This window comes from Pinus tabuliformis, chromosome 7 (assembly GCF_031772625.1).
Source record: "Pinus tabuliformis cultivar Carrire ecotype Pingquan chromosome 7, CPIR1, whole genome shotgun sequence".
NCBI classification, from domain to species: Eukaryota; Viridiplantae; Streptophyta; class Pinopsida; order Pinales; family Pinaceae; genus Pinus; species Pinus tabuliformis.
Genome location: NC_142293.1, coordinates 101,523,594 through 101,667,772, shown reverse-complemented (window position 1 = coordinate 101,667,772; position 144,179 = coordinate 101,523,594). Strand labels below are relative to the sequence as shown.

General features: G+C 39.1%; 2 protein-coding genes across 5 annotated transcripts; one reads left to right on the top strand and one right to left on the bottom strand.

Moving 5' to 3' along the window:
• Nucleotides 1-73,934: 73,934 nt before the first annotated feature.
• Nucleotides 73,935-114,906, bottom strand: LOC149245473 (putative disease resistance protein At4g33300). 4 transcript variants are annotated; one of them, XM_089457769.1, is made up of 7 exons: nt 114,025-114,163; nt 77,869-77,977; nt 77,302-77,711; nt 76,550-76,905; nt 76,248-76,456; nt 74,469-75,348; nt 73,935-74,250 (listed from the first exon to the last, which is right to left on the bottom strand). In XM_089457769.1, the coding sequence occupies exons 2-6, from the start codon at nt 77,882-77,884 to the stop codon at nt 74,507-74,509; spliced, it is 1,833 nt and encodes a 610-aa protein (XP_089313895.1). In that variant the 5' UTR covers nt 77,885-77,977; nt 114,025-114,163; the 3' UTR covers nt 73,935-74,250; nt 74,469-74,506. The 4 variants fall into 4 exon arrangements, with proteins under 4 accessions (XP_089313895.1, XP_089313896.1, XP_089313894.1 ...); XM_089457770.1 differs by lacking the exon at nt 114,025-114,163 and adding an exon at nt 113,802-113,945; XM_089457768.1 differs by lacking the exon at nt 114,025-114,163 and adding an exon at nt 110,637-111,439.
• Nucleotides 114,907-126,372: 11,466 nt separating this feature from the next.
• Nucleotides 126,373-127,710, top strand: LOC149245472 (replication protein A 70 kDa DNA-binding subunit E-like). Its single transcript, XM_089438698.1, has one exon. The coding sequence runs from the start codon at nt 126,373-126,375 to the stop codon at nt 127,708-127,710; it is 1,338 nt and encodes a 445-aa protein (XP_089294824.1).
• Nucleotides 127,711-144,179: the final 16,469 nt, after the last annotated feature.

Sequence of the window (144,179 nt, the reverse complement as noted above, 5' to 3'; positions counted from 1 at the left end):
CACCATAGTGCTAACAGAAGGGACACTAACAGCAGAGAATGAGGTCGACAGAGCCGCGGTTGGTAGGATCAAGGGACTTGGCCTTAATTTGGTTGCCCTTCCGCGAGACACATTGTACCAACTGCAGGATGGCATAACAGTAGAGCTCCGCACCAGGGAGGGTCGCACAGTTCACGTGATGCATGAGCAAAAGATCAACATCGAACAACTCAACCTGCAGCGTGATGAACTAGTGTCACAAAACCAGCAGATAGTGCAGACAGTTGATGAAGCGTGCCGGTGAGTCCCAGAGTTGTCCATCGCCGCAAACCTACCAACAAAAATGCGGATCCATTATCTAGCAAGTGGAGTCTGAAACGCGTGCGAGGAAACAACGCGTGTGCAACTTGGGCTGAATCTCCAGATTGTCAAGCTACGGCTGAAGGCGCACCCTTCCACTCCCCTGAAAGTTAAAGAGCAATGTGTTAGCGCTATCCAAACAGGGATGGAAGAAATTGGACAGGCAGTGCAGGACTGTTATCGGTATGTTAGACCAAGATTTTGGTGTCCTCGCATCCTTGCAGGAGGACCCCAACATATAGCGCCTGGAAACAGAGGTGCGTGAGCTTTAGGAGCAGTACGATAGTGTAAGGGGAACTACGCAGACAGTCATCCTCACTCAATAGCTGGAAAATATGCAGCAAGCAAGGGCACTGAAAGAGCAGGTGGATGCCGCAAGATAGAAAGAGGCACTTCTCAAAGCGCATGTCCAGCCATGGATTGATGAGGCCTTCACCATTACGGCAGATATCAAGGGCAAGCTCGCATAGATGCAGGGACTCTATGCGCTAAGGCAGGCAGTTGATCCTCACAAAGAAGCATCGGAAGAGTGCATGCAGTAGATCCACCAAACCACAAAACACTGCATCGCGGACCTCCGAACAGTACAGGACCAGTTGGAGGGGCTCCACACCAAGATCTCCACACCAACAGAGTGACTCAGGACAAGTCATGATGATTTTGTTGGGGGCCTATTGGGCATGGAATCCCCACATAGCATGTTTTGGGGCTCAAAGCCCAAGTTTTGGTCAAATGTATTTTAAGACTCTGCGAATTGCGAGCGCAGAGCGCGAAGTATAGGTTGAGTCATAGGGTTGTCTGTCCTAAGTATTGTAAAATAATGTAATATCATGTAGGCCTACCCATGGTCCACAGACCATGGGATTGTATAAATAGAGCGAGGCTCTAAGTTGTAAAGGCAGCGAAGGAGCGAATTAGAGAGATATATGAATACGAATGGTTCGAGCATAGAGTAAGAGTCTAAGTGTATTGGGTCATAGTAGTAGGAAGAGGCTCTGCAGTTGAGTGTGCAGAGGCCTAGTAGAGTCCAAAGCTGAGTGCACGGACCCCTACAGCTGAGTGCGCATGGCGGTGTCGAGTCTGTAATCTTGAACGAAGAATAATAAAGAGAATTTGATTCCAATTTTTGCGCATCTTCTTGTGTATTTCCTTCTTTACATTTATAATGTTTTGTTTTTCTTGTGCACTTATATGATTGCTGGATATACTGTTAATTATCACTAGTCTTACACAAATAAGTTGAGTAATCTGGTAATAACATATTAAATAGCAAGGAATTGGGTATAATACGAGTTGCGCCCCGAGTAGGTCTGCATGAAAGCAGCATCACAGGTTGCGAGGGACTAACAAGTGTGCCTAGCGACGTGCGCAATGTCAAACCGCGGACCACCAAAAGCTCATCAGACATCCCCAGGGTGCGGAAACCTGGTTCTAGCACCCTCACATACTACTTCAGGTGAGACCTCAGTCCGCACTTTGTGGATTGTTACCGAAAGGGCTAGTAGTACCGGGATTTTCTTGGCTAAATCACCTCTGAACCTGGGTCAGGCCCATACAAGCCAACAAGGATGACATTATCATCACTTTTATTAGCAACCCTCATGCTATTCCAAATCCAACTCGATAGTTTTTGGAATCTGTCATGAGCTATGAAACACAGGAAACTATCGGATCAGAAATCAGAAATGAAGATATTCCTGTAACAACATTCTCTGATAGCATACCGGTGGAGATTGAGCCAGGGAAGACACTGAATATCAACCTGAATCTTTCACCAGCCCAGACTGAACAGCTCCTGAAGATCCTTTGGGAACAGAAAGAAGCTTTTGCCTGGGATTATACTGATATGAAAGGTATCCCTACCAATTTGTGTACTCATCATATTTATATTAAAGAATATTGTCAACCCGTGAGACAACCTCAAAGAAGAATGAACCATGCCTTGAAAAACATTGTCAAAGATGAGCTTCAGAAGTTATTAGATGCGGGATTCATTTACCCAATCTTGGATAGTCAATGGGTATCCCCGTTAGTCATCGTTCCTAAAAAGAATGGTAAATGGCGGATTTGTGTAGACTATAGGGAGCTGAATAAAGAAACCTTGAAAGATCATTTCCCTCTACCATTTATTGACCAAGTCCTTGATACCTTGGCTGGGAAGAAGTTTTTCTCTTTCCTGGACGGGTTTAGTGGGTATAACCAAATCCAAATAGCTCCTGAGGATCAGGACAAAACCACCTTTACATGCCCTTGGGGAACATTCGCTTACCGAGTCCTTCCATTTGGTCTTTGTAATGCGCCTGCTACCTTTCAGAGGGAAATACTAGGGATTTTTTCTGATTTAGTCGATGATAGTGTTGAAATCTATATGGATGATTTCACACCATACGGAGGGTCATTTGAAGAAGGGTTGGAAAACTTGGAGAAAGTTCTTAAAAGGTGTAAACAAATGCATGTTTCTCTGAGTACAACAAAATGTCACATGATGAGAGAAGAGGGAGTAGTGCTGGGACATTTTCTTTCGGCTGCTGGAATACAAGTTGATCCTGCCAAGGTAAAGGTAATTCTGCATTTTCCTGTACCCAAGACACCGACTCAGGTACATAGTTTCATTGGTTGCACTGGTTACTATAGGCATTTTATAGAAAAAAATTCCAAGATAGCATTCCCACTTTTTCAGCTGTTAACTAAGGATGCAGAATTTTTATGGACAAATGATTATGGAGTATCTTTTGACAAAATCAAAGAATTGATCTGCCGAGCTCCGATCTTGCGTGGTCCTAACTGGGAGTTTCATATCCATACAGATGCCTCTCAAACAGCTATAGGGGCAGTGTTGGGACAACAAGAAGATAAGAAGTCGTACGCAGTCTATTATGTCAGCAAGAATTTAACATCTACTGAGCTAAACTATACGGTAACGGAGAAGGAGTTCTTGGTTGTTATTTATGTTGTTAATAAATTTCGGCATTACATTACTGGGTATCCTACTTTTGTACACATTGATCACGCAGCAATCAGGTATTTGATGAATAAACATGTAACTCTTGGGTGTATAACAAGGTGGTTGCTATTACTTCAAGAATTTGATATCACCATTATAGATAAACCAGGCAAAGATAATGTAGTTGTTGATTTTCTGTCTAGATTAAATGTTGATAATGAAGGAGAACCTATAGAAGATAGCTTTTCGGATGAACATTTGTTTGCAATTTCTACTAATACCCCTTGGTATGCAGACATTGCTAACTATTTGGCTACAGGAAAAGTACCACAGCATTTTTCATACAGGGAATAGCGGAGTATCATTCATCATAGTGCTTGTTACTCATGGATAGTGGGATACCTATTTTATACAGGGGGTGATTAGCAGATCTGTCGTTGTGTAGTAGAAAGTGACATCTATGAGATCCTGAGGGTTGCTCATGATGGCCCTTATGGGGGGGTTTTTTCGGACAAACGGACCAGCCACAAGGTGTTACAGATGGGGTATTATTGGCCCTCTATCTTCAAATATGCACGGAACTATGTTCGAAGATGTGCTAGCTTCCAATGGGTGGGTCAGTTTGGTCGCTCATATGAAATATTGTTACAGCCACAGGTAGTTCTTGAGCCTTCCAAGAGATGGGCTATTGATTTTGTAGGTCCATTTAACCCACCTTCACATCAAAAATTCCATATTTTAGTCTGCGTAGATTATGTAATGAAGTGGGTAGAAGCCAAGGTTGTAGCGAAAGAAACAGAGCAGGTTGTCTCAGACTGTTTGTTTGAAGAAATTTTTGCTTGATATGGTGCTCCTAGAGAGATAGTTTCAAATGGAGGAGTGCAATTCACATCACACATGATAGCAAAGCTTATGAAGAAACATGGGATCAAGCATAAGATAACATCCCAAAATCATCCTTAGGCGAACGGTCAAGTGGAAAGAACAAACAAGGTATTGGAAAACACTCTCACCAAGACCGTGGCAAATCATCGTCAGAATTGGGCTGAAAAACTTCTTGAAGCTCTTTGGGCATACAGAACAACATGGCGGAACACAATAGGATTTTTCGCCATTTGAACTTGTCTATGGAAAATCCCCATTGTTCCCAGTGGAATTTGAAATCAGTATGCTCATAACAGCTCTGGAAGTAGGATTGGACCTCTCAGAAGCCCAGAAACACCGGCTGGAACAGTTAAATGAGCTTGATGAAATTCTTTTAATGGTTGTCTATAGGACTACTGCCATACAATAGCAGAGAGAAAAATGGCATGATAAATTTATTAAAAATAAGGTGTTTCATAAAGGGGATTGGGCATTACTGTATGATTCCTGTTTTAAGGATTTTAAAGGGAAGCTTCACTCGCGATGGTTGGGACCATATGAGGTTGATGCGGTATTTGACAATGGGACTGTTAGATTGGTCACGATTGATGATTCACATGTTTCTTTTATTGTAAATGGACATTGACTTAGACTCTATCACCTCCTAGCCTCCAAAGAAGACTTCATCAAACATCTCTCTGAAAAATCTGGATTGAAGGTTGTTGGTGTAGAGAATACCTCCTCTGCATCCTCTATTTAAAAAAAAATGATAAATAAATAAATAATATATATATATGGTGTTACTAATCGTTGTTTTTTTGCAGGTAATTCCACAGGTGCACAAAGATTTTTCTAAGTTATGCTGCTGAGGAGAAAATTTTTCTAAGTGTTCAATGTTGTTACTCTGTCGATGTTGTTACTCCTCTGAAGCTAAAAAGTTTTCTAAGTGATCGGTGTTGTTACTCCTTCGTTGTTGTTTCACCCGATGTTGTTACTCCCCTGAAACTGAAAAAATTTCTAAGTGTTCAGTGTTGTTACTCCTTTGGTGTTGTTACTCCTGATGTTGTTACTCTTCCCGTGTTGTTACATTGGTAAGAAAAATCTTCTAAGTACCTGACATTGTGAATCCTCCAACGCCATTATACCATGCATGTTGCTACTCTGCCATGTAAGCACCAGGTATGATCCTAATTAGACTTAGCATAATGATTAATAATTTTGTGACATGACTTGGGAATGACCGCAGACGTCATTTCTTAATGAGGAGGTCTACAACCATGATGGCATACAGCGAATAATTAAATTTTCATAATAATCCATCACGTCACTTCTGAAAAACCACACTGGTACGTATAACCCATAATGACACCATTACATTTCGCATGATTAATCGATAACCATATGGATTTGAAACATCATGTGAATGGTTTTCCAATTAAATCGGATTGTCATGTAAAGTTTTTTTTTTCACAATATCGGTTGTTGTTTTGTATTCAAAAAAGGAAAAAAGGAGGGAGACGGATCTCCATTTTTACAGAGTGTGGTTGGAAGGTGATGATCCAACAGCAGATACAAATGTTTATTGAGTCAGCATTACATCTTGTTTCCGATGCTGTGTAGAATCGAAATGCTGTGTAGATTCGGACAAACTGGAGTAAAATGTAACAGGTTTTACACTTCATTTTTTAATTTTTGCAGTGGTGTTGAGTTTGCCGCCCACTGAAGTTGCTATCTGCTCATAGGCCACCATGTTCTGGATCGTCCATATCTGTAGCAGCAAAGCGGCAGCGCCTTGTGAATCGAACGCGGCCCTTGCTGAATCCGAAGCCTTGTGAAAGCGGCAGCGCCTTGTGAATCGAACGCGGCCCTTGTCGCACCAGCCTTCAACTGTTGAATCCGAAGCTCGCAAGCAAACATTGCAGATATCTTTGATTTCCCGAGGTTTGTGATGGTAATCGGTTGAAAAGGTTGTGCCAATTGTGCAGACAGATTGGAGTAGTCGGGGGCACATCTGAAATTTCTGTGGATCGGATTCGCAGAAATACAAGATTGCCTGAGGTAGCTGCAAAACTGTTTTCAAAAAGCCCTGCCCGTTCTGCGCCTAGGGCCGATAGACAGAGGAGAGGAAAATGTCGGCAGGAGAAGTTAAGTAGTTGGCTAATCGAGGGATGGTGGAGCCGCTGAGATCGCAGAGAATTGAGTAATTTGGAAGGGCAGAGCTGAGAAAGTTCAAGTTTGGATTTGAGAGGATCGCATCTGTAGAGGCCATTGCCATAGGGTAGAAGGCTGATTGATGGAAATTCACAGAGAGGCATGGCAGAGAGCTTAGTGATCTGCGAACAGAGACCTGATGAGGATTGAGTCTACTGAAGGGAAGGATCCTGATCATGGTATGAAAGTGTATTGATCAGTGCCATTGCACCGAAGGATGCCAAGAGGGTGTAAACATGCTTTGTTAGCCAATTTATCTGCTTTTTTATTAAGAGATCTAAGGACGTGATAGTAGAGATTGCCTTTCATTTGCTGGTCCAAAATGCGGCATCGCTCCATGATCTGATGCAGACTCAGGTTTTGAGCTTTCCTGTTGCTTATCATCAATCCAATGATGATGGCGGAGTCTCCGATAATAGTAGCCTTGGGTATACCAAGCTTCTGAAGCTGGAGCAGACCTTGGAGGAGGGCGAAGGCTTCAGCCCTGTTGTTTGAAGCATGGCCCAGTCCCCATTCAAATTCAGTTAAAACATCTCCATTACCATTGCATATAAGACCTCCAGCCCCAGCCATTCCTGGGTTGGATTTGGAGGCTCCATCGAAAAACAGATAATGAGTATTGTTGTTCTTGAGCCACCGGGCAAATTCTTCATCTTTCATCCTGATTTTCCAGTTGCTTATTGGCCTGTCTCTGCTATTGGGGTCATGTCTTTTTTGTTCTATGTTGCTTCTGTCCAGAATCTGCCCTATGTAATTCCTTTCTTCAACTGTCAGATCCATCACCTTCAGATTCCCATGACATTTTGTGGATAGTGTTTCCAGGTTGAGATTCCAAGCTTTTTTATAGGTTTTTCTGACATTGGTTGTTGTGCCTTTGAAGATCCTTCTGTTTCTTGCTAACCAGATGTTCCAGAGAAGAGTACAGGGCAAGGCGTTCCACACCCTGCGGGCTGCATTGTTTGCTTTTCTTCCCCACGGGTAGCTCTTTTTCCATGTATGCAGCACTTCATATATGCTTGTGCCAGGCACCCAGGGGGGATTGTGGCTTCGAAAGGCTTCTTTCCAGCAGGCTGAGGCAAAGGAGTAGTTTATAAACAGATGCTGGATTGTCTCTTCTTCGTTTTGGCAATTTGGACAGCGTGATGGCCCATGTATTCCTCGCTTTCTGAGGTTCTCAGCAGTGAGGACTTTCCCTCTTAAAAGGATTCATAAGAAGAATTTGATTTTTGGAACGGTTTCAGCCTTCCAAACAAGTCTCCAATGCGCCCAGATTGCCATGGGATTCTCGTTGGTGCAAATATGATGGTATGTTGCCTTAATAATGTAGACAGTGCCTGACGGGTCCCGTCGGAATTCATCAGCAAGGCAGCATTTGGTGGGTGCTATACCATGAAGATGAGTTTTCAGGTTGTTAAGGCTAATTTCTATATCTACTGATACCTGGGGGAAACTCCATCCTTTCCAGAATTGGGAGAGGGTTTCCCATTGAGAGATCTGAGCCAGAGTTTGAATACCTACGCTGCTAAAGTGAGCTAGAATTTGTTGTGTTCCAGGCCGTTGGCTTATGGGCTGATGCCCCATAATTTTGTCTTCCCCTATTCTTATGTGGCTTCCTCCTTTTGGCACTTTGGAAGTGTTTTGATCAAGAAAAGGGATATATTTTTTACACATCCTCCAAATTTTTGAACAAGCTCTGTTGGGAAGCTCATGATCCAAGAGCTGATACCTTGGGTGGCTGAGATACTGAACAGATTTCCACCAAGCATTCCTTCTAGTTATAAGTCTCCAAACCATCTTGCCAGCAAAGGCGAGGTTTAGAAATTTGGATGACCTGATTCCCAGCCCTCCATTCTCACAAGGCTGAGTGACCTGCTTCCAGCTAACCAAGTTATATTTTTTTTTTCATTTCTTCCTCCTTGCCAAAGAAAGTGACGAAGGAGAGCATCCATTTTAAGATGGAAGTTAGCAGGGGCTTGAATAAGAGTAAAGCAATATAAGGGCAGGGATGAGAGGCCTGCTTTCAAGAGAGTGATGCGCCCCGCAGGGTTAAGCCAAGAGGTGCCCCAATGCTGAATCTTCCGTTTCATTTTGTCAATAATAATTTCCCAGGTTGTAGCTTTCAAGTTGCCAGCACATACAGGCATGCCCAAATAGGTAAATTGCTCCCAGTTCAGCTTATAAGGAACCCCAAGAGTACGAGCAATCCTATGGAGGACATGTGCCGATGTGTTCCACCCATATATACAGCTCTTAAGATAATTTATCAGACCTCCAGAATAACTCATGTATTTGTCTAGAAGGGTTTTAAAGCGACGGGCTATAATGTTTGAAGCTCCCCCCATTAAAAGAGTATCATCGGCAAACTGAGAGTGATTAATGTTTTTGACACCATTGTCAAATTTGATTCCGGTGATGAGGCCCATGCGACGGTTGTAATCCAGAACTCTGCTAAAAGATTCAGCCATTAATATAAAGAGATAGGGTGAGAGAGGGCAGCCTTGTCTAAGGCCCCGAGAGGATTGGAAGGGAGGTCCAGGTCTGCCATTTAGAAGAGGAGATATCCAAGGTCCTGTAATGCATGCTTTGATAAGGCTAATAAAGGATGTGGCAAAACCCATTTTTTCGAGCACAGCAAACAGGAATGAGTGTCTGACACGGTCAAAGGCATTGGCTAAGTCTAACTTTAGTATGAAGCCTTTCTCATTTCGGATTTGACTGGAGTGTATGGCCTCTTGGACGAGAAGGATGGAGTCCGAAATTTGCCTATTAGCCAAAAAACCTCCTTGATTTTCAGATATTAGAGAGGGGAGGATTGGCTTTAGTCGGGTAGCCAAGATTTTTGTCAAAATTTTATATGATGAGTTGCACAAGGATATTGGGCGGAAGCGAGAGAAAGTCAGAGGTCGATTTTCTTTAGGGATAAGGGCCAGGTGGGTGGCATTAGTGAATCCTCCAACTTTGCATTTACGTTGGACCCATCTTAGCATTTTGACCAGGTCTTTTTTAATTACTCCCCAGTATGATCTATAGAAACAGATAGGAAAGCCATCTGGGCCTGGGGCTTTATCTGGCTGGAGAGCCCAGATGGCATCATGTATTTCTTCTTCATTGATCTCCTTAATCAGGTCTGCATTAACATCCTCACTGACTCCTTTGGGCGTATGCTGTAAGAAGTCTGAATAATCTTCTGTTTCCTTTATCTCAGTTAGAAGAGTGTTGTAATAGGCTGAGGCAGTTTGCTTGATGGCTTCTTGGGTTCTTTGAGGGCGGCCTTCCTCATCATTAATCATGGTGACATTATTTCTGACTTTCCGGACAGTTGCTTGTTTATGGAAGAAAGCTGTATTTTTGTCTCCTTCATGAAGCCAAAGCTGTCTTGATTTAATTCTCCACTTCTGCTCTTCGTCCCTATTAACCCGGTACAGCTGATAGTATATATCACTTTCTAAATCTTTATTCTCTTGGGTCAGCCCATTTTCCTCAATTTTTCTGTGGGTGTCTTTTAATTTATTTTTCAGCTCTTCTTTGACATTTTCTGGTTCTTTGTAGTGTTGTTTCACCCATTCCTTCAGGGCGCGCTTTGTATTCTTCAGCTTGCATTCCCAAATGAAAACCGGAGATCCTTCTATATGGTGGTGCCAGGCTATTTGGACAATCTGATCCACAATAGGATTGTTACGCCAAAGAGGATTATATTTGAAAGGCAACGGCCCCAATGGGCAGTGTGCTTCCAGGACAATGCTGATGGGATAGTGATCAGATGCTGAATAAGGCAGAATGTCAGCATGAGCAGTGGAAAAATCAGAGAGGAAAGAAGTATTTACCAAGATTCTGTCAAGGCGCTCCAGAATGTTATCTCTACCCAGCCTGCGGTTGTTCCAAGTGAACCTCCGATTTTTTGGGATGATGTCTACTAAATCGCACTCTTGCATGATGTTTTCTAGCTTTGCTCTGTAAGGATCATGAGTAAAAATGCCTCCTCTTTTTTCATTTGAATGTAATATAAGGTTTAGATCTCCCCCTAAGATGATATTCCTATTTTCTTCAGCTTGGATGTCTTCCTCAAGTGTGGCCCAGCACTGATCTTTATCTCTGAAATGGTTCGGAGCATAAATGTTGTAGAGGACTATTTGCTTATCCTCTGCTTGTTTTTCAAGTGTGACTTTGATCCAGTATGGAGTGATAGTTTTGGATGTGCATTTCCAAGTATTTTTATTCCACATTGTGGTGATGCCGCCTGAAGCTCCTCTTGCTTCACATATTTGTCCCTGATAATGCCTGAGTTGTTCTATAATTCTTGTCATCTCTTGCAGTCTTTGTTTTGTTTCCTGAATCATTACAATTCCTGGCTTCTCCTGAGCTGTGAGATCTTTCAGGGCAGCAATTTTTGAGGGGTGCCCTAGTCCCCTACAGTTCCATGATATGACTTTGATCATTGAGTATTTGGGTTTCGGAGGGATGCTCGTCCCCCTTGCTCCTTATGTGTTGCTTCATTGTTGTTTTGCCCCAATATGTAAGTTTCTATGGGGTTTTGAGTTCCCATAGCGATGTCTTTTTGAGCACTTTCATTCCTTTGTTGTTTACTTGATTTCCTACCAGGCCCTTTTTTTTGAGTTTCTAGATTGATTCCATGCTCTTTCGAGGAGCTTCTAGTAGATCGGGGTGGGGGTGGGGCGAGGGAGTGGGAGGGGGAGGATTGAGTAAGAGAAAGGAGGATTGGGGGGTCATTTTCGAGGGGGATCATGGGTTCATTATCAGGGAGAGAGAGGGCACCAAAGGGATTTGATGAGATCAGGGGGGAATCAGAGGATGGCCCCAAGGAGGGGAAAATGGGTGGACCAAGAGGAGAGGAGGGGGAAGGGACAGCTGAGGGGGAGGCTTTGGGCAGAGCTGAAGGGGGATTAGACTTGAGAGGGGCAGTTTTGGGAGGTGTTGAAGGGGGATTAGACTTGAGAGGGGCAGTTTTGGGAGGTTCTTCAGAGTTTGCTTTCATTCCAGAGGCAGTCTTCTTTTTCTTTACAGTTTCCCATTGTTCTTCTAATTGATCAGATTCAACATTAACAATTTTTGGACAGCGATTGGCGAAGTGGCCGTATTCGTGGCATACCTTGCATTTGAAGGGGATTTGCTCGTAGTCCAGCTGCTGGATATGTGTCCAGTCGTCCACTTTTAGTTTGATTGCTTCTGGAAGACCTTTGCCGAGATCGACTTCAACGCATATCCGCGCACATGCCTGCATATTGTCCTTGGGCTCACATCGATCTATGTATTTTCCAACAGCATTGCCGATGGCTCGGACCGAGTCATCTCCCCAACAGTGGAGCGGGAGGTGCGGAAGACGAACCCAGACCGGAACAGCGTTAGGGACATCCAGCTCAGGATCGAAGTCTGGAGTCCATTTGTTCAAGTACAGACCGCGGGAATCCATGAAATACGGCCCATTTCTGAAGATTAGGTCCTTATCAGCTCTAGATTCAAAGTGGAAAGTATAGTATCCTTTTCCACAGAAGCAGATAGCGATTTTGCCATTGACTTTGTCGGCCCAGTTTCTTTCGATCCATCGCTGAACAGTTTTCGGGGAGGGCCATAGGCCAGTGAACTGTCCGATGAGCCCCCGCTCTGCTAATGAGAGAGCAGCCATTCGTGGAATCGAAGGAGGAAGGACAACCTCTTGCAACCCATCCAGTTTCTTGACAAACTTGGACAGCGCAGGGCGAGTTCTCTGTGGCTGTAGAGATTTAACTAAGGCAGAGAACGCATCAGCATCTGAAGGGAGGTTCGCATCTGCCTCGGGTTGAATGGGGCCCTCCGTGACAGGGGTTGAGGAGGCCATGGAAGGCCAGAGGCCAGTGGCCTCGCGCTGCAGAAAGAGGACCAGCAGTCGGCTGCTAGGTCAGGGAACGCGCAGTGGGCGCGCGCAGTCCGCAGCAGGAAAAAGTTGGATTGTCATGTAAAGTTATTATCATAATATCCCATTATTATTATAACCCGGTCACGGTTTTTTCCCATTTTTCCAAAAAATCCACTTGCTCTCTATGTCTTTTCTATGATTGGTCGTGGATATTTCCCTTTATATACCTATGTATTACCATTTGCCACCACTTTGCATGATATTATTTCATGACCTTTCTGCAAGAAACTAGCCTGCCGACACTCCCTCTAACAGTTTCGCTACTAGTATGAACGTTGTTACAGGAGCTTGAGCAAGAATGGGGGGGTTTGCTATGTGAAATTAACCAGAGACGAGAATGTAGGTTCTCAGTAACCAGGATGTATGGCAAGTTTTCCTGGATGCAGGTTGGGACAGGTATTTTCAAAGACTACAGGGATTTGATGAAACAATCACAGTAGAATTCGCTTTAAATTTAGAAGGCAAATACTCCAAGGTACAGGGGCTGAGAGTTCCGGTTACAAAGGAGGCCATTGTAGCTGCCACCGGATTGCCACAGGGGGGCTAGAAATGGTTTTCTCAGAAGGCCCCATTGCCGGAATATCCAGAGGTATTTTTGCAAGCCGGCGAGACAGTAGCTCAAAGGGGCAAGGGATACGACTGAAAATCGCTACCCTATCCTTGGGGAGAAGTCACCTATTTCGTATCAAGGTACATTACTTGTGAAGGATGTTTCTCTATTCTGTTCAAACATCATTTTAAGATTCTGGCATCCCTGCGATATCGGCATGCCCTAGTTTACTCGATAGATATGCCATTTTTCTTAATGAAAAGCTTACAGTTGATGGCACATTCTACTCTTCATTCTCAGCAAGTGCTAGGAGTCCTTACCAACCATGGTTTAGTCCAACTGCTAGTTATCTAGGCACTAGCCCAAACTCCGATGTCATGGCCACAGTTTGTTGAATCAGCAGAGGAAGAACTGGCAGGATTATTACTAGTGGAGGGGGAAACCAACAAACAGGATGCAGAAGGGAGAAATGTCATAGTCGATGTTGTACCACAAGAACCAGCATTGAATGCAAAGGCCATGGAAATAGATAGAAGGAAAATAGATGATTTTGGTAATGCTACTAATGATGCACAAGAAACACCTGCCACGGAAATTCCAAGGGCTGAACAACGGGGTGCAGGTGGTGCTACCCCACAAGAACCAGCACCACCCACACAAATCATACCAGAACCAGTACAAGTGGCAGAAGCTGTGGTTAGTAGTGCTTCTCAAGAACCAGTAGAAAATTCAAAGAGAGTCACTCGGTTAGTGAAACGAAAAGGCAAACAGGTTGATTTTCCATGTATAGGTGAGGCTGAGGAAATTTTATTTCAGTCACCTTTCACCTCAAGCCTACCGAGGGGAGCTAGAAAATTTTGAACACCCCATCGTTCAAAGGTTGAGAAAGCAATGCTGCCTATTCTAAAGGTTAGTAAGAGGAAATTGTGTATTGTGGTGGAAGTTGTGACTCAAGTACAAACTCTTATCGAAGAACAGGAAAAGATGGTCGAAGGTGTGGAGGCCAACACTACTCCACAAGAACTAGTGCTAGCCAACACGTCAGTGGCAGAAGCCATGAATATGGGCAGTCCTGCAGAATTAGTGGCAGAAGAGACTTGTGCTAAGAATGAGTCACAAGAATATGAGGCAGCTCAAGGTCCAGCAATAAATCATCAAGTACAGGAACAGAGTATTGAGGGCGACATCCTGTCGGATGACACAGGAACTCAGAAAAAGGACCCACTGATTGAAGCTTAATTTCAAGAAGAAAAGATAGTTCCAGCACAAGACGATATACAGACGGTGGGGGAAGATGTTGTGAGTGTTGAAATTCCAGTTGTGACAGTCCCAGAACAATTTAGAGGGGTCAAGACGGATGTTGTTGTAATTGATAAGTAGATGATAGAAACAAAAGTTGTGAATATGGAGCCTCTGGATGTAATAATTTTGGAACCACAAGATGAAATTTGAGTTGATGGACAGGCTGAGGAAGTAAGAATTAAGGAAGAATAGGTTGACATAGATGTTGAGGATCCACCAGGCCCCACATCGGCCACAGAACTGGTGGGAGAAATCCCCATTAAACAAGAATTCATTGACTACAGCATGCAATGAAAGTCCTCCTTCAAGGAGAGATACCAGTCCCAATTCAATGAAAACATGCAGTTGAAGATTGACAATATTCGGCTGAGGAAGAGGATTTGTCGATTAAAGAGGAAAGCATGAAGATATAGGAGAAATATTGTAGTTCTCAAATATGGACTTGCAAATCAAGTGGAAGAACTTGTAGCAACCCACACTGAGGACCCTCCTACCACTTATGTTGCGATCTACACTGAGCCAATAGAATGTTTATTTGAAAGCAGGGAGTTCTTCTTAACTGCTGAAACTCAAAAATGGCAGGCAATTGCCACGCGCTTACAACAAGGATCTATTTCAGTAGAAGATCACCAGAAGGGAATCCAGACAGTTAGAGAACAAGCAGCAAGGGTAGTCACTGGTTATATTGACATGGAATATAGAGAGAGGAGGAAGCATGAGAAACAACAGAGAAGAATTGCGTAGTTGGAAGAAGTGTGCACCTTGAAGACAGATAAGGAAGAAATTTTTTATTTTGCACAGCAGGTACTTTCTTGCCGCCCTCCATCTCATAGCTAAACACTTTTATTGCATGAACAATAAATTTTATTTTGTCTGAAGAGTATATTCCATGAAATTAGTGATGGGCCTCTAAATTAGACATAAATTAAGGCACATGCCTCTAAATCAAACATAAATTAAGGCCTATGACCATCCTTCAGCACATTAAACCTCTCTTTCTGCATTAGATAATGTATTTCTAATTTTAATATATTCATTATAAGGTTTATGAATAATTGAATATTTGTGCCTAATAATATTTATTTTTGTGGAATATTATGAGAATATTGGGCAGATTATGAAGATTTGGAGGAGGAGATAATTTAGGTACTTGCTCCCTACTATAGGACGATCACTATTAAATAATAAATCAACAAGATATTACAGAATTATGACACATATTGTGGAACTCCAATGATTGAGAAAATCTAGGAATGTGTTCCCTGCCATTTAACGCAGATTCCTAGTATTGGGGACCAGATCCACTAATCAAGGGATTTTGGTGGGGAAAGCTTCCTCCTCTCATGGGGAATGATTCCTAATCATTTTGTATAAGTACTAAGTCGAATTTTCCTCTAGGGAGATTTTCATTAGTGTTATTGTGGAGAGAACTTGTATTTTTGCAGCTCCATTCTATTTTCTTGTAGGGATGTAATTGCATTAATGAAAATAATGAAGATTGGTGTCATGTTCAGCTTCTAAATATTGTTCTCCTCCATAGATCTCTGAGTTTCCTTGGGCTTGGCCATCCCAGGAGCCTCAGAGCCCTTTTGCATCATTTTCTTTCTGTCTTTTCACTTCCTATTCACATGCATCTCTTGTTTTTATTTCTTTCTACTTCTACATTTAGTATTAATGATTTATTGTTGTAGGATTGAGTTAAATTGTTAATGTAAGTTCTTTTGTAGGATCACAACAATTATTTCATCCTTGGAAAATCTTTTGAAATTCGTAGTAATCATTGAGCTGCGTGGATTAGTCTTCTTATTCCCAAATCTAGATTTATGGAACTCCTTTGTGGCAAAGAACAGTAAATTTCTGCTATTTTTTAGAGCATGCTAACGAGCTTCAATCGAATTGGTTCCACTTGCATTAGATCACAAAAAAATTCTTGTTCATCCAAAAATTACCCCATTGCATTTTCACTTGATTAGGTTAGGCATTTTTTAGATTTACTAGGTCACTAGTTCTCGAATTTCTAGATTTTCGACTAGTAATGTTTTTCTATTTTTTAGCATGGGTTAACAGAGGTCTTTTTGAGTGGTCCCACTTGGAATGGAGACCTAAGACATCCTATTTAATAACAAAATTTTTCCCATCCAATTTGGATTTGATTTGCTTAGTCATTCGATGAATTATAATAAATTTGTAACATCCTGTAGTAAATCAGTGGATCCTGTAGGAAATCACTATAGCATCCTGTAGGAAAGCTTGTTTTGATCCCGAATTGAGAAAAGTCGTCATTGAAGATGGGATTAGGCCTCTACTTGACCTCCATGCCATGAAGACCATTTTAACCCTCTTACTCCACACTTGTCTCCCCCGCCAAAAATCAAGGAAAGATTAGCATTTGCATTCATAAAACAAAAATATTTAAAGAAATGAGTTATTTTATATTTACATATGCACATAGAATTTAGTGATCTCTAGATCATATTTCATGCTCAGTTGGTTTAAATCATCACATGTGATATATAGGTTTAAGCTAGGTTTCTTTTACATTTAGTTCATGATCTCTATGCAATTAGAATAGGTTTCTTTCCTTGTACTTTCTTTCTTGCAATAGGTTAAGGTTCCATTTCGAACATTCCATTTTTTGCTATTAGTTTAGGATTTAGCTTCAATACGTGCACTCCATTACATCATGACAGCAAAGGAAGGACACATTGTATGCTGCACATATAGTGTTGATACCTCTTAAGTGTGTACGAACCTCGGGTTGATAATTAAAGTTGGTAGCCTTGGGAGTTGCAGCATTCTTGTTGCAATACCAAGGCTCATCACTTTTTGGCGCCGTTGTCATGGAGGTGTCAAAGTATGCACTATTTTCTTCCCTAGTTGATTCATTTCTTTTTACTTTTGCAAAAACAAAAAATATTTTCATTAGGCATATTTAATTTCAAAAGTAGAAAATTGCATTGCATTATAGTTTTCATTCGATCATAATCTCCAACACCAACCCACCCCCCCATTTGATCACGTGGTGCAGTAAGATCCACATCACCATCCACTTTTGCAGGTACAAGAAGAAGAGATGGCAAAGAATGTAGAAGAAATGGATGGAGATGATGACAATGAGGAAGATCCTCTCAGATTTCCCATTCAAGATACTGATGGTAGCGTGCACATGAAGAACATCCCTCCATATTTTCTTCCAAAATTTCATGGTCTAAGGTCAGAGGATCTGGAAACCTTTCTCTTTGAATTTGAAATTGTTTGTAGATTTTATGGTTACTTATTAAGAACTCAAAAATTGAGATTGTTTTTGACAACATTGAAGGATAGAGCTCTTAAATGGTTCATGAGTTTAGGGACTAATTCAATAAGTTTATGGAATGATATGCAGAAGATATTTCTAGAAAAATATAAAGATCGTGTACTTAAAGAAGAAATCTTTAGAATGAATCAAAAAGAAGTCTAGAGGATCTAATAGACAGGTTCTGTATAATGTTAAGAGGGAAAAACTACATCATTTAGGATCCAGCACACTAAAAACCCTCTTACTTAGAACAATTAGGGATGAATGGATTAATCTACTTGATCTCATGAGTTGATCCAAATTTAAACAAAAACACAACAAGTTACAGATATAACCATAAATACAGAGATGTAACAAAATCAATACTTCATTTCATTAATGTAAAATACTGAAATATGTCTAGTAACAGAAATGGAAATAAACTAGCTCGGGCGATGGTAGCTTATCCCTGAGGAGAGATGTGGCAGTTACATGCCTTTGAAATGCCTTAAAATGAGGCTCAAGGGCCTTTTTATTATTGAACAATAAGAACAAACCCTAAACAACCAAAACCCTCACCCAAGGAGATGTAACACCAAGAGTTTATGGGCCCCGTTGGGGTTAGTTGGACAGCCAACTTCCCGGGGTTGTGACTTGGTCATATTATCTTCATTTGATGTGCATGATACCCCGTTGGAAAGATCTCTCCGAGGAATACAACGGAAAAGATGATTTTATCCGAAAACCGCCAGCTGTAGATTGCCAAAAAAACATCTTTTAGGGCCTCAAAACGACTCTAGAAGTTTAGGACCCAAAAAACTGCTAAAAATAGTAAAGTGTGCTACAATTAAGGAAACTGAAACACTGAAAGAAACAACGGTGGGGGTCCATGTGGAATTGACGGGTGGCCACCAATATCCACCTGGATCATGAGTAGAGGTGATGTATATCAATTACCATTTGAAGAAATTTGTGAAACATGCAAACACATATCAAGAGGAAGGGAAAGAGTAGGTAAATCAGCGTCAAGATCGGCAATTCAAGCTAAACTTGGAAATTTGTTTGATGATTTTAAAACAAAAATTCTTAGCAATCTAACCAAACAAGTAGAAATGTTAAGAATGCAAGATGAAGAAAAAGAAGATGTTGATATTCGTGTTGTCCATGCAGAATCACATGATTTGAAATGTTGCTCCTCATTACCAAGGTTGAAGGAAGTTCATGAGGAGGACAATGGAGCAAGTCAATTACCAATGCATCTATGTTATGTATCTCAAAGAGGACCATGGAAGCCTAGTCAACCTACTAGTATGACGCAAGAGCCTATGCATATCCACCTCAAAGTAATTGGAACACACCCTTTCCTTGGCAACATTGGCCATCTCAACCCCAAAACCAATCTTGGCAACAAGGTTTGCAAGGAAATTATGGGAACCATCCACAATATCCTCAATATTTTCCTCAATATCCTCCATACCTAACTCCATGTTATCCCTACCATTCATCTCCACCACAACCACAATCGCAACCACATCCATCTCAAATATCCACTCCCACTCAACTACCTATACCACCATTTCCAAAACCACACATTGAAGTAGCTTAGCCCACTTACAATGCTGAGGTACAACACTTCCAAACATCTCCTCTTGAGATCAATGGTATTCACCATAGCTCAGGAAGAGTATTGCAAAAAAAATATTATCTTGATATCATTGAAGGACCACATCCAGAAGAAGAATATTCAAATGAGAAGACCACAGAACCATGGGCTATAATTGATGAAGAACACACATCAAAATCAGAGATTGAGAAATCTCCCTCATGGTTACCATAAAATCCTCCATGTATTCAAGAGAACAATCAGCAAAAATAGGAAGATTTGAAGGTCATGGTAGAAGAAGACATGAAGAATGATCCAGATAAGCAAGAAAACCAAGGACATCAAAGCTATATTGAGGTTTGGTTCCAGAAAATCAACAAGATGGAGCATCACTCTCTTCTTCAACTATGCTTGATCCTTTCAAGATCAAATCATTAGGTCTCTGAAATCTAGGTACATGTCAAAGCATACATTTGAATCCTACACATCATTTTTACTGTAATCTTGATGTGCACATGGATCCATTGGAAGTATTCTTATACTTGAAATTGATTTTGTTTTTCAAGTAGAGTAAGGTAAAAAAAAAATTGAAAAATAAGAGAAAAAATAAAAATCTCAGGTGAAAACCTCCTTTGAGGCACCTCAAATTGGCTCATTCATTAAAAACCTCCATGAGGCGGTCAATAGGTTGGGAAAAAAAAAGAGGAAAAAAGAAAAGATCCTAGGTGAAAACCTCCTTTGAGACGCCTAGGCAGACCTACTAATTGAAAACCTCCTTTGAGGCACCTAGGCAGACCTACTACTTGAAAACCTCCTTGAGGCAGCTAGTAGGCCTAAAAGAAAAAAGGAAAAAATAAAAAAAACTTTGCTTCATGTATCTCTCTGATGAATACATGTACTATTCGACATCTGCAAGCAACAAAAACAAGTTGGTACCAAAATAAAAATTGGTCAAGCCTAATCAAAAGAGGTCAAATTTTTACTTTCTCCTTGTAGGAATTTACAGGGTAAGTTCCTCAAACAGAACACCAAAGTACACCCCTCACAAAAAGATCACAGATCAATACACCAGTATTGTTGATGTGGTTAAAACCCTCAAAGAGGGAAACAGTCCACGGCCTGAGCCAACGCGGCCACTTCAGGAAATTTATTAATAAAAGAATGAAAATTTACATAAGCTTCTCTCATGAATGGTTACCCTACAAATGACCCTCCATGCTCATTAAATAAAGATCATGGACCAATCGGGTGTTAAGCCACGGATCAAGTGTCGGTAATACCGAGGAGAGAATGAACCATCGGATCACTACATACCGTGACCGTCAGATTGTAAGTTACAAAAGTACATAGTAAAGAAACACACTTTACCTAACTCTACACTAGACTAAGTTATACTTAACTATTTCCTATGTGTTGGAATATCCTAACATCTACCCTTAAGAACAACTTGGGATAGGACTGAAGGATGTAGAAATATGACACAATAGGAGAAGGAAGGAGGCACTAGAGCCTATCCCCCCTTAATGACAACTTCCTGAACTCCAACCATAAACCGAAGTTTAGTAAACTTCGCCTCTGTGAGAGCCCTTGTAAATATGTTTGCAACTTGATCATCTGTTGAACAATATTGCACTTCAAGAACATGGTCGTGAATGAGCTTTCTGATGAAGTGCATGTGCAGTTCAATGTGTTTGTTGCACTGATGTTGGATTGGATCTTTGCATAGTTGAATGGCACTTTGATTATCACACCAAAGTGTAGTCGGATGTTGTTGCTGAAAGCCAAACTCTTACAGGATTTGACGAAGCCACAGGGCTTCCTTACTAGCTTCTACGGCACCATGACACTTTGCTTCTGTTGAAGAAAGAGAAATGGCACTTTGTTTCTTGCAAGCTTATGTAATAGGTCCTGAACCAAGAGTGAACACATAACCTGTAGTAGACTTCCAATCATCAGGGTCACCAGCCCAATCAGAATTAGTGAAACCAACCAATAGAGGAGATGCTTCTGCACTGTAATGAATCCCAAACTGAACTGTACCTCGAACATAACAAAGTATTCTTTTAGCTGCTTTCCAATGACTTTGTGTGGGTTTTGCATAAACCGAGCAATAAGGCCAACAGCAAAGGAAAGGTCAAGACAAGTATGCGTCAGATACAAAAGTTTTCCGACAAGTTGACAGTATAAGGTAGCATCAACTTCAGGGGAAGTACAAGTGACTGAAAGTTTGGCTCCAGACTGAAAGGGAGAAGGGGCTGGCTTACAGTCTTCCATGTGAAAATGGTGTAGAAGATCACATGCATACTTGGACTGGGAAAGGGAAATACCTTCCTTGGATTGCAAGACTTGAAGACCAAGAAAATAATGCAAGTGTCCTAAGTCTGTCATTTCAAACTTCTTTTTAAGGTTGGAGTTCACATGGTTTATAAGGTTGGGATCACTACCAGTAAGGATAAGATCTATGTATTCAAGCTTATGTGATCCATAATGAATTAAACAAAGTCTTTCGGTAGAAATCACATGAGAGAATTTTTTGGCCGACCCGTTTCGAACCAACAAGTGTGTTTCATAATCAGGACCGGATGAAGAGGCAGACCATGGCAAAGGCTTAAATAGAGAGCAATGTAGAGACATAATTTCAAGTAACAGCTATATTTGAACAATTTTGTTTAAATTATATAATATTAATTTATTAGTATATTAAAAGCAAATATTATTAAGTAACGGCTATATTAAACGGCTAGTTTTTGAAAAAATAATTAAATAATGATATTATTTCATTAATTTATTAAAAATATTAATAGGTAATGGCTATATTAAATGGCTAGTTTTTGAAAAATAATATTTAAATTAATTTATTAAAACCAAATATTACTAGTTCTTGAAGAATAATATTTAAATAATGATAATAGTTTATTAATTTATTAAAATATTAATATGTAACGGCTATATTAAACAGCTAGTTTTTGAAAAATAATATTTAAATTAATTTATTAAAACCAAATGATATTAGTTTTTGAAAAATAATATTTAAACTGTGATATTAGTTTATTAATTTATTAAAAATATATTAATAAGTAACTGCTATATTAAACGGCTAGTTTTAAAAATAAATAAATAATCAAAGTCAAACTTTAAAGGAGGGGAGTCAAAAATTATAAAAAAGAGTAAATGCCCTAATTGAGACAAGATCATTTGATAAATAAAATAACTAATGGAAATAAAATAAAATAAATTAAAAATAATTAATGGAAAAACAAAAATATACACAAGTCAAAATATATATATATAAAAACAGAAACATATATATATATATATATATATAGATAACGGGATCAACAATAAAATATGGGGCTCGGGCCCATTAAACAAATAACAAAAATACTAAAAGGAGTTAAGAATGAATAGGGTGATAAAATACATAAAAACACGAAGGATCAAACTCTAATGAAGAATAAATCAACAACAAATACTATAAAAAAGATACCAATACCTACATAGATTAAAAAAAAAAAAAAAAAACTAGGAGGACAAGACAGGGACCCAACTTCCACTAATATTCCAACCATCATCTCTATTCAAATTATTGGGTTTTTTTTTCAATTTCTAGGGCCTCCCTCAATTTTCGATGATGAAAATGACTAACCTTAGCAACGACTTGGGCCTCTTCAATGCAAATGTGATGCTTATCTTTATCTGCACTCCGCCAAAGTAGAGGAGCAGGTCCTGCGATGCTTGATGTTAGAAACATGCTCACGAATCCTTTGATTAATCGAGCGACCAGTCTCACCAATGTAGGGAGTCCCACAAGAGAATGGGATAACGTAAACACCCTTCATATTCTTGGGGTCCACTGGGTCTTTTATAGATCTAAGGGAGCTCTGTATGGTATTTAAAGGCCGAAAGGTTGAAGCCACCTTATGCTTCCTTAGGATCCTTGCAATCTTGTCAGTGGTCCCTTTGATAAAAGGAAGATGAACACCAGAAAATCGATCCTTGGTATCTTTCTTAGTACTAGGACCTTTTTCAGCTCTGAGGAAAGCCTTAGTACATTGGTGTCTACTATACCCATTATTAAAGAAAACACTTAGGAGATGTTCTTTCTCTTCCTTGAGATGGTTCTCATCAGAAACTCTTAAAACTCTAGTTGCTAAGGTGTTGAGAACACCAAGCTTTTGAGCTGGGAAATGATGAGAATTAGCATGAAGATATTGTTTCGTATGAGTTTTCTTACGATATACCTAATGAGAGAAAGAGCCATTATCATTCCTTGAGAGGAGGACGTCAAGGAAGGGAAGACTACCATTACATTCAAATTCCATGGTGAACTTTATAGAACTAGATTGATTGTTAAGATGGAGGAAAAATAGTTCCAACTTTTCTTTACCATGGGACCAGATGACAAAAATGCCATCCATAAACCTCTTCCACAACTTAGGCAGAAGACGAGAAGAGGCTAAGGCCTTTGATTCAAAATCCTCCATGAATAGATTAGCTACCACAGAGGAGAGGGGGGAACCCATGGCGACACCGCAAGTTTGCTCATAGAATTCCCCATCGAATGAAAAGAAAGTAGAAGTAAGACAAATACCAGTTAAATAAGCCGTATCAGGATCTGTGATGTGCTTGATGACGTCAATGGCCTTGTTGATAGGGATATTAGTGTAGAGAGAGACCACATTGAAGCTCACAAGCTTGTCATCTGGATCAAGATTGAAACTCTTTAACTCATTAACAAACGATGCAGAGTCCTTGACGAAGGATTCTGTATGGCCAACAAGGGGCTTAAGCCTCTAGGCTAAATATTTAGCAAGAAGATAATTTGGCCCTCCTATCATGTTGACAATGGGTCTCAGAGGAGCTTCTTCCTTATGAATCTTTGGCAGACCATAGATTCTGGGGATAAGAGGGCAACTTTCAATAAGCTTATAATTGAACAAGCTGACCAAGCTACTAGCCCTTATAGCATGAGCCACACTTTTGGAAATATTCTTCAAAGGATCCTTGTTGAGTTTCTTGTAGGTCCTGCTATTATGGAGGTGGTCCAACATCTTACGAAGGTAATCATATTTATCAAGAATAACCACAGCACCACCTTTGTCGGCTTTGAGAACAACAATATTCTTATTATCGTTTAACGATTTGAGAGCATCAAACTCGGGTTTGCTTATGTTATTATTGGGGGGCTTTGCCTTTCTAAGGACAACCGCACAGTATTGACGAATGATATCTTTAGTGACGTCCGGTAAGTCTCTAATACCCTATTCATTGTCACAGATGATATCATTGACCAGCATCTTTCTAGGAGCAAGAGAAAAATTTAAACCTTTCTCAAAAGACTAAAGACAGGGGGATCAAAAGAAAAGCTAGAGAGATTGGCAACCCTACTACTAGAAGAGGAAAGAAAATTAGAACAACCAATATGATCCAAACTTAGAGTCTTATTACCAATCCTATTATTATTACAATTATCAGAATTGAAAACAGAGTCACAAACTTCATTAATATTATTATTATTATTACGTCTAGTGATATTATTATTATTATTATCCAAATATAAATTGTTATTGCTATTCTTAATATTATTATTCCTATGTGCCGTGAAAATATAATCACTATTATTAGTATTACTATTAAACCAGTTATTATTATTATTATTATTATTATTATTATCATTATTATTATTATTCAATTGAATATTATTATTAATAGAACCACATCCACTCTTATTGAAACCAACATAAACCAAAGAAGAATTAACGAACAACGAACATGAGCGAATCTGACTCGGTGAATATGAGATTGTTCCAGCTTCACCTTTGATGGCTGAAGGGTGAGAAACACCGTCAACCCAAGATTGGAGAGCAGATATTTGATTAGAATTAATTCTGCTTCTGGAAGGACCAAAAAAGAAACTAGACTCATTAGGCTGCGAGATGAATTTCTCTGAGAGCTTACTGAACTTCTTGGACTGCTTTACTTTCCATATTTCTTCCAGATGAGAAGATTTCAGAGTTGAGCATGCTTCGATCCTTGACCAAAGGGGAGCAAAGATCTGGTTTAAAAGTTCCAAATGGAGAGACAACAAATTACGAGAAATTAATGCCAAAACCTTTCTCACCCTTCCAATCTCCAAATGAACCAATGCCATGCTAGCATTAAGAAAAATACGACAACCATGAGAATTATTAAGTGGGTGCCTGATCTGAGCGAACGAAGGAACAAGGGAAGAGTCTCTACATCGTTTTATTTCCATTAGTTATTTTATTTATCAAATGATCTTCTCTCGATAAGGACCTTTACTCGTTTTTATAATTTTTGACTCCCCTCCTTTAAAGTTTGCCTTTGATTATTTATTTATTTATTTTTAAAACTAGTTGTTTAATATAGCAGTTACTTAATAATATATTTTTAATAAATTAATAGACTAATATCACAATTTAAATATTATTTTTCAAAAACTAATAATATTTGGTTTTAATAAATTAATTTAAATATTATTTTTCAAAAACTAGTTGCTTAATATAGTCGTTACATATTAATATTTTAATAAATTAATGAACTATTATCATTATTTAAATATTATTTTTCAAGAACTAGTAATATTTGGTTTTAATAAATTAATTTAAATATTATTTTTCAAAAACTAGTCATTTAATATAGCCGTTACCTATTAATATTTTTAATAAATTAATGAAATAATATCATTATTTAAATATTTTTTCAAAAACTAGCCGTTACATATTAATATTTTAATAAATTAATAAACTAATATCATTATTTAAATATTATTTTTCAAAAATTAGCCGTTACCTATTAATATAGCCATTACTTAATAGTATTTGTTTTTAATATATTAATAAATTAATATTATAATTTAAACAAAATTGTTCAAATATAGTCGTTACTTGAAATTATGTCTCTACATTGCTCTCTATTTAAGCCTTTGCCATGGTCTGCCTCTTCATCTGGTCCTGATGATGAAGCACACTTGTTGGTTCAAAACGCGTTGGCCAAAAAAACCTCTCATGTGATTTCTACCGAAAGACTTTGTTTAAAGGATAAGATCATCAACATAAAGAACAAGAATGATAAGACACTTGCCCACTTTCTTGGTGTAGACAGTATTGTCAGAATGACACCTAGAAAATCCACTTTCTAAAAGAAAGCTATCCATTTTGGCATACCAAGCCCGAGGGGCTTGCTTTTGACCATAAAGCGATTTCTTAAGCCGACATACAAGGCTGGAGTCTGTTTGTATAAAGCCAGTATGTTGTTCCATATAGATTTCTTCATGCAAGTCCCCATGCAAGAAGGCAAATTTAACATCCATCTGATGGACTTCTCATTTGAAAGAGGCAGCAAGGGAAAGAACAAGGCAGATAGAGTTCATTTTGGCAATAAGGGAGAAGGTTTCAGTATATTCAATGCCTTCAACTTGTGAAAAACCCTTAGCAACAAGACGAGCTTTATGTTTATCAACTTTTCCATCTGTTCCATACTTGGTTCTGTAAACCCATTTGCATCTAACAAGTTTTCATCCCTTTGGAAGGGTAAAAAGATCCCATGTATCATTTGCCAATAATGAACGATATTCTTCATTCATAATTGCGTCCCAATCTGGATGGCCTGAAGCTTCTGTAAAGGTGTCAGGATCATAATTAGCTAAAGCTTGAGCTAGTAAATAAGAGGCTCTATCGAACTCAGAACGTGTACGTCACTGATCTGTAGGATCACCGGCAAGATCACCTATTGCATCCCAAGTAACAAGGACCCATTTTGGAAGCTGAGGAGCTGAAGGAGGATCCTGAGAAGGTGGGGGAGGATTGTCATCCTCACTGTCACCATCTGAAGAAGAAATATTTTCAGAAGTAGAAGGGATAGAGAGAGGTGGCACATCTGCCAAATGAGGCTCGTAGGCCGATATATTTTCAGCAAACTTTATATCTCTTTTAATGATAACATTTTTGGACTTAAGTGGAATAAGTTTGTATCCTTTGACATCTTCAGAATATCCAACAAAAATACATTTTTCACTCTTATGTTCTAAAGATTTATGTTTCTCATCTGGAATATGGGCCCATGCTTCACTTCCAAAATCATGAAAGTGACTTACATCTGGTTTAATTGAGCTCCATGTTTCTTCTGGAGTGATATTCTTTAAAACCTTAGTAGGAGTGTGATTTATTATGTAATTTGCACAGTTAATTGCTTCTGCCCAAAAATTAAGACTAAGTCCTTTAGATTGAAGCATACAATTAGCCATTTCCTTTAAGGTGTGATTCTTCCTTTCAGCTACACCATTTTTTTGTGGAGTATATGGAATAGTATGTTGCATTTGAATTCCATTCTAAGTGCAAAAGTTTATGAATTTGTTGTTAACATATTGTCCGCCATTATCAGATCTTAGCTTAAGAATTTGATGTCCAGATTGTTTTTCAACAAAGGCCTTAAAGGCCAAGAACATGTTAAATACTTCACTCTTGAGTTTTAAGAAGTATACCCAAGTGCGTTTGGAGAAATCATCAATGAAAGTTAAGAAATACTTGTAGCCAGAGAATGAAACAACTGGAAGTGGACCACATAAATCACTATGCACAAGTTGTAAAGGGGCTAAGGCGTGCCAAGAGACACGTTTTTCAAAACTATCCTGATGATGTTTTTCGAGTACACATCTAGAACAAACACCATCTTTTCAAGATACCATTGGAAGACCTCTCACCATATTTTCTTTAGATAGATTCTGAAGGGAGCGATATTTTAAGTGACCAAATCGCTCATGCCAAAGTTTGCTCACTTCATCATTATGAGCAACAAATACCGAGGGAAGATTTGATGACCCAAAGTTGTTAAACTTATACAACCTTGTATAATCATCAACAATGCCAATAGCTAAAATCTGTCTAGGATCTCTTAGGTCCTTAATTACAACATCGTGAGGCGAAAATTCAACGATTTTACCTTCACCTGAATGAGTTATTTGATATACAGATAGAAGGTTGCAAGATAAGGTTGGAACACACAATACATCATTGAATTGACCATTTTCTATATGAATAGTTCCAGTCCCTACAGCACTAAGAGATCTGTCATCACCATCATATATTTTTTTGGTGTTACAATCATTTAAAGAAGAAAACATGGTTTTGTTTTTGGCCATGTGATAAGAAGCTCCAGAATCAATGAGCCAATCATGAGAATGAGAAGAAGAAGATACATTTAGTGCATATCCAGACTGACATGCTTGACAACCACATGCAGAAAGTGTTATTCCTGGAGATAAAGTTGAAGTTGTTGAGTGCTCCAAAAGGATGTTATTCTTCTTCATTGTTGCTTCCAAGGCTTCCATCTTCTTAAAGCATTTTGATTCTAAGTGGCCATCTCGATTACAAAAGTGGCAATGTCTATCATTATTCTTCCCTTTGTTTTTATTTTCCTTATCATTTTGTTGAAATGATTTTTCATTTTGAGACTGAAATGGCTTAGGACCCTTGTTTGGTTTAGAACCATTCTTTTTAGGATACGGCTTCTTAGGATTCTTTGAATTTGGTTGATGCTGGGCGGCTAAGGCTTTCTTAGAAGAGTTTCCAAGATTAAGAAGACCAAGATGTAAGAATTTTTCTTGTTCTCTTATTAAAGAATCACAAAAGGCATCAAAGGAATGGGACTTGTAGTCTTGTTTTTGAGAAATGAAGGCTTCTCTTGTAGAATGGAAGGTGGAAACAAACACAAAGTAGGTTGGTCCCAACTTAGTAAGAATGGAATAGATAAGGTTACAATCTTCTTTCTTAACCTTAACACCTTCCAAGAGAAGTCTAAGGGTCTTGAACTTAGACAAAAAATCTTCAATGGAAGAAAAATTATGGGGGTCCAATGTAAGCAACTCATTTTCGAGTTGATGGGCTCTAAGTTCATTTTTAATTCCAAAAACTTTAGTAATTTGTTTCATTGCTTCATTAGGAGCATCAAATTCTACAATATGGAATCTAAGGTCTGGAGAAATAGACATCCCTATCAACCCACGTCCTTGATCTTGCCTATTTTCCCATTTGGCTGCTTGATCTTCATCTTTCGGTTTGGTTTCTTGGCCTGAGGCTATTCTGTAAATACCTTTACTTCTAAGTAAATCCACAATGTAGGACCACCATTGGAAGTAGTTGGTGTTGTTAAGAATAAATTGGCACGGACTTTCCATTTTAACATAAACTGAAGCTATAGATGTTGAAAGTAAGTGTTCCAATGGAAACATCTCGAGAAATTAGGCTGATTCAAAAAAAACGGCTTTGAAAATGACTTTCGGATGAAGAAGTTATGGCTTTTTGAAGAAAAGTTGTTGAAGATGGTGACGAAGTGCAAGAATGTGCGGAAATGAATGATAATGTTATATTAAAAAAAAAAACTACCCCCTTTCCAAACTTAATTAAATTATCTCAACTAAAAGAAAGACTTGAACTCAAGACCTCTATTCTCATAAAGTAGCTTTGGACCAAGTGAGCTAGATTAAAAGCGTAGTAATTTTTGGAAAAGGGAAAGGGTTTTTTTTTTAGTCACTGAAGCTTTGGGGTGCGTGCTTACTTGAGAAAGCTCTTTTTTGCCTACAAAACAAAAAACACAAAACCCAACATGGACATACAAGAAAAAACAAGCCTTACGACTTGAAGTTAGCTTTAGCTGGAAACTAAAGATTTTCCTCAATGTTGTTGATTCCCCGAGATCACACTAAGGCGCAGCAGAAAAGAGCATACGCATGAAAAAAAATCCTTCCTTTCTATTTCTGATTTGCCCAGATTGCACGGAGTTGCGGGGAAAAGAGAATACACAGAAATTAAAGGTATAGATCCAGTAATAGAAAAACAAAGAGCTAAATAAACCGAAATAAATAGAGAGAAAATAACTAAAAACTGCAAATAAACATTGTATACCTCCAGATCTTAAAAATGACATAGCTAGGGCTACCAGAAACCTTTTCGCATCAAATGAAATGGGTTCCTCACTAGAACAGATGCTCCTAACACAATAGAGCAGTCCTCTCGGCTCGAAAGTAGTCAGTAATAGTAGATCTAAGAAACGATAGTCGGATGCAGTTCTACTGGCTTCAAATTTGGATCACCAACGAATACGGCCCTAAAATAGCTTTGATACCATGTAGAAATTTATAGGGTAAGTTCCTCAAACAGAACACCAAAGGACACCGCTCACAAATAGATCACAGATCAATACACCAGTATTGTTGATGTGGTTAAAACCCTCAAAGAGGGAAACAGTCCACGGCCTGAGCCAACGCGGCCACTTCAGGAAATTTATTAATAAAAGAATGAAAATTTACATAATCTTTTCTCATGAACGGTTACCCTACAAATGACCCTCCATGCTCTTTAAATAGAGATCATGGACCAATCGGGTGTTAAGCCACGGATCAAGTGTCAGTAATACAAAGGAGAGAATGAATCGTCAGATCACTACATATCGTGACCGTCAGATTGTATGTTACAAAAGTACATAGTAAAGAAACACACTTTACCTAACTCTACACTAGACCAAGTTATACTTAACTATTTCCTATGTGTCGGAATATCCTAACACTCCTCCTTTTCTCAAATGCTCCAACAAGAGCAAGGCCATGCTAATCCATCACCCTCATCTATTTTCACCATTCTCAAGTTTCTACCATTCAGTTTGCTTGTTGTCCTAAAAAACTATAGGATGTATGTTCTACTACAGGATACAAAAATACATAGAGCAGAAATTTGTTTTTGCCATAACTTGAAAAACATGCATCCATTTGTCAATCTGTTTCAGGGGTAGATGCATATGGATGATGGTAACATTCTCAAGAAATTTCAGCAAATTCTAGTGCACAGTTTTCGAGAAATCAACCTCCATCACCTACATCCATTTTTCATTTTCTTGATATTAGTGCATCCATTTAAAAAGTTTTTTCATGGGGAGATGCATATGGATGATGGTAACATTCCCAAGCAATTTCAGCAAATTCTAGTGTAGGGTTTCTAAGAAATCGACCTCCATCACCTTCAGCCATTTTTAGTTTTTCTTGAGATCCATGCATCCATTGACCAAAAACTTTTTATGCAAAGGTGTTTAATGATGATGGAAACATGCTCAAAAAGTTTTAGGTCAATCCATTCTACCACTTGGGAGATATGGACAAAATAAGTCAACTACAAAAGGTTGTCCTGTAAAACTACAGGATTCCCTGAAAACCTACAAGATACAGAACAACACCTACAGGATTGGCACTGAGTAGTTTTAAAGGGAAAAACTAGAGGTTGGCTTCATCAAACAGTGATAAGGAGACATATACAACCCTCCACATCCATCAGAGAAACATGACAGGGGGATTTAACAAGAGGGAACCCACCAGTGTAGTGAGGATTCATGAGCATCACCATCTAGTACCTGCACATCAAGGAACAACATCAGAGAAAAAAAGAGAAAAGCACATGCAGCAAATACAAGCAAGGATTTCACTCTCCAACAAACATCGTCTACAGAAAGGCCATCAGGTAGATACATGTATGCAATATTCTTAACCTCTTCTCTTGAGCATATTATAGTTTGAAATTTGTTGTCAATGCATGAGAGATGATGGTTTATAAGCTAAGTATGGGTCAGCAGTCTCAACCGCCTTCAACTAGTTAATTGCAGCTCACTCCTTCACTCATGCAATCTTGAAAAGTCAAATTATGAAGGGTAATGATTTCAAATAATGAGGACAACAGTTAAAAGAAGAAATTTTTGCAAAGGCCAAGTCACCATAGCAATCGAAGCCTTCCATCCACTTCATATTCACTATTTATTCATCATTCATCCGTCCCATTTCATTCTTGAAAGAAAACAACCAAAGTATCCTCTCCATTTTCACAAACCTACACTACTCCTTTTGAGCCCTAGCATCATCATCCAATCCCTCTTCATCATTTCTCATCACTCCCGTACATTTAGAAGACCCTGAAAGAGGAGGAATGACTACTACATGAAGGCAGGATGTTGTTGCAGGAAGCAAGAAATGAACAAATTATGCTAAACCCCAAGATGGCAGAGCTTAAGAGAGACCTAATCAAAATAGAGAACTCCAAGGCCATTAGGCAGTCATCTAGGCCACAAGAGAGAAGAAGAAGGCAACAGAAGGAAATGAGGCATTCACCATCAAAACAAAACTCAAACTGCAGTAATGAAAATATGTTTTCCAAGAGGTCTCTAATCTCTTTCTAGCTTTTGTCCAAGGCCTAAAAATGGGAAAAAGGCATGGGAGTCAAGTTGAGGGCATGTCCTAGGCTCGGGATATCATTTATGCTTAAAAAAGGTTTCCTATAGTTCTAACAGGGTTTCCTATAGGTTTCCTGTAGTTTTGACAAGAATTACTACAAGATGTCATAGTTCTCATCTAAAGGCAATTTTAAAGTTTTAGAGGTGTCCAAATGGTGGAACACGGTAGCAAAAAGTTGATCAGGATATGAAAGACCTTGCTAAACTAAAAAATATTCAAGAACTCATCTCGAACAAGGGAAAGAAAGCAAGCTAATGGTCTCAAGAAACAATGATTTTTCTTTGCACAAATATGTTTTTGGGCTTGTCCTTGCAGAACATATAGCCAAGATTCTTAATGCACAAGATAGAAGCCACCAAGGCCATGGATGAGGCACAATGAGGTCACTAAGTTGTTCAGAGGATGAGCAACACTTTCAGCAGGGGGGTATGATGGGCCTCTAAATTATGCATAAGTTAAGGCTCATGCCTCTAAACTAAACATACATAAGGCCTATGACCATCCTTCAGCACATTAAACCTCTCTTTCTGCATTAGATAATGTTTTTTTAACTTTAATATATTCATTAAGAAGGTTTAAGAATAATTGAATATTTGTGCCTAATATTATTTATTTTTGTAGAATATTATGAGAATATTGGGCAGATTATGAAGATTTGGAGGAGGAGATAATTTAGGACTTGCTCCCTACTACACGAGAGTCACTATTAAATAATAAATCAACAAGATATTATGGAATTATGGTAGAGATTGTGGAACTCCGGTGATTGAGAAAATCTAGGAATGTGTTCCCTACCTTTTAATGCAAATTCCTAGTATTGGGGACCAGATCCACTGATCAAGGGATTTTGGTGGGGAAAGTTACCTCCTTTCATGGGGAATGATTCTTAATCATTTTGTATAAGTAACAAGTCGAATTTGCCTCTAGGGTGATTTTCATTAGTGTTATTGTGGAGAGAACTTGTATTTTTGCAGTTCCATTGCATTTTCTTGCATGGATGTAATTGTATTGATGAAAATAATGAATATTGGTGTCATGTTCAGCTTCTAAATCTTTTTCTCCTCCATAGGTCTCTGACCTTCCTTGAGCTTGGCCATCCCAGGAACCTCATAGCCCTATTGTATCATTTTCTTTCCTTCTTTTCACTTCTTATTTACATGCATCTCTTATTTTTATTTCTTTCTACTTATGCATTTAGTATTAATGATTTCTTGTTGTAGGATTGAGTTAAATGGTTAATGTAAGTTATTTTGCAGGATCAAAAGCATTATTTCATCCTTGGAAAATCTTTGGAAGTTCATATTTATCATTGAGTTGCTTGGATTATTATTTTTATTCTCAAATCTAGATTTCTGGAACTCCTTTGTAGCAAAGAACAGTAAATTTCTGCTATTTTTTAGAGCATGCTAATGAGCTTCAATCGAGTTGGTTCGACTTGCGTTAGATCAAAAAAACATTCTAGTTCATTAAAAAAACTACCCCATTTCATTTTCACTTGATTAGGTTAGGCATTTTTCAGATTTATTAGCTCACTAGTTCTCGAATTTCTATATTTTTTACTAGTAATGTTTTTATATTTTTTTAGCATGGGTTAACAGAGGTATTTTTTAGTGATTCCACTTGGAATGGGGACCTAAGGCATCCTAGTTAATAACAAAATTTGTCCCATCCAATTTAGATTTTCTTTTCTTTGTCATTTGATGAATTATAATAAATTTGTAACATCATGTAGTAAATCAGAGGATCTTATAACAAATCATTGTAGCATCCTGTAGGAAATCACTGTAGCATCCTATAGGAAAGCCTATTTTGAGCCTGAATTGAGAAAAATCATCATTGAAGTTGGGATTAGGCCTCTACTTGACCTCCATGCCATGAAGACCATTTTAACTGATCAGGAGCTCAGGACCAAGTGTCGTAAAATGGTCAAAATGAAAGTGATCAAAATTGGTTTGAATCTGAACGATCGGATAGAGCTCGTCCTCCTGATTCTGGCACCACAAACGGTTCAAAAAACGGTCATCGTATGAGAAAGTTATGCCAAAAAGAAAAATTGCCCAATAACATTAAAATTTTGAATTTTTTCAAAAAAAATTAAAATAGAATATTCTCGGAATATTCTAGAGAATATTATTTTTGAGCAGCGAATGGTAGACTTCCACGTGGCAGGCACGGAGGCTGCCACGTGGCCTGGGTGAAGTCAACACAATTTTGGCATACGTTAAAATTTATGTCAACGGTGAGGTTCAATCCGGCAACCTCTGGGACAACACTTGAACGACTTAGCGTTAGCTCAAACCAGCGGATCTTGTTTGCATTGTGGATCAAAGGGTTAAAGAACTTTGTAATAAGGTTCGTAGGGTTCGAAGGGGGCCAACCCCTAAGGGCCAACCCCCATACCATGTGACCCCAGCCCCATAACCGCGAGCCTTCATCCTAACCACTGGCGCTATTTCCAAACGGTCAATGTTGATACATGGTCACATATCCCATAAATGCGGAGTTAACGCAGCGCCACCGCCCGTTTAACCAAACTGCCTTGCACGGAATCCAAGCATAACTGCCCGTTCCGAAATTCCGGTCACATGGAATTAAAGACCAACAGTTAACTGCGGGCAGTTAGACTGGCGGGAATATTGGCGGAGCGCCAAATTTGGGTGGTCCCGCCATAATTGGTGGACCTATCTAGACCTCCACTACAGTTAGCTGGAGTGATTTTAGGCCAAATTGGAAGAAATCTTCAATGAGCCATAACTTTGGCTAGGGGAGTCCTTTTTGGACGAATTTTTTTTTGAATTTGGGTCTCTTCGACCTTCGAAATCCATTGGCATAGGTTTCACAGCCATCTGAGATCATTTGCAGGTGATTTTTCTTCGTGGAAGTTCCAGAAGCCACCAAGGCCAAATCAGTTTGGGAGCTGCGTTGGGAATTGTGCAGCCATTGAATGTGGAACGAAGGTCATTCCTGAAGTTTTTCAGCATTTTGAATCCATTTCTACAACTCGTTTTTCCTATTGAGGCATTATTCTCACTGTTTAGCTTCAGGGAAGCTTTCAGGGCCTCTAGGGCCATTTCAGTGCTTGAGCTGTTTGGGGGCTATGTTCATCCATTTTTGGTGATTCAAAAGCCTATGTCTACTATTTTCGACCTTATGAGTCTAATGGCAGAGGTTTCAGAACTAATTGAGGTCATCTTCACCTCGAAATTCTCCATGCAAGTTTAAAGGGCCACGAGGGCCAGTTGGGGAAAGTACTGTAGAAGGTACAATTTCACTATTTAGTGTTTGGGAAAGAGCATGTTTAGCTAATTCCTATCTTATGATTTTGTATTTACAGTCAGATCTGTCTTTCAAAACACTCATATTCTTGTATTAGCCTTTGTAGCATTTTTAATACAAGAGGACAAGCCTAGTTTGAGAGGCTTGGTCCAGCAGATGTAGCCTAGAAGGGGTGAACTGCTTTATCATTTTGATGTCTTTATTTGTTGAAGATGATATGCTAAACAAAACTGATATAAAGTGTTAAACAGCAAATATACATAACTTGCATACACACATAATCACCTATTCAGCTGTAGAAAGTTATTTGTCTTATTCCGCAAGACATCAAACTTCAAGTATGTGTATGTCAAAGACTTCTAAGTGTTTACTTCATTATTTCTTTAGGCAGAGCCTGTAGAGGGCCAGGTAGCCTCTGGAACTCATCCTCTCTTTGGAGGTGACATGTCCGGTGAATGCCCCTATAGTCTATCTCTGTATAAGAAATAAGAAGTTTTCACATTTTCATAGGTCACTTGGAGTGTATAGCTCACATTTGAAAATATGGGAAATGGATACCTTGAACCCTTAAACAAGTAAAATCCATTTTTAGATCATTAACCCTCTTGCTCCACACTTGTCTCCCCTACCAAAAATCAAGGAAAGATTAGCATTTACATTCATAAAGCAAAAAGATTTAAAAAATGAGTTCTTTTATATTTACACATGCACACAGCAATTAGTACTCTCTAGATCAGACTTCATGCTCAGTTAGTTTAAATCATCACATGTGATAAATATGGTTAATCTAGGTTTCTTTTACATTTAGTTCATGATCTTTATGCAATTAGAATAGGTTTCTTTCCTTGTACTTTCTTTCTTGCAATAGGTTAAGGTTCCATTTCAAACATTTCATTTTCTGCAATTAGCTTAGAATTTAGCTTCAGTACATGCACTCCATTACATCATGACAGCAAAGGAAGGACACATTGTATGCCACACATATAGTGCCGATGCCTCTTAAGTTTATACGAACCCCGGGTTGATAATTAAAGTCGGTAGCCTTGGGAGTTGCAACATTCTTGTTGCAATACTGAGGCTCATCAATTAGTCATAAGATCAAAGACTCAATGCAGTTCCTCTGGATCATGAGAGTGCATGACATTCTAGACCAGCATCTTCTTTGTGAACTTTATATGCATGACTATTACTTGAAGGATGATCAAACTTTTAATCATATTCCTTATGTGGGAGACATCCAACTAAGAGCATTCACCTCTTATATTGTCAATCAAGTCAGGTGGAAAAAGGCTTTTGATACTTTTGAGGCCAACCAAGCCACTCGGTCATTATTTGTTCGGAGAGAACACTACCAGTCTGATAGTATCCTTAATAAGCATAAGACTTTTCTAAAACTCGAAGGGAAGAAGGAACAAATGCTTGCAACACAGAAATGGTGCATACAGCTATGCACTACTCAAATAGTTTCTTGTCAAGAAGAGGCTAAGGATGTCTATCAAAGGAGGTGGATGCTATCTTCCTCTGTGGTAAGACTCAGAGAGCCTTTCGGAACCCACAATTATGCCAGGGCATTAGAAAGGATGTCGCGCTATATGGCTTGTCTACAAACCTCTGGGGTTCACTGGATAGGTCTCAGGTTTCAATTTCCACTTCTTTGGCTGCCTGCTAACACATACACCCCAGCCTACAAGGTGAACAATGACTGGTGGAAGGATGTTTTAACAACCTAAGGATACAAACTAGCTGGTACTGAGATGGCCGAGAAGTATGACCTTGCCCAGTTGCATGCTGAACACAGTCAGGCGAACCCAGACTTGCGACGATGATGGACAGCATGAGGACATGCAGAAAATTCAGTTGGGGGGAGATGTTGGGGGCCAAAACTGCTTTGTTTTATTTATCTTTTTACCTTGTTTTCTTGCTAATTATACTTCCATACCAACTATTTTGTGCCTAAAATCCCTACAGGTATAACCCTTGTCATGTTTCACAAGTTATTTATTCATTTATGTTTAAGTCTGAGGAATCATCACCAAATGGATGCTAATCTCGTTAATTGTGCAGATTTGGAGCCACAAGGTCAAGATTCATTACCAAAGCTAGCGGCACTATTGTTAACCCGCAGTTGTTACAGTGCAACTGCCGCAGATCTCCTTTCGTCTATCTTTTGATTCAGTTTTGTTGTTACAGCCATCATGTAATTCTAGGCAAACAACCACCATGGTTTTAGGTCTTTCAATGATTTAATTGTATAAAAGGGGATTTGTAGCTGGGATTCGGGGTTAGCTAGAGATCTCTAAGTTCTGTAATAGTTAATTTTGATATTAATGCAAATTCCAACTTTCTGATCTCCTTCGCGAATCTGTGAGTTAAGCAAAGCCCTGACCAAGGAGCTGGGGCCGCTCTCCTGATCAGGTGTTGTGCCTGTGTGCTTATGTGTGTATTGTTTTTAGTTAGGCATTCTATTTTCTTTTTGCTATGAGAGTTAGTGTGTTGTTGTGAAACATATTGTTGTTACAGTTGATGTCGTGAATCGTCATGTTGCTACAATTTATTTGTTATTTCAGATTGCATGTTTAATTAATTAATTGAACTCTTGATCAATTGTTGGATTATGAATTTTCCCCTGCATATATAGTGCATGATACCCTTGCAATAATAAATGACCCCAGATTGACATATTAATGTGGTAAAGGGTTTAATCACAGCATTCATACTCGGACAACAACAGAAGGGAGTAGCAATGTTCTCAAATATTGACTTGAGATCCAGATATGATCAGATACACATTAAAGAAGAGGACATCTACAAGACTGATTTCCGGACCAGGTACAAGCATTACAGGTTTGTTATAGTTCCTTTTGTTTTGAATAATGCTCAAGCTATTTTTATTTGCTTGATGAATAGTGTATTGCATCCTTATCTGGACAAGTTTGTGATTGTTTTTATGGATGACATATTGATATATTTCAAGAATGAGGAAGAGCATGTAGAACATCTAGTAGTAGTGTTGAAATTTCTACGAAAACATCAGTTGTATGCCAAGGTTAGTAAGTGCAATTTCTTTTAGACGTAGGTACATTGCTTGGGGCATGTGGTTTCCAAGGAAGGCATAGTAGTGGACTCAAAAAATATAAGAGTTATCATGGAATGGGCAACTCCTATAAATGTGGATGACGTCAGATCATTCATGGGGTTAGCATGTTACTATAGGAGGTTCATCAGGAACTTCTTACTGATTGTCTATCCTATTACATCATTACATTGAAAAAATAAGAAATCTGAATAAATAGAGGAATGTGCAGCCAGTTTTGAGAAGCTAAAGCAGTTACTTACAAATGCTACAATTCTAAAGATTTCATATCTAGACAAAGAATTTGTGGTGCATAGATGCTTGCAAGAAAGGAGTTGGTGGGGTTATGATATAAGAAGGATAGGTTGTGTGCTATGAATCAAGGAAATTGAATTAGCACAACAAGAATTATGTGATGCATGATCTTGAGTTGGCAATGATCCTTCATGCATTGAATATGTGGAGACACTATCTTCTTGGCAAGAGTTCTGTATTGATGAGTGATCACAATGGGTTGAGGTACCAATTTGACCAACCCAATTTGAATTTCAGGCAAGCTAGATGGTTGGCCACGATCAATAATTTTGAATTCAAGATCAAGTACATTAAGGGAAAAGAGAACAGGGTTGCAGAAGCTCTTAGCATAAAAGTACATGTAAATCACATAGCAGCTATGAGCTCATATGGGACAGACTTACAGGATCAGATCTTACAGGCAAGACAACAAGATGATAGGTATAAGGAGCTAAGGCACGGGTTACAACAGGGTACAGGTGAACAAGATGTGGATTATCATCTCATAGCAGATGGTGTGGTCATCTTTAGGGACAGGATATATGTTTTGGACAACAGTGAGCTCAAGAAGCTTATCTTGAGGGAATTTCATGCTAAGTTGTATTCATGTCATCCAAGATATCATAAGACATTGACATCGATGAATAATTTCTGCTATTGGTTGAACCCGAAGAAGGAAGTGGAAGAGTTGGTTGCGAGATGCTTAGATTGTCAACATGAAATGAATAGTGTAAGCATCCAGGTGGTCTACTACAGCCGATTCTGATTCCAAAGTGAAAATGGGAGGTCATTTCCATGGATTTTATTACAATTTTGTTGAGGACCTATAGACAGCATGATTATATTATGGTTGTGGTTGATAGGTTGACTCAGGGAACTTACTTCATTCATGTGAAGTCGACGAATTCAGCTAGTGAGGTAGCACAGGCCTTCATCGAAGATATAATGAGGTTGCATGGTGTACCGAAAAAATTGTATCAAACAGGTATGCTAAGTTCACTTCTAGGTTCTGGAAAGAATAGTTTGCAGGTTTAGGGGCAGAGTTGGTCTTCATCATAACTTATCATCCACAGAAAGATGGGAAAACAGAGAGGGTTAACAGGATTTTGGAGGACATATTAAGAATGCATGTTATGCACCAGAAAAAAAAGTGGGAAGATTATTTTCTACTGGTGGAGTGTAGGTTTTAACCCCATACATAAATTACCTGCATACAAATTCTAAAACGCAGAAAATAAACAATGCAAGAGCATAACACATAAAACACATATACACAGAGATTTTCCCCTAGATCCCAAAACCGGGACTACCAGATTGATTTTTCATTATAGTCCTTCCAATGTTAAAATACATATTTGTACATGACGAAGCATATAATACCATGGACCGAAAACCATCGTGTCCAAAACCATGGACGAAAAACCATCGCGTCCAAAACCATGTGCAAAAAATCATGCACAAAACCATAGGTAGGTCCGCCCAACCTATTATAGGGTCCAAAAAAAAAATCCAGGGCGCTGTGCCGAACCCCATAAAGTGGGGTTACCTCAAACCCTCAAACCCCCTATGACCCCCCTGCTACCCAATCGGCGCAACAAAGGTGGGGTTCCACCCCCCTTCTAACCCCCCGGTTAACTACGTGGGTTAGTCGTGGAAAGAATATTACACAACCCAACATTCTCCCACTTGTTGTTTTCTTTCCACAGGGGGCCACAAGAGAGCTTAGTCATTTATCCAGCCCTGAAACGCCCATTGTTTCTCTACACCAAGATAACTTCTCAGAGCTCATATATTTTTTCAATGCATCTGCAGTATTCTTCAAAGTGTCCACCTTTACCAGCAACACCTTTTGTCTTCTATCATATCCCTCACAAAGTGATATTGAACATCAATGTGCTTTGTCTTTGAATGATATGCAGGGTTCTTTGCCAAGAAAATTGCACTTTGGCTATCACAGTCTATCCTTATAGCTCCCTATACTAACCCCATACTTGAACACAATCTCCGCAACCAAATTACTTCTTTGCTTGCATGAGTGGCTGCCATGTATTCTTCCTCTATAGTTGATAGTGCCACTACATATTGTTTCTTACTCATCCAACTGATTGCACCTCCAAATAGGTTAAACACATACCCACTTGTAGATCTTCTTTGATCCAGATCTCTAGCCCAGTCTGCATCAACAAAGCCACGAATATCCAACACTCTATCCAATCTTGGTCTTCCTTGGTAGCACAAACCATAATTACTAGTGCCGTTCAAATACCTGAAAACCCGCTTCACTATTGTCCAGTGCTCATTCCCTGGTTTTGACATAAACCTACTCAATAATCCCACTGCATGTGCGATGTCTAGTCTAGTACAGACCATCACATACATCAGGCTACCGACTGCACTTTCATATGGAACACGGGACATGTCCTCTTCCTCTTCTTGTGTCTTGGGACATTGTTCAGTAGATAAATTTACACCTACAAGAATAGGAACCTTCATCAGTTTACTATCCTGCATATTAAACCTCTGCAATATTGTCTCAGCATACTTCCTTTGGTTTAACTAGAGCTTCCTCTTTGTCCGATCTCTTTTAATTTCCATGCCCAAAATATAGTTTGCAGCACCAAGATCTTTCATGTCAAATTTGGAGGACAAATGGGTCTTCAAATCCTGGATAATTTCTTTGTCATTTCCAACCAGCAACATGTCATCCACATACAAGACCAGATAAATAACACGGTCACCAATTAATTTAAAATTCACATAGTGATCTGCTTTGCTTCTAGTGAAGCCAAGTCCCCATATAAATGTATCAAATTTCGGATACCACATCCTTGGTGACTTTTTTAACCCATATAGAGACTTCTTTAACTTGCATACCAGTTCTTTCTTACCCTTCACCACAAAACCTTCAGATTGCTTCATGTAGATCTCCTCTTCCAGATCCCCGTGAAGAAATGTTGTCTTCACATCCATCTATTCTACCTCAAAATCAAAAGAAGCAGCAACAGATAAAAGTAATCTAATAGAAGTTACCTTGGCAACAAGAGAAAAAATATCACCAAAATCAATTCCCGGCACTTGGGAATAACCTTTTACTACCAACCGATCTTTGTATGTCTCCACCTTTCCTTCTGCATTTGTCTTTTTCTTGAACAACCTTTTGCTGCCAATGGGTTTCCATCCAGCTGGCAACTCCACCAAATCCCAAGCCTCATTTTTGTGCAAAGATGCCATTTCATCAACCATGGCCTCTTTCCAGACTTTTCCATCCTCTGAATCTACTGCTTCCTTCATAGTTCTGGGATCATCATCAGTAATAGATAAAGTAAAATTTGAACATAAAATAGATGGACTATACCTTTCTGGTTGTCTTCTTTCTCGAATTGATCTTCTCACACCCCGATTTTGTGGCTCTTCATCTTCTAATTCCTCCTCTGTTGTAAAGTTTGATTCTTCCTCCTTTAGCTCAAACTCTATCTTCTCAAGTTCCTTTGGTTGGACTTCATGTTTAATAACATCTTTCACCTCTCTAAACACCACATCTCGATTGTAGATGACCTTCCTTGTTACTGGGTTCCAAAGTTTATAACCCTTTAAACCATCCTTATACTCAATAAAGATGCACTTTTCAGATTTACTATCCAACTTGGTTCTTTTCTCCTTTGGAACATGTACATATGCATCACATCCAAATACCCTCAGATGTGAAAGATAAGGTTTCTTACCATTCCATACCTCTTGTGGAGTCTTATCTTCCAATGCTGATGAAGGTGATCTGTTGACCAGGTAACATGCAGTCTCCACCACCTCTGCCCAGAATTCTTGTCCTAGCTCGGCACCACTGAGCATGCTTCTTGCCCTTTCCATCAACGTCTTGTTCATTCTTTCTGCAACTCCATTTTGCTGAGGTGTATATGGAGTAGTCTTCTGCAATGCTATACCACAATTCTTACAGAATTCTTCAAATTCCTTACTGCAAACTCTCCACCGTTATCTATCCTCAACACCTTTATCTTCTTCTCTGTCTGGTTTTCCACCAAAGCCTTAAATTCTTTAAACTTTTCAAAGACTTCAAATTTGTTCTTAAGGAAATATATCTATGTATTCTTTGAGAAGTCATCTATAAATGATACATAGTACACAGACTTACCCAGTGATGGAACTTTCACAGGTCCAAACACATCACTGTTCACAAGATCTAATATATGTTTCACTCTCTTACCACTAGAGCGGAAACTCACCTGATTCTATTTCCCATATACACAATTTTCACAAAAATCAAAATCCAAAGAGCTATTACTCATACCTTCTACCATACCTTTACCATGAAGTATTCGAAGGCCCTTCTCTCCAATATGTCCAAGCCTTTGATGCCAGAGCATGGTCTTCTCTCCAAAGACCACTAGATTTTCTGCTCCACTTTCAGGAACCACAAAACTGTTGCACCCATCAATAACAGTGCCACCTTGCAGCTTGTACAGAGTTCCAATACGAACTGCCCACATCAATACCAGTGCTCACTGAACCATTTTGTAGGTATCCTTCTCGAACACTATTTTCACACCTTCATCATCCAACTTGCTTACGGAAATCAGATTTTTGCCCAATGCAAGAATATGCATAACACCCGGAAGTGTTCTAACCTTTCCACCTTGCAACTTCAACTTTACTTTTCTGCAACCAATGATTCTAGCCTTCCTGTCATCCCCCAAGAAGACATCACCACCATCATATTTCTCATACTCACATAACCACTCTCTATGGGTAGTTAAGTGAAAGGATGCACCTGAGTCAATCAACCATGCCTCATGATCTACATGTGTACTTGAAGAAGCCAAGTACACATCCCCACCTTCATCTGAGGTGGTTTTCGCCTCTGCAGAAGGAGCATCATTAGATCCCTTTCCTTTGTCAGGAGCTTTAGATTTACAATCCCTTTTGTAGTGCCCTTCCTTTCAACATTTCCAGCACACCACCTTTATAGGTTTTCCTGGAGATTTAGATCTCCCTCTAGATTTAGATCTCCCACTCGATGACTTTTTTTTGTTTCTGTTCTGGGACCGTCCTCGTACAGACAAGGCATCACCATTCTGGCTCTCCATGTTTTTCTGTCTCATCTCCTCCGTCGGCAAGGATGAGACTATTTCATCAAACTGTAAGGCAGTTGCATTGCTACCTATTGCAATAACTAGACTATCCCACGAATCTGGTAGAGAACACAACAAACTGATGCACTTATCTTCATCTGAAATTTTAATGTCAACAGATAATAACTGACTTACCACAGTATTAAATGCATTCAGATGTTTTGTCACCGAGTCTCCATCTTTCATCCTTAGGTTATACAACTTTTTCCATAGGAATAGTTTATTCACCAGAGACTTAGATTGGTACAAAGTCCTCAACTTGTCCCACAAAGCCTTAGTCGTAGCTTCCCCTTATACATTCAACAATATTGAATCCAAGACACAAAATCGTATTGTGCTCTTTGCCTTCTGATCTAACTTCTTCCATTCTTCATCGGACACTCACGTTGGTTTAGTACCCGGATCTCGCGATACACTGATCTTTATTCACCAACAGATCCTCCATCTTGAGTTTCCACAACTCAAAACTCTGACCATTAAATTTCTCTATCTCTATCTTTCCACTGCTCGCCATCTTCTTTACCACTAGAATCGATCTCATAGATCTCCTACTGAACAGGGTCTACACGGGCCTAAGTGAAACCCCTCAACAACAAAGGCGTCCCCTTGAAGCCAAAATGGCTTTGATACTAAATGTAGGTTTTAACCCCATACAGAAATTACCTGCAGAAAATAAACAATGCGAGAGCATAACACATATACACAGATATTTTCCCCTGGATCCCAAAATCGGGACTACCAGGTTGATTTTTCATTATATTCCTTTCAATGTTACAATACATATTTATACATGTCGAAGCATCCAATACCATGGACAGAAAACCATCGCGTCCAAAACCGTGTGTGAATAATCATGCACAAAACCATAGGTAGGTCCGCCCAACCTAATATAGGGTCCAAAAACAAAATTTTCCGGGGCGCTACCCCAGACCCCATAGAGTGGGGTTACCTGCAACCCTTAAACCCCCTGTGACCCCCCCGGCTACGCAATCGGCGCAACGAAGGGGGGGCTTCGCCCCCCTTCTAACCCCCCGGTTAACTAGGTGGGCTAGTCATGGAAAGAATATTACACAACCCAACATGGAGTTTGCATATAACAATGGGTACTAAGAATATTTGAAGTCTGTTTGAGGCACTTTATGGGCGGAGCTATAATACTCCTATTAGTTGGAGCGATCTAGTGAATAGGGTTGATTGGACCAGACATGTTGGCAGAGATGGAGTATGAATGCAGGTAATCAAGAAAAATCTAAATGAAACAAATGATAGAGAGAAGATTCATGCAGATCAACATAGCGTGTTTAAGGAGTTTCAGGTTGGGGAATAGGTTGTTGAAAATGCAACAAGAAAATCCTAATTTAATTTTTTCCTTGAATTAAATTAGGAATTAAATTGTAATTCCACATCTCATGACAACATTTAATAGTTAACTAAGTTAATTTGACTTAGTTGGCTCAGTTAATTCGAGTTGGGAGTCGAACTAGAGTCATGTAGAGTGTCTCCTATTTTTTAAGAGCCCTGGTTGAGTTTATTTTGAATTGTAATTATTTAATTCAATTTAAGTGAGTTAAATTTATTTAAACTAGTTCCAACTTGTTAGTGTCAGTCTTTCCAGCCTTCCTCCAGTGATCAAACATGCTCTTACAAAGTGATTTTAAGGTGTCAAGGTCAAATTTTGTCATTTCAGTGAGTCTTCAAGCAAAATTTGGTCACTAGGCATTAGGTCTATGGTTTGCTTTCACTCCTTTCAAAGTTGTCTGAATGTCGGTCTATGTCACTATTCAGCTGAGTCTACCATCATTCAGAGGGTTGTCTTTATCATGTCAGGTACCATTGGGTCATTTTACACCTTGTTCATGCTTCAGTTGCGTCTAGGTAAGGTCATTTCCCTCTCCTAGGGTTTTGAAGGCAATTTCTCTTGGATGGTCAAATCATTAGCAAAATTTGTATCCAGATGTTCATACACCTTCCCCTATCCTTCATGTACCTTATTAAACACTTCCCATCACTGAGATCCCCCAAATTCCTCATTTTCGCACAAACCCTAGTTTCTTGCTACAACCTGGCAATTTTCTAGGTTGGGCCTGTGTTTTGCCCTTTTGGACCCCTTCCCCTCACTCAATCTCTGATATTCCACTTTCCCCTACTTCCTAACATCCCTCCCTACTTCCAAAAATTTTCTCAAGAATTTAGAAGCCCCTTATCCCCTTCATTTCGCTTCATTTCGACAATTCCCTTGTTCCACACATCAGGATAGGTTTCACTCAAATGATGTTTCTGAGCAATAAAAGATGAATTTGGGAAAACTGAGAGATTTTTTTGTCCAAAATAGGCCAAGAAAAAAAAACCTCCTTCACTTTTTACACAGGTGTCATGGTTTTAGAGAAATGTCAAAAATACAATCGCCTCGGGAGAATTGATGCACCTCTGAAGTGACCTTGGGAAAATCAAGTTTTCTCCTAGCTTGGTTCGCCAAATGACTTTCTTGATAAATCAAATGATAAATAGACACAAAGATATTTCCAATGAGCTATCATGAGCTCAATTTGGAGTTGAGGAAGGCATTCAAAATTTGATTGTCACAGCACTCTGCCTTTGGGCAGCCTCATTTGGCACATTTTGAACAATCTTGAGAGATTTGATTTTTGACAGGGAAAATGAACTCCAAATTGAAAAATTCTAGTTGGGTTAGAAAGTAGACTCAAATACCTTTCCAACGAGCTATCTTTCACCCAATTTTGACACAAGGAAGGCCTCCAAAAGTCTCCTAAAAAAATGTGCTACGCACAGGGCTATATGCGTCGTGCCTTCCATATGTGCCACGCCAGTGTATTTTTGCATTGAGAAATGAGGCTATATGCGCCGCGCCTTCCATGTGCGCCGTGCCAGTTTCCCAATGCACCGAGCCATCAAAAACTTCACAAATTTTCTCCAAATCGCCCGAAACCTGTGGATCATCACTTGTTCAAGTAGGTTAACCCTCTGATTATTGCTTTTCATCCAAGATTAGTGCTTGTTAGATGGTGGTTGTCTTATGGTGTTGGATAGAAAAATCAAACCCTACCAAGGAAAATGGTGTTAGGGTTTTGTATTAACTGTTTGGCTTCCAAGTTACTACTCCCACCTCACATTCCCTTGCTCCATTTTTTCCTTGATTTCCCTATTTCATAAAGTCACCCACTCTTATATTCATTAGTTTCATATCCCATACCCCCAATTCCTATTTTACAAAGTCCCAAACCCAAACCCTAGTCCATATACTATACCCTATCCCAAAATTCCCTCATATCCCAAGTTACTCATTCCTAAGTCCCACTATCCCTATCCCTGAAGTCATTGCATTCCCTATCATTCATGTCAGTTGTAAAATTCCCAAAACCTCAAATCTTCTAAACAGCCAAGTAATCGTCCATTCTTCCTACATTTGTCAAAATTCCAAAGGGAAAACATCACTTGACAATACCCCACTATCCACACTGCCCTATTTCCCACAGTCCCTCCCACATTTGGCAATTGCACCAAACTCTCATTCTTCATCTCATTGAAAGCCAAACAGACTTTGAAACACCATGAAGGCGGACAGACAATGACTCTACAACTGAAACTGCATACACCAGCAGGGTACTGAGTATGCACAAAACACATGATCAGCTCCAAGTCTTGACCGAAGCTTCTTTGGTTGAGCATGGCACTTGATGGGGGACCTACAGTCCAAATTTCAAGAAATTTGGAGAAATTTTTGACATTTTGGAATTTTTGCACTAAAAAACAGGCTTTTTCCCTATATGCGTCGTGCACCTTGCACGGCGCTTAGGATTTCAAATCACAAATGGCTTGCAGTTTTGGATTTTTCATGAAAAATCATGAATTTTGGTACTTGGACAAGAAATTTGGGCAAGTTATGGGTCCCCAAAAGGTCAAAAAACATGCAAAAAATGACCTCACTGCCCCTATTTTGACACACAGGAAGCAGTGTTGGGAGAATGCACTTTTGGAGGGGCAAATGGAAACCAAATTGGAAAATTACACTTGGGTTGGAAATTAGACAGGCAGGTATTTCCAACAAGCCAACCTGAGCTCAATTTGGACTTCAGCAAGTGCCTAAAAAGTAGCAGCAAAGTAGCGCGGCGCATATAGATTTTTTGCCCAATTTTTCATCTTTCAGCTCAGAAATTCGGCTAGTTTGACTAGTTTTGCTTTGTGATGTAATTTTTGACTTATCTTGATGTAATTGATTGAACATGATGTAATTTTGGCACTTAGTTACTTGTTCTAGAAGATTCATTCACCAAAGAGTGAAAATTTAATGAATGAATCAGTTTCCTACCTTATAGAGGCAAGTTGTTTTGACTGCCTAGATTGTAGTGCTTTGTTTAGAATTGGTTGAAACAGCTCTTAGAATGATGAGCTCGACCCCTAGAGGCAAGGGAATAGGTTGACTTGCCTATATTATGTAATTTCTAAGCCATTTTCAGGTTTGGACTCTTGGGAAAAGCTTGACACTCTATTGTACATTCTATCTCTGCATTTTTGGCTAAGGAAAGACCAGGGTTTTGCAGCACTGTTTAGGATCCATGTGGTTTTATGTGTTGATGGGGTGATTCTTTTAGTAATTGTAAGTTTTTTTGTGTATCATTTTCCTTCTCTCATCTTCTGCAATTGAAAAAATGAAGTGTTAAGGTAGAATCCATAGATTGTTATGCTCTGCCTTTGAATTTGTTTGATTTTCCATGTTTTCATCTGTTTAAGGAGAATCCTTGAAAGCTTCTTGCTCTCCTTAGCTTCTCACCAGTCAGATCTACCCATTCATTATCTTTGAAAGCATCAAGATGATCACCTACCTTGCCTCAAATAGACCTCTGGAAAAACTGTGTCTCATCCCCGCACCCAAAATTGCCTTTCCCTTTGATTCAACAAAAACCTCAAAAAATCAACCTCAAACTCCTTGTACTTCATACCTAGCCTAAGATCAATTGCAAATTTAGTCATCTAGAGCCTCATCGATTACCTTTTGCCGAGATTGACCTGGAGAGAGCCCTCTCCTGTCCTCGTAGGGCTAGCTACGAGGCTGAGCGCGGTTTGATGTGGACCTAGAACCTTGTCTTTTCAGCGTGAGACAAATCTAGGCTCTAACACAACTGATGGAGGAATTAGTGGGAGATCTAGTAGTGGGGTGTGACCTGCAGTAGTGGGGTGTAACCAACATTGATCAACCAGTAAACTGAAGATTCACTCGTAATTAACTCAAGCATTCCAGATCATAAAAAGACCCAGTTGAGATTGGAGTCCAGGGACAATGTACTATCAATTGTATAATCATCTCAATTGTACAGGAAACACATGCAATCAGAGGAAGGCCTATGATGATTGCACAATTCATATTTGTGGATTTCCCAATTAAATATGGGCTAATTCTCTAGGAAACTGCGCAAGGAAATAGGAGCTTGGAAGGAAGCAGAATTGGCTAAGTATTTGCTTGAGCTTATTGGGGAAGCAATAAGATAGATATAGATATTGCATAGGTTACTCAGGCTTGAGAAAAGCATTGTAATATTCTCATATTTTCTTATTAATGTAATATATAGATAGTAAGGGTTTTTAGCTGTGGCTTTCCCCAGAAAATCATTGTGTTATGTGTGATTGAATTCTTTCTCTTTTATGCTTTGTGATTTCGTTGATCGTTTATTGTTTCTGCTGATGAGTAGAGTAGACTCAAATCAATTGTTTTAACATATTACAATCTGCAATTTGAATCTACAAGGAATTTCTACATGGTATCAAAGTTGAAATCACTGTAAAAGAGGGAAATATGAGTTTATGTTTTGCGGGAAAAATTGAATTTGCAGTATCATACTTTAGAGTGAGTAGGACGTCTTTCTATAGATTGAAACTCGAATATGCCCTTGACAGTAGTTCGAAATATATTTCTTGGAAGGACAGGATGGAGGCAGTGTTGGAAGACAACGGGCTTAAGGAATTCATAGACAAAGATATTAATAAGCCAACTAATGCTCAGAATCTGGCAAAGTACAGAAAGTGTGTGGCAAAGGCGAAAAGGATTATTCTAGAAGGAGTTCAAGATCATATTGTCTCGAACCTCCATAGTAAGGAAACTCCATTTGCAATGTGGAAGTCCTTGACAGCCCATGTTTCAAAACAACAGTGACCACAGGAAGCTCGCACTAAAGGGAAATCTCAGGAAAATCAAGATGGAGAAGGGCGACACAATACAGAAGTAGTTGACCAAGTTCACCTAATGTCGAGATGAGCTTGGAAGTGTCAGTTTTATATTTTCTGAAGACGGTCTGGTGATCCTAGCACTTCTAGGCCTTCCCAAGAGCTGGAACAAGTACCAAGACTCAGTTAATGGGAGGGAGAAGCTACCAAAGTGGGAGCGATTGTGGTCCGAATTGGTACAAGAAGAGATTTGGTAGAACATCGAAGATGGATCCTCATCCAAGCATGATGATGAGGATAATTGTGCCTTAGCTGGAAAGGGAGGGGGAAGTCATCCCATTCCAAATCAAATTCCATTTAGGGTGGCAAGAAGAAGGACATGTCGAAGATTAAATGTTTTCATTGTCATGAGATGGGACACTATGCCACAAAGTGTCCGCACAAGAAAGTCGGTAAGAAGCTCTTGCTTCACAATTCGAACTACATTCCACCCTCATCACTTGCATGGTGACATTGGTGATGGGTAGTGGTGTGGTACCTAGATAGTGGAGTCTAATTCCATATGACCGACAACAAAGAGTTCTTCAGTGACTTGGAGGAGAAGTACCTCTAGATGCACATCGAGATGGGAGATGATGGGAGGTGCGCGACTGGCATCGGTACTATTACCTTTCAGAGGGAGTCTGGTTCTCCTCTCACATTAAAATATGTCACGTATGTTCCAAATTTGAAGAATAATTTGGTTCCCGTTGCCATTTTGGAGGATCATCACTATGATGTGATATTTACCAAGGGAAAGGCTTTCCTTTGTTATGTAGCCTTAGGACATGTGAAGCGGATCATGGTTCGGGTAAAGAACCTCTACAAATTAAATGTAGAAGATTGTGTTTCTTTGAGCACAAACGCAAAGAAAGCGCAGAGCCAAGACATCGGTAAGTTTTGGGCCTTGGCATAGAAAATTGGGTCACTTGCACCATGATGCTTTGAAGATCATGCAACAAATTTCTAGAAGACATCCGAAGGGTACACTAGAGCAGAGAGACACATGCAAAGGGTGTACATTGGGGAAGTACACCAAAGATTTACTTCATGATAAAGACAATCAAGCGCAAGCGATCCTTGATCGAGTTCATTGAGATGTGTGTGGATCGTTCTCGACAACGTCCATGACCAAGCACAAGTATTATGTAATATTTATTGATGTTTTTTATCATAAGTGCTATATTTTCTTCATGAAGAAGAAAGATTATATGTTCGCTAAATTTTGTGAATTTAAAGCACTTGTCGAAAAAATTGGCATGAAAGTTAAATCTCTCAGAAGCGATAACAGTGGAGAATATGTGTTAAATGAATTCAAGAAATTTTGTGCATCATACGGCATTCAACGAGAGTTAATAGCACCTCATGACCCACAACAGAATGGGGTGGCTAAAAGGAAGAACAAAATTATTGTGGGAGTGCACAGGAAATGTTACGTGATTGAGGCCTATTGTTAAATTTATGGGATGAAGCATGCAACGCATTTGTTTATTTGTATAACAGAAGCCCTCATCGAATTTTCGAGATGAGTACACCAAAAGAATTTTTTTAGGTAAGAAACCAGATGTGGCAGGTTCATCAATCTATTTTCATGTTACAAAGGATGCACGGAAAAATCTAGAGCCAAAGACTGAGTTGGGCATATTTGTGGGGTACATTGATACACCTCACAACTATCGGGTGTACTTGCCATCCAACAGGATGATAGTGGTTCATAGAGATGTGAAGTTCAATGAAGAGAATGCCATGAGATATTCCCTTGAGGGGGAGCTTCAGTTACATGCATAGGAGGAGATTTTAGATCCAAAAGAAGAACCTCAGGATAGTGTGGAGCAACCATTGCAGAGGAGCAGAGAGTGGAAGCACCCACTCATGCATAGACTTCAAAAGATGGAAGGAAGTGCACCAGAGAGGTTGAAATATTGATGCATGATGCTAGAAAGAATGTGGGAGAACCCACATCACAGCACAGGCAGAGGAGGTCACTAGATCGGTACGCTGACTACATGGCTTTGATGAGCGAGAGTGTAGAGGTTGAGCCATCCTCATTCAAGAAAGCAGTGCAACAACCAGTATGGGTTGATGACATGATTGAGGAGTATGACTCCATTATCATAAACATTGTTTTGGAGGTTGTCCCAAGACCAGCAGACAAGTCAGTGGTGAGTTTCAGATGCTTTTACAAGGTAAAGAAAACAACACATGGGAGTGTGGAGAAACACAAGGCCAGATTTGTGGCTAGAGGGTTCTATGGGGTGGACGGAATTGATTATGATAAGACCTTTTCTCCAGTAGAAAGGAACTCTTCAATCAGATCTATTCTAACACTGTCAGCACAAATGGGATGCAAGATACATCATATGGATGTGAAGACAACATTCCTTAATGACATTATTGAGGAAGAGTTGTATATTGAGTAGTCGGAAGGATTTGAGACATTCAATAGAGAGTTGCATGTGTTCAGACTCAAGTGAGCGTTGTATGGAATAAAACAAGCACCTCATGCTTGGTATATCAGGATTGACAACTATTTCACCGAGTTGGGCTTCACCAAAAGTGAAGCGGATTCGAACCTTTATCATATTGTGGTTGAAGGTAAATTGTTGATTATAATATTATATGTCAATGATTTGATTCTAACATGTGATGAGAAGCTAATAAAATCTTGCAAAAAGGATCTTATAAGAGAATTCAAGATGAAGGCCCTGGAGCTCATGCATTACTTTCTTGGTATGGAAGTATGGCAAGGCGATGGGGAACTGTTTGTTTCTTAGGGAAAGTATGCCAACAAGATACTGAAGAAGTTCCACATGGAGAGAAGCAAACACATGGAGACTCCTATAGAAGGTAACTAGAGGAAGGAGGATGCTACTTCAGGTGAAGTAGTGGAGGCTACTATTTATAGATAACTTGTGGGTTCACTTATGTATTTGGTGAACACATGACCGGACATGTGTTTTGTAGTTAACCAACTTAGTTAAGCCATGGTTAAGCAAAACAAAACTCTATTGGAAGACAACTAAACATGTGTTGAGATACCTTAGAGGCACCACTCAGTTTTGTCTTTGGTACAGATGGATAGAGGGAGTGAAGCTTCAAGGCTTCATATATGCAAATTGGGTAAGGAGTCCATCTGAAAGAAAGAGCACATCGGGGGGAATCTTCATGATTGGGTCAACAACAATTTCTTGGTACAGTTGGAGCAGAGATCAGTTGCACTTAGTTCAGCAGAAAAGTACATGGTTTCTAGTCAAGCAACTTGTGAGGCTACCTAGATGAGAAAGATCCTTGTTGGGTTGTTTGGTCAGCAGATGGATCCTATAGTGATTTACACTGACAACCAGAGTTGTATCAAACTCTCTAAGAATCTAGTTTTTCATGATCGGTCCAAGCATATCGACATTCGGTATCACCATCTACGACATTGTGTCTAGAGGAGAATCATGTTGTTGGAGTACATTGCTACAGAGGAACGGGATGCATATATTTTGACAAAGGAAAATTCAAGATGCAAATTCGAGTTTCATAGAGGGAAAATCTGGGTAGCAGATAATCCCTTTCTTGTTGAGAGGAAGTGTTGAAAATGAAACAAAAAAAACTATAATTTAATTTTGTCCTTGAATTAAATTGTAATTCCACATCTCATGACAACTTGTAATAGTTAACTAAGTTAATTTGACTTAGTTGGCTCAGTTAATTCAAGTTGGGAGTCTAACTAGAGTCATGTAGAGTGTCTCCTACTTTTTAGGAGCCCTGGTTGAGATTATTTTGAGTTGTAATTATTTAATTAAGTTTAACTTAGTTAAATTCAATTAAACTAGTTCCAACTGATAGAGTAATTAGTGGGAGATCTAGTGGTGGGGTGTGACCTACAATAGTGGAGTGTAACCAACACTGATCAACCAATAACTGAATATTCACTCATAATTAACTCATGCATGTCAGATCATAGAAAGACCTAGTTGAGATTGGAGTTTAGAGACAGTGTACTATCAGTTATATAATCATCTGAATTATACGGTGGTGCATGCAATCAGAGGAAGGCCTATGAAGATTGTGCAACTCATTTGTGTAATTTCCCAATTAAATATGGGTTAATTCCTTAGGAAACTACACAAAAAAATAAGAGCTTGGTAGGCAATAGAATTGGCTAAGTAATAGTTTAAGCTTGTACGGGAAGCAATGAGATAGATAGAGATAGTGCAGAGGTTGCTCGGGCTTGAGAATAGCATTGTTATCTTCTCATACTTTCTTATTAATACAATACACATATAGCAAGGGTTTTTAGCTGTGGATTTCCCAAGAAAATTATTGTGTAAGTGTGATTGAATTCTTTCTCTTTTATGCTTCGTGATTTCATCAATCGTTTATTATTTCCGTTGATGGGTAGAGTAGATTCAAGTCAATTGTTTTAGCATATTACAATCTATAATTTGAATCTATAAGGAATTTCTACACAGGTGTACTTGCACGTCAATCCCAAGAAGAGATCCTTGAGGATCGGTTCATGTCCCAAGTTGGCACCTTGGTATTGCGAGTCTTTCAAGATTCTTGAGAGGATTGGACCAGTGGCCTACTAACTTGCACTAGCTCCGAAAGTGAAAATCCATGATGTTTTCCATGTGGCATTGCTGAAAAAGTATGTCAAATATGATGATCGTATGATTGACTAGTTTGTATTGTAGGTGGAACCAAAAGGAGAATTATAGTTGGAACCTTAGTGTGTTTTGGAGTGAAAGACGTTCATGCTCCGGAATCGAGCAACTGAGCAATTTAAAGTGCATTGGAAGCACTTTGGGCCCAACGAAGCTACATGGGAGATGATCGATCATATGTGAGGTATGTATCATTTGCTATTCGTTGGTTGAGTGAATTTCTTTCGGTATATGTTTGATGTTGTGTATGGTTATGTCTATATATGCATATTTATTTAAATATTGCATCAATTTGTGTTATAATGCTTCAATAAGCGGTATGGTGTTCATGATATGTTGGTTATGTTTTCAGCAAATGGATATGATCTAAAGGTTGCATTGAGTTGTGTTATAAAGCTCCTTGGGCAGAATTTGTTTGATGGTTTATAAGTGTCATTGAAAATTGAGCACAGTGTTCCCCCAAGGGGGAGGGTTTTGTGATGACCCGGTTAAAAATCCATGTAATAAAGTTAATAAAGGAAAAATAAGACCAAGGTCATGGGACACGTATTCCAAGTTGAATGTTGGGCAAAACATAGTGATGGGGGATCACTTGTGATTAATTAATGGCTATGGAAATTGGCAAAGGCAATGGCAAAGGAAAAGTGTCATTAATTGGCTTTTTATTTATGGAAATAATGGAAAATAGGAGAAAATGAAGGTGAAGGGTCACAGGTTGCATGTGAGGAGGAAATTGAAGGAAAATACAGAAAATTGAAGAAAATTGAATTCTCAATGATAAAAAGGTTTATGAGGATCAATTCATAGTTTTTTGTCAGCATGTGAAACCTTTTTTTGGTTTTATCTGGAGCTCACTCTCTATTCTCTCTCTCATACTCTCCCACACTTAGAGTTTTCTTGGAGTACTCTTGGAGGACTTTGGGCACTCTTGGAAGATTTGGAGCAAGAAGGAAAAGGAAAAACATGAAAGCATAAGGGAACAATGGGATCAACAGTGACAATGGGTTTTCTTTGTAGGTATCGAGTTGCATGTATGGTTTCCTTGCTATTTTTTACATGAATGGCACATGTGGTTTTTTTAGTTGTGAGTTGTTATTGGCATGGATGATTACCTGGATTGACAATGGTTTTTCCTAGCCTTTCAATTCCTTGATAGTCATGGTATTGTTGATTTTCTATTATTATTTTTTTATTGGTGTTCATGTTCCTTATGGCTATGGGTTGAGTTATTAGTTCCTCAAACCTTGGTTGGACAAATGCTTTGGAAGCCCTAGAACAACTTGAATTGAGTTATTAGACCTAGAAGCCTTGGTTGGACAAACGCTCTGGAGCCCTTGGTGGGTTGAGTTACTAGTCCTAGAGCCTTGGTTGGACAAATGCTCTAGAGCCTTGGATAGCTTGGGTAGAGATCGATCTAGTCATGATTAGTGATGTCTGTCTATGAGGTGGAATCATTGGTTGAGGGTTGAGGTGGTTTGGCATCTGGAAGCCTTGGTTTGGTTTTGTTTGGTTTATTCCATGAAATCCCACATTCACGCTTGGAATATGGCGCAAGAGTGATTGGATGAAAGAGAAATTTGGTTCAGCCCAATCTATGGTCAGGTGGTACATGGAAGTCCCTGACTTGGTTGGATTTGCATATGTTAATAAGAGCTCTTTCTTCTTGTACTTTCATGAATATTGATATTTGTTATTATGTGGTTTAGATGATTGTTCTATCATTGATATTTATTTGGTTATACATTGGTTATAAGCATGATTTTATGACATACTTGAGTTATGACTCTCATCATGTTTTAGTCGGTAAATGAAATGTTAATGAATGTATGACCTAATAGATGATAATGCAACTATTATGAGAGGGCATCAGACCTTTTTGACGATTTTCATATAAGTATGAGACCCCTATGTTCATATGTGTATTTCTTACCTATACAATGCTTGTTCATGATGTGTTTGACGAAATTTATGCCATGGTTGAGAGGGATCAGGTTAAGTTCTTGTTCAAGTTTTGCACTAAAAGCTTTACCTCTGCATTATTTTTCATTTTTTAGAGTTTCATTACGTTCAGGATAGAGACCTAGATCCTAGCAATGAAAAATTGGCTCAGATATCGGGGTCGCGGGCACAAAACTTGTCAAGCTAGGAGGTAACTCCTAAAATGAATTGTGTTTTTTCATTAAGATTACTCATGGTTACATACATGAGGGAGTGACTCTTGGGCTTCACTTCACGTGGCTCTTTATTTTCCATTATTTATTATTTACATTATTTACAAGTCTTCACCCAATCCCAATGATTAGGTGTCAACATTCACCCCTTAATCTGAAGGGATGTTGGTGAATCCAAGCATCGTTTTGAATCTTTCAAGTTTTTCTCTTCCAAGCGCTTTGGTGAAGATGTCTAAAATCTGCTCATTAGTGGAATAATGGCGTAGATAGATTGTATTGGCCTCAACATGATGTCAAATCATATGGTATTTTGTATTGATGTGCTTTGTTCGATCATGGAACTTTGGGTTCTTGGACAACTTTATTGCAAAGGTGTTGTCAATCATAAATGGAGTTGAATTTACTTGTTTTACCTGCAAATCTTCCAGAATTTTCTTGAGCTACATAATTTATTTTGTTGCCTCAGCTGCTGCCACATATTTTGCCTCTGTTATGAAATCTGCTAGAACTGATTGTTTTTGTGATCTCCAGGAGACAACTCCTAATCCAAGACTCATAGCATAACCTCAAGTATATACCCAAGTTTCTTTGTCTCCATCAAAGTCTGAATCAGAGTATCCAATCAAGCTGAAGTCGCCCACTTGTGTATACTTGAGTCCAAATTCTTGGGTTCCCTTCAAGTACTTTAGAACTTTTTTTGCAGCAGACCAATGTCCCTCACAAGGCTTTTGAATAAACTTGGATAGGATTCCAACAACAAACGAAATGGTTGGTCTAGTAGTAGTCAGGTATTTGAGACTTCCTACAAGCTGTCTATATTTTGTTGCATCCTCAAATTATTTTCCTCCAATGGATGTGAGCTTTAAGTTTTGTTCCAATGGAGTAGTCATAGGATTGCACTCAGCCATGCCAAACATGTTCAACATATCTCCAATGTACTTCTTTTGAAAGAGGAATATAGACTTCAAATGTTGAGTTACTTCAATACCATGATAGTATGAACATAGTCCAAGTCAATCATTTCAAAACCTTTCCTCATTTCCTTCTTTATGGATGAAATGTAGCTCTCATTGTTCCCTGTCATCGAAAGATCATCTACATATACCACAAGATATACAACCAGTTTGCCAACTTTATTGAAAAACAAAATTGCATCATCAAGATCATAATGTTTGAAGTTGAGTTTCAGAAGATGCTCAGTTAACTTTTCATACCAGGGTTGTGGTGCTTGCTTGAGGCCACACAATGATTTCACAAGTTTTCATGCTTTATGTTCATGTCCCTTCACAAAAAATCCTTGAGGCTGGGACATAAAAACATTCTCTTTCAAATCTCCATTCAAGAAAGCAGTTTTTACATCCATTGGATGGACTTTCCAACCATTCTGAGCTGCTAGGGCAAAGAGTGTCTGGATGGTAGCCCATTTTGCTGTGGGGGAAAAAGTCTCTTCATAATCGACCCCTTCCTTCTGTGCAAAACATTTTGCCACAATCCTGGCTTTGTGCTTTTTAAGTGAGCCATCAGCGTTATACTTGTTCTTGTAAACCCACTTACAGTCAATTGGTTTGGTTCCCAATGGAGGATCAACCAGCTTCCAAGTGCCATTTTTATCAAAGCATCATACTCCTTTTGCATCGCTTCTTTCCATTTATCATGAGAAGAACACATATTCCATTAAAATTGGAGAACTTTTATTACAAGTACAACACTAGAATTGAGTTTTTTGGTTATTTTGAAATTCTAAATCCACTATTTAATTCCATATTTAATGAAATATATGTTGAAGGAAGTTGGTTCAAAATCTGTAGACAAATTCAGCGCACAATCATAAGAAACATCCATATCAACAGGTGAATCAGAATCATCTACATCACCTCCATTTTTCCTGGTTGAATTTCTTGTTCTTGTCTTTCCAACCTCATCAAGATGAACACTTTCAAGTGTCTTTGTCAGACACTTTGGGGGACCTTTCTGAGATGGTCCAGGCTACTCAGTTAATTGAGTTGGGACTGAATCAAGATTGAGTCTCCCAATTTCGTCAATCACATCACTCAAAGTATCATCAGTGGTTGGAATTTCATGTGGGGGAGAGAGTGCTTCAGAAGAAGATTCCACAGATTGATCCAGTATAGGAATCCCCTCTTCAAGATGTAGAATCTGATTATCACATTCTTGAAATGATTTTTCATTTCTGAATCTATCCAAGCAATCAAGTTGTCGCTCAACAACATTGTCAGCATTGGAAGATTCAAGAAAGATTACATCTCTAGATACAACAAACTTTTTATTAACTTCATCATAGAGATGTTATGAATTGGAGGTATTTGAATACCCCAAGAAGATACACTTACAACTCCTTACACCAAGTTTGTTTCCAGGTGCCTTTGGTATCAAGGCATAGCAGGTGGAACCAAAGACCCTAAGATGCTTTACTGAAGGAATGTGGCCATACCACATTTCATAAAGAGTCTTGTTTCTAATAGAACTAAATGGACATCTATTCTTTACATATACATCCCATAGAATTGCATCAGTGCAAAACATCAATTTTACATTCTAAAAAACATCATGGAATGTATCATACTTAAGATTGTCCTATTCATTATTTCAGCGAATCCATTCTGTTAGGGATTATAAGACACAATTGTTTGATGTTTGATGCCATGCTGGCGAAGTTAGTTTCCAAATTTATTTGAAGTGTATTATTTTCCATTAGCAGTGCGAATAGAGCCAATATGAGATTGTGCATCATTTTCAATCCATGTATGAAAGTTCTTGAATGTTTGAAAAACATCAAATTTGTCTTTCAATAAATAAACCCAACACATTCTGGTGTAGTCATCGATAAATGTCATCATATATTTATTTCCATTTGCAGAAGGAACAGACATTGGACCGCATAAATTTGAATGGATGAGTTCTAGTTTTCTATGTGCTCTGGAATGTGAATCATGAAAACGTTGTTTGTTATGCTTTCCTAGAATTCAAGCATCACATTGCTTAAGTTTCCAAGGAATTGTAGGCAAACTAGTAACACCATTTTTCTTCAACAAGCAAAGGTTGTCATAGTTCAAGTGTCCAAATCTAGCATGCCATAATGGACTTGATGTAAATGTACTTTCATCATAATGAGAATTGTATGAAAAAATTTGTGCACCAACAGAGGTACCTTGCAGCTTGAGAAGCCTTTCTTATTCTATCCCCATCATGACAAGTGAGTGATCTGATGTTTTTCTCACCTCAACCTTGCCATCAAACATTGAATGGAGTGTCCTTGCTAGTGGATGTGGACCAAGGACATCAATTTTCTCCTCATTTGTGGGAGATATAAAACATTATGCAACAGAAAGTCTGGAAGACAAAGCAATTTGAGCCTGATTGTGCCAAGTATATTACTCCATCAACATTGTCAATAAATTCTTCAAAAAAATATCTTCTAAAAGTCATGTGGCAAGTTTCTCATGAATCAAACAAGCAATCATTTTTCCAATAAGCAAGTGAAGCATTAAACAAGTCTTCATTTACTCCAATATTACAATGTGCCACAACATAGTGAGCGGATTCATGTGCTTTACCTTTCTCTGTCATTGATTTTACCTTTGGGTTGATTTTTTTCCTTCTCAATTATGTCCCAAGGCAACTTGCATGTGGATGCATCATGTGATCCATCTTTATCGCAACGTATACAATGAAGATCATACGTTTCTCCTTGAGAGTGTGTGCCCCCCCTACCTCTTAAATTTCTTCTTCCTCTTCCTCTTCGACCACCTCTTCCTTTGGAAGAATCTTGAGCACGTTCTTCTCTCTATGTGCAAGACACGCAGCCTCTTTAGAAGACTGGGGAGTTGTCTTCTTCCCAGAAGCTTTCTCTCTCTCAATAAATTTATTTACAAGGAAGTCAAAGGTAATTTCTTTGAGGTTTCCATTTGTTTGCAATGACTCAAGATAATCTGAATAATTGGGATAAAGTGCCTTGACAAAAGCTATCATAAGAATGTCTAGTTCGACATTAGTGTCTTTGATATCATGCATAATAGATTTTACCTCTGATGCAAGAGAAAGAAGATCATCATTTTGAAATTCAAGTCCGAACAATTTAATCATCAGGTGGACAACATCAAGCGCAAAGTGTGAGTCATGGAGTTCCTTCAATTTTTGTAAGGCTTTAAAAGCATTCGAAAATAGTGAAATATGGCGACTCACCTCTTCATTTACAGATGCTGCAATCAAGAAATAAGCCTTGTTGTTATGTTTTCCCAAAAGGTGAATTCCTTGTCTAAGGTAGGCTTTGTCGGTTCATTGTCTCCTTCTCCTACACAAACTCCTTTCCACAGCTCATTAAAAATGAGATTGTGTTTGATCTTCTGAGACCACTCAGGATAGTTCTCCTTCCCGTTGAGAACCACTCCCACAATAGATTTCAATGAGTGCATTTTAAAATCTGTGTACTTTAAAAACAAATGTACTTCTAGTGGCAAAAAAAATGTAGTTCTGGTGATTAAAAATGCACTTCTGATGTAAAAATTGCAATTTGATATCTGAGGACAGAGGTATTATATGGGGTAGTTGTTATATGGGAGAGGGATTCTTGTAGCTTTATTTGTGAATACGCCCGGAGCAGGTTGGTAATCTAGAGGAGAAATACACAGTGGTATACACAGGCCACCATGAGGACTAAGCCACGGACAATACACAGCGGTATACACAGGCCACCACGAGGACTGAGCCACGGACAATACACAACGGTATATTGTATATATATAGTTATGCTACCTACCATATAGTCACGAAACCTGCACCACAGTGCCTCTCCCCGCCTTAGTCACCATCGTGCCTCAATTCCATAATAAAACTAAAATACGAGTGAATTCAGTGATGAAAAAATGAATGCCGACAACCTTCATCACTACTGGGCAAAACAAGTTCGAGCTCGTAAAAAATCCAATAGAAAGATTCTAGAGAGGAGTGTTTGAAGACTTACGCTAAAAAAATAAAAAACACACCGCTCTGTCTTCAACGCTTTTTTTCACAAAAAAAAATGATACAACGCTCTAGCTGACATACTATTCAGAACATAGGAGAGGACTTGAGCTCACAGAACAAACAAACAAACAAACAAAATATACAACAGAAAAATGCATATGACAGTGTATGGAAGATGGGTTTGGGCCTCAGGAGCAATCGCAAAGGTGTTAGTTCTGCAAAATAGGCAGAACATAGGTAGGATGGAGTTACAAGGGCATACTGGAATGCCAAAAATGGAGTTGGCTCTGATACCATGTCAGGCCAGGGGGTAACTCCTCAAATGAATTGTGTTTATTCATTAAGATTACTCATGGTTATTTACATGAGGGAGTGACTCTTTGGCTTCACCTGTCGTGGCTCTTTATTTTCCATTATTTACTATTTAGATTATTTACAAGTCTTCACCCAATCCCAATGATTAGGTGTCAACAAAACTGAGTAAATTATTATATAGTCGTTGGAAGCAGGGTTATGGGAGCGACCAAAAGCTTACAATTGTTGGCTTGCCTTGTCATAGAAGCGACTAAAAGCCTAAGTCAATGAAAAAGCAAGTTTAACTCAGGGGTTAGGCACCTGAAGTGGATGGTTAACTCCTGCGAGTCTTGTAGCTCCTAAGGAAGGTCAGTTTGGTTTCAGTTCATCATTTCCACTTCCTTAACTGTACCTAAGAGGTTGAATCATATCATAGTAACTCTTCATCACATATTTACCCTAGTAGACTGGTAAGCTTGGGTAAATGTGGGAGGAGGGTGTTACATTTTTTTAGCTAAAGAATTAATTGGGTATCAGTCTAATAACCCATATGATGAAGTATGAAATGCTTTAGCATTGACTTTTATAAAAACATGCATTGAATGAAAAAAAATTGTGCAAGGTAGCAAAAGATACAACTTCCAAAGAAGCATGACAGATCCTAGAAAAAGAATTTGGTGCAAAGGGGGGTGACATGCAGCGCCAAGATTTGTCACAATTTGTTGAGTCAGCCGCAAATCTGAGAGTATATGACCAAAACTCTAACAAGACAATAGAGCTTGGAAAATCCCACTCAAAAGTGGATGATGGTCATCAAGGCCATAAAATTGAAACCTGATATGTAGACATGCATATGGATAAAAAATATGTAGCAAAGATTGCACAAAGAGAAGTGGAAGTCTTTGTGTGTGAAACAAAGAAAGAGTGTATTAATGCTCAAGGACTTCACTATAACATTATGGTGCAGATGATGGTGAATCCCATTGTTACGAAATACATGTGGATAATGACTGCAAAGTGAGATTGTGAATTGGTGAGTCCCACTACAACTGATGAATTTTTCGAAGTTGAATTCGTTAATGAACACATGCATGCTCGAATAACCCACCATAGAGGGGATAAACATTATGTTGATGATATGTGTGGATTCTTTTTTAAAACATAGATTGATTATGGCAATATGGTAAGTGCCATGTTTGATGAAGAATTGAAGGTTTAAGTTTTCACTGTAACAACAAGATATGAAGCAATTGGAACTGTTCATGAAACAATTTGTTATGAAGCAATTGTAACTATTCATGAAACAATTTGTGATCTAGCAGCAGTGGATGATCAAGAAGAATATAAAGTAAATGAAGAGTTTTTTATGAGAATATCCATTGGTCGTATAATAGTGAAAGATAATCTTAATGTAGTTGAATAGAAGGCAGAGAAGGGAGAGGAAAAAAAATCTCTCATTGTAGATCATAATGAAAATGTTTTTAATATTTATTTTGAATATGCAAGTGTTCAAAATAGCATGGGAGCAAAAGTTGAAAACAAAGTTATTAATAAGTTTGATGTGGATTTGAAGCTTATTGAAAAATGGATTCAGAAGCCAATTGAACAAATTGATGAGTCTTAAAGCAATAACAGCGTTCAAATAATTAAATGAAGTGGTGAACAAAAAAAATGAGCATGATTGTGATTTTACATGTAACCCTAATGATGATCGAGTGTGCAGAGTACAAACAAAAAGCAGCAGTACCTGATAATGGAAGTGAGGACATGGAAGTTTTTGAAAACAAAGAAGAATGCATTAAAACCATTTTTTGGCAACGGAGTCAAGAAGAGATAAGATTTTGCTATCAAGAAATATGGCAAAAAGAACGGCAGGAATATGAAGCAAAAAAAATAGAGCAAAAAAAGAAAACTTGAAGATGAAGAGTCCTAGCAACAGTGCATAGTTGAACAAATTGTTGAAGAGAAAGCTATAGAAGACAAGATCATATTGTTTTTCAGAACAAATTCAAAACAAGTCCAAAGAAAAATTGCAGCAAACAAGAAGTGGAGAAAACCTACAACAAGAGAGTGCAACAAAGAATGAAGCCATTTTGAAGATATAGAATTTGAAATAAACTAAAAAGAAAATTGTAAAAGTTTTGAGCCATTGTAAGCATAGCTGAGACTTAAGACCAGCGAACATGTTTGAGTGATGATTGACTCAATTTCTATTGTAAGTTTAGCAAACATAGTTGAATCATGTTTGAGTTATGTTGAGTCATACAGTCATAATTAAGGAAGAGCGTTGGAAATTGTAATTACTCCAGCATGAAAATCTAGCAAGATCCAATTCAAATGATACATGAAGAGTTAAGTGCGGTCTAGATTTAGAGTGCGAGTTAATTGAATTAGGTGTGAGTCAAATTGAGTTCAATCTAGATTTGGAGAAGTCCAAATTTAGTGAGTATTTGCATGTTGAAGTTATTTGTGAGAATCACTAGTTGAAAATCATAAATACACCATGATGGGTTCATAGTAATCATCAAGTTTTAAGTGATCAATAAAAGATTCGAGCTCATGATATTGTTTTGTGAGAAATTTGTGTCTTTTCCCCTCTCTTGCTTGTGATATTGCTTTGTGAGAAATTTGTGCCTTTTCTCCTGTCTTGCTCATGATATTGTTTTGTGAGAAATTTGTGACCTTTGTTTTGTGAAAAATTTGTGCATTTTCTCCTGTCTTTCCAACACCCCATAAATATTTAATGTTTTAATGATTAGAAAAATAAAACATTGAGAATATTTTATAGGATATGTTAATGATTTCAGTTTTAATTATAAGTCTTTAATTAAATGCAAAAGGAATTATTTCATTTTTCAAAAAAATCATTAATTTTAAATAATTAATTCTCAATCTAATGTCTAGAATCATAGATCAAAATTTTTTTGGGTGTTGAATCCATATATGCAGTGAATAAACCAGTTCATACAACATAAATGAATATTTGGCCACAAATTTTTTCACCAAATTTCACCCAAAAATCCATCGGAAACTCCCAAAAATTGCACTTAAAGGCTACACCATCTTTATAATAATTATTTTTTTCAACATAGTTTAAACAGGCTGTGAATTCCGGAAATTTCATGAAAAATTTTGAAAATCCAAATTGCAATTGTCAACCTTCAAGATTTTGGATATCCCAAGGAATCTGGATGGTGTTGAATCCATTTCAAAAATCCATTTAAACACTCCCAGAGCAAATAAATCCATTTCAAAAATCGATTTAAACACTCCCACAACAAATCCCCGGTCAAATTTCTCATCTCAAATATTATACCTCTGTAATGGTAAAATATCTATCCAAAACATAAAACAACCTAAATTTGCAAATATAATTCTTTTCTAAAAAATTATTTTGTAATAAGAAATTATTTACTAAATTACCTAATAATTCTTATTACTAAATTATTTTCAGTTATAAAATATTTTTATTACGATTACTCGATAAATTTTCGGTTAAATTTTATTTCAAAAATTTTATTAATTTTCTAAATTATGTTTAAATTAATTTTTTAATTATAAAATACTTTAATATGCACTATTACATAATTTTACTTTCAAAAAAATTTTAAAACATTTACAGCATTTAAAATATTGTTTCTGATGAGCAATCAACATAATTTAAAAAATATAGCAAATATTAAACAAGAGCATTAGAGATACAATTTTACTCTCCATCATCATTACCCAATCACAAAGGCCTCACCATATATGCCAGTACGGAGCCTCAGCAATACAAAGAGCAGTCTCTGGCCCTGCAACGTCTCCAAAGTCGCTGACTATGTTTCCAATAGTAATTTAATCTTCAACTCAGCAATCCATGGCAAGAGCAGTCTCTCCACTTTCAATGTATCCAGACCTTTGTAAATTCTGTCTGCTTCCCGAATAAACTCTTTCAATTTTGTTAGAGTCCTCTCCCCATTCAATGTCTCCAGGCCTTTCTAAATTCTTTGTCTGCTTCCCGAATACAGTCTCAAATTTGTTGCAGTCTCTTCCCCTTCAATGTCCCCGGCCCTCTCAAATTCTTTCTCTGAATTGTTCAGTGTGACCGCAACCTCACCCTCCAATGTCACAAGGACTTCGAAGAATTACAGTCATCATTAAATATTACAAAGAGCCAACTGTGGCAAATAAATCATCACTGCCGGTGTAAAATGAAATTTAACTGCACAGCGCTCCAGTTAAAGATAATGGAGAAATGGTTATATGGTTGTAACGCATCTCCTTAGTTTATGATTAGTTCCTAGAGTTTAGGAGGTTGTTCACAACTACCTAATTTTCAGTGATATATTTAATATTGTAATATTCATTTGATGTAACGTAGAGTGGACGAGAGAGAGAGAGTCTCCTCTTTGTTTGAGTGCAGTCTCCCAGGTGTTGTACACACCTGTGAGCTGCGACTCCCTCATTTAATTCAAAGTTTGATTTTTATCTTGGTATCGGAGCTTAGGGTAGAGATAGCCTCAATTTTTTTTTAAGGATGTATCATTAGTTACATATCTGTAATGGTAGGAGAGCATGTAAGTGTATCTGTATGATCAGGTGGAACTACAGTAACACCTGGAGCGAAGGGTCTCAGATGACTGATCATCTCTGAGCCGAAGAAGGGGTTGGAGCACAAATTTTTTCTCAGAAGAAGCAGCAGTTGGCGCGATTTTTTAGAGAACAGACGTGTCCATTGGCGCGGATTTGAGGCTGATAAGCGCGCCATCGAAATCGTGACTGAATTGGCGCGGATCCATGGCTGTTAATCGCGCCAATTTCGGTGCACTTCATAAATTTTTCTTTTCTGCAATTAGCGCAGATTCGTCGCTGTTCAGAGCGTCAAAGAGCCAACCTCTCTCTCTGGAAATCTGCAAGTTTTCGTTGCAGATCGGAATTGCCTGGTGGTGGCACGTGGAGATTTCTGCTCGGTGGCAGCAGATTTGATTTGCCCAGTGGTGGCGAATTGAGGTTCCTTGATCCGCTCGGAGGTAGCAGATCAGACCTGCCCGGTGGTGGCGAATCAGAGCTCTGTGGAAGCAGATCGGTTTTTTGCTCGGTGGTGGCGCAATGCAGCTCCTTGATCTGTTCGGTGGAAGCAGATCGCCTTTGCCTGGTGGTGGCGTGTTGAAACTTGTTTGATGATCTGTTCGGTGGTAGCGGATCGGTTTTGCCCGGTGGTGGCACAGTGAAGTCCCTGATCTGTTCGGTGGCAGCAGATCGGACTTGCCCGGTGGTGGCACAGTGAAGTTCCTGGTCTGTTCGGTTGTAGCAGATCGGACTTGCCCGGTGGTAGCCGATTGGAGTGTTCAGTGGGGCGAAAATGAACAACAGTATAGAATCATATCTCCACGAGTCTGACAAACTCGATGGATCGAACTTCTCCAACTGGAAATTCAAAATGCAAATTTTGTTGGAGAGCGTAAATGCATGGTCGATCGTTGAGGGAAATGAGCAGAGATCTGGAACAGCGACCCAAGAACAAGATTGGAATAAAAGAGAAACGAAAGAAAAAGTTATACTGAAGATGTCCGTTAAGGACAATATTATCCCACATATCAGAGATTCCAAGTCGGCCGCTGATACATGGACAACGATCAAGAACCTGTACGAGACTCAGAATACAAATCGTGTTCTGGCACTCAAGAGAAAGTTGTTTGCATTGAAGATGGACGAGAATGAGTCCGTTGTTGGATTCTTGGCCAAAGTCAAGGATCTGAGTGACACACTGGAAGCTATTGGAGAAAAGGTGTCCAACTCAGATCTAGTCACACTCACATTGAACAGAATGACTGATGAATATCAGACGTTTATCTCAGGGCTGTCAGCAAGGGAGAAAGCTCCTTCATTTGATGAGCTGACAGCGATTCTGCTCCAGGAGGAGGAGCGACGACAGAATCTGAAAATTCAGAGCGATGACCTAGCTCTGATGGCGAAGAGGCGACAGTACAGAGGAAACCAGCACCAGCACTAACATCAGCACCAGCAACCATAGCAGCAACAGCAGAAGGGAGCCAACTCTTTTCAAAAGAGATCATTCAGAGATATGACTCATAATTATGTTAATAGATGTTTTTATTGTGGGAAACCTGGTCATCAGATTAAAGAATGCTATAAGAGCCAGACGGATGAAAGAAGAGGCAAACAGAGGAAACACCAGGTCTATTTTGCTGGAGAAGAGGAGGACCACAGCCATGATCTTCGACTATTCACAGTCGATTGTGCTCTTTCAGCATCAAAGGGAGATGAGAACAACATATGGTATGTTGACTCTGGCGCATCCTCACATATGACCGGTAAGGAGAACTGTTTTGAATTTCTTGAAGAATCTGCATTTGGATCAAAAATTTATCTAGGAGATGACAGTGGGTATGACATCAAAGGATATGGAGATATTCCTGTGAAGCTACCTAGTGGCGACATTAAACATCTTAAAAATGTATTATATGTTCCAGGAATTAAGAAAAACTTGATCTCTGTCTCAATGATTACAAACCAGGGCATGCAGGTGCAATTCTTTAAGAATGGTTGTGTCATTAAGGATAGCCAGATGGAAACAGTTGCAACAGGAGTGCGCGTGGGGAATTTGTACAGATTGGATGCAAAGAGTATGCCACGACAAGCAATGGTTGCAGCTGGATCAACAGTCGAAAATCTCTGGCATCAGAGATTTGGACATCTCAATTTGCAAGACCTCATCTTACTTCAGAAGAAAGGTATGGTCGATGGACTCCCTGTTTTTCATAATGTCAAGTTGGAATGTGATGGATGTGCATTAGGGAAAATGCATAGAGAAGAGTTCCCTTTGCATGTCAACAGAAAAGAAAAAGACATCCTAGAACTAGTGCATACAGATATTTGTGGACCTATGCAAACTAGGTCCTCAAGAGGTGCATATTATTTTCTGTTGTTTACAGATGATTGCACTAGGTTTTCATGGGTGTATTTTTTGAGTAAAAAGAGTCAAGCCTTTCGGTACTTTAAAGAGTTTAAATCTATGATAGAGAACCAAACAGGAAAGAGGATAAAAATTCTCCGCTCGGACCAAGGGGGAGAGTACAGGTTAGGAGAGTTCATGTACTTCTGCAAGCAGCATGGGATTATGCAGCAATTCACAGTGCCACACACTCCACAGCAAAATGGAGTAGCAGAATGCAAGAACAGAACTCTTGTGGAGTGCGCCAAAATTATGCTTCAAGGTAAAGGTCTATCGAATGGTCTTTGGGCAGAAGCCATTAATACTGCTGTTTATTTAAAGAATAGGAGTCCTACTAAATGTCTAGGCTTCAAAACCCCCTTTGAAGCATTGTTTGGACTCAAACCAACAGTTAATCATCTAAGAATATTTGGATCTAAAGCTTATGCTCATATACCAAAAGCAGATAGAAAGAATTTAGACCCCAAAGCCTTGAAATGTATATTTGTAGGATATGGCACAGAGTATAAGGCATACAAGTTATATAATCTTGTGACTCAAAGTTTTTGCAAGCAGAGATGTTATTTTTCATGAACAGGGTGAAGATGGAAATGACGACTCTAACAGTTATAGCCACATTCCATTGCTAATAGAAATGAACAGTGACGAAAATGAAGAGCAGGAGCAGGAGCAGAAACAGGAAGAAGTAGCAGCAAATAGTGTAATAAGTGATGATGCAGGCCCGGAAAGTGTTGAAACAGATAGACTTGAGGTAAGTCCTCTACCTAGAAGATCAGGTAGGAAGACTAGACTACCTGAAAGATTGAAAGGCTATGCTTTAATGTCCAAAATTTTAAACATTGTAGAAACCTTCAAACTATGAAGAAGCAAGTAAATCAAATGCATGGAGGGCTGCAATGCATGAGGAAATTGAATCAATATATAGAAACCATACTTGGGATTTAGTTGAGTTGCCTGAAGGAAAAACCCCCATAGGATGTAAGTAGTTGTATAAACCTAAGATAAATGCAAATGGGAGTGTAGAAAAATTCAAAGCTAGACTGGTAGCAAACGGTTACTCACAGCAAGAAGGAATAGATTTCGATGACACCTTTTCCCCTGTAGCTCAACTAAATACAATTAGAATGCTAATTTCGTTAGCAACAAAACATAAATGGAAGCTACACCAGCTAGATGTTAAGTCTGCATTTCTGAATGGAGAATTAAATGAAGAAATTTATTTAGTACAGCCTCCTAGTTTTGTGAAAAAGGGATAGGAGCATTTAGTGTGTAAATTGCATAAGGCACTTTATGGTTTGAAACAAGCACCCAGGTCATGGTATGAGAAAATTGATTCATTTTTTATACAGCATGGTTTTCATAAGAGCCTCAACAGTCCAAACCTGTATACCAAAATAAATAAACATAGGCAAATCATTTTGATTTCTTTGTATGTGGATGACATGATCATAACAGGAAATGCAAATAATTTGATCAAAAAAATCAAGCAGCAAATGCCACAGGTATTTGAAATGAAATACCTTGGAGATCTTCATTATTGCCTAGGTTTGGAGGTGTGGAAAGATTATGGTCAAACTTTTCTAACTCAAGGAAAGTATGCCAAAACCCTGTTGGAAAGATTCAGAATGGAACAGTGCAAAACAGCAGCAACACCATTACAGCAGAATCTCAAGTTAAGCAGTGACGATGGCACAAAACAGGTGGATGCCATTTTGTATAGACAGCTAGTGGGAAGTTTGATATATCTCATGACAACTAGACCTAATCTCGCATATTCTGTTAGTGTGCTAAGCCAGTTTATGTCCAAACCACTTGAAAGTCACTGGATTGCAGCAAAATGTGTGTTGAGGTACCTTAGTGGTACTTGTAATTATGGTATTTTATACACTGACATTTCTGATGTTACTTTAGCAGGTTATTCAAATTCTGATTGGGCAGGTGACCTGGATGATCGTAGATCCATCACAAGTTATGCATTTAGTATTGAATCCGGGGTTATTTCGTGGGGTAGCAAAAAGCAAAGTACTGTAGCATTATCATCATGTGAAGCTGAGTACCAGGCGTTGTGTGCAGCGACATGCGAAGCCCTCTGGTTGAGGAGATTGCTTAGCGATGCAGGTGAAGGACAGAAGAAGCAACCAGCATCAAAACTGACAACCAGAGCACAATAAAGCTTGCATACAATCCAGTTTTCCATAAAAATACTAAACATATTGACACTCAGTTTCACTTTGTTCGAGAAAAGATACAGTGAAAAGAAATGTGTGGAGTATTGTAACACTTGTGATAATTTAGCTGATATTTTTACTAAGCCTCTAAGGCGAGTAAAGTTTGAGTTATTTAGAGGGATGTTAGGAGTGCAGAATAACCCTTTCTCCATTAAGGGGGGGAGTTAAAAATAATGGAGAAATGGTTATATGGTTGTAATGCATCTCCTTAGTTTAGGATTAGTTCCTAGAGTTTAGGAGGTTGTTCACAGCTACCTAATTTTCAGTGATGTATTTAATATTGTAATATTCATTTGATGTAACGTAAAGTGAACGAGAGAGAGAGAGTCTCCTCTTTGTTTGAGTGCAGTCTCCCAAGTGCTGTACACACCTGTGAGCTGCAACTCCCTCATTTAATTCAAAGTTTGATTTTTATCTGCTCCCTCGATGTATCTGGGCCTTCCAAATTCTTTCCCCATCTGCTTAAAGCCTTCTAAACTTTTTTTGCATCTTTGTATCTTGGACACTATGGCTTGGACTCTTTCAAATCCATTTGTAGACACAATTTCAAGAACTAATTTCTCTGTCTTTACAAATTCTCTCTGTCTCTTTATGGCTTTCTAAATTCTTTCTCAGTCTTTATACCTCAGACCCTGTGACTCTGATGGGTTATAATTACTTCTTTCAAATCCATTTGTAGAAGCAATTTCAAAACTCTAATTCTTTCTCCATCTCCATGGCTCGGACACCGCACCTCCGACTGATCATAAGTTACTGTCTCAAATTTACTTCTCCATTTGCAGAAACAAAACATCAACACTTGCATCTCTGACTTTTGTTATACACACAAATTTGTGCCACTCAAAGGAGGAAGGAAACCAAATCCCCTTGAAGGCCGACCTCTTCCATCTCTCACTGAACTCTTCCAAGCTATTTATGTTTTTCCCGTGCCTCCAGGGAACGCATTGGTGTCAATCTTGTTTGACCATTACCATGAAATGGAGATATGCAGCACGTCTTGAAAATGATTGCAGCCAGGATCCACAACCCGTGAGCCAATCTCTCTCAATTGCGTAACAAGGGCCAATCTCGTTACCTTTACCATAAGATGGAATTATTTGTCAGCTAGGCTTGAAAAGTTATTGCAGCTGAATGTTGAGTTTGATTGCTTTCAATAGGCTTGTTATGTAGCAGTCTTACTGTTACTCGTCCTCCCATACTGCTGCATCAGATGTCTTGAATTTTTAAGGAATTGCCAGATGCACTGCTCACAACCCACATGGAAAGGGAATAGGTATTCATCGCATTTTGATTCTATACAGATATCAGAAAATGGATTCCATGTGGCAGTCAGAAACAAAGAATCTGAGCCAAGCAGGCCCAGATCTACTTCCATTTCTCCACTGATTCAAAGAGAGCCTTTCAATAAGTTTTATGCAATCAAGTTCCAAAACAGCTGTGCAATCAAAAACCTCCATCATGCAGGAATCGATCAAGCATTTAGAACAAATCTCGAACAGCAGAGCTTGCATAGAGTGAAAATATGTTCTGATCCATATACATATAAAAAATAATAATTGAATAGGTCAAAACAAATTTCGAACAGCAGAGCCTGCATAGAGCAAAAATATGTTCTGATCCATATATATGAAAAAATATATTTGAATAGGTCAGAAAGTTGGATATGAAAAATAAAAACGCATCTACACCAGGTTACACAAAAACCAGAAACTCACTGCATTCAAACTATTAAGATAGCATACTTTCGTCTCAGGCATCAAGGACCTTACAATTCTACAGCATGTGGGGATCTACAAAGCAACACACAGCATGATAAAAGAGCGTGTATTTGCAAAGAGATCATGAGTTATTGTATCCAATTCATTCATAGCCTAGCAGCGTAGCAGTATTTAGCTAATGCACAGAAGGCGAATAGCCCACTTACGCAACCTTCACATTAACATTGGTGACTTGGCTTTATCAGTTTCTGCATAACTGCACCATCTCCAAATAACTTCAAACACAGTCCAGTAAAACCTCTAACCTTCAGCAAACTTGGCAGTAAAGGCTTTTTCAAATCACAATCATCAAAATCATAATGTTCACGAATCTCAAAATGCTTTTCTATTCACAAAAACAGGCATAAAAAGGAATACATAGCGTTGGTGGTGGTCTAGTGGCAATTTGAAGCTGTCATTGTGACGATAACAAGAGTCCCATTTACAAAGAAAAAAAAAAAACTTCTAATCTTAATAGAAATAGAACGTTATCATAACACATCAAAACTACAAACCAAATTTTGAAATTTTTACACACATCACCATTCCATTAAAAATTTGTCCTTATTCACTTCTGTCCAACTTCTGTCCACAAGTTGAAGTGAACTTTTAATCTTAAGCAAACTTTTAATCTTAAAACACAATATTTAAAGTTTTAAAACACAATATTTAAAGTCATTTACTCTTAATACAATATTTAAAAGGTCCTTAATGTTACGATCACAACTAGACACCCTACTTTTACCACGATGAGGACTCTAGATACACACTTATATTCTTTATGACTATTTATTTAGCTATACCAGCAGGACTAGACACACTACACAGAAACTTTGGATAACTAATTTCTGAAGGGCCAATAATGCCAGTGGAACATGGATAACATGTTTGCAGTGTGCACTCGTCCTGATCCTGCACAACAGAAACCTTGCCATGATGAGCGCAAGTCATAAACTGAAAATTTGTCCAAAAAAGATACACTTCGATGTAAAAAATATGCACTGCTAACATTGAAGAGTCACCCATATGAGGATCTGCTAACATTGAACAGACACCCATATGAGAATCAAATGTTATTAAAAGGAAACTTTATTAATAGGAAACTTTAAGCTTATATCTTGATATCTTACCAGTCTACTTGCACTTGGCATCATGTTTAAGAGAGATCTTAACCATCCAACCAATCCAAGCTGAAGTGTGCTTCTACAATTTCAACTCTAAGATCCATGGTAGCAGAACAGCTCTTCAGACGATTCCATTGCTGCCCAATCTTCTCATCACATATAACATGCTTTAGAGATTTAAGCCCTCCAACTGATTTAGGCAGCTTCCTCAACCGAGAACACTCTCTCATGTCAAGCTCCTCGAGTTTCTTTAGCTGCCCTATTTCCTCGGGAAGTTCTTTCAAGCACTCACATAGAGAAATGTCTATATATTCCAGCTTCCCAAGTTTTCCAATAGATGCTGGAAGCTCTTTCAGACCTAGACATGCAGATATTCTTAACATTCTTAAAGAACTGAGCCTCCCCAAATCATCAGGTAACTTTCGAAGAAGGTGACAGTTAGTGATAGACCACTTTTGAACTGAAGACATGTCACAAATGCCAAGGGGCAACTCCTCCAAATCACAGCAATGATCCATGTTAAAATCTAGCATTATGGGAAGCTTTAGATTCGACTGGATGCCATTGAACCTGGACATATTTCCAAGCCCTTCACATAAGCTCAAAGATAGCTTCTCTAAGTTCTGTAAGACTTTACTGTGCTCTTGAAGTGGGGGCACAATCAACCTCTCCAAACGAATAGTCTTGAGCTGAGTGAGTGATGATAGCAATGGCAGACCCTTCACTGTGGCTCTCTTGGACCCGTAATTGAATACTATGAGGACTTTCAATTTTCTCATTTTATTCAAAAACGATGGAAGAAAGTAATTGCTTGCAGAAAAGAGTAAAACCAAAGCCTCCGCCTCATGAAAATTCATCTTACACCACTGATACTCTTCCATTGCTCCTGCACAGGTAAACTACAAATGCCAAGTCCAATTACAAAAATATACATTGTGAGACACTTCACATCTTTTCTAAGATGTTCGATATCAAGCACCTACACCTAGAAATTGGTCGCTAATTAGTTCATGCAGATCACGGAGTGATAATCCAATTTGTGAATATGGCAAAAAATTTAACAAAAACAAATAATTTTCTCTCAAGTTGATTGCTTAGCGCCCCTAAGCAGCAAAATTAGAGAGCATTTTGTCTATATAAGAAAAATAGAGAAAAAAAAAAAAAAGCATCCTAGACACATCATTAACTAGTTCATGAATCATATCTGGTTTTGGAAATAGCAAATTCTGATATTATAGGTAAAATAACTCTCAAAATAATTTCGTTATTGGATTAGTGCAGTTTCAGAGGAATTGCTTCCAAAATGACCATTTGATGATAAAGAGCCCCCGAAGATCTCTTTGGCAAGGCTCTCTGGTTTCTAGGCCTCGCCCATAACCTATACCCTGTTGCTTAATCTGGCAAGTCTCTCTGGTTTTTAGGCCTGATCCAGGACATGTACCCTTTTGATTAAACTGATTGTTTAGCATGAAATACCAATCACAAGAGAAAAGATATAGACATTCAAAATAACCATTCTGTGATAAAGAAGCCCATGATTTCCTTGACAAGGCTTTCTGGTTCTAAGTTGATCCATAACCTATATCTTGTTTTGATTAAATTTGTTGGTTTGCATGAAACACTAGGACTGAGGAAAAAGACAGCAACTCCCAATACAATATTTTTTAGTCCTGAATTTTGAAGCAAGAAAGAAAAAAACAGCATTTACGAATACAATACTTTTGATTTTGATATTTTGAATAAACTGAATTACCATTCTCCAAGCAAATTGCTAACATCACCCACCTGTGTGAATGGAAACTATTTGAGCATCAAACAATTGATCCTTGAACAGCTCCCATTTCCCTGGTAAACTCTCCTCCTTTCTAGGCATAAGCAACCTCTTCCTGCAAACTATCCTATCTCGAGATGCCATATCTAGGGCCAAGGCTCGCATGACATCGTGCTGGGAAAAGTACAGCTCAGAGGCACTTCCATAATTGATTGCTTGACTCCTACAGGCCCAATTATCAAAACAACAATGTATAAGATAGAGGAAGCAGAGGTCAAAGAGCTTGAACACAACAACCAGAAGAAAATAAACTTACCTGAGATTACTTGTTAAATTTAACAGATTTCTACTTGCAAGTTCTAGCAAGATGACAAAAGCATCATGCCACTCCATCTTTCGCACATAAACCCAAATATCCAATAATGCATCCACGAAGATTTTTCTATCCTCTGGAAATGACCCCAGGTCTAAGAAGCACTCTCGTGCTTCCTCGTCCAGGACATCAATACTGGCTTCTAGGCATTTGAAAAGCCCTTCTTTGTGATAATCTGATATTGATTCACCATTTAATAGTTTCTTCTTGGCACTCTCCCACACCGGACGAGGCTCACCATGCAAAGAGCTTCCTATCACCTTCAGAGCAAGTGGCAGACCTTTACATTGTGTTTGCACCTGTCATGTATACAACTATAACCATAAGTGCAACTTCTATGGGTAGAAAAACCAATCAAACACATATTTTGTTGTTGAAGCATGAACTAATATGCTTTAAAGTGCAATCACAGTGTTTGTTTTATGGCTTATGAAGATGAATGTAATGAATACTTTCTGTTGAAAAAATATTCTACTAAAGGAATATTGAGTACATGTGATTATGTAGTAAATCCAATCATAAGTATTAATGCAGAAAGGAATCTCATCATAAGTATTAATGTGCAAAGAAATCCCATCATAAGGATATAACACTATAATAATGGCCTATAGTTAGGGACATTTCGAGTGATGGTATATATTGTAATCACCACCAAACTCAACACAGTAATATAATGCACATTAATAGGATTATACCTGCTTGACTAGATGTTCATTAGCAGTGTTTGGGATTGATTTCTGTCCAAAAGCCCAAAAGCAAAAAAGGGACAGAGCATCATCATCATCCAGCAATGGCAATTCATAAAGCTGAGTGGAAGTTGTTTTGGGGATGATAGAACGATCTCGGGTTGTCACAAGGGTCTTATAGCCTATCCCTTCAAATAACAATTTTTCCAAATTTGCCCTAGACCAGACATCATCCAATACCACCAAAGTTGGCTTGGCTTGCCTCAGCACTTGCTGCTGCAGCTCTCTATGTGCTTCCTCCACATTCTGAAATTCTGGTCTCTTCCTCCGAACAATCTTCTCCCACATAGTCTCTAAAATTACCTTTAGGTTTGGGGACTCTGACACAGTGATGAAAATGATATTGTTTTGGAAAACATCTGCATACATAGAGAGAGACGTGTTAAAAGATAGAAATTCCATAATCTTCACAAGCACAAGATCTTCAGTGGTTTTACTCTCAGAAAACATAAAAATGTTAAAGGCAAACAAAAAAAAATAGAACTCGACATTGAAAAGCCACAACATAATTTCTACATGTCCCATGTTCCATGCTAGCCACGAGATATAGAGACAGCAACCAAAACCACGCTGGCTCCCATTATAATCCAGTTTTCTGAATCTTGAACTTCTTATCACACAAAGCCTGTGCTGCCAGGCACCATTTAAGAGAATTAAAAGGCGCCCAAACTACAACACAATGCGTAGCTTAAACAATATAAAATGGAGAGAACAGCAACAAAAGGTTATTTTGTGAAAAAAGAACATTTTGTAGCTTAAACAAATTTAAACGGAAGAAACATGGGCAACAGTTGTCATTTTTGCAAAAATAAAAAAATGCCCTTTCAGTTGTGTCATTTTTGTAAAAATAAAATATGCCCTTTAAGCTGTCATTTCTATAAAAATAAAAAATACCCTTTCTAAATCCAAAACTATGCTAGCTTTCATTGTCCTGAATTCTTCTCTTGGTACCATACAAAACTTACAAAATAACTGGTGGTCTGAGGATATTATGGAGAGGCACGCTGCTTAAAGAAAGAGACTTGCAGCTCAAGGAGATGGAGGTTGACCAAGCAAAATAATTAGTAGTTGGTGTCTAATCTATCAAATAAGGATCACATCCCTATTGACACATGATCAGAGATGATTAATCTCTAGCCTGTTTTTTCTGTTTTGTTCACTAACATGTCCATGACTTGCCAGACTAGCCTGTGGTCTAAGAAACCCATGACCTAGGGGCATCTAAGCCATCAAAATCACTCAATGATGGCACCTGGCCTAGGCCACACTAACCCTTAACATGGTTGGATTTTTTTTGGTGTCTCTTCCCTTGACTACTGTGAGTTTCTAACGGTAGCTACCTTACAAAATGAATCTAATTATCTATCGAAATCCAATTGTGCTAGTGGGATTTGACTAATCCCTTAACCCATTGACACAGTTACCATTGATCATTTTGGACTCTATTCAAGTTGTGTTTAAATGCATATCTTTTTAAACTACAAGAACCTCTTTCTTTGTTATCTTCTCTTAATTTTCTATTTATCTCTTTTATCTTGCAAGTCATTTCTAGTCTTTATTATTTGATGTCAAGCATGATCTTACCAAATGGTATCAAAGTTGTGTATCATAGCCTACGGAATGAAGAAATCAACTTACAAGCAAATATGCCAGGCACAGTTGTGGGATAGGGTCTCCAAACCCCCCCCCCCTCAGATCACAATCCCTTTTTTGAGAGGGTGCTAAGGTCTCCAAGTCTCCACAACACCATCACCCAATGCGCTAAAGACTCTAAACCTCCAGTAGTGCAAGACATTCAAGTCAATTAGGGCACTAGACCTAAAGTGTTCTCTCTCTCTCTCTCTCTCTCTCTCTCTCTCTCTATATATATTCACAAAGTTTAACGCACACTAGATGTTGATGTTTGTAGCTCGGGTAGGTACTTTTAAACAGGCCTAAGTGTCTAGGTGTTTCGAAGTCACCCAAAGTCTCCTTATGACATTTTCTCAAGTATGAGCAAGTGACTATCATAACTTAGGAAAAGCACATAATTAATTATGTTGCCTATTGAGCTAAAGAAACTTATGAAAAGTAAATAATTTACTTTAGTGATTATGTTTTAATCTCATCCTTTGATCTCATGTGATTAGGATTAAGGATTCATGTAAAGTTATAAAAGAAACACTAAGGAGAGAAGAAAGACACCATATAACAACACAACATTGAGAGAGGCATCTCGGTGGTGAGTGTTGAAAGACTTCCATTCTAGTGTGTCGGGTCCGAGGAAAGTGCAATAGTGTCGCATAGGAGATCTGGATCAACCACGGAGACCGAGGATAGAACTTGGGCCTGTTGTGTTAGATCAAATCTAAGGTATGTTGTAATTGTACTCTCTTCAGTTGGGCCATTATTGCAGGATGAGAGCCCAAGTAGCTTTTAAATGGGTGATAAATGAGAAACTGGTATATTGGAAAGAATTTGTATTTGTCACATGCGATTGAGATTGGTGTAATTTTGCTTCTGCTAATTATGTTAAAAACCTACTTGTGCATTTATTCAGTAGATTTGTAATCTGCAAGGTTAATAAAGTGTCGAGTATGTTGACTAAAAATCAAGCAAGTCTTGTGAGGGGAGCTAAAAACGCAAGAGCTATACCAAGTGACAACACTATGAAGTATGGCCCATTGTCACCACAACCACTACATCTTCTTTAGTGAACTTTCACCACAAGAGAACCTTCCTTATGTTAGGTCACCTAAAGGATATATCAAGTCCAAGGGTTAGAGGTGACAAGGATAAGCTTAGGAGAGATACTCTACCTAAGAAAAGGCTCAACTAGCTCAAACCAGGAATTGTGTATCCTCCAAGCCAATGTTGCACGAAGCGGGGACAAAGCGGGGACATTTTTTTGGAAGCGGGGATGCAGAAGCGTCATTTTCCAAAAATCTAGGAAGCGAAGCATCTGCTATATATATATATATATATACATATTAGATTTTTTTGCATTTATACTCAAAACAAACATCCCAAATACCAAATTAGTTGTAGAAGACATGAAAACATGCATATTTTTGCATAAATCAAGATAGCTATAGCATCCATTGTACATTAATGATTAATTATTCAAGCATCAACCATCTAGAATCTAGATTGTCTAGCCTTTGCCTCTACCTCGATTGTCTAGGGATATTAGTCAACATTGCCCAATTTTGATCAAACTACCTAATTCAAGACTTAAAATATGGTAGAAAAAGCTTAACATGCTTGATCGATGATTTTGACTTGATTGAAAGGTAATTTTTTGCTAAGGGCGTGACAAAGGAGTTCAAAAATTAACACCACCAACACTAGGGTACATATAGGCTTGGTGCTCTTGATTAAATGCTAATCGCATACCTTCATACTTGATATAATCTAATGAAATGCCACAATCCCATTGATCCTGAATTCCTGAAAACTGTTAAGTCTGCTGAATTTTGAAGAGGATATGAAATTCTATTTTCTCCATATGAAGTCCAATGAGGTTGGAACCACTCTCAAACATCCTGAGTCATTTCATGGTAATGTTAAAAATTTAAGTAAAAGGATGAAAAATGAAAAATAAAGTGACATTCTCCTTTATTTTTCATTTTTCATCCTTTTACTTTAAGAATTTAACATTAACATGAGGGAGCATCTGCTATATTTATATTTTTTTTATATTTTTTTTGCCTTCATTCCTCACCCTAACCCAAGGTGGACCCACGGGAATCGTACGGAAGCGTACGCTTTGCCCTGCGAAGCGCCACGCTTCGTACGCCCGAAGCGCCGTACGAAGTGCGCTTCGGAGGTTCAGAATCGCGCTTCGGAGCCACGCTTCGGAAAATTCCAAGAAGTGGCAAAATCAGGCAGAAGCGCGCTTCCGGGGAAGCTTCTTAGACGCATCCGCAGGGGACACGCTTCGGGGCTTGGAACCGTGGGGGGCCACTTCCTGCAACATTGCTCCAAGCAGCCTAATTAGGGCGCAAACTGACATAGGGTTTTTGGAATAGGCAAGGTCAATAGGTGTGTCTAGGATCACAAGGTCAAGAAAAGGCACGAATTTATAGATATGCTCACCTTGAGGAACCACAAGCCTTCAACAAGCCCCAAGTTGAAGCCTAGGGGAAAAACTAGGGCTTTCTAGGGCAGAAATTACCCAAGGCAAAGGACGTTAGCCCTAAAATGGAAGAATTAGCAATGGGAAAAGATTGACTTTGAAGCAATGACCTCACAACGATGTGTTGAATCCCTCCACAAGGCAATGCATTAACCTTAGTTGAATTCTAACCCTAACCCTAGTGTAGCAGTTTTCTTTAAGAGGTGGAAAATCAAACAATGGGGAGAAGAATGTGATTTGAAAGTGAGGGTGTGATAAACAATGTGAATAAGGTCAGTGCCTTGACCTTGGGTAATGGAATTTGAGGGAGATTCACTTAGGAGAAAGTGATTAAACCCTAGGATGGAGTAGGGGAATAAGAAACCCTAGTTGTCACTTTATGAGGGAGCAAAGTCAATGAGGAGATCTTAACATGAAGAATCACTCATGGAATTGTCACACAAATTCTACAAGTGTAATACATACAATACCATTGCCAAGATTTCATAGAAAATTTTTCAATAATTACTAGCACATAGAAACCCTAACAATATCCATTCCATGCAATCACCATAAAACATATTCAAATACAAAGAATATTTACAAAAAAAATGCATGAACCAATCTTTTACTGCTCCAAAATGACATCTCCAAAACAAGAGAACAGCTCCATAAGCAAAATCTCCACAATAGATTACACCTCCATCAGATACAAAACAACTTTCAGCTAGTATGAAATCTCCAAGAGGGTCGAATTGATCGACAAAGTGAAGATGAAATGAAGGTGACTTCTATTTATATGAGGTCTACCTCAAGTTATTTTAGCCTAATGAAGCCCCTAATAACAAGTTAGACATAAAATGAACTTGCACTACAAGCCAACCCACTAGCTAATGACAAGTTAGACCATAAATGACCACACGTGTGAGTCATAGCCTCTCTAGTTTCTTATGTCATGCCCTTTTAGGGCTCCAAATGCCATGTCAAGGTGTGTTGAAGCGTCTGAAAGTGTCAAAGTCCCTAGATCATCCACAATTTGATAAATGTCCTTGTATCCACCTCAAATATTCCTATGGGGTCCTGAGTGTACTTAGGGTGCCTTCGTGTGGTCTCCATGGGTCTCCAATAGTCAAATAAGGCCTCCTGCTTTCCAGCATTAGGGCTTCTTCAAGCGCAACAAGTTGTCCCTAGTCTCTCAATGGGATACCATCCTCATCAGGGCTCTGAATCAAGTCTTGTCCATCAAGTTGTGTCAAGGCTAACTTAGGGGCACATTAAGTTCAATGATGTCATCATGAAGAATCCTCAAGGCCAAGTCAAAGTTGACCAATGTCCTAGGTCTTGAGGGTACTCTGGGACATGTAACATTTGCTCATGCTATCAAGGGGCTCCAGTCTCTCAATGTTGCATCTGTTATGCCATATACTTCTCTGAGAGGCCTATGTTCCTATCGAGTGGGTGCGCTCAAGGTCTGAGTTGTTGTGGACCACCTTGACAAAAACATCATGAACTCAAGTGCAAGCAACCATCCATTAGAGACTAAGATCAATAATGCATCTAAGTGGACCACACTTGAATGTTAAGGGCATATTAATACTTCAAATAAGAATCAACTTCAATATCTAACTAGACAAAGTCCCATAAAAGTGTCCCCTACTTTGATAGAAATGGCTAATGGTCAAACCTATTAGGTGCTCCAACCCTCAAGAGGAAGTGACAATTCCAAGGTCAACCCCTCAATCAATAGGTGTTAGTATAAATAATGTAGTAATGAACAGGAAAGGCATCATGGCTAAGTGCCATGGTCAAAGGGACCAACTGATGGGGTGTCCACATCCTGAGTGTATGAATGTAAAGGAGGGAGCAATCGTGGAGGCATGAGTTACTTGCTCGCCCTGACTTTTCCATCCCACTTGTGCGCCTTTTACTTCTTCTTGATTATTCCTTGTATTACTGCATATATCTCAAGGGTTAGAGCTTGCTTTTTATGATGTAGCAATTTTATTACCTCTTAAGATGAGTCGGATTATTGTTCATAACGGTTGAGGCATGCAAGGGTTAATTTTTTATGTAATGCAGAATCATGTGCTCAGAAACTGAGTGAAGGCTATATGAGGAGGGTAGAGCTCGTGCTAGGCTTTTTCCCATGCGCTAACTTAAGTCCCTGCCAATGTTACCAGACTCGGAATCGACAATAAATCGGCGAGGCAAAAGAGCGAAGAGTTTTAATCGGATCGGGAAAAAATCGGGAAAAAATCGTTGAATTCATTAATTAAAAATATACACATATATTGAATTAAAAAAACCATTTTTCATTAATATTGGGTAAAGGTATGTCCAAACAATGCATAATATCAATAGATGTCCAAAATATCATGAATAAATAAGTATCTCATATATGTTATGAGTCCACACATGATCCAAAGCACTGAGTCTTGAGTAGGAGGCTTTCATGATTACGGTTCGACCCAACCCAAGTGCTAATGTGATGATAGTTGTGAATGATGCATCTTGTATTTAGTGTATTTGTTGAACCACCACTACTCATATTAGCCATACTCACTTTTTTGTGATATGAATAGGCATAAAACTAGGTATCATTCTGACAGTTACTTTGCCCATATTTTCTATGTTAGGTTCCCTTCTTGAATACATTATGGGTAGTCCAATAATATATTGGATTCTAGTTTTATAGCTTCGATTGTGGCATATAGACATCAACCCATGCTTGATGAGTTTTGGGATCTTTTCTTCTTCTTATATTTCTCAATTTAAATAATGACTCAAGAAACTGGCGGTGTTCGATAGAGAAGACATTAACATATATTTAATTGCCAATAATATGAAAAGTGATTGTATTTTTCATGAATTTGAAAAGTGATCATATCTTCCAAAAAATATTGAAAAAATAACTAGAGCATGTGGCAATCACAATATTTTCTGTATTCCCTAGCCCTATTGATCTATTCTAAATAGTACCTTGTCATGCCAAAGCTCTTTTCATTTTTACCATACGCGTTACGGTAATTCGGATGAGACGAACAGATTCACGGTTTCCCTTCTAATTTAAAGAATTGTCTCGAGAGTAGTCTTTAGCAACGGGCCCAAACGTGGCTGAGGCAAAACTGAGGACAGCATCATTGTCGCTTAACTCGTTTTTATTCTATACCCTGATTTTATTCCATTCATATGGGACAAAATATTGATCCAAATCCAAAGTTTAGAAATTAATCGATATTTAGACGAACTCATAAACCTAATTGATGGGCTTAGAAACATTAAAGAGACCTTTTATATTTTACTGGCTTCGAATGCTGCGGTGTCGAGTGTCGAGTCTGTCGACTGAAGACGGAGTCGGGACTGTGAATCACGGTATCACCAGAATATCCTTGCCGCAGATGCCAGAAACACCAGTTACGCCCGTTAAACCGTTCACGACGCACGTTATAAACGCGTCAGTCAGAAACCGGAGCCGAAAACCCTATGCAAAATTGGCGGGACTCGCCAAAAAAACGGCAGAGTCGCGTAAATCGCAAGAATCGCGAGTTGACCCGAAAAGTTTCGAACCGGATCTTTTTGCCAACGAGCCGATTCATACTCGCGATTAATCGCCAGAATCGGCGAGTCCTGTTTCACTGGTCCCTGCCATCTTTTGCATTTTGATTCTCTTTTACTTTTGTTGTGGCCATGATATGCTTTTTCATTCTTTTAGCTACAATAACCTTTAGGGAAAGGTTTTTTGGCCCTACTCAAGGAGTGAACGTATGGGTTCCAAATCCCAAGGAACCAATGACAAGTTAAACCCGAAGAATGGAGGTGATATATGGGGCTTGTAATGTGTGATGGAAAGTTTCAAGTATGGTACAAGGGTTAATTAACACGTTATCTCAATCATGACTTTCAAAGTAGTGTCCCTCCTAAAATCCTAAGGGGCCTCAAGGGACTTTCCATTGGACTAGGGTTTAAACCCCATGGTAATGTGAGAGAACAAAATTACAATCAAGATTGGTCAATCTTCCAGATCACCCCTTTATTCATACTAAATGACCAAAACAAACAAGTGTAAGCACCCGATTGCAATATGATCAAATTACCTTTTTAGTAGCAGTCCACCTTCATCCAAGTGTAAATGTCAAGCGCTGAGAGGCACGTGGTCTAACGCAAATGGCAGAGGCACATGGCATATCATCGTCAAATAGTCGTTGTTAGGGGTTGTTGGTTGGCTAGCTGTCAAATGAAGGAGACATTTTTTCTCCTATGGTGTCACCCATTTTGGTGGGTAGCAACGTGCTAGGTTCAAAGGAAAATTTAACATGGTATTGGAGCGAAAACTCTAAAGATCGATCTCAAGAGTATCAAGCTTGCATAGGGCGTTCCAAGGGCCAAATTTGGCCACAACTGTACAAGGCAGAAAACATTTTTTTACGGGATCATGAAGGTTGTATGTTGGTACGAAGTAGTTGTTGAGAAAGACAGCAAAAATAATTCCTTCGAGATCAAAATTGTGCAAAGGTTATAGAGACAAAAAATAAAAATAAAAAAAGTGAAGTTTGGCGACTAGTGGGCTACCAACTGAAGTGGCTAACAGAATTTTCATTAGGGCCGACAGGCTAACAGAAGCCATAGAACGAAGGCAAGGTTGAAGGTTTCATAGGGAAAATATGAGTTGTGGCAGAGCGTAGCAATGAGCCACCAACTCATGTGGAGACGTCATCATAGTAGCACAACAACGAGGATTGGTCCCAACAGCTGTCGAATCGTGCAGAGCAAGGTCAACCAACCACAATCGACAATTGATAGTCTGACACAAGCCAACAAGAAGAGTTGTCATATTGCGATGCAAGGAGTCAAAACCGTGCATAGGTTGAGTTGGGGACTAGACATGCCAAAGCTCAAGGCAAGATCCAAGGCCCAACAAGCCAGCCAACACAAGTGATGGGGCTTGCATATGAGGACTATTGGAGGAGTCAACCAACGACAGGGTGGTTGTGTGGGAAAACAGATGCAAGGGCACCAGGGAACAAAGTTGCAAGTTGCAACATGAAGTTTCAAGCAATTATTAACAATGGGCCAACAAGGCAAGGGGAGACCACAGAGCACTACAAATCGTTATGGGTCTTGCCAAGCATCTAGACATCCCATGCAACCAAAGGTGTAAACAACAAACTGGAGCAATGCCATCAAGCTAATCGATAGACTCTAGGTGACAAAGACAATATTACAAGTGAACAGTGTGTCAGGTTGCATAGGTAGGCATGCAACAACTGTGTCAAGCCTTGTCGACGTAGAGGCCACAATTGTGGCCATCAATTTGAAAAGGGGCGAGAGTTGTTCAAGGTATGGCCACGTAGTAGGGACCAACCACTACAAGGGAACCCGCTTTAGAGACAGGGCACAACAAGAGGCCAAGAGATAGGCAGTTGTGACAAGTCGTTATGGGGAAAGATGGTAGTCATTAATTAGGGAAGTCACTGTGCAGTAGTGTTGAAAGTCAATACAACAACACAACAATGTGATCACAGAGCTAGTACAGGATTGAATAGTGTGCCACTGTAGTTAGAAAGGGTCATGGCAGGGACACTATAAGGTGTCTAGGAGATTTGTCAAACAACAAGGCCACTGTGAGCAAACAACAATTGTAGAGTGGAAATAGATTAATTTCATATTTGGGTGCTTAAAGGACTAGGCAAAACCTCTTACTTACGTTTCAAATTTGGAAAGGTAATGAAAATCAATATGAGGTTTGAGGGTGAGTTGGAAGGCAAGGGTTTCACTAATTCTCATGGAGAATTGCACATGGGAGTGAGTTTGTTAGCACAAAAATCACCACACCTACAGATGTTATAGATCTAGCCATCCGCAATAAAAGGATGCGAAAGCCAGAAGAATTATCTTGGATGCAGGGAAGGACCATGTGATTTCTCCTATATCTAAGAAGAATATGGCAAGGGAGATGTGGAGGATCTGACAAAATTATACCAAGCAATAATGCCAATAAGAAGATGGTGTTGAGAAAAATGCTCAAGAACATCAAGATGACCAAATCAAATATAGTGACTACTTATTTCACCAAGATCACACAAGTTTGTGATGAGTTGGACACAATTTAGGAAGTCGTGTCAGACGAAGAGATGGTAAGGATGACCCTAAATGGCTTCACCAAACCATGGGCTCCTTTCATCAAGGACCTCGTAACACAAGAGAAACCTCTTGATTGGGATAGATTATGAGATGATTTCATCGTTGATCTAGAAATGGAGGGAACTTCCTCCTATCAAAAATTAACCGTCCTTTGACACTTTGCAAGTTAACAAAATGGGCCTTTAAAGGTAAACAAGTTTCACAACCTCTTCAAAACATGAGTTAAGTTTTCCACATGAACTTTAAAGAGAAACAAGTACACATGCATCTCAAAATGATAAACATGAAGGGAAGAAACCAGCATTTAATGATGGAGTTCACCCCTCCTGGGCTACATCTTCGGGCCTGCTCCAACAGCTAGACCGATATATTGATTTCAGCAGTAAATGAGTACATACAACTTGTTGACAGTAGAGTGGCTTGTTTCTCCTACCAAAAAACATTCTCCTACAAAAAATCTCACTCGGAAAAATGACTCGTTGCAGCAAGTCATGAAAATGTCAATATAAAAAGGACTCTCACACAATATGTCCTTATACTCCATCAGAAATGAAAAGCATAAACATGCAACTCCTCCACAATGAAGAGTTAAAAAGGGCTTCTCTCCTTAACACATTGAGAAATGACTTAAAGGAGCTGCTCTACAAAAGCACAGTTGTTGCAGATGAAATTAGAAGGCTGGAAAACCTCTAACTAGGCTCTCTCTATGCTCAAATATGCCTCCAAACTGCTTCAAAATTGACTCTGCCTCTAGCACTAAAAGACTTGATTCTGCAAAAAGTCCATCATAAATTGCTCAAATCAAAAAACTGAGGCTGCTATTGAGTCCAGGACACTCAAAAACATCCATCTAGGCTCTTCTTAAGCTCAAAAAGGTTAAAAATTGTGCAAGATATGCTTCTCCAAGCCAAGCACTGCTACATGTCCTACAAATTGGCAAAACCTGCTAACTGTGCGATAATTTCGCCCTTTCTCAGTCCGTCGAGCGACAATTTTGCCCAAGATCGACGAGATTCCCACCGCAGAAATTACCATTTATTTGCCTCTTTAATTTTGTCAATAACCCCTATGCACAAAAATTGGGTCACGTGGAGCGCATAAGGTTGAGAGTTGGGGCCAACTGTCCACCCCCGCCGCCATTGGCTCCTTTTTCGCCGAAATAAGGTCAAATGTTATCAATGTAGTTGAGGGTCAGGGTCAACTACCCGCCCCCACCTGCTCCTCCCTCCGTTTTGTCGTCGATGGTCATATAACAGTTACGGGAACCAGGGGCAAGGCTTATCCGCCCAGCCCCTTTGCTTAGCTTAGCTCTCCCGCCCATAGTTGTATGGGCTCCCATATTCCCAAGGTTGGAGCTCTGACTCCGCTCAACTCCCCTTTGTGGCGTTGATGGTCCTGTGGTCGGTCGTGACCATGGGCCAGGGCTTCTAGCCACGACCTCTCCGCTAGCTCCTTCCGTCGTGGGCATATGTCGGTAATGTAACCTGGGCTAGGGCCAAGTGCCCAACGCTCTCCCTTTCACCGTGCACTATGGACATAAGGGGATGGCATGACTAAGGGTCAGGGCCCACCGCCTAGCCTCTCCTCCCAACACACAAATTATAATGAATCGAAATATAACCCGGCGTCTATATATGTCAAGAAACACTGTGTGATCCAATAGTAAAGGACGGAGTTTGGATGTGGCAAGTCGAGGGGTCAAACCCCATCGAGGCCTTCAGGGCCATACAAAAAATTTTGACCAATCATAGAGGGCCATGTGGTACCCTTTGATTGGGCCACCTCACAACTGCACGAACCAATCAAAACATACCAAATGAACCTTGTACGACGATGCCACATGTCAGCACAAGATTGGCCCATCTGACACCGTACCCTGCACAGTCAACTGATGACGTCAGTTGTACGAACTGCGTAGTCAGCAGCCCCTTCAACCCCGCTATTGACTTTTTTGTTGTTGGTCAAAAACTTCAGAACATCATAACTTCTTCTTACGACATCTGATTAAGACGATTCAAGCGTCATTGGGGTCAGGACAACGAACACTACGACTTGACGCTGATTTCAAGAGATTACAAGCACTTTCATTTTTTAGCCTATTTTTGATCTTCGGATCAATAGTGGAGGAGATTCATAAAGAATCCTTGACGCTAATTTCAAGATATTACAAGCACTTTCATTTGTAGCCTATTTTTTATCTTCGGATCAATCGTGGAGGAGATTCATAAAGAATCCTTGTCAATAGGCCAACACAATAGTGATGATGAAAATCTTGCTCTTGCCAACCAATCATTGTAGAGTTAAGGAAAAGGTTTGAGCAACAAGAGTGAGGGATCAACCTCACAACTAAAGAAGAACTTGACTAAAGTCCATTGTTTTTCCTGTCATTAGATCAGACACTAAGCTTCACAGTTTCCATAGAGGAAGAAAGGCGAAAAGGGTATGCAGTCAATTATCACTGCATTAGCAAAACCTCTGGTAAAAGAGTTTGTCAAGTAGTTTGAAACTGCATTCGCACTTATTTCTTAACTTTCCTCGAGCACCTTACCAGTGGTGTGTGGCTACTAGATAGTAGAGCCACGAAATCTAAGTTGCACTAAGCGCTGAAACGTTTCCGAAATGGGTACATTTAGAAACATCACCTCCTAAAAATCGAAAGGTCACCCAAAAAGTCATATCTAGAAAAAACACATTATCTTGCAAGAAAAAAGGCAATAAGACCCATAGATGATAATTTAGAAGGAAAAACAAGTCTATATTAACTCTCATAGATGATTACATGATGGTCAAGTTTCAATTAAGTTTTGGTCAATTTCCGGCGAGTTTCGGGTACAAGTACAGCCTAAAACATCGGGTTCCTAGAAGTTTCGTGCAACATAGCACGAAATAAATAACAAGGGCATGAGAGTTGTCTGATAGTATGTCAGAGTAGTAACTCAAAATATACGTGTGGAGTTTGGTGTCAATACCAAACATGCGGTGAAGAGAGATGGGACAATGATTTTCCAGTTCATGTAAAGAGGCAAGTTGGAAATAAAGGACATGTTATGGGTGCTAAAACTCAGGTAGAATTTGCTCTCAATCTCTATAGTAGAGAAAGGGTTTTGTGTAGCATTCCAAGATGGACATGCACTGATTAGACCCATGTGACCTAGCTCAATGGCCACATCATTGGAATTAGAGAGCACAACCTATATAGGCTAAAAGGCCAACTTATTTGAGCAATGACAAGAAGCAAAATAGTGATAGAGAACAAAGAACAAGAAGCTTCGAAGCTTGATCAGTTCAAAGGGGTTTAACCATCAAGTTCGTGTGGGGAGGAGCAGTGAACAAATCCTTCCAAACCTGTCAAAAAGGTCTCTTGGTATGAGATGACCTTACAATATGTTCAAGAGCAAGAAGCTTCTAGGAACAAGTCCAAAGGGAGTAGGTCTTTGAGGATAATTCCAAACTAGGTAGCAAAGAAGGATTCTAGTTCAAACTCTAGAGGGAGCAGCCATATCAGCAAATGCAATTCCAAGATTGGTGCTAATTCTGGGGGGCAAAGGTACCTCCCAAAATAAGAGTGTTGATGTTTGTAGCTTAGGCAAGTACTTCTCCATAGGCCCAATGTTTAGGCATGCAAAAGTCGCCCAAAGTCTCCTTAGGACATTTTCTCAAGTATGACCAAGTTGTTATTGTAACTCTAGCCTAGGTCTAACTTGAGAAAATCACATAATTAATTATGGTGGCTATTAAGCTAAAGAAAATTACAAAACGTAAAGTATTTACTTTAGTGTTTATGTTTTAATCTCAACTGATGATGTCAAGTGAGGCGAGATCTAATCTCGACAGTCAATCACTTTGCAAATTAGTGTTAGGGATTTAGCACACTGTAAAGTTATAAAAGCAAGGCTAAGAAGGGGAGAAAGACACACCATACAGCGACTCAAAACATTGACAACAGAATCTCAATAGTGAGTTGATCCGGATTTAAACAAGAACGCAACAAATTACAGACATAACCATAAATACAAAGATGCAGTAGAAATAACACTTCATTTCATTAATATCAAATACTGAAATATGCTTACAAACAAAATGGAAATAAGACTAGCTCGGGCAATGGTAGCTTATCTCCGAGAAGAGATGTGGCAGTTACATGCCTCTGAACTACATTACAATGAGGCTCAAGGGCCTTTTTATTATTGAACAATAAGAGCAAACCCTAAACAACCAAAACCCTAACCCGATGAGATGTAACATCAAGAGTTTATGGGCCCCATTAGGGTTATTTGGACAGCCAACTTCCCGAGGTCGCAACTTGGTCATATTATGTTCGTTTAACGCGCATGATACCCCATTGGAAAGATAATTGGTACAAGATTGCCAAAAAAACGTCATTTAGGGCCTTAAATGGCAACCCAAAAAACTGCTAAAAATAGTAAATTGTGCTACAATTAAGGAAACTAAAAAACTAAAAAAAACAATGGTGGGGGTCCAAGTGGAATTCGCGGGTAGCCACCAATATCCACCTAAATCATTCCTTCCCCCTTAGGGAGCAATGATCCCCATTGCGTTGACTTCCTCCATGAGATGGGGAAGCTTCTGCTGAACTTGGTCCCTGGTGAGCCACTTGCCCTGGTGAAGGAGTTGGCATGCTTTGACAACTCGAAAAAGTTGGATCTTCTGTTGGCGAGTGTGCTTGATCTGCGCGTCCATGATCCGATCTATTGTGGCTTATTCCATGCGATCTAGATTTAACTCTCTCGGTGTGAGTTGTTCTACAATGTCTGATGTGTCTAGCAATGGTGGGAAGTATGGTCAAAGGCGGTCCACATTGAACATTGGGTGCAGGCCATGGAATGGGGGAATGTTGAGCTCAAATGCATGGTCTCCCACAGCCTTGGTAATGGTGTAAGGACCATATCGGAGTGGTATGAGTTTCCGATAGGCTCTGGTAAGGCGTTCCTTTTACAAATGCAACCACACTTTGTCGCCCACCTGAAACTTGTGTGGCACCTGATGTTGATCATGTCGCTACTTGTACTTGGCATTTGATTTCTCCAGAATGTCGTGGACATGCTGGCGGATATGTTGGATGGCTTAATGAAGTTGTTTGCCTTATCGGTTTTCGACTGGACATGAGTCAAATCTACCTAAGTAGTTGCAAATGGCATGGCCACATCAATGGGACATAGTGGTTGGAATCCCAAGCCCACCTGAAAAGGGTTGTGGCCAGTCGAGCTGTGGAGAGCCTGGTTATAGCTGTGTTGGACATAAGGAAGGCTCTCATCCCATGTGCGTGGTTGCTTTGAGGTGTACATGCGCAGAATGTGTACGATCATCTTGTTGACGACCTCTGCCTAGTCATCAGTTTAGGGATGGAAAGTTGTGGACTTAGTGAGCTTGGTGTCCAGCATCAACCAAAGACTAGACCAAAATGTATTGAGGAACCTGTTGTCCCAATCTGAGATGATAGACTATGGGATCCCAAAGTGTACCGACACTCGTTCAAAGAAGAGTTTAGCAATGGCTTCCGCTATGATATTCTTCTTGCAGGCAACCATAATGGCCATCTTTGAGAATCTGTCGACGACCACAAAAACCCAGTCGTTTCCATGCTTAGTAGAAAGAAGGCCCAACATGTAATCCATGGAGATGGATTCCCAAGGTCAACTAGGGGTAGGTAGCGGAGTATAGAGGCCTTGCTTCTTGATGGTCGGTTTGGAAATGGCGCAGGAAATTGCAAGATATGATGTACTTCCCGACATCCTGTCAAAGATTCGGCCAATATAAATACTTCTGCAGTACTACCACTATTTTCTCGACCCCGAAATGCCCAACGGCCTAACTGTAGTGTGCTTCCCAAATCATCTTGGCACGCTCACTTAAAGGAACACAAAGGTGTCCCAGGTGGCATAATAGGGCATCCTGGAGGTGAAAATCTGGAACTTACTGACCCTCCAAGCAATGTTTTAAGACTCCGACTCCGACTCCGACTCGGCCGAGGATCGACTCCGACTCCGACTCGGCCGAGAATCGACTCCGACTCCGACTCCGAAACAGTAATGACTCGGCCGGCTCGATTTCAATGACTCGGTCGTTGTAAAAAATACATTAAATATTTATTTTTTTGATAAAAAAACATAATTTTAAAGATTTTAAACATAATTTTAAAGATTTTCATTCATGTTTCCAAACACACAGCATTATAATATAGATGGAAGACAACATATGATCAAAGTAGGCTCATGAACCAATCCATTATATCAAAATGGTACCCAATGGCAATACATAGTCAACTGTCATACATGATCGAAGACTCAAAACAAAAAACACATAACCAAGGAGGCTAGAAATGGCCTCTACAACAAAAGTAAACTGTGACGGTGACCAGACTCCAATACTAGTACTACAGTACTACTGGCTAGTAGCTACTGTCAGAGGAGCCAAGATCATGTCAATCAATCTCTGGATCATCATCATCAGAGTCAGACAGGGGGCCCCATGGCTCCTCCTCATCATCATCATCCCCAACTGCAACTGTAGAAGTGGTACCACTAGCAGGCTGTGCAACTGCAGCAAATGCAAGCTGAGATAGAGTAGATATGCGGCTGCGCTTCTGTCGTGGCTAAGCAGAGGAAGCACCTACAACTGGAGTCCTTGCTGGCTGTGAGACTGAGGCTGGTGGATTGGGATCTGCATTCAACTGAACAGGCTGAAGTTGAACAACATGTTCAAGTTCAACTGATGTCTCCATATCTAAATCTATATCAAGATCCTCATCAGGATCAAACTCTGTTGGACAACTCTCCACTACCCAATCTGATGTTGGATCGATGTCTTCCAACACAATGGGATCTGAATCAGATCTTTTGTTCAGCAAATGGTTTCGTCTGAGCCGAAGGTTGTATTGGACATAAACTAGATCATTTAACCGTTTTTGATCCAAACAGTTTCTCTTCTTTGTGTGAATCCTCTCAAAGACAGCCCAATTGCACTCACACCCAGATGCACTGCAAGTTTGACTCAAAATACGAATTGCAAACCTTTGCAATTCAGGACAATGGCCACCAAAGGCCTCCCACCATTGTGCTGCAAAAAACATAGGAGTGTAATGAGTTAGCTCAACAAAATTACAAATTATATCTAACTTTCAAATTATAAACGATTTAACAAACTTTAAAAAAAAAAGTAAAACTATTAAGAATTTGAAAATTGAAATTTTTGTTTACCTGGCTCATCTGCTTCTCTTGCAATCTTTGTTAGGTTCTTCCCAAAGGTACCTGCTGCATTGCTGAAGATATTGGCATGTCGGTGTATCTCCAGCTGATCAGACTCCAATGGGATCATGCGTTCAATGCAATCAACCAGTCCATCTCTGATCTCCCCCCTCAAAGCTCCCGACTCCTTAGCTTTATAATGATACCATGGGTTCAAAAAATACCCAGCTGCATGTATAGGGCAATGGAGTTGATTGTTCCATCTTTCATCAATGATTGCCCAAATGGGCCCATACTTTGCCACTCTATCCTTGTATACCGTCTTTATTTGCTCCTTTGCTTGATCCATAGCCTCATAAATGAAGCCCATAGCCAACCTTTCCCCATCCACCAACCGCAACACCTTAACTAGTGGCTCAACAAGCTTCACAATCTCTGCTGCCTTTCTCCAAAAAGTTTCTTCATGGACTTTCCTTTTCAATTCTTTGCCTTTTGGTTTGTTAGACCAATTGCTTTGATTCCATTCATCACTGGAAAACATCTTTTGCAAGTTTCTATGTTGGGAAAGCATAGATTGCAATGTCAAAAAATGTGTAGCAAATCTAGTGATGGCAGACCTAATAATATCCTTGCCCCCAGTTTGTTTCCTCATAAGGCTCAAAACCAATGTATGATTGTAGATAAATTTTGTTATTCTTTTGGCATGATCTATAGTGTTTTTGAACCAATCTAATTTTCCAATATCCTCAAGCATGAGGTCTATGCAATGTGCAGCGCATGGGGTCCAAAAGATGGTCTTGTGTTTTTCCTCTAACAGTTTACCAGCAAGAACATAGTTAGAGGCATTACCTGTGATGATTTGAACAACATTAACCACCCCCACCTCCTCAACAACCTGATCCAATAGCTGAAACAACAAGTGGCCATCTTTTATCTTATTAGATGCATCAACTGATTTTAAAAACATGGTTCCCGGTGGGCAGAAGACAAGAAAGTTTATGATGGTACGGTTTCTTTGATCAGTCCATCCATCTGACATGATGGTACACCCTGTTCTTGCCCATGAGTCCTTGAACTCTTGCAAATACTCATTAATGGATTGAATTTCTTTCTGCAAACGAACCCCCCTTAGCTCATGCATAGTAGGGCCTTTGAAGCCTTTTCCAGCAGCATGTATGGCATCAAACATAGGCTCATAATATGGTGAACGAGCAGCATTAAAGGGGATATCAGCATCATACCACCATCTAGCTATGTAATCACAAGCAGTCTCCCTCAATTCTTTCTTCCAATGGTCATCTAAAGTGGGCTGCATTTGAGTTTTACTAACTTCAGGACCATGTGCATCTGATGGAGAGGAGGGAGTGAAATAACTTTTGATAGTCACATCACCCTTTTTCATTGACATTCTACCCTTTCCCTTATCTTGAACAGAACCAAAAGAGGGAGGAACATATCGGAAAGGGTTGGATGTATCAGTTTGAGGGATAGAGGAAGAACCCTCAAAATCATAATGGGGGTTGGCAGCCATCATTTTTTGTATCTCCCTCTTCCTCCCAATTTCAGCCTGTATGTCTCTTTGCCTAGCCTTATCTTCTTTAAATTTCTCAAAGCTGGCCAACAAATTCTTCCTAATCTCCCCAATTTCTGGTGAGGTACATGGGGTAATTTGGCCTCTAATCCCTGCCAAGTGTTGTTTCAGCCTATTAATGCCCCCAAAACCTTCCTTAATTTTCCTATGGCAAAATTTGCATTGCATTTGACTATCAACCATTTCAACATATACCCAAGCAGGATCTCTTGCTCTAGGTGCCATTTTTTGACTAGGAAATGAAAGCAAACAATCTGAAAATGAAAAAAAAAAAAACCTTGATTCAATGTTCATTTATTTGACAAAAAACACTCTCTAAGATTTCTAGATATGCACCTAGAATTTACTAAGCAAAAACAGATTTATAGAGGTGAAAAAAAATACCTCCATGCACAAACTGCCTCCTCAAGCTTGCTCCAAGAATCAGCTCCTCAATGCTGCTCCAAATGGCTGCCCAAGAAGCTCCTCACTCCAGGTACAATGCTCCTCCAAGACTCCTCACTGCTGCTCCAAAACAAGCTTAAGAACTGCTCACTAACTCTCAAAGAAGACTCTCACTCAAATGCATAAGATTGTTGTGAGTGAATGAGAGCACTTGGGTGTGTTAAATAGGGTTTGGGGGGGGAAATGGACCCCAAAAATCATTTAGCAAATTCATAGACCTATTTGGAGTCCAAACCAACCAAAAAACCATTTAAAAATCCATTAAAGTTTTATAAATCCGTTGTTTGACGTGTTGCTGGGCGGTTTCATGTGACTCGGCCGAGTCATATCGGAAACGGCCTAGTCGGCCGAGTCATGGGTGACTCGACCGACTGAACCGTTTCCATGGCCGGGTCATAACTTGGGCCATTAACTCGGATCAACCCGGCCGTTTCGGTTTCGAAACGGCCGTTTCTTAAAACACTGCCTCCAAGAGCGTCTAGTATGTGTGGCCAAATTCTAGGTCGCTTTTGTAGAGAAGTGGCAATTCAGAAGTCTCGTGCCCACAAGAGTTGAGCACAGTGGTTAACGCCATGATCGTTGGTCAGTTGAGGCAATCTGCAACATTATTAGTGTTGCCCTTCTTATACTTCATATTCAAATGGCACTATTGCAAGTATGTGGACCACTTCTGATGGCGATCATTCTACAACTTCCCTTGCGTCTGTATGAATTGCAGGGGCCGGTGGTATGTGTGGATGACCGTTTCCTTTGCCAAAATGTAATGCTTCCATTGTCGGCAGGCCTGCACAATGGAATATATCTCTTTTTCATAAGTGGGATACTTCCAGACTGTGTCTGAAAGTGTCTCACTGCGATATGCCACTGGAGCCCCTGTTGAGTAAGGACTGCCCCAATAACATAGTTAGAGGCACCTGTCTCGATCTCAAATGGTTGTTGCAAGTCTAGTAATGTGAGCATTGGTGTAGAGCAGAGGCGATGTTTCAACTCTGTGGATGCCTTCTGTTGAGATTCAGACCAAAAAAAATGTCTTTCGCTCCTCCCTTGGTGACTTGACTCAAGGGCCAAGTGATATGAGAGAATCCAACACGAACCTGCAGTAGAAATTGGCAAGACCCAGAAAGATGCGGAGCTCTGTCAGAGTGGTTGGAGCTGGCCAATCCCAAATGACTTGGATCTTTGTTGGATCCACATGCACCCCCAGTTCATCAATAATGTATCTTAGATACTGAACCTGGGTCATGCCAAAAGTGCATTTCTCCAAATTGGCACATAGCTTGTGTTGCCGCAGTGTTTGGAGAACCTGTCAGATGTGGTGGAGGTGCTCTTCCTAAATCTGGCTGAAGATCAGGATGTCATCCAAGTATACCACTACAAATGAGTTGGTGAATGGCCGCAAGATGTCATCCATCAGCCTCATGAAGGTTGCAGGAGGATTCGTCAACCCAAAAGGCATAACCAACCATTTGAAAATCCCTCCTTGGCTTTGAAGGCAATCTTCCACACATCAGAGGGTTCGATTGGTACCTGGTGATATCCTGATTTCAAGTCGATCTTGCTGAAATATTTTGCCCCCTTCAGTTGGTCCAGAAGATCATCAATCCGTGGGATCGGGTACCTATTCCGAACAGTGATCTTGTTCAGCACTCGATAGTCAATACAGAGTCTCCAAGTCCCATCCTTCTTCTGTACCAACACGATCAGACTCCCACACGGCAATGAACTCGGACAAATGTGACCTTTCTGCAACAGCTCTTGAATTTGCCTCTTGATTTCGTCGTTCTCCAGAACGGAGCGTCGATAGAGTGGTCCATTGGGCAGCGGCGCACATGGGGTCAGATCGATGGAGTGCTTGACCTGACAGTGCAAAGGCACCCCTGCGGAGGAGGTGAAGATGTCCTCGTACTCCTCCACGACCTTGTCCATCTGTTGTTGTCGTGCGAAGGGACCCTGTCTGGAGGTCGTGGCCATCATATTCTTCTTTCCCTGAGGGCATATCATCAAGAAAACAAATTTCTCGGTTTTGGAAATGATCTTACTACATTGTTTTGCAATAACCAAAGAGATGGCGGTAGGCAATGCTACCTCCGGTATCCTATACAACTTATTTCCCAAAGTAACAATAACAGCACAAGGCCTTGACTCATACACATCATGTCGCTTCCATAAGTATGGTTGGCCTAATAATACATCACAAACATCAAGGGGAGCAACGTCACATAATACCTCATCTGTGAAGGGCTTGATGTTATATGGAAGGCGGCACTGTTGGCTCACGCGAAGATCCCGTCCTTGGTGAAGCCACCCGATGGTGTACGGTTGTGGATGTGTTGTGGTCGGTAAGCCCAGCCGCTTCACGACCTCTACCGAAATGAGGTTCTTTTGGCTCCCGCTGTCGACAATGAACTATAGCGAGGAACCCTTTACCCACATCTGGGAGTCGAAGAGGCGCTCCTCCTCCTCTAGAGCTTTGGGTTCCTCCTTCTGGATCTTCGAGTTCCTCCTTCTGGATCTTCGTGGTGGCAACGGTGGCATTGGGCTCCACATCGATAATCTGCTTCCCTTTGTCATTCCCCTTGTCAAGTTCTGACTCTGAGTCGGAACATGCATCTGATTCTGAAGCCTTTAGCTCGGCCACCAGTGACTGCTTGGCCCGACACTCACTTGTGTTGTGAGTGGAGCTCTTATGGAACTCACACCACTTTCTCGTGTCCTTCTTCGGCTTCGCGGCGTTGTTCTTTTCTTACGCCTTTGGCAGGTTGTGCTGGGTCGCCTTGCCTTGGCTTTGTCCTTTGTTCTACGGTTTGGGGGCACCTTTCCCTTGCTTTGGATTCAGAGATTTAAAGTCTCACTTCTTCTATTTAAACTTTTGCTCGATCTTGACAGCATACCGATATGCCGTGCCGAGTGAGATGTCCAGGAATTCCATCTCGTCTTGGATGTACCTGTGTAGGCAGCCACAGTACTTGAGAACCAAATGTTTCTCAGAATCCTTGATACCCAACTTCATGCGAAGGGTATGAAAAACATTGGTAAACTCTGGCACATCTTGGTCCCTTCCCTGTTGCAGCGTTGTCCACTTTATGTATTTATCCTCATAGCTCCCGACAGGGTAGTACTGCTCCTTGATGGCATCCCGGAATGAGTTCCAAGTGGGTGCGACTGAAAACAGTGAGTTCATACTTTCATCCTTTTGCTCACAGTAGGTTTCCCACCAGTCCTTGACGTGGGGGGCTGCTTTGAGAAGTGCAAAAGTGATCTTTTCCCGACTGGAAAAATATCCTTCTAGCAGATTTAACCATTTATCTACAGCGTCTGCATCTATCTGACCCTCAAATATGGGAATGTCAACGTTAACCTGTACCTTAAAGGGTGTGGCACTTCCAGAGTAGCTGCCAGAAGTAGATGCGTCGCCCTTGCGCAGCCACTCGAGGATCTGGGCAAAGTTGTCCATCATCGCGTTCATTTGTCGCTCGAGGGCTTCTTCGAGCAAGATTTTGATAGGATCTCCTGCCCCTCGTCTTCCTTTTCATCCACCATGGGAGGTCGTCGGGATTTGTGAGGCTGGTCTTGCAAAGGTTCGACCACTTCAAGCCCTAACTCCTTATATCCCGACCTCGTTGGGAACATGCAAAGAAAAACAGAGAAAGAGCATACCACTCTAATACCACTGATCCGGATTTAAACAAGAATGCAACAAATTACAGATATAACCATAAATACAAAGATGCAGTAGAAATAAAACTTCATTTCATTAATATCAAATACTGAAATATGCTTACAAAAAGAATGGAAATAAAACTAGCTCGGGCGATGGTAGCTTATCTCTAAGAAGAGATGTGGCGGCGACATGCCTCTGAACTGCGTTACATGAGGCTCCAGGGCCTTTTTATTATTGAACAATAGGAGCAAACCCTAAACAACCAAAACCCTAACCTGAGGAGATGTAACACCAAGAGTTTATGGGCCCCGTTGGGGTTAATTGGATAGCCAACTTCCCGAGGTCACGACTTGGTCAATTATCTTCGTTTGATGTGCATGATACCCTGTTGGAAAGATCTCTCCGAGGACTACAACAGAAAAGACGATTTTAGATAGAAAATCGCTGGTACAAGATTGCCAAAAAGCATCATTTAGGGCCTCAAAACAAATCTCGAAGTTTAGAACCCGAAAAACTACTAAAAAAAGTAAATTGTGCTACAATTAAGGAAACTGGAAAACTGAAAGAAACAATGGTGGGGGTACAAGTGGAATTGGTGGGTGGCCACCAATATCCCCCTGGATCATGAGTGGAGAAATACTTCCATTCTAGTGTGCTAGATCTAAGAAAAGTGCAAAAGTGCAGCGTAAAGATTCCATATCAGCCAAGGAGATTGAAGATAAATCTAGGATTTGATCTGCTAGATCACATCCAGGGTATGTTGTAATCATAATTTTTCTTTAGTCGGACCATTATCCCAGGACAGGAGCCCAAGTGGGTTTGATTGAGTTATTAGTGAAGAATTAATTTTATTAGGCAAAATATGTATGTGTCACATGTTATTGATTTTGGTGTAAATTTGCTTTAGCTAATTGTGTTAAAACATAGATGCGCATTTATTTAGTATATCTATAATCTACTAGATTAATTAAGCCTTAGGTCTTAGGTTCAACAAAATTAACACTAGATTCACATCATCCAACAAGCTACAAATGTTTCAATTGTATATATTTTCCTACAAAATCCAATGCAAAGGAGTCAAATCACAAATCCCTGACTTTGCAAAATAGGTTTTTTGGGCAAGCCATCCTCAATTGGTGCTAGTAACAAATGAGATAGTATTTAAAGCCACCAAAGGGCCATCTCACAGCATGTCCACATGGTGGAATGATGGCCCCCAGTACAATGTTCGCCACCCCCAAATGTTGTAAAATCCCAAGCATCAAAGGGTTAGTCTTATGAAACTCAAGATGACCATCCATTGTCACTGCAGTAGTTCTTCCTTTCACATTTGGTTATTTTTTCTCTAAATCATGTGGATTCCCTAAAAGGTAGGATTGCTAAAGGCTATAGAGTGGAGACATAAGGTGATTTAGTGAAAAGTTGGCTTGAGCAAAACGGATTGTAGCAATATAACAAATTAATGAGTGGTGGCGAGAGGGAAAAATAAAACCCCAAAACCAAGTGCTTAATCACACCTCAAACAAATTGAGTCGAGATAGCATGGATCAAAGAGGAGGAATGCTTGAAAATATAAGTCAATAAGGTCCACTATGCATGCCAAATATTAACCTTACCTTGATAAATTTTACATAAGAAAATTACCCTAGTAGGCTAACAGTGCTATACTTTAGAATTGGTCATGAAAGTAAAATGATGTTAATCTACCAAAAAAATAGGTTTATTAAATAAAATGTTAACATAAAAACAAAACAATCAAAATAAGAAGGATAAATCTTCACATTTCTTTATCCAAATGACACAATGTTCATTAAAGAGCATTTATAACATGGTACAAGGGTTTCCTAATACCAAAATAAGCATGTGGAAAATAAGTGCACAAAGAAAGCCTCACATAAAAATGATATAGCTCCAATATTCCATCCATGCTCCATTGCATATGATGTACAAATAAGTTCAAGGGAAGAGCTTCTCAATCCCCAAAGTCTCAACAACCATTACAATGAAGAGAGAGTTCATTTTTCTAAAATGTCTCTTTTCTTGTAAAATGAAATATTATTATACTTCCAACTCCATAAATATTAAAATAATAGCACAATTCAATCTCCCCTCAATCCATGGTTGACCAAATCAAGGCATGTGGACACTAGCCCTCATCACCAAATCACCTTCATCCAAAAATAGTAGTGAAAAACTAAAGTAATTCTCATAGGAAGGAGGCATACCACTAAACCATGTGGCGTCTCAAATCTCCATGGCAAAGAAACACCATATGCTATGTGGAAGACATTGACTGAGCTATTCGAAAATAACAGTGACCATAGAAAATTGGCCTTAAAAGACAAACTTCAAAACATTAGGATGCAAAAAAATGATACCATTCCACAATATCCCTCCAGATTCACACAAGTTAAAGATGAGCTTGGAGGGGTTGGGATGAATGTTGCAAAAGATGGTCTGGTGAGCCTAGCTCTTCTAGGTCTTCCAAAATCAAGGCATAGCTACCATGACTCTGTGAATGGAAGGGAAAAATTACCAAATTGGGAAAGGTTGTGGTCTGATTTGGTACAGGAGGAGATCAGGAGAAATACCAGAGATGGAGTAACATCCACATAAGAGGAAGAGGACTTTGTTGTAGTTGGGAAAGCAATGAAGGCCAAGGGCAAGAAGGCCCGAGGTGAGGTTGAGTCCAACCAGAACAATGGCAAGAAGAAGGACCTAAACAAGATAAAATGTTTTCACTGCCATGAATACAAGCACTATGCTACAAAGTGTCCGCACAAGAAATCCAACAAGGAGCCTGGAGCAGGGGGAGATGCCTTGGTATCTCAATTTGAGCTAGATTTCACCCACCTTGCTTGCTTGGCAAGCACGGGAAGAGGGAGTGATTGGTACTAGATTTTGGTGCCTCTTACCATATGACAGGAAACAAGGAATTTTTCAGTAGTCTAGAGGAAGGATCTCCAAATTCATATAGAACTTGGGGATGATGGGAGTTACATTACTACAAGAATTGGTACTATAATCTTTAAGAGGGAGTCAAGCTCCCATTTTCGCCTTAAAGATGTTATGTTTGTACTTGAGTTGGAGAAGGACTTGATCTTTGTAGCAGTATTGGAGGATAAAGGCTATGATGTTATTTTCAGCAAGGAGAAAGCCTTTCTGAAACATGTAGCTACTGGGCAAGTGAAGCAAATTGGAGTTAAGAGTGAAAAATCTCTACAAGCTAGAGGCAAATTTTGCCATGCATGTAGTTATACCTCCAAGAATGAGGTGGGGCGATGTCGAGTTTTAACCCCAGAGTTGCTAAAAGAATTAGGCAGGATCCATAGGAGAGCAGTTGCAGTATATTTTCCCTATGGATCGTTACCTTACTACAGGGGTAGTATGTGTTCAGCAGGCGAAGGATTAGTGTTAGTTGGTGCAATCAGATGTTGAGGAGAATAGAGGAGTGTTGATAGCAGTGCAGAAGGCACAATGCAGATTCAACATCAATGCAGTCTTCCCACTAGACAGTTACAGAGACAGGGTTGATTCAGTGTATTTCTTTATGCTTCTCAGTCGATGTTGTTGCAGTAGTAGCAGCAACAGTGAGAGGTAGTGCTACAATACATTCCACAGGTGTTGGATAGGGGTGGTGCAAAATCCCTTTCTTGCTAAGAGGGAGTGTTAGAAAGTGTAGCAAGAAAGATTCAATTTGACTCTAGCCTTTGTCAAATTGAGTAAACCAAATTTCCACATCAACAAGACAACTTGGGGGTAGTTAACTAGTGTGACATGGCTCTTGTCACTCACTTAACTCAGTAAATTCGAGTTATAAGCTTGGAGTTCAGTCATGCATGTGTTGATTGCTAAATTTTGGCAATCTAGTTCAGTTATTTTCAGTTGTACTAAATTAACTGACCTCTAACAACTAATAGAGTCAGTTGAAGGCGAGTTGTGCAGTGGGACAACTGTATAACTCAAAGATCTATCAATTATCTGATCAATCAGCCCAAAATAGCTCATGCATGCATGGAATTCGAATTGCTTAGCTAGAGTGGAGGAGACAAGGCTAGTGTAACATGAGTTGTGTACTAGTTGAGTGTATAGTTGTTGCATGAAGTCAGTTGATCAATCCTTGGGAATTGCGCAAGGAAATAGGGACTTTTCTTATTGTTTAAGAGCTCGAATTAGCTCAGATTTGAGAAAGCAAATAGGAGGTTGGAGGAGGCATAAAGTGGCTAAGTGTTGGCCAGAGGTCCTCATTTAGTAGGGAGAACAGTTTTACCTTTGCAGGTGGTGCTTAGAGTTGGAGCATACAATTGTAATAGTTTCTCTATTCAACTAATTAATGCAAAAAGGCTTGGAGGTTTTTTCCTAGTTCCCCTAGAAATCACTATGTACTTATGGTTTTTCTTGTTGTATGTCTATGCATGTTGTTCCAAATTGTGATTTCCATTCCGCAAAATTAGTAGAGCAAAATTTGTGTCTCCTAATTTCAGTTTGATTTCTTGAGCAATTGCAATTTCTATCAAAATATTTACATACAAAGCATTGCAAGTTGTTATGGGTCAAGCCAGACATCGAGACATCCCATGCAACCAAAGGCGTAAGCAACAAACTAGAGCAATGCTATCAAGCTAGTCGACAAACTCTAGGTGACAAAGACAATACTACAAGTGAACAGTGTGTCGAGTTGCACAGGTAGGCACACAACAATTGTGTCAAGCCTTGTCGACATAGAGGTCACAACTATGGCCACCAATAAGCAAAGGGACGAAAGTTGTTCAAGGTATGGCCAAGTATTAGGGACCAACCACTGCAAGGGAACCTGCTTTGAAGACAGACCACAACAGGAGACCAAGTGAAGGCAGTTGTGACAAGTCGCTATGAAGAAAGATGGTCGTCATTAATCAGGGAAGTCATTATGCAGTAGTGTTGAAAGTCAATGCAGTAGCACAACAATGTGATCATAGAGCTAGTATAGGATTGAATAACGTGCCACTATAGTCAGAAAGGGTCATGGCAAGGACACTATAAGGTGTCTAGGATAGTTGTCAAACAACAGGGCCATTATGAACAAACAGCAATTGTAGAGTGGCAATAGATTAAATTTCAAATTTTGGTGCTTAAAGGACTAGGCAAAACCTCTTAGTTGAGTTTCAAATTTGGAAAGATAACAACAATTGATCTGAGGTTTGAGGGCAAGTTGGAAGTAACCTATAACTTCATTCATTGGAAGGCGAAGGTTTCACTAATTCTCATGGAGAATGGCACATGGGATTGAGTTTGTTAGCACCAAACTCGCCACACCTATAGGATGTTATACATCTAGCAATCCACAATCAAAAGGATGCGAAAGCCAAAAGAATTATCTTGGATGTAATAAAGGATCATGTGATTTTTGACAAGGGAGATGTGGGAGGATTTGATAAAATTATACCAAGCAATAATGCCAACAAGAAGATGGTGTTGAGAAAAAAGCTCAAGAACATCAAGATGACCAAATCAGATACAGTGACTACTTATCTCACCATGACCACACAATTGAGGAAGTCGTGGCAGACGGTGAGATGGTAGGGACAACCCTAAATGGCTTCACCAAGCCATGGGCTCCTTTCATCAAGGGCATCGTAACACAAGAGAAACATCTTGATTGGATAGACTGTGGGATGATTTCATCGTGGATGAGATTCACAAAGAATCCTTATCAATAGGCCAGCACGAGAGTGATGATGAAAATTTTTCCCTTGCCAATCAAGCATTGAAGAGTAAAGGAAAAGGTTCGAGCAACAAGAGTGAGGAGTCAACCTCACAACGAAAGAAGAAGGACTAGAAGGATTTTACAATATCTCAAAGTAGGAACTCAAATTATACATGTGGAGTATGGTGTTAATACCAAACATGCAGTGAAGGGAGATGGGACAGGGATATTCCAGTCAAGAGGCAGGTTGGAAGTAAAGGACATGTTATGGGTGCTAGAACTCAGGTGGGATTTGCTCTCAATCTCTATAGTAGAGAAAGGGTTTTGTGCAGCATTCCATGCCGCATAGGCACTGATTAGACCCATGGGATCTAGCTTAATGGCCACATCACTGGAATTAGAGAGCACAACTTGTATAAGCTAAAAGGCCAACTTATTCAAGCAACAGCAAGAAGCAAAATGGTGATAGAGAACAAAGAACAAGAAGCTTCGAAGCTTGATCAGTTCAAAGTGGTTTAACCGTCAAGTTCATGTGGGGAGGAGCAGTGAACAAATCCTTCCATGCCTGTCAAGAAGGTCTCTTGGTATGAGATGACCTTACAAGATGTTCAAGAGCAAAAGGCTTCTAAGAACAAGTCTAAAGGGAGCTAGTCTTCAAGGATAATTCCAAACTAGGTAGGAGAGACGGATTTTAGTTGAAACTCGAGCGAGATCAACAATATCAACAAGATGCAATTCCAAGATCGAAGCCAATTCCGGGGGTCAAAAGTACCTCCCTCAATAAGAGGGTTGATGTTTGTAGCTTAAGTAAGTACTTCTCCATCGGTCCAATCTTTAGGCATGCAAAAGTCGCCCAAAGTCTCCTTAGGACATTTGCTCAAGTATGACCAAGTTGCTATTGTAACTTTAGCCTAGGTCTAACTTAAGAATATCACATAATTAATTATGTTGGCTATTGAGCTAAAGAAAATTACAAAACGTAAAGTATTTACTTTAGTGTTTATTTTTAATCTCAACCGATGATCCCAAGTGAGGCGAGATCTAATCTCGACCATCAATCACTTTGGAGATTAGTGTTAGGGATTTAACTCAATGTAAAATTCTAAAAGCAAGGGTAAGAAGAGGAGAGAGATACACCATACAACAACACAAAACATTGAGAGAGGAATCTCAGTGGTGAGTGGAGAAAGACTTCCATTCTAGTGTGTTAGATCCAAGAAAAGTGCAGAAGTGCAGCATAAAAATTCCATATCAACCAAGGAGATTGAAGATAAATCTAGGATTTGATCTGCTAGATTAGATCCAGGATATGTTGTAATTGTGATTTTCTTCAGTTGGACCATTATCCCAGGACAGAGCCCAAGTGGGTTTGATTGAGATATTAATGAAGAATTAATTTTATTGGGCAAAATATGTATGTGTCACATGTTATTGAGTTTGGTGTAAATTTGGTTTAGTTAATTGTGTTAAAAACCTAGATGTGCATTTATTTAGTAATATCTATAATCTGCTAGATTAATAAAGCATTAGGTGTTAGGTTCATACAACAAAATTAACACTAGATTCACATCATCCAACAAGCTACAAATGTTCCAATTATATATCTTTTCCTACAAAATCCAATGCAAAGGAGCCAAATTCCAAATCCCCAGCTTTGCAAAATAGGTTTCTTGGGCAAGCCATCCTCACTTAGTGCTAGTAACAACTGAGATAGTAGTTAGAGCCACCGTAGGAACATCTAATAGCGTTTCCACATGGTGGAATGACGACCCCCATTACAATGTTCGCATCCCCAAATTTTGTAAAATCCCAAGCATCAAAGGGTTAGTCTTCTGAAACTCAAGATGACTATCCATTGTCACCGCAATAGTTCTTCCTTTCACTTTTGGTTATTTTTTCTCTAAATCATGTGGGACTTCCCTAAAAGGTAGGATTGCTAAGGCTATGGAGTGGAGACACAAGGTGATTTAGTGAAAAGTTAGCTTGAGCAAAATGGGTTGTAACAATATAACGAATTAAATTATTAATGAGTGGTGGGGGAAGGGAAAAATAAAACCCCAAAATCAAGTGCTTAATCACACCTCAAACAGATTGAGTCAAGGTAGAATAGATCAAAGAGGATGAAGGATTGACAATATAAGTCAATAGGGGCCACTATGCATGCCAAAAATCAATCTTACCTTGCAAAAGAATATTACCCTTGCTAAATTTTATAGAAGAAAATTACCCTAGTAGGCTACCAATGACATGCTTAAGAATTGGTCATGAAAGTAAAATAATGTTAATCTACCAAAAAATTAGGTTTATTAGATACAATTATAAAAACAAAACAATCGAAATAAGAAGGATAAATATTCACATTACTCCTACGTTGCATGAGTTTCTAGAACATGGGAAGGTTGGGAACTTGGGTAAGAGTGTCTGGAACGGCTAGAGGCTTCCCCAAAATTTACAGGAAACGTCTAATCGGGAGCGGTAATATTATATAATAAAAATAAAAATTATTTTTTTAATTATATAATTTATATAATAATCAAAATTAATATTGAATCAAAATATTCAAATATTAAAATCAATTGAAATATAGAAATAATAAATATATAATATCTGTTATATATAAATATACTCTTTGGGTGTCTCTCTCCCTGAGTCTCTCCCTTTTATATATACAAAATGTCAAGTTCATTATCAGTTCTCTTAAGAGAAAAAGCAACTCTAATGTTTAAGCATTGACTACCACATACAATATGCACACACAATCTTCAGCGATATATATACATAAACAACAAAAGAAATACTTGTCAGCATGACATCCCAGATATCACCCTTACGTCGAGGTGCCACACGCTTCCTTAACCGTCAAGAGATTGCTCCAAATTCTCAATTAAGGATATCAGTGTTAGGGATATCTTTGGCCTATCTTCCCGCGAAGTTTTCAACATAGACTCATGTTTTGTGGGCAGTTCAGCATATTTCTCTACATGCTTTGTATTCCCCAACCCCAAGGAACGCCGAAACTCCAAAAAAACAGTCTGCAAAGCTCCCAGAACTTTCCCAGCTCCCATTGCAGCTCTTTAAAAGGTAATGTTCCCATACAGTTCCAAAGCTCTCAAGAGCGCGGTAACCACTGGAACAGGTTTCCCACCTCCCGATAGAGGTTTCGGTGTAACAGAACATTACTCTATCCAAATGACACAATGTTCATTAGAAAGCATTAATAACATGGTACAAGGGTTTCCGAATACCAAAATAAACATGTGGAAAATAAGTGCACAAAAAAAGCCTCACATAAAAATGATATAGCTCCAATCTTCCATCCATGCTCCAAGCATATGATGTACAAATGAAGTTCAAAGGAAGAGCTTCTCAATCCCCAAAATCTCAACAACCATTACAATGAAAAGAGAGCTCCTCTTTCTAAAGTGTGTCTCTTTTCTTGTAAAATGAAATATTATTATCCTTATAACTCCATAAATATTAAAATATAGGAACAATTCAATCTCCCCTCAATCCATGGTTGACCAAATCAAGGCATGTGGACACTAGCCCTCGTCACCAAATCACCCTCATCCAAAAATAGTAGTGAAAAACTAAAATAATTCTCATAGGAAGGAGGCATGCCACTAAAATAGGCACCATACTAAGTCAAATGACAAACATCCACATGGAATGCACCCTCCATGAATGCATGCATACATAAATTGAAGTTTGATGGAACTCCTTTGTAGATGTACTCTTTTGTACTACCATTTTTGAAAATTAGCAGAAGATTGAGTTACTGGTCGACTTTGATGTATTGTTTATTTATGTTCTTCAGTTTGTTGTTCATATCATTGTACATGTTTTTTGTTGTCGTTTTCTTATTAAGGCTTAGCAATGAATTCATCATCTAAAAGTAAAGCAAATATTAAGGTTCTCCCTCTTGCTTTTGTTTATTGTTCTGTTTTTTGAGCTTGTTCTACTTTCTTCTATCAATTAAGTTGCATATTTGGAAGCACATTTCAGCTATAAAACAATATGTTTATAATTTGATGAGTGGCAATAAGAAAGAAGATGAGCTATTGCAGACCGTGGTGACAATTGGTCGCTTTCATAAATTGCATAAAACTTTAATGGAGACTTTACTTTGGTACGTGTTAGATTTTGTTGGAATGGCCACAGAAGAGCAATCTCACAATCATTTTCCAAAAACAGAATCCGCACATAACATGCAAAAAGTTAGTGCTTTTAGCGGTGTGGAAATGCTATGGAACTTGTGGTAAAGCTTCTAGAGATATATTCTTCCCACTCCTTCCATCTGTATAACAAAATCCCCTTGCCAATTTATGATGGCCAAATGGACGGGGAAAGGCTAGACAATTAGACCCAAATTCGACAAATGTTTATTTCGTCAAACTCAGATATAATCTAGGACATAAATAATAACTTGCTAGAATGAGAATGACAGACTTATCACTCACTTGGTGGCAGCAAACATGGCCTCCTAATTCCTCTGGCATCGTGTAACTGGACGCAAGGATCTACCCAAATCTCAACAAGGGCAAAACACTGCCAAGGAATCAGGGCTGGCTTCTACCCTCCATGTCATCAATAGCAATTACTTTCACACCATTTTCTCCTGCGATGGTATCACATGCACCGATTTGTGGAAATCTTCTCAAAGCTGCACCTTCTTCATATTCCTGATCCAAAATAGGTACTCGCTGTTAAATTTATTTTATGGTTCATTACCCCTTCTAACCATAGATATAGCAATGTTTGAAACCGCTTCTTTGAATCAAGCATTTCATAGCACATTGGCTGCGAGCACAAATCAAACCAAAACTACCCTTTTAAAATCGTCCTCCACAATTAACCAGCCCATTCATGCATCAATGAATCCCCTATACTGTTTCAACTCTCCGTACAATCGCAGCCACTCCGAGGACGCCAAAAGTAAAACAACGTTTCTCCCCATAGCACAGCTACCCTAGCACGACTTTGCCCCAAGATACTTCTCAACCTACAGCCATCGAGAACCTCCAGTGTTCACATCCGATCTTGCCCGTGCCTTGTGTTTCTCTAGAGTAATCTTCCATCCACACAGCCGATCTAGAGCAGTCAATATACTAGCAATCTAGAACATTGATTTATGCAACAAGACATCACTAACGTTCCGGCGCTCCCATCCATAGCTCCACTCATGGAGGCAGAAATTGCCATGAACCCCGCCGCCTCCACAAATGCAGTTGTCTATAACGCTACTTTTTGAAAGCTTTTCCCGCGGGTTTTTCCGGTCGAAATCCGGTATAAATTTATTAGAATCGCAAGTTTGATAGCTAGTTTTTGCACAATGAAAGCGTCTGGGGATTTTGCAGGATGCTAAATCCAAATATGCAATTAAAAAACTATTTTAACTACAACAAATCAAAATTTAGCCTCAATTTCTTCCGCCAAATTCCATCACCAGAATCTCCAAAAAAATCAACTCCACATGAGCCTCCGCTTCCCGCACGTCCAACGAAGCACCCCAATGAATTCATACTATCTCAATGTTTATACTATTGTTACTTTCATATTCCTAAGAGTCTCATTCTAGAGTTTGGTACGGTTCAGTGATCGTTGTGATAAATATGTATTAGTTATATTTACAACGCTTGCTTTACTTTATCGTGGTTTAGGGTTAAAAATAATATCATAATTTTAGTTTATAAATAGTAATAATAACTTAAATATAAATATAATTAAAAAGCATACGATAAAAAAAATTGATATGCGTCTTTCATATAAAGTTATATTTGGAAACTTTATATTTATATATGTTTAAAATATAAAGATTTTGAACATAATTAGAATTATAATGTTACATATATATAAATTTTAAAATTATAATAAATACATATATATAATAATTTTTCAATTATATTAAATCCGTTGATATTAATGACATACATAAATTTTAAAATTATATATATAAATATCAATATAAAGTTTCCAAATATTAAATTTATTGATATTATAATTTGTTTATATTTATTTTAAATGATTCTAAGTTTTATTATACACCAAGTCAATTATTTGTTCATTGTTTTTTATCTTGTTTTTTTTTACCATAGGGTATTAAATGTCCGGTTATATGCAAGCTGGATAACCCGATAACAAGTGCTTAACTTTTTTTTATTTATCAAGTCTCGGCGCGTATTATTATATATAACCAAACATTTAATACCCTATGACAAACTGGTTAGCTCTTGCAAATAATACTTAATATCCCTTTAATAAAAATAAATGAATTAATAACTTACGTAACACATCGTATTTACTTAATATTTGAGATGACTTCTGATAAATACATCCATTAATTTCTACCCCGAACACCTCAGCAAAAATATTTTTTCAGCCTTGTTATGATAAGCCACTGGGAGCCACAATACAGCTGAGGATTCGGAGCCGGACATTTTCTTTGTTCTCCGTGATACAGCGCTTCAGAACAACACTCCACGCATATACAGGCCTAGCCTGGCATTCCAAAGCACACCAGTAATGCCCCGAACAGAACTCAAGCAGGGAATCGGGACACTTGTCACCTAACTGGGAAGGAATTGACACGGAGAGGCACGGTGCTGCTGCACAATAATTAGTTAGTATTATAAAATAAAGATATTTTTCTGGTAAATCATATTCCTGCATATAAGGTGGGCATATACACTACCAAATCTAAATATAGTAAAATCCCAAACCTCTGTAATATTTAAAACATATGTATATGGTTTACCATCATCCTTCTGACGACAAATTAGAGTTACCCATCCTTCAACACGTTGACATGGTCAGCATTTTGGACTCTGTCGCCTGTGATACAGAAATCAGATTTTCTTCTTCTGCAGAATACCCCTCTTCTCTTAATTTTCTGCTGTTTCTCTTTCTGTTTGCAAGTCATTGCCTTCGTTTACTGTTTGATGTCGCGCACGACCTTAGGTCAGGGCCTTGGAGAACGATGAAAGCAATTTTTCAACAATCTGTGTCAAATAGACTGCTGCGCTAGGATTTTCGATCTTCTGTCAGATCTCAATTTTTCTTTTACCTTCTTCTTTTGTTTTCTTTTTCTCACGAGGGAATGCGCAAGATCTTACAAAGGGCATGGCAAATTTGCCCGGAAAGCCAAAAAATTATTAGAATCTGGCCGTAAGACTGCTTATCATATTTTTGACCGTAGAAATGGATTAGACATCATCAAAACCTTTTCAGCAACCCAAAAATCTTTAAAATCTTGACCGTAGAAATGGATTAGACATCATCAAAACCTTTTCAGCAACCCAAAATCTTTAAAATCTTGAAATTGACAGTTATAACTTGATTTACAAAAATTTCTGACAAATAGTACTAGAATTTCTATAGTTTTTCAAACAAGTTTTAAGCCCGGTTAGATAATGGCCTCATAAAGTACTGCCAAACAGCTACCAAGAAATAACAAAGCTGATTGTATAATGGCTACCAGAGAGGAACAAAGCTGATTGTGTGACGGCCAACAAGAATCTACTTGTTGCCTCTGTGTCTCAGAATAGTAGGAATTGGAGCTTAACACAAATTTCCAACATATAAATATGGATACCAACTTATAAATATGGAAAAGAAAGATATACAACCTTCAGCGTCCCAATCTGGATGAGGAGGCTGCGCTATTAGCACGAGTGCCAGATTTTATTATACAACAACACCAGAATAAATAAATAAAATAAACTAATAAAAGGAACAGCGAACGAGCAAAAGAATGGGGCTTCTGAGCCATTATCCCACAAGCGTAAGCAAAGAAAGTGCCTTCCAGGATATGAAAATGGTGTCAATAAATGGGAATAGGAACCCAATCACCTTTTATCTCTTTATCGTTGATGAGGGCCAATGCCAGCGTCGTCTTGCCAAGACCCCCCATACCCTGCACACCAACAACCGACACCTCACTCTGGAGCAGCGTCCTTTTCAAGTTCCATACATTTTTATCCAGCCCCACCGCAAAATCAGACACTCCCAACCCATTATAATTACAAGAAACTTCGACAAAAGCACCCTCAAACATATTATCTGCGCCCATTTGTTGAAGCATCATCGCATTTTGCTGTGGATCATTCGTAAGCTTGGACACGTGTTTGAAGATGGTTTCATTCATCTTGCTCTCATCCATTGACCCCAACTCGTACTGTTGGCGAAGATTCGTCAGCTCTGCTATGAGATTCTTCACCTCAAGGAAGATGTTGACGGGCATCTGGTAACGTAGGAAATCAGAGATCTCCTTTTCCAGCTGCCGGATTTGAAATCCATATCTGAGGCTATGAAAAAATTTGAAACAGCTAGTATTTTCCCACTTCTTCAGCAATTCTTCGCCCCTCATGAGGGTCTTCAGGAACTTCTCATAAGTGAGATTTTGCTCATTTTTGGGCTTTCGCAGATTCGACAAACACAATAGCTGAAATTCCTCTTTAAGGCCTGTGAGTAGCGTATCCATTCTACTCCATGTGTTCTTGCAAATAATACTTTCCATGATAAAGGAGTCAGGAAAATGGGATAAAGATGCTTATCTTTGACGATCACAATGGCTTCTTCAGTGGCTAATTTTTCACCCTTCAATATGCAGTCTATATCCCTCCAATATCTACTTCTGTTCTGCTTTCAGACTGGTAGCAAGGTCAATGCTTGAACAGCTATCTATCTTAGTTCATAACAAACGAATGAAACCTGGGTTGAAGCATTCGGATGATCCTTGGGGTAACGTTTATACTGCCGTTGGTTCTGGGTATTTAGAAAAGTCTATTTTCTTAAGTCAATTGTACATACCTGTTTGTTGGTAAAGCGGTAGGTGACGCAATAAGTTATGACATAAATTACGAGTTCCAATTACGACATAAATTACGAGTTTCAATTTTATATTTATAAAAGAATAGTATTGCTTTAAAAGTATTAATTATATAATAAAATATAAAGTTATCGTTTGTAATTTTAAAAATTTATAAATTAATAGGTAAAAGATAATAAAAGATTGTATTGCTTTAAAAATATTAATTATATAATAAAATATAAGTTATCGTTTGTAATTTTAAAAATTTATAAATTAATAGGTAAAAGATAATAAAAGATTGTATTGCTTTAAAAATATTAATTATATAATAAAATGTAAGTTATCGTTTGTAATTTTAAAAATTTATAAATTAATAGGTAAAAGATAATAAAAGATTGTATTGCTTTAAAAATATTAATTGTATAATAAAATATAAGTTATCGTTTGTAATTTTAAAAATTTATAAATTAATAGGTAAAAGATAATAATTTGAGTGATAGTTAACTTGTAAGGCCTCCGAGAGATGAACGACGGGCGCAAGGCGGGCGCGAAGTAAACAACGAGGGCATGTGTGAGAACGCACCCGCACTTGGGCGAGCCGACGTTGGAGGCAAGCTAAACGTGGGCGTTCGTGTTAATAATTGGAAGGTCAGTCGAGGATGGATTTGCGACCTCACTAGCATATATATTGAATGGACTGTGATTCATTTCAAACCATCGAACATATCTTCGCACGGCAAATACGCACAAGGGGTAAAAAACAGCGCAGGGGTAAAGAAGACTACGCATAGCTCATGCGTAGGTCTTCCAAGGTGTAGTTTTGGACTTTAAGTGCGGTTTGGGTGAGGCAAGCATGCCGAGGTGGGAGTTATGTGCAGATAATTGTGTGCAGGATTTGACAAGGTGAAATAGGTGGCTCGGGTGAGCGTTCCACTTTGTGCAAAGGTGCACATAATTGTAAAAGGCTGTTCTATTCCTTGGTCGTAAAATTATTCTAAGTATTGGCTTGGAGATTGCCAAGCATACTTGTATTGTAATATTGAAGAAGCTGTTATAATATATTGTTGGGCAGACTTTCTGGGAGTTGCCCCTCCCTTTGTACTTGATTATTGTTGATGTTCTCGGTTTATTGTTCATGGTTAATAATTGAGAATGGTCTTCACTAAAGTATAAAGGATAATGCTTTATTCAGTTCCAAAAACATAAGCTAAGTATGTTCATGTTGAAGTAGGCGTAGTCCATGGGTGTTAGTATTGTTAAAAAGAAAGCGCTCGGTGGTGCCGCACCTCGCTACAAGCGGTTGGAAGATCACCGTAGGTGTAGGGGCGTGACAGTTGGTATCAGAGCTCGGTCAGGAGCTGGTGGAGCAAGTGTGAGGACACTTGGAAATTGATGACAGGTGAAGCTGATGCAGATAAGATTATGGAGAAATCATGGATGAATAGTCTGGGTTTCGTAGACTTGATGGTTCATGGCAAGACCATTCAAGCTCTGGTAGACACAGGTGCTACACATAACTTTATGACAACACAGTTAGCAAAAGAGGCTGGGCTGACATCTAATATGGAGGTCAAGGCAGTAAACTCTAGAGCTAAGGTGGCAGGTTTGGTACACGATGTACCTGTACAGATGAAAGAATGGAAGGGTCAGTTGGACTTCATAGTGATGGAGATGAATGACTTCGATGTGATACTTGGACAAGAATTCTTGAAGGGCAACAAGGCTATTGTTGTCCCCTTCTGTGATGAAGATGTTGCAAACATGACTATGATGGAGGATGAACTTGAGGTTGATCAAGTTGAACCAGGGTCGTGCAGTTTGTCAACATGGATGGATGAGGTCACTCACATGGAGGAGCCTCATGATGATGAAGTAAGTATTGATACTTGTGTTTCATTTGGGCATTTGGAAGATGGACCATGTGCAGGGAAGGGCAAAGCCAGTTTGCCAAGGCAAGAGGACATCTTACCATGGATGACTATGATGGAACCTTGTATGGAAGAGCAAGGATTGTCAGTTGTTGGAAAGCTTGTTGGGGTTACTTGTGACCTTATGATGAAAGGTGCAAGGACCCGGGACAAGGGTGGAACTTGATGATCGTTGTGGAAGAATGAGTCATGCTTTAGCCACATGAATTGGCTAAGTGCCCGGCATGACTCATGGACAGATTGAGGAGGGCACACACTTGTGATGTTTTGGGTGGACTTCTCATGGCCGAGACCAAGAGCAAGTCTTGGTGGACACTTTGGTGGAGGAGCTATGGTGAAGGAACTCATGACATGATGATGATGAGATGGTTGGGTGACCGAGTTCACTAAACCGAAGATCGAAGACTTGGATGAGATGACCAGATGTTGTGATGTGTCTACTTGGTTGGACTACATGGGCAGCTTAGTCATGGACATCAGGTTGGAGACTTGAAGACATGAAGCACGGCAGACCTATGCAAGGACATTGTGTGGAAGCACTTGTAGAGATGTCAAGGGACATCCAAAGAGGAGTGCTAGGGCAGGAATGTTATGCAGGAGGACCTAGTGTGACATGGGAACTTGAGGATGGCACATTGCAGATGATGAAGAGGACTTCATGGACCTGAATGGGGCACATCAAGAGTTGATAAGATTGGAGACTTGAGGATGGCACATTGCAGATGATGAAGAGGACTTCATGGACCTGAATGGGGCACATCGAGAGTTGATTGAAGACTTGGATGGACTTGTGAGCAGCTATGGAGCATTCCTACTACATGGGGATGAGTTATGGAGCTCATGAGGACATGAGATTGTTGTGACTTTTAGGGACTTCATGTATGGTGGACTTAAAGATATAATACATTGAGGAGCTGAGGTCAGGCGACTTTGATGCAGTATGGGATGCATACTTTCAAAGTGCATGTATGGGCATGGCTTGGAAGAGTGACTTGATGTAGAGGATCGATAAGAGGCACTTTGAGGTGATGGAGTTACAACGATGATGACGATGGTGCCTTGGTGATACACTTGAGCATGGGTTGAGCCGAGACTCAACTACTTTCTACACATGGGAGCTGCTTTGATCAAGGATCATGGGCAACACATGGATAGATGAGACAAGTGCATACTTGTTTCTATGAAGACTTGAGGATGGCACATTGCAGATGATGAAGAGAGCTTCATGGACCTGAATGGGGTACGTCAAGAGTCGGTTTGAGGAGATGTTCCCTTCACTTGGAGGAGACACACATATGGGCAACATGTTACAGATGAGATGGATGGAGTTTCCATGGACCTGAGCATGGATTATGGAGATACATACTTTGGTATGGTGAGCTTGGTGACAGCGGTCACTAGGCCGGGACATAGTGGAGAAAGAGTCTCTACATATGTTGCAAGGATGTTTGCCTTGTGTAGAAAGGTCGACATCGTGGATGAATGATGATCTTGGTAGAGAGCTACCAGGATGATATGTTGTCGAGGATAACAACGATTTCAGGTGGAGGAGAATGTAAGGCCTCCGAGAGATGAACGACGGGCGCAAGGCGAGCGCGAAGTAAACGACGAGGGCATGTGTGAGAACGCACCCGCACTTGGGCGAGCCGACGTTGGAGGCAAGCTAAACGTGGGCGTTCGTGTTAATAATTGGAAGGTCGGCCGAGGATGGATTTACGACCTCGCTAGCATATATATTGAATGGACTGCGATTCATTTCAAACCATCGAACATATCTTCGCACAACAAATACGCACAAGGGGTAAAAAACAACGCAGGGGTAAAGAAGACTACGCATAGCTCATGCGTAGGTCTTCCAAGGTGTAGTTTTGGACTTTAAGTGCGGTTTGGGTGAGGCAAGCATGCCGAGGTGGGAGTTATGTGCAGATAATTGTGTGCAGGATTTGACAAGGTGAAATAGGTGGCTCGGGTGAGCGTTCCACTTTGTGCAAAGGTGCACATAATTGTAAAAGGCTGTTCTATTCCTTGGTCGTAAAATTATTCTAAGTATTGGCTTGGAGATTGCCAAGCATACTTGTATTGTAATATTGAAGAAGCTGTTATAATATATTGTTGGGCAGACTTTCTGGGAGTTGCCCCTCCCTTTGTACTTTCTTATTGTTGATTTTCTCGGTTTATTGTTCATGGTTAATAATTGAGAATGGTCTTCACTAAAGTATAAAGGATAATGCTTTATTCAGTTGCAAAAACATAAGCTAAGTATGTTCATGTTGAAGTAGGCGTAGTCCATGGGTGTTAGTATTGTTAAAAAGAAAGCGCTCGGTGGTGCCGCACCTCGCTACAAGCGGTTGGAAGATCACCGCAGGTGTAGGGGCGTGACATAACTGGTTTAATTTTTTTTCATTTAAATTTTATTTTCTAGAAAATAGTGAAGAGAAATCTAGAATATGCTCATAGTTTGAATTTGAAGTCTACGTTTTAACAAATATCTTGTCCAATAATTTTGAAATGTCTACTTGAAAACCAAACTCTCAAACATATTCGGGATTTCTCTTCTTTACTATGTTTTTTCAGAGCGAAAAAAGCATAATTATATTATATAAGATATATAATGAACAGATAGTACATCATGAGAGCTTTAGGAAGCTGGAGCAATCTGTACCAAAATTATCTAGATAAGATGGGAAACATAATTCCAGCGAAGGAGATAAGATGTCCATCAAGATAGTCAGCCATTCAGCTTTCAGATAGCTTGCAGATAAAAGACATAGCATAGTTCATGAAGGAAAATAAGATCCTATGTGATAATCAGCACTGTTCAAAATTGTTGTTTCATACTTCGACCATTGCATAAACAGAAAATTTTCAGTAGGTAGGAGAGAACAAAATGAACAAAAAAACAGTGCATACCTGGATTCAGCAAAATTGAAGTTAAGTACCAGGGATGGAAAATTCCTAGATGGAGAAAATTTCTTCGTCAGATATTACCTTCATGTTCCAGATACGTGATTCCTAATTCCTTTGAAGGCCTTCTTCTTTACTATGTTAACATATATGGCAATAATTTCAACAAGTTAATTAAAAACAAAATTAATATCTTAATATTATTGATATTAAAATGAATATTGATTTACCAATTTATCAGTGATTTTTTTATATTATTTATATTAAAATAAATATTGATTTACCAATTTACCATATATATAGTAATTTTATTATTATTTTTATAATTTTTTTAAATATATATATTAAAATTAAGTAAAAAATAAATTGAATATAAAATTTAAATTTTTTTATCTAAAGTTATTGATATATTAAAATATATATATTTTTTAGTTATAACTATTAAAAAGAGAAATGTAAATTTTATAGTAAAAAAAAAATCACATTTAATCATAAATAGCACAACCATATTAATAAATATCATAATCACATTAATAAATTCTTAATATATTAATATTAATATTAATATATTAATTAATTTAACACAAATATTAATATATTCATTATTTATTAAATAAATATGGTAATAATAAATAAATAATTAATATTTCAATTTAATAAAATATTATATATAACATTTATTTAATAATTAAATTAAAATTTTAAAACATTATTCACACATTAAAATTAATAAAATAAAATTCAAACTAATAAAATAAAATTCAAACTCAAATTCATAAAAATGAAAGAAAAATCTAAAATCCTATTAATTTAATGATTACCTATCTTAAAATAAAACAATAATCTCAAATTAAATTAAAATTAAAATTTGAAAATTTTATTCACACATTAATTAAATTAAATTAAATATTTAAAATTTTAAAATTTTCTTAATTTTATAATAGCCAATTTTAATCTTGGGGTAGTTCAATTGGCAATGGTTGTGAAAATGAAGTCTCACGGAATCGCAAGTCTTGGGTTCAAATCTTGTGCTATGACTTACAAAAAAAAATAGCCAATTCTAAAAAACAATATTCACAAATTAAAATAAATTACATTCTAAAACCCTATAAATTTAATTATAATGTCACATGGTTCCAACTCGAGTTTGACTCTATAGACAAATTAAAATAAATTAAATTCTAAAACCTTATAAATTTAATGATAATGTCACATGGTTCGAGTTCGAGTTCAACTCTATAGACAAATTAAAATAAATTAAATCCGAAAACCTTATAAAATTAATGATAATGTCACATGGTTCGAGTTCGTTCGAGTTCAACTCTATAGACAAATTAAAATAAATTAAATTCTAAAACCTTATAAATTTAATGATAATCTCACATGGTTCGAGTTTGAGTTCAGGTTAGATGGAGTTCGGGTTTGACAATGATTACATGTGGTTTGAGTTCGAATATTTTGATGAGGTTGGGATATATATATGTGTGTGTGAGTTTTATTTTATTTTTATTTGACCAGTCAAAATGTTAAGATAACATACCAGGACGTTACAACATTCTACCATACTCGACTCAATGTAACTAGCCTAGATCCTTCTTAATTCCGGATCTATGAAATTTTGAGAGGGATCAAATCTTTGAATGTGCAAACCTTCTTTTTTGAGTGCAAAACTTGATGAAAGGTTTGTACTCGATAGATCCGAAGTTAAGATAGATCTACGTTAATTTTTAATAATTAATAATATAATTATTTGATATTGTTTAAGATAGATCTAGATTGTTTTAATTTTTAATAACTAATAATATAAGTCTTTGATATTGTTTTTAGATCACATAATCACTTTTTTTCGTCGGAGTTTCTAACCAACTAATGATCTACCAAAAAAAGTGATTAATTCGAAAACAGTCTCAAAATAATCAAAATGAATGACAAAAGCTTTAAAACTATGAATAATATAATTATTTACTTTAATTTAATTTTTGATTTAATTTTATTTTTATTTTTATGTAATTTCATCGAATCAAAATGTTTTAATTAATAATTATAATTATTAGCTCTTTTTCTTTATTTTATTTCAATTTTTTTTTTCCTTGGAAAAAATCGTAATTTCCATTAATTTTGAAAATTACATTTTGTAGATGCCAAAGCATTGCAAAGACAAGGCTATGTAGCCTGACAAAAAATGGTTGACACAAGTGTCAAGTACAGCAAAAAAACTGATAAAAAAATCCATGCCTGGAGCACTGAGATGCCAGATAGGGGGAAGATCAAGTTTTCCTCCCCTTTTTCTTCTCTACCTTGCGCCACTCGCCTTGGGGCGGATGCATGGGAACGAGTTGAAGTGGGTTTTCCTCACCGGGTCGAGGGTTTTCCTTGTCAGAGTCCGAGGTGTCCGATTTATGCTGCCTTTTGGTTCCACTGAGTTCCATTGTGTCGAAAGCCTTTTCCGGTTGCGATTCCATGGTATTTTATTTCAATTATCATAATTAAAATTTTATTTTTATGTAATTTGATCTAGTCAAAATGTTTAGATAACGTAATAAGACAAGACATTATAACCTCTCTTCCATACTTTCCTGGCCTCTCACATACTATTTTATGATTTTATTTTTTAATTTTACTTATTAATGTTATTAATTAATCTCCATTAAAAATAAAATTATAATTATTAATTTATTAAAAAAATTATAATAATTGTTTTATTATTTTCTATTAACAAAAATATATATATATATATTTTTATTTTTGAAATATTCAATTTCGTTTATCTATTATACCATTTGTAAATAGATTTAATGTGTTATTGCACAACTCCAAGGAAGAGTCCTTTTAAACTTTTACTAAGTAGGTGTTGAGATATCTAAATTTTTAAACTTTATAAAGATGAATTAACTTAATTTTTAAAGCCAAAAAAGGTAAAAAAAAATTGATTAAAATAAATTATTAATATATATTTATGATAAATCATAATATATTAATAATTATATATTAGTTATTAATATTAATTAATTAAAAAAATATTTAACATAATGTTATTAATTAACTAATTTATAATTGGAGAAACCTATAATATAATTAATATAATATTTATTTATAATTAATATATATATATATATATAGCGACAATGTAATTTAGTTGATAGGTTTTTTATGGTGAGGTTCTTCTTCACGACACTGTAGTATATTTGTCGGCTTTCAAAGAATATGTCATATCGACGGTGAGATTGATCATGGGTCTTTGATCTGCGATTTCCTCCGCCTGAGGTTCTTTGACATGATTGTGGAACCACAACACACGCATGGGACCACATCACACGCGCTTGGGCCTTTATAATATCGCGGAATCGCAATCGGCGATTCCATAATGTAGCATTTGGTTGCAGTCCCAAAAATTGTGACCTCCGATGAGTGATGTGGTTTGATCTACGTGGAGAGGAAATGAGTGAAGCCCCAAATCAAAGCGCTCTCTATCAGCGATTTCCAATCGGAGGTGTAACCTTGGTGCACGGCATGTCAATTCGTCGATTGTCGATTGTCGATCGTCGATCACCTTCTGCATTTAGGCCTTGGTCCTGTGGCTCTTCCCGTGACGCAATATTTATCAGTACAATCACGCTAATACAGAGACAGAGAGATAGATCTCTAACCCATTATAGGCATCCATCTCGAAACCGTTTAGAGATGAAGCGCCAAACAGTGCTTATCGGAGCCCTCTCTATCGGTGATTTCCAATGGGAGGTGTAACCTTGGTGTACACCATGTCAATTCGTCGATTGGTGATCGTCAGTCACCTTCTACGTCTGGGCCTTGGTCCTATGGCTCTTCACGTGACTGCATTCTAGCCCTCGTATCGAAGCCCTCCCATCGGGGTTATGAATTGGAGGTTTCACTTCGATTTTTCAAATCGCCTCAACCTCTGATCGTTGATCTCCCATACGTGACGACATCACTACCACGTATCTTCCACGTGTAACCTTTTGAATAATGCCACGTGTCGCCCTTTTTTGGCCTGTTGTGAGCCTTGAAACTATCAAATTTGCCTGCCACGTGTCAACCCTTTTGATGCGTCATCATTACATTAGCCTTCCCGCATCACTTGTCGCAACCAATTGTTGCATACAACACGTCCCTAAACGCATCTAGTCACATATCGCAACTCGTGTATCGCAACTCGCAATATCGACACTTTTAAGATGTGGCCGCTTCTCGAAAAGTTCCGCTTGAGAGCGGATGCAATGTTCTATTGAATTCTTTTTCATACCTCTAGAGGGTCCGAATATCGGAAGGAATAGAAATCTCCACAGTCGGAAGTCAAAACTTGAAAAAATCGCCTTTTTGGAGGCAGACAAGGATCGCTAGATATCTGAAATAAATAAGGCACTGACACCTTAGACCTTCGGGACATTCTTGTTGGTCTATTGGTCAGACGAACCTCTTTATAATAGAGTTATGTCAAACTAATAACATCACGGAAATTCTTTTGAAATTTCCGATACATGTAGCATTGGTCCTGTGTAATAATAAACAAATATCTAATTTATGAATCTCCGAACTGTGCTATGGACCTCCAACCACTAATATGCAACCCCGATTGTTTTATCATACCAAACTTAAATGTGAAATCACATCCACCCCTTATCGTAGCTTTTGGAATGCGACCTCCGATAAGATCCACTCTCTATGCACGTATCTTGCTCTCGATGTCTATTTTTATTCATTAATTACCGTTGGTTAGCTGACTATGTGCATTTACTGTCGTTTTATTCTCCCTCGTACGAAGATCTAATGTTTTACGCCCTTGTACACAGGCAAATTAATATAATCAATCGACCTTTTTTTCCCATAGATTTCCAAAATATTTCTTCTATTGTGAAGGTTTCAATGACCGAAAACTCCCATATATATTTAATCAATATGCCACGTTTTTTTAACAATTGCAGCTTAAAACCTCTACACGCATCTTGGTCTTGGCAGCTACTCTATTCATTAATCTAATTAATGGACCGAGCATGTGCGTTTACTTTCGCTTTATTCTCGCTCGCACAAAATTGATATGTTTTATGCCCTGGACACTTTATTATATGTGTTTATTCAAATGAGCCACATTGATATTTTAGAACGGACTTTCGACTTGCAAGCTTTCGAAAAGGATTCTTCTCATGTCAAAGTTTCAAAATCTTGAAACTCCCATGTATATCTAATCAATATGTGACATTTTCCTTTGATTAAGGTTTGAAACTTATCCACACATCCTGACATCGAGGACTGTTCTATTCAATAATCTAATTAATGGCCCGCCTATGTGCATTTATTCTCACTTTACTCTCGCTTGGATGAGCATCTATGTCATTGTCTCTGTCATTGGTAACCCCGCGACCTCTACCATGTGTCCTAACTCTAATTTATTAGTCCCTCTGCTTAGCTGGTAGATGGGCATGTGCTTTATTTATCCTCTTCACGTCACACTATTTTGTTGATTTTTCGAGTTTCATTTTTTGTTGTTGTTGTTGTGCTATTGTTGGTCTCTTGTTGTTGCTACTGCATGTTGTGTTGTTGCCTTCAACTGGATAACTACCCCATAATTTCAATAACAAACATGTGATAATTGAGAACTTGTTAAACATATCGTCTTTTGCACTCAAATGGAAATTATTAATGTTTTCATACTACATGTATAGATTATAATACTATGTGCTTTGTCACGACGTTCAACACACCCTCCTGTAGAGTTTTTGTAATGCCATATATAGACAACCAACTTTCTATGTTTAAACATTTCAATTTTCCTTTCCCTTTGCCTTTGACTATTGGCAACAATCTAAATTATAAATCTTTCTTCTTTCATTTGGCTCCAAGTATGCCAATCATGTGAACGATTATGCTCGCTGCTTTATTTCCACTTCTCTTCCAATGTTGACAGCATTTTACGGGCTTTCACCTTTCAGGACATCTCCTTTCCTCATCATCATGGAAGTTTCCTTGACAACGAATGCCATCACTTTATTTCTCATTGGCTCTACATCGATCCAACCATCACTCCAAATCGTTGAACTTAACCTTCTTGCTTCCATAAATACATTGTCCCAACGTTGCCACATTTCTCTCTCTGACGGTACCTCTCAGCACAGAACTTTGCTTCCATTTGCTTACAATTCCCATATTGTCTCTGGTACCCCCCAGTTGGCCTCGATTATCATTCTCAAGGAAGTCAGTTGCAATTTTTTGCAAAACTATGTGTATGTTCACTCTTCACCATATTCTTAATGTTTTATGGTTCCTTCCCTCTCTCCGCCACTACCACTCTGACTAATATCGCATTGTTTTTCTCTTTCTTTCCTTCTTTTCAGGAGTCTGCAAATTATTGAACTGGAAGTTCTCGAATGTCATGAAACTTTTATTAGGGCCCCATACCTTCTTCAAATTGTACAAACGTCGACATACCAACTGGCCTCTTCAACGTCACATGCCCCCACCTCATCTACTACTGCTTCGACACAGGATTTTGCGTCATCATCAACTCAGTTTTCCTCCGCTCTGCCTGTTGCCATTCCATTCATGGCGCTAAGCCCCTATTGTAAACAATGGTCGATCCAGGGTAGGGTGCTTGGAAAAACATTTGTTCACTCCTACAACAATGCTCGAGGGTCCGGAAAGGTCTTTGGATTTGACCTCATTGATTCTTCCAATGATACAATCCATCTCTTTGCCTTTGGTGATCTGGTAGATTCCTTGCATGACCTTGTCCAAATTGGGAAGCTTTACATGGTTTCAAATGGCACTGTGAAACCAACAAACACAAATTACAACCATCTGGATAGAAAATGGGAAGTCTACCTCTCTGCAACTTCCATTGTTGAACCTTCCTTAGATGATGTTCTGACAATTCCTTTCCACTGTTTTCGTTTTAAATCTATAGATGAAATCAGATCTACAAACCTCGACTCAATTGTTGACATCATTACCATTGTCAAGTCCACTTCTCCAACTTCCACCATTCATCGAAGAGATGGCTCTGAAATACCTAGGAATGTTGATAGCTTGGAAGACATGTTTGGCTATGGTATTGACATCACCCTATGGGGAGAGAATTGTCGCACCTTGGGCAAGCAACTCGTTGAACTCGCCTCTTTTGGTGCTTCGACCATGCTTGCAATCAAAGGGGCTCGCATAGCCAAATTTAATGGAAGAATTGTTGGGACTATCTCGACCACCAGCTTCGTGCTAGATCCCGCCATTCCAGAGACTGAACAACTCCAATCATGGTTTCATCAAAGAGACCGCTTGGCCTCTTCACCATCGTTAAGTAGAAAATTCTTGGGAACTTCCAAGTGGGGCTACCCACAACATACAATTGTCGACCTCATAAACTCGCATCCCAGCGGAAAACCAACATGGTTCTCTGTTCATGGAACCATCACCTCTATTGACATGCAAGATTTCTACTTCCTTGCATGCCCTCTCTCATCTGATGGCATGCAATGCATGAAAAAAGTTGTCAACCACTCAAATGGAATGTGGCACTACACAAAATGTGGTGGGGCCTTCCCGAAATGTGACTATCGGTATGTGCTGAAATTTGAAATGCATGACCATATAGGCGTATTGGAAAATGTCATCGCATTTGATAATGCTACAACTGAACTCATGGGTGTCCAAGCAAAATACTTGTTCATACTCTCCAGTGATCTTGGTGCTATCCACGAGCTTCGTGCAAGGGTTTCATGTTGTCCTTTCCTCTTCACATTGTGTATGAAAACAGATATCTTCAATGGTGTGGACCGTTTGAAGTTTGAAATAATCAATTCAGAGGAAATCACCTATAGTTCTGCATGTTTCGTTCTCCTTCGGGAAATCGAAAAAATGTCTATTGTTCCAGTTGTTCGACGTCTTTGAAAGTCGATTTATTTTCCCCATGCCACTGTGAAGTGTAAACAATAACTTCTATATGCTTTTCCATTCATTGTCGTTTTGTCCCTTCTCGCCCCCCTTCTTTTTGTTCACTTCATCATTGTACTTCTCTTCTTTATGTATATACACCTATGATACATGTTGTAGCTTCCACCTTTGCATATTTCTCCATATTTTACTTTTACATATAGTATATATGTTTTTTTTCTTCTTCCTTCTAAACAAAATAGAATATTTACATCCTTTTATATTGTTCTTTGTGCACCTAAATACAAACACTGGATTCTTACAAAGGGTTGTCGTTTGGTTTCCTTAAATCTACTTGGTAAATGAATGATAGATAGTTATCCATCACCACAAAAATACTTCGTTGAAATAAGTTTGATTTGAATCTTATTCTATGCTACAAAGATACCTTTAACAAAGTTCCAACAACAAAATTTGAATCGCATGACATTAGTACATAATATCAAAGAAACATAAATTTTATTATTAAAAAGGCCTCTCCAACCACTAAACTTCAGCTACTTTGTCAAAAGACACGTCTACTTTATAAGCTAGAAGGCACTACTTCAAAAATGTACCCATTAATGAAGTTCTTGCTTTTCTGAGCTATGTACTCTATCTTCGCGCTTAAGACAACTCTTTCTGGTCTCCTATAATCACTTGAACTTTTCTCCCCATGTTTGTATTAGGATAGACATGCCAACATCTTCTGCAAACCCCTCAAGAAATGCTCATAAGAGATTCCTTTATGCACAGAATAAAGACGAGTCCAACAAACAAAGACGCCTCAAATATAAAGTTGATTTAAACACCCAAACCTTTCTAGCTATACCCTCGTCTAATGTTTCTCTTCCCCAACATCTCAAAGCTTCACTTGTAAACCCATCTCCTTCAACATTCCCCGCTCTGACTATACCTACCCTTCAACTTCCTCCATTCACTGCCACTTCTTGCCCATGTACATCGCACACCCCACCATCGACTCATCCTCCTTCACCCTCCCATCCCCATATTTTGGTCAACCCTGGCCTTAACCATGCACACCAACGATTCTGTGAAAGGATAGATGACCTCTCTCCCTTGCATATATGCTCCATATGCAAAGAATCATACCCAAATATGAAAACAAAATTCTTACATGGTAACCTTTGTTGCTCCCAGTGTGCAACTACAAAATCCACCCACCACTTCTCCCTTGCGAACAACATGGACCCTAGCGACCAACTGTTTGTCCTTGTTTCTCTAACACAAATAGAAGAAATGCTCATATCACGTGTCAACCCAATCTTGCAAGTCACCCATGCACGAGGTGGACAATACAAATACATTGGTCATACTATTTGTTTCCCGCAAGACATCACTGCCATCGCCAACATTTTACCGCACTTGGTTTCCGAATTGGACATCGTCATTGTTACTAGGCATGGTTGTGACCACAAAACATATGATTTCATTGTTAGCGGGACACGTGTTCTTGCAGCTTTAGAGTACAAACTAGCCCATGATCCCTACTACAAGGATGTCCAACTAGACCAAGCTGCAATATCTACCTTGCTGACTCACCCTACTGATATGTCTTATGTCATTCGTCGCATCTCCCCCTCCTCTCCTGAACCACGGCTTGAATTCCCTACTTTCGATGATAACATTCCTGCACACCCCACTCCAACAAACCTCCAACCATCCTCTTTTGTATCAACACTCCTTAATTCCCATACTGAACTTGAAGAAATACACAACTACCTGCAGTCTCCCCATCCTAATTCCACTACTTCACTTTCCTGGCCCTCTGTTTCCCCCTCTGCTATCAATGAATATACCACAGAAGGCCTCCTTGCTATGGTGTTCCCCACACTCTTCCCCACATGAGATGCTATGATTGGTCAACCACGTCTTAGAAAAGTTGAAATGTAAGAATATGTTGTTCTGCAAGAATATGTTGTTCAGCTCATACGCTACTATGATAACCATTTTTGCCGAGCAGCCAATATTCTGGTATTACTTGTACAATCTTATGTTGTGGCATCGTAGTCAAGCAACTACTGTTGTTTTCGTGAAGAGAAACCTTAAAGAGGGCTTTCCAATGACCATTGCAGAACTTCATGCATGCCTCCATGACATGCCTAATTCCATGCTTCCTGACTAGATTATGCACTTCGGATCAGACCTTAGAGGGACACGCTTGTCCTAGAACAAACACAGAGATGAACTCACTAATTTGATCATACAAATAGGTAGCCCTACTTTCTTCTTCACCCTAAGTGTAGCTAACACCAAATGGCATGACATGCACATGGTCATGCCTGGCATCCCCCCCGGGATTCATCTAAGTTGTCTCGATGGAAATTCAAGAATATAATCAACAATCCACATCTTGCAGCACAGTACATTCATTGTCGATTCACAAGAGGTCTTGCAAAAAGGTTTACATGCAAAGGACTTCTGGTGCAGGTATTTCCCTAACCATCCTTCTCCTTTTTGTTTCTTTTTTTGGATGTGCAAGCGCCTCACAAAATTTCCTTTTTCATCTTTGTAGGTATGAGTGGAAACATAGGGGCTTCACACACATACATGGTTTCATTTGGCTCAAAAACACACCTGATATGGACAACCTCAATTGGGATGACCAAGTCGCAATGGATAGAGCCAGGTGTTTTTTCAATGAACACATTTCTGCTTGGAATCCTCGTGCTCCTGAACAACGTGGACATTATGTAAACATCTCTATAGAGAATGACCCGTGCATCCTCCCATCGCCATTGATATTTGCATCCTCTTTGCTTCAGGACTACGAGAATCTTCTTAATTGTGTTCAACGACATACAAAATTTCACCCTTCTTCATCTCATCGCAAAAAAGGTCCTACTCTTGTTTGCTACTATGGAGTTCCATGGGATTTGAATCCCACCTCCTATTTGATCATTGATAACAGTGGATGAAATAAATATGTCCCCGTTCGTAATGATGACAGGTTAAATGTACACAACTTTGACATGTTATACATCTAGAGAGAAAACATCGATTTCCAGTCGGTTTTGTCTCGGCATGTTGTTCTGCGCTACATCGTGAAATATGCATCGAAACCAGAAACAAAATCAAAAAGTTATTGGCAAATGTTGTCATGTGTCTCCCAGGCTTTCCACCTTGAAACACCTATTGTTAGTGTTGTCCGAAAATTTTTAACAGAAACAATTTCCGATAGGGACATCGACGCATAAGAAACATGCCACATGCTACAAAAATTGCCCCTTTCACTTTGTAGCCGCTCATTTGTTTCCCTCAATGTTACTCGAACTATTTTTTGACGTGTTTCTCATGGTATAGGTTCCCCCTTCCCAACACCACCCTTCATTGTAGCATACATGAATAGACCTACTTCGCTTGAAACACTAACTCTTCTTGAAGTTGCATGTTCCTAGTCCTTTTTTACTCGCTGAAAACATAACCAATGGAAACAAATAAATCCTTGCAAGATTGTTCATGTCCTCCCTTCCTATTCCTCAATCCCTTCTCCTGCTGATGCATCCTATGCTTCTTTCTGTTGGAGTGAACTACTTCTATACTTCCCTTTCCGCACACTCCCATTAGACATAGGCTCCACTGATGAAGCAATCATTTCGCATTGGGAACAAAAAAGATATGTGTATGTTCCATGGCATGTTCATCGAACCCCTGAAACCCCCCTTTCCCCTTGCTCTAATGACATCTCCACTAATGATATGTCGACCCCCCTGAATCTGTAGACATCGATGAATGGAAATTCCTTTCTCAGCTACACCTTGGAAACAACATGGAAATAGATGACATTGACATGCTTGGACATCACGACTTTGACTGTAACCACAATTGGGCCCATACTATGATCCCTCTCCCTTTGCAAGAGACAGCCATACGTTTCATAGACTTTAGTCACTCATCCACCCAAATCCATTCTACCCCGTCTCTAGTTCCCCGCTCACTCACCTCACTATTGCCCACCCAACAAGTTGCTTTCACCATTGTCCTCACCCACTTTAGGACCACTTCCTCCATTCCTCCACTTAGAATTCTCATCCAAGGCACCGCTAGCACGGGGAAGTCTCATTTAATTGATTGCCTAAAAGATACATTTCTTGTTGAATCTCTTCCCAATTCAAGTCCATTGCTCCTACTCACTCCAACAGGTGTTGCAGTGTTTAACATAAAGGCGCTTACAATCCATTCTTCCCTTCACATTCCTTTAGTGTCAATGCATCCTCTTGAGGGCCAACCACTTCTGCATCTCCAAGAAAAACTTTTTCACATCAAATACATTTTAATCGATGAAATGAGCTTTATTGGCCCTAAACTTCTTTAACAGATAGACGATCGCTTAAGGGAGGTATTTCCTTCATATCAGAATGTTCCTTTCAAAAATTAGTCTATCATACTTGTTGGTGATCTTGGGAAACTACCTCCTGTGAAGGACATCCCCATGTATGTCGTCACATCACACAGAAATGCCCTGTGGCGCAACTTTGACACGGTCGTCACATTATCTACCATCTTTCGTCAATAAGGGATGAACCCTCTTCAAATTGCATTTCGACAATTGCTCACGAATCTCAGAAATGCAACACCAACAGTCGAAGACTGGAACCTTCTCATGTCAAGGACAAATTCCTTTTTGTCAAAGGATGAGCAACAAGAATTTGACAATGCAATCCACCTATATCCAACCAACCTAGTTGTCAAATGCATAACAAACAAATGCTCAAAAAATTGAATATGCCAATTGCACACTGCTACGTAGAGAAAAGGAACCACCATCCTACTGGTGCACACAAAGAAGCTGAACAGTTGGATGAAAAAGTTCTTATTTGCAATGAACAACAGGTTTTCCTCACATGTAACTTGTGGGTTGAAGTAGGTCTTGTAAACGGAGTACTTGGAAAAGTAATTTCCATTTTCTATGCAGCTGGATCAAAACCCCCTCAATTACCATTGTTTGTTGTTGCCTTCTTCCAATACAAAGGTTCGCCATGGAATGCCTTCAACCCATCTTATGTTCCACTTTCCCCAATAACGTGAGGGTCTCACAGGGAAATTCCCCTTCGAATGGCATGGGGTTTGACAATACATAAATCACAAGGAATGACATTATGAAAGGCGATAGTGGACATTGGCAACATAGACCAACAAGGCTTAACATTCACTGCTATCTCCAGAGTTTGAACGTTGGTTGATCTTCGCATCTCTCCACCATTTTCCTTCAGCCACTACTCCCGCATGCAAGGCAATGCTTACATCAAGCGTAGGCAACAAGAGGAATCAGTACTAGCATCAAAGTCTTTACAACCACCTCCAGTCTGATCATTGCGTCTAGCCCCTTTTGATTCGCTTTCAGTAAGCATACTTTGCATTCAATTTCACAATAGTTGCTTTCTTTTACAGGTAGTTGCTGTGAAACGCAATTAAAATTCCATACATTTTCCCCTTTCTACAAAATAACATATTGTGTGCATTCGTCTTTAAAAAAAAAAAGGACAAACTTTACAAGTTCGCATTTCGCTGATTAATATGAGCATACTTTTACAACTCTGCTTCAAATCAAATACTTTCAAAAATGCTTGACAGTGAAATAGAAACTAAAATATATGTTCTCACTTGCTGCCAAATCTCTTTTCAGCTCTCTAAGGAGTGACTTACCACAGAAGTTCGCAACATTTTTTCCAAACAACAAAAGGACTCAAAATGAACAAACTTTCCAAATTGTTGTGGTAAAAAAGACAACACTCCCAACTTGACTTTATTGTTATCATATTGGTAATGGGGACCCCTATGTATTTTTAACTGCCTTTTGGATCATTTTTTCTTCCACTTTTTCTTATCCTATCATTCTGTTTTATTTTTCAATTTGACTTAATCTTTTTTTTACAGCTTCTTTTTTACTATTCATTAATTAGAATAAATGAAACAAATAACCCCCGAGTCCAACACTTGTATTGTTGTGCGACTTTAGCCCTTTTATATTGAACTAACCCCTTCCGATTTCATTTCAATAAGCATACTTTTGATTCAATTTTAAAATAGAAAAAAAATGGACAAATTTTACAAGGTCACATTTCGGTGATTGATATGAACATGGTTTTACAACTCTAATTCAAATCAAATACTTTCAAAATGTTTGACAGTGAAAAAAGAAAAGAAAAAAAGAAACTGCTCTCACTGTACGTTTTAACCCCGTGCAGAAATTAACTGCATACGAATTCTAAAAACAGAAAATAAACAATAGTGAGAGCATAACACATAAGACAAATATACATAGAGACTTTCCCCTGGATCCCAAAACCGGCACTACCAGATTGTTTTTTCATTATGTTCATTTCAATGTTACAATACACACACACACACATATATATATATGCACATGCCGAAGCATCCAATACCATGGACCGAAAACCATCGTGCCCAAAACCATGTGTGAAAACCATGCACAAAACCATGGATAAAACCATGGGTCCAAAAAAAATAAAATCCCTGGGGAGCTGCCCCGAACCCTCATAGAGGGGGGCTAACCATCCCCCTCGTTGTGCATCAGCACAACGAAGGGGGGACTCTACCCCCCCTTTAACCCCCCGGTTTAACTAGGGGAGCTAGTCGTGGAAAGAATTTAACACAATCCAACATTCTCCCACTTGTTGTTTTCTTTCAACAGGGGACCACAGGAGAGCTTAGTCATTTATCTAGCCCTACAATGCCCATTGTTTCTCTACACCAAGAGAACTTCTCAGAGATTACAGATTTTGTCAATGCATCTGCAGTATTCTTCAAAGTGTCCACCTCTATCAACAACACCTTTTTTTCTATCCCTCACAAAGTGATACTTAACATCAATGTGCTTTGTCTTTGAATTGATAAGCGGTGTTCTTTGCTAAGAAAATTGCACTTTGGCTATCACAGTCTATCCTTATAGCTCCCTATACTAATCCCATACTTGAACACAATCTCTGCAACCAAACTGCTTCCTTGCTTGCATGAGTGGCTACCATGTATTATGCCTCTGTAGTTGATAGTGCCACTACAAATTGTTTCTTACTCATCCAACTGATTGCACCTCCAAATAGGTTAAACACATACCCATTTGTAGATCTTCTCTGATCCAGATCTCCCACCCAGTCTGCATCAACAAAGCCACGAATATCCAAAACTTTGTCCAATCCTGGTCTTCCTTGATAGCACAAACCATAATCACAAGTGCCACATGAATACTCGAAAACCCGCTTCACTGTTGTCCAATGCTCCTTCCCTGGTTTTGACATAAACCTGCTCAATACTCCCACTGCATGTGCAATGTCTGGTCTAGTACATACCATCGCATACATCAGGCTACCGACTGTACTTGCATATGGAACATGGGACATGTCCTCTTCCTTTTCTTGTGTCTTGGGACATTGTTTAGTAGATAATTTTACACCTACAAGAATAGGAACCTTCACCAGTTTATTGTCCTACATATTAAACCTCTGTTGTATTTCTCGACATACTTCCTTTGGTTTAACCAGAGCTTCCTCTTTGCCCAAACTCTTTTAATTTCCATGACCAAAATATAGTTTGCAGCACCAAGATCTTTCATGTCAAATTTTGAGGACAATTGGGGCTTCAAATCCTGGATAATTTCTTTGTCATTTACAACCAACAACATATCATCCACATACAAGACCAAATAAATAAAATGATCACCAATTAATTTAAAATACACATAGTGATCTGCCTTACTTCTGGTGAAACCAAGTCCCCGTATAAATGTATCAAATTTCTGATACCACATCCTTGGTGACTGGTTTAACCCATACAAAGACTTTTTTTTAACTTGCATACCAGTTCTTTCTTACCCTTCACCATAAAGCCTTCAGGTTGCTTCATGTAGATCTCTTCTTCCAGATCCTCGTGAAGAAATGTTGTCTTCACATCCATCTGTTCTACCTCAAAATCAAAAGCAACAACAACAGATAAAAGTAATATAATAGAAGCTACCTTAGCAACATGAGAAAAAATATCACCAAAATCAATTCCGGACACCTGGGAATAACCTTTTGCTACCGACCAAGCTTTGTATTTCTCCACCTTTCCTTCTGCATTCATCTTCTTCTTGAACACCCATTTGCTGCCGATTGGTTTCCTTCCATTCGGCAACTCCACCAGATCCCAAGCCTCATTTTTGTGCAAAGATGCCATTTCATCAACCATGGCCTCTTTCCACAGTTTTCCATCCTCTGAATCTAATGCTTCCTTCACAGTTCTGGGATCATCATCAGTCATAGATAAAGAAAAATTTGAACAGAAAGCAAATGGACTATATCTTTCTGGTTGCCTTCTTTCTCGAACTGATCTTCTCACACCCGTAGTTTGTGGCTCTTCATCTTCTGATTCCTCTTCTGCTGTAGAGTCTGATTCTTCCTCTTTTAGCTCAAACTCTATCTTTTTAGGTTCCTTTAGTTGGACTTCATGTTTAATAACATCTTTCACCTCTCTGAACACCACATCTTGGTTCTACACAACCTTCCTTGTTACTGGGTTCCAAAGCTTATAACCCTTTAAACCATCCTTATACCCAATAAAGATGCACTTTTCAGATTTCCTATCCAAATTTGTTCTTTTATCCTTTGGAACATGTACATATGCATCACATCCAAATACCCTTAGATGTGAAAGAGAGGGTTTCTTACCAGTCCATACCTCTTGTGGACTCTTATCCTCCAACGCTGATGAAGGTGATTTGTTGACCAGGTAAAATGCAGTCTCCTCCACCTCTGCCTAGAATTCTTGTCCTAACCTGGCACCACTGAACATGCTTCTTGCCCTTTCCATCAACGTCTTGTTCATTCTTTCTGCAACTCCATTTTGCTCAGGTGTGTATGGAGTAGTCTTCTGTCATGCTATACCACACTTCTTACATAATTCTTCAAATTCCTTCTTGCAAAACTCTCCACCGTTATCTATCCTCAACACCTTTATCTTCTTCTCTGTTTGGTTTTCCACTAGAGCCTTAAATTCTTTAAACCTGTCAAAGACTTCAGATTTCTTCTTGAGGAAATATATCCATGTATTCCTTGAGAAGTCATCTATAAATGATACATAGTACACAGACTTACCCAGTGATGGAACCTTCACAAGCCCAAACACATAACTATGCACAAGCTCTAATATCTATTTCACCCTCTTACCACCAGAGGGAAAGCTCACCCACTTCTGCTTCCCATATAAACAATTTTCGCAGAAATCAAAATCCAGAGAGCTATTACTCATACCTTCTACCATACCTTTACCATGAAGTATTCAAAGGCCCTTCTCTCTAATATGTCCAAGCCTTTAATGCCATAGCATGGTATTTTTTCCAGAGACCACTAGATTTTCTGCTCCACTTTCAGGAACCACATAACTGTTGCACCCATCAACAACAGTGCTACCTTGCAGCTTGTACAGAGTTCCAATCCGAACTCCTCGCATCAATACCAGTGCTCCCTGCACCATCTTGCAGGTATCTTTCTCGAACACTGTTTTTACACCTGCATCATCCAGCTTGCTTATAGAAATCAGATTTTTCGCTAATGCAGGAATATGCAGAACACCCGAAAGTGTTCTAATCCTTCCACCTTGCAACTTCAACTTGACTTTTCTGCGACCAACGATTTGTTAAGAAATTTACTGCATAACATAAATAGATACTGAGAGGAATAAATATAAAATTAACTAGCAATAACCATAAACACATAAACACACATGTTTATCCGACAAAACCCCAAATCCAGGGAAAAACCCAATCATAATGAAATTTCATTATCCTTGGCCACAACCCTGGCCAATCCGGCCAAGTGAGCCTTCACCGCTCACCTCCAGGCCTTTTCATTACAATGAAGTCCTTCCAGCCTTTTATAGGCTCCATTACATATAATACCATGGGCATAATACCATCGGTGCACAATACCATGTGCCCAAAAACCATCATATTTACCCAGGTCAACTTTTGACTCTATCCCGAGTCAAGTTTACCTAACAATTCCCCCCTTAAACTTGACTTGGGGTTCGTTGACTAACTCCAGCCAAACCTGCTAAGTGAGCCAATCCCGCTCACTCTAGCTCTTACCCCCCTCAGAGTTTTTACCCGGGGTATTGTTAACCCGACATCCCCCCTATCACCTAGGTCTAACCCAGACTTTACAGGTGATCACCGAGGGGTACACATGCCTTACCAGGTCTTACAGTAGTATGCCCATTTACATGCAATAATTTTGACTTCATTTTTTTTTTTTTTTTTTTGGTTTCTTGCTGCTGCGATTCTGATCCATCCTCTCTCAATTTGATTTGCTCAAAAACTTCTATCAAACCGCTCCAACTACGAGCCTGATGAGAACCTCGTAGATTCCAGCACTAATGGCCTCACGTAGCAGAAAACGAACAATTTTTGAAGCTGCATGAACCCTGAACAATTCGTCAGAATGTTCCAAACCGGTAAATATCACAAATGCACTGTGATCCCTGGCGGTTACGACACTATCTTCCGCACATTCTCCTCGAGGTTCTTCCGCGTACGATTGTTCCACCATTATTTTCCAGACCCAGATCTGGAAAAACGTTGCATTGATATCATCAGGCACTATAAACCCCTGGCATCAAAGAATCCCTTTGAAGCCAATATCTGGCTCTGATACCAGTTGTTAAGAAATTTACTGCATAACATAAATAATTACTGAGAGGAATAAATATAAAATTAACTAGAGATAACCATAAACACATAAACACACATGTTTATCCGGCAAAACCCCAAATCCAGGGAAAAACCCAATCATAATGAAATTTCATTATCCTTGGCCAAAACCCTGGCCAATCCGGCCAAGTGAGCCTTCACCACTCACCTCCAGGCCTTTTCATTACAATGAAGTCCTTCCAGCCTTTTATAGGCTCCATTACATATAATACCATGGGCATAATACCATGGGTGCATAATACCATGTGCCCAAAAACCATCACTATTTACCCTGGTCAACTTTTGACTCTATCCCGAGTCAAGTTTACCTAACACGATTCTAGCCTTCCTGTCATCCCCCAAGAAGACATCACCACCATCATATTTCTAATACTCGCAGAACCACTCTCTACGGGGAGTGAAGTGAAAGGATGCACCTGAGTCAATCAACCATGCCTCATGATCTACATGTGTACTTGAAGAATCCAAGTACACATCCCCACCTTCATCTGAGGTGGTTTTCGCCTCTGTAGAAGGAGCATCATCAAATCCCTTTCCTTTGTCAGGAGCTTTAGATTTATAGTCCCTTTTGTAGTGCCCTTCCTTTCCGCATTTCCAACACACCTTTACAGGTTTTCCTGGAGATTTATATCTCCTTCTAGATTTAGATCTCCCACTCGATGACTTATTTTTGTTTATGTTCTGGGATCGTCCTCATACAGACAAGGCATCACCATTCTGTATCTCCATATTTTTCCGTCTCATCTCCTCCGTCAGCAAGGATGAGACTATTTCATCCAACTGCAAGGCAATTGCATTGCTACCTATTGCAATAACCATACTATCCCATGAATCTGATAGAGAACATGTTAGTGCCTAAATCTACCTCAGGCTGAAGAAAGGCAAGTCTAGGGTAACATCAAACCACGCTTAACCTGGTAGCTAGCCCTACCAGGTCGGGAGAGGGCTCTCTCCTTGTCAATCTCAATTAGAATATGGCAACTAGGGCTTGAGATGACTTAAATGAATGCTGATTTTAGGCTAGGTATATTAGGTCAGAGGATTTTGTTTGATTTTGATGGTTGGTTGCTGGATCAAATGAAGAAGGCAGCTTTGGGTCTGGGAAATCAACTCAGATTTGCAGGATGTTCTGTGGGGCGAGGTAGGTAGGTGTTTTGGCACTTTGAATTGAGTGTGATGGTAAGTCTAAGACCAGTGAGGAGTTGGGGAGGGCATGCAAAGTTCATGAGTCCTCCTCAAACAACAGAAAACATTAAAAACTAAATGTATTCTCAAGGCAAAGCATTGAATATCAATGGATTCCACCTATCTATCTGGATTCATTTAGTTATGAAGAAAGAAATAGATGCTGGCACATATAACACATGAGAGAAACTAAATAACAAAGGAAGAAATAATGCCAAGACACATTACCACAAGAATCCCACAAAATGCTGCAAAACCCTGGTTCATTTCCTTGCCAAACTGCAAAAGTGATTTACAATGAAGCTCAAAGCATCCACAAGAGTCCAACCTTTACAAATGACTAAGAAAGTACATAATATAGGCATCAAACCACCTATGCTAGCCATCAGGGGTTGAATCCAACACCACAGCTAAAATTTCCTGTGTTTTTATTTACAAAATTGCAAAATGACAAAAATTTCCCAAAATTTCTTCAAATTTGGCAAGAGGCAACCATATTAAGTGCTTTGCTGAGCTAATGAAGCTTCAGCCAAAATTTTGAGTTTATCATGCTCTTTCTTGACCCTCAAGGCTCTCCTTAACTTAGCTTTTAGCCTCTTTACCCTTGTTTTGCAAATCTTGTTCCGGGTTAGGTAGTGATAGGCCATATGGCGCAGCATTTTCTTCTCTTTGTTGGATTTCTCAAGCATCTTCTCAAGGTGAATGTTTGCCCTCTCCAACCATGATTCTCGGTCAGCCTCAATTTCTTGCTCAAGGGATGTCATCTTGATTTTTCTTCTCTTTGCCTCTTGCCTATTTGCTCTAATCATTTGCAGCTCCATAATAGCTTGCTTATCTTCCAGTTTCTTGTTTTCCTGCTCAAGAAAGTTGATGATCCATTTGGCCCTCTCAAGGTCAAGTGATAAGGCTTGTATTTCAGCCTCCTTCTCTTTGATAATCATGTCCTTGAGTCTTGAGCTTTGAGAGCCCAAATCAGTGACATCCTCCTCAATCAAAACAAAATCCCTGTCTTGCCCTTCAGTAGGGCCCTCCTCATGCATATTTTGCTTTCCTTTGTCTCTGCCCTATACCTGTTTAGCTAGAGAAGAAGGCAAAGCCCCTTTCACCCCCGGTGAAGATAGCATTTTCTTGTGGTTCGGTGAAGAAAACGAGACCCCTTCCACCCCCGGTGGAGATAGTACTCGCTTGGCAGCTGCAAAAAGCATCCTAGTGCCTCTTTCATAATTGACAAACACAGGAACATGAGCCTCCTTTGTTTTACTTTCAGGCTCTTTTTGTTGCCCGTAAGGTTCACCTTCCTCTTGAGGATCTAAAAATATTTGAGGCCCCTTGAAGCATTCATGGGCAAATAAAGATTCCCATGACACTCCCAACTGAGTGAGTTGATGCAAGACAACAATTTTGATGACAGAAAAATGATAAATACTATTGAGCTGCTGTGAATATGGTTTTCTTTTTGCAATCACTGTCATACTCTCTATGTTTTTACATATGAAATAAGGAATGCTGATCATTTTGACCCTAGTGAAATGCATAAGCAATCTGATGCGGTAGGCATAAAGTCTAGAGAACCTACCCTCACATGTAAAGTATTTGATGATAAGCTTCATGAGTGGAACATACCGGTCCTCCAAGAATTTGAAAGGAAACACCCTGCTAAGTTTACCATGGTACTTGGCCTTGATATAAGGTTCATAATGCTGCTTACTGATATTTTGCCTTTTGTTCCACTTTTCCCCTACATCTGGCATTCTTGTGGCCTCTACAATGATAGCTGGTGAAAGAGTGAAATTGACCCCAGCAAGATGCACCATATTATTATCCATGTTTATCACAAACTGCCTTGCTAACTCATGGTGATATTTGACCCTCTCAACCATTTCACAAAACTCAAAACAGGACTGATATCTGAAACATGTGGTGGCTAGAGGGCAAGCAAGGAGTTCACTCATGCTAATAGGTTCCTCCCTAATAATTTTTCCACCCTTGTGAGGCTTCCTGGACTGCACATTTCTTTCCCTTGAGCTATCACTAAGTGTATCTTCTTCAAAACTTGATTCACTGCTTCTTTCCATGATGCTTGTCTTAATGATGTAATGTGATGATGGTATGGTGAACAATGACAATGGGTGAGGACAAAAAAGATGAGTATGAAGAGATTTTGCAAATGTGAAGTGGAGTAGGGGAATGAAGGGAAAGATTTAGGAAATTAGGGTTTTGACTTATGAGGGACTTAGGGTTTAATAATGGGAATTAGTTTCTTAGGGGAAAAGGGAAAGGAAAAATGGAATCAATGGGTAATTTTAGGGCAATGAAGTTTGGGAAAAGGGAAAAAGGATGTTGGTTTTGTAATGAGGTGAAAATTTTGTAATGAGGTGAAAATGTATGAAGGCAAGCTAGGGTTTTGATTTTAAGAAACCAAACTCATGAACAAAACATGAAGAAGACTAATTTCAGCTCAAGATGGATGAACACTTACTTGTAGGAGTGAAATGCATCATTTGAGAGAAGTTGGGATGAATTTTGGAACCTCCCTGGCCACTCCGCAGCGCACCGAGCCCAATGCGTAGTACCTGCCTGATGCGCAGCGCCTGTGTAATTTAATATTGGTAAAAACTCTCTGATTCGCAACGCCAGTCTAATGTGCAGCGCCAACCCTTTGATGCGCAGCGCCAGGCAATTTTGCTGCAAATTTCAGGTTTTCTTCCTCCTTTGCTCAATTTCCCTTCAAATCGCGATTTTGGCTCTCCACTTGATGTTTTGCACAATGAAATGAATAGCTAGCATGAATTCACTTTATAAATGATGCACTTTAATTTTTCCTCATTGCAAACCCACTTTTATAAAGTCTTAGTCACTTTTTCTCAAAAACTTTGTTTTTCATTTGAAGTTTGACTTTTTCTTGACAATTAGATGGACTGATGCCCTGGTGCTTTTGTTTTTGCAGTGGCAGGAGTTGGCAAGGTGACCAGGAACAGTTGCTGAGCTTATTACATATAGAAACACTTAAATTACATGAAATTTTTACAAAAAATAGAAAGTCTGTTTTCACCTCAAAACTATGTTTTGAGGTAAAAGAGATTTATTGAGCATATCAAAAGTAAATTTATGATTTTATGAACTTATTTATCCTCCTCATGTGCTCGCTGACCTTTTATTCAATTTTGGATGACCATGATGACAAACCCTAGACCTAGTGGAACTAAACCCTAAAACTGAATGAAATGAACTGAAATGACTATAAATGACTGAAAATAGGTTTTGAACGAGCCAGCAGGTATATGACATGAAGGAAACTGAAATGAAACCACTACCATCAGTTGATCCATGACCTAATGGAATGTAGCTGATCGAATGAGACACCTAATATGCGTGCAAAAGAGCAATTTGATCACTGATGGAAGTGTGAAGACACTAACACTAACATTGGCTCCAATGGGGATGGTAGCTCCTGGGAGGTGCCAAGAACCACAGATCTTTGGAAAAGCAGACTAGTGCTTTCATCCATTGGGCAATATGGAGTCAATAACTTTAGAACACCAAAACAAATACCTTGACTTGAGACTCATAGCTAAACCAACTCAACTGAGACTCAAACAACTGACACTAAATAATCAAAAACTGAAGCCAAACATTCAGCTTTATAGCCTTCACTTCGGGCCCCAAGCTAAATGAATGGTGACAGTGCAAACTCTGCAATGAAAGAAATAAAATGGTATGTACAATGACAAAATGTGATAGCAGAAAACTCCTTAGAGATAGTACCGTTTCAGAAGCCGACCATTTACCGGCCCTCCTGGACAATCTTCGCCATTCATTTCTTTGAGTAGAAAAGCATTTTGACCTCTATATGCAGCAATTTTGTATGGTCCCTTCCACAGGTTCTCGAACTTGCCGTGCTTGCCTTTATCCTCGTTTCTAGCATCCCATCGTAACACTATGTCTTCAATCTGAAATTTGTCCGCCTTTGCCTTCCGATCATAAATCTTTTTTAATTTTCTCCTGTAGCCTGAAGGTATTCTGAAAAACTTCCTATCTAGTTTGCTGTAAATGGATCATTTGGATTATTCTCCTCTGAAAATGATCTTCCTCGCTGCCAGCTTCCTGCAGAAGTTTAACAACCGGGATTGCGAGAGATGTCAGGAATACCATATCGATACTATATACAATCTCGAACGGAGACATTCCAATTGACTTATTTTGGCTTACTCTATCCGCCCATAGTGCATTAACCAATTTTTTATGCCAGCTCTTCTTATTGGTTTCCAACAACTTTTTAATAATGTTGACCAATGATTTGTTTGAAGATTCAGCCAATCTGTTACCTTGCGGATAATATGCAATAGAATGTCCTAAGGTAATTTTGTATTTGCTGCAAAAGTCAATCATCTTTTTGGACTTGAAAGCGGTTGCGTTATCTGTAATAAGTTTGTTAGGACAGCCAAAACGTGACAAAATATTTGTTTCAAGAAACTGAATTATTACCGAGTTTGTGGCCTGCCGAGTGGGGATTGCCTCAATCCACTTTGTGAAATAA

What these genes read in the sequence shown, in the direction of transcription:
- LOC149245473 (XM_089457767.1), bottom strand. Translation starts at nt 114,691, where the DNA reads ATGGAAAGTATTATTTGCAAGAACACATGGAGTAGAATGGATACGCTA. An exon ending in CAACGATAAAGAGATAAAAG is followed by an intron (nt 77,712 to 114,024) that starts GTGATTGGGTTC and finishes CTATGTATGCAG; the next exon opens with ATGTTTTCCAAAACAATATC. An exon ending in ATGAACATCTAGTCAAGCAG is followed by an intron (nt 76,906 to 77,301) that starts GTATAATCCTAT and finishes TATACATGACAG; the next exon opens with GTGCAAACACAATGTAAAGG.
- LOC149245472 (XM_089438698.1), top strand. Translation starts at nt 126,373, where the DNA reads ATGGCGCTAAGCCCCTATTGTAAACAATGGTCGATCCAGGGTAGGGTG.